This window comes from Rana temporaria, chromosome 1, assembly GCF_905171775.1.
Source record: "Rana temporaria chromosome 1, aRanTem1.1, whole genome shotgun sequence".
Taxonomy (NCBI): domain Eukaryota; kingdom Metazoa; phylum Chordata; class Amphibia; order Anura; family Ranidae; genus Rana; species Rana temporaria.
The window spans coordinates 303455086-303599264 of record NC_053489.1 but is presented as its reverse complement, the minus strand read 5'-3'; the positions used below and the strand labels follow the sequence as shown (position 1 = coordinate 303599264).

General features: G+C 43.4%; 2 protein-coding genes across 3 annotated transcripts; both read left to right on the top strand.

Moving 5' to 3' along the window:
- Window positions 1-20875: 20875 nt before the first annotated feature.
- Window positions 20876-27857, top strand: CER1 (cerberus 1, DAN family BMP antagonist). The gene is made up of 2 exons (XM_040327339.1): window positions 20876-21373; window positions 27445-27857. The coding sequence occupies exons 1-2, from the start codon at window positions 20876-20878 to the stop codon at window positions 27706-27708; spliced, it is 762 nt and encodes a 253-aa protein (XP_040183273.1). The 3' UTR covers window positions 27709-27857.
- An 11346-nt stretch (window positions 27858-39203) lies between these two features.
- On the top strand, window positions 39204-104589 carry ZDHHC21 (zinc finger DHHC-type palmitoyltransferase 21). 2 transcript variants are annotated; one of them, XM_040358505.1, is made up of 8 exons: window positions 39204-39320; window positions 53845-54047; window positions 59705-59803; window positions 63692-63803; window positions 65895-66033; window positions 85230-85346; window positions 101874-101917; window positions 104156-104589. In XM_040358505.1, exons 2-8 carry the CDS (start codon window positions 53894-53896, stop codon window positions 104286-104288), a joined length of 798 nt encoding a protein of 265 aa, XP_040214439.1. In that variant the 5' UTR covers window positions 39204-39320; window positions 53845-53893; the 3' UTR covers window positions 104289-104589. The 2 variants fall into 2 exon arrangements, with proteins under 2 accessions (XP_040214439.1, XP_040214443.1); XM_040358509.1 differs by lacking the exon at window positions 39204-39320 and adding an exon at window positions 54627-54888 and having other exon boundaries at window positions 53983-54047.
- Window positions 104590-144179: the final 39590 nt, after the last annotated feature.

The window sequence follows — 144179 nt, the reverse complement described above, 5'->3', positions numbered from 1 at the left end:
TGCCGAAGCATGGGGGCATCCTCCCGCAAAAAAAGTTATGCCGCGTACACACGGTCGGACTTTTCTATGCCGTGTACACATGGTCAGACTTTTCCACGGGAAAGCCTCCATAGGAATGTCAACCGTATGTACGCGGCATTAGGAGTAAAATCGCTCCTCCGCCCCTAATGCCCCCATGCTTCGGCATATATGCTCTTTTTTCAACTGTGGTGGTGAAATCACCTCCTACAGCGTTGGAGTCGCGGCTTTATATATCGTGGGAGCAAACACTGTTGCTGTCATGCTAAATAAATCCGCGCTGCAACTGAATGGCGTACCTGCTAAGCAAATGATGGTTAACATTAAAACAAAGTAACATTACAGTATAACAGTAAGATCATACCATACCTGCAAAGCAAATACCCCCAAAAAAACATAGTAAAAAATAAAACATTTTTTAACGCAACCTGTGCCTAAAATATATATATGCCGAAGCATGGGGGCATCCTCCCGCAAAAAAAGTTATGCCGCGTACACACGGTCTGACTTTTCTACGGGCAAGCCTCCGTAGGAATGTCGACCGTATATACGCGGCATTATGAGCAAAATCGCTCCTCCGCCCCTAATGCCCCTATGCTTCGGCATATATGCTCTTTTTTTAACTGTGGTGGTGAAATCACCTCCTACAGCACTGGAGTCACGGCTTTATATATCGTGGGAGCAAACGCTGTTGCTGTCAAGATAAATAAGTCCGTGCAACAGCTGAAGGGCGTACAGTAACGTAAATTACATACCTGAAAAGCAAGCATGAAAAAACATAACAACAATGAAACTTTGCAGAATAGAATACAGTAAAAAAGAGCAGAACAATGGAGAGAGAATAGAGAGGGAGAGAACAATAAAACAACAACTATTTTTTTTTTATATATATATATTTTTTTGTGGTTTTTTTTACTTTTTATTTTTTTTAACACTTTTTTTTGTAACTGTTCAACTTTTCGGTTCCAGGTTTGGGTCTCTCAAAATGCGATGGCATCTTGGGAGACCCTGTGTAAGTGTGCCTAGCCTGTGAAATGTTTTACCCTAATACTTCACTAGTGTGTGGTAGCGTTCAAAACATTCACCAATACAAAGACCAGGATCGGCAGGACAGCGGGGACAAAAATAACAGGTGTCACACCTACATCTGCGCTTGGTACAGACACGACATCTTCTTTGGGGGGCTCGTTGGGTAGGGGTACTTTCGAGGGCATATACGAAAAATGCCTCTCATGCAGTCGGCTTACTGCATTTGTTGGGGAATGGTGAGGTGCAGAACCGCCTGGATACAGGAGTTCTGTGATGATCTCCTCCTGGAAGTCAAGGAAGGATCCATTCCGTCCTGAAGCTTTGTATAAGACAAAAGCATTCAGTAAAGTCAATTGAAATAAATATAGAGACACTTTTTTGTACCAGCCTCTCGCCTTATGGGCAATATGATACGGCGCCATCAACTGGTAGTTAAGGTCCACCCCTTCCATATTTTTGTTATATTCGTGGACACACAGGGGTTTCTCCACAACACCAGTCGCCGTACGAATTTTTATTGTCGTGTCTGCGTGAATGGTGGTAAGAACGAACACATTCTTATTGTCCAGCCACTTCACAGCGAGCAAATTATTACACCTGCAGCAGGCTCTCGCCCCCAGCCTAAGAGGGGAATCTACAAGCCGCTGGGGAAAGCCCCGGCGATTAGGTCGCGCGGTGCCACATGCTTCAATCTGACGATCAAACAAGTGACTAAAAAGTGGCACGCTGCTGTAATAATTGTACCCCTTTCCAAATAAGGGTGACACCAAGTCACACACGATCTTGTCAGGACTCCCCATGTAATCTTGGCACCCTTCCGGCTCTACCTCACTATCTTTGCCCTCATAAACCCAAAAGCTCCATGTGTAGCCTGTTGCCCTGTCACAAAGCTTATAGAGCTTGACCCCGTATCTGGCACGCTTGCTGGGAAGGTACTGCTTGAAAGACAAGCGGCCGGAAAATGTAATCAGGGACTCATCAATGCATACAACTTGCTGGGGATTAAACAAGGCTGCATAACGTTCGTTGAAATGGTGCCGAATTTTGTAGAGCCGGTCAAATTCAGGGTCTCCACGCGGACGAAAAAGTGCATTGTCACTGAAATGCAAGAACCGCAGGAACGCCTCGTATCGATTCCTGGCCATGTGAGCAGAGAATATAGGCATATGGTGGATGTGTGGACCAATACATCCGCAACTTCGGAAATTGGTGTATGCCCATGTTGATGGTAAGGCCCAGAAAGGTCTTAAATTCGGAAACCGTAAGTGGTTTCCATTCTCTGGCAAGAAGGGACTGGGGATTAGCGGCGATGTAGGTACCAGCATATAAATTACTCCACAATAGATCTATAGAGATCTTCCGTGAAATACAGCGAATAAAAATCAAGTGACATAAAATTAGCTGTATCCACCTGAATACCGGGTTGGCCAGTGAATGGGGGAAGTACGGGTGCTGCAGAAGTGGTGGGGACCCAATCAGGATAGGCAAATTCTGCAGGAAGGGCACTATGGGCACTATGGGCACGACGGGCCTGTCTTTGTCTTCTTTTTCTTGGTTGCAGCGGGACACTACTTGTGCTTGCCACCTCGCCAGCTTAAACTGCACTTATGGGACTCACCAAGTCACCACGTGATACTGCAGTGCTGGATGAACGACCAGGGTGTACTAGGCCGCTGGTGCTTGCCAGTTCACCAGAAGGAATAGCGGCGCTAGTACTTCTCTGCTCCCTACAAGGGTCCTGCGGTTCTTGCTGCTCAACAACATCAGAACGGGGTCGGGTACGCCTGGCCTTAGCAGGGACCACAACTTCGTCATCAGAGATATCTGGCATGGAGCCGCTGTCGTAAATAGGATCGAATTCTGAGCCAGAATCTGACAGATGCGTGACCTCCTCTTCACTATCTGTCATGCTCGTAGGCCTGCTTACTAATGTACATTCGCTTCGCTTTTGGGCTCTAAATTTAGTGGTACACTAGTAAGGATTCACAGGTAAAAAAGCACCTGATCTGTCAGCAAATGAAGAAAACGCTACAAAAAAAACTGTTAGCGATCGCAGGGATCAGGCCTGTCTCTGCGAATGCTCCAGTTATGTGTGTTGTGTTTTGTAAGTGACAGTGATCGATCGATACTGCACTTGGGTGGGCTGGGGTGGGCTGGGCTGGGCGGAGGGGGAAAAAGCAGGTGCTAGCGGGTATCTGGGCTGATCCCGCTAACAATGCGTTTTTGGGAACCCTAAACTGCTGGGTACGCTAGTATAGATCTGATCAGATCAGATATTTATCTGTTCAGATACTATACCACTAAGGGGGGTGTATGCTTTGCGAGTGGGTGTAAGCGTTACTGGCACTAACCTAACGCTGCCTGGGGTGACGCAGACCCTGACTGACGCTAAAATTTAATTGATATCACCCGCCGGGCGATCAGGGGGTTAAAACTTTATTGGGTTATATACGGCGGGTGCCCTGATGCTATAAACAGCAAACTAACTAACCAGCGTCAACCATAACACTTATGCAGTGATCACTGGTGAAAGGGTTAACTAGGGGGCAATCAGGGGGTTAAAACCTTTATTAGGTAATATATGGGGGTACCTGACGCTTTCTAAAAACCTGGCACGGCCCATAATTCACTGCGGCATCACATGACCCGCATGCTTGGCCAATCACAGCTTGCAAAAAACGGAGAGCCATAATTGGCCAAAGCCAGGGTGGCTTTGGCCAATTATAGCTCATGGGGTTTAGTACACGCCCCACACTATAAAAGGCTGCCTGCAGGTCGGCCTTGTGTAGTGTGTTGCGGAGGTTAAGAGAGAGAAGACAGAGAGAGAGAGTGTCATTTTTTCTAGGTAGATAGAGCAGGCAGGCTAGTCAGTTAAAGTTACAGTGTGTAGAGGATATATAGGCATCCCAGGTGTTGTATATAAATTCATACACTGTATAGTATAGCTAGATCTGCTCTTCCTAATTTACTGGCAGGCAGGTGATTGTGCTGGCTGCAGTATTCTCACATAGTGTACAGCCTGAGTCCTCTGCAGTGTGCACCTAAAGCTACGTGGTGTGTACTGCCCATGTCCTCTGCAGTGTGCACCTAAAGCTATGTGGTGTGTACTGCCCATGTCCTCTGCAGTGTGCACCTAAAGCTACATGGTGTGTACTGCCCGTGTCCCATGCATTTTGCACCTAAAGCTACTTGGTGTGTTTACTGCCTGTGTCCTCTGCAGTGTGCACCTAAAGCTACATGGTGTGTACTGCCCGTGTCCTCTGCAGTTTGCACCTAAAGCTACGTGGTGTGTACTGCCCGTGTCCTCGGCAGTTTTCACCTAAAGCTACGTGGTGTGTACTGCCCGTGTCCTCTGCAGTGTGCACCTAAAGCTACGTGGTGTGTACTGCCTGGGCCCTCTGCAGTTTGCACCTAAAGTTACGTGGTGTGTACTGCCTGTGTCCTCTGCAGTTTGCACCTAAAGCTACGTGGTGTGTGTACTGCCTGTGTCCTCTGCAGTTTGCACCTAAAGCTACGTGGTGTGTGTACTGCCTGTGTCCTCTGCAGTTTGCACCTAAAGCTACGTGGTGTGTGTACTGCCTGTGTCCTCTGCAGTGTGCACCTAAAGCTACGTGGTGTGTACTGCCTGTGTCCTCTGCAGTTTGCACCTAAAGCTACATGGTGTGTACTGCCTGTGTCCTCTGCAGTTCGCACCTAAAGCTACATGGTGTGTACTGCCCATGTCCTCTGCAGTTTGCACCTAAAGCTACATGGTGTGTACTGCCTGTGTTCTCTGCAGTTTGCACCTAAAGCTACATGGTATGTACTGCCCGTGTCCTCTGCAGTTTGCACCTAAAGCTATGTGGTGTGTACTGCTGTGTCCTCTGCAGTTTTCACCTAAAGCTACGTGGTGTGTACTGCCTGTGTCCTCTGCAGTTTGCACCTAAAGCTACGTGGTGTGTACTGCCTGTGTCCTCTGCAGTTTGCACCTAAAGCTACGTGGTGTGTGTACTGCCTGTGTCCTCTGCAGTGTGCACCTAAAGCTACGTGGTGTGTACTGCCCGTGTCCTCTGCAGTTTGCACCTAAAGCTATGTGGTGTGTCTACTCCCTGTGTCCTCTGCAGTGTGCACCTAAAGCTACGTGGTATGTACTGCCCGTGTCCTATGCAGTTTGCACCTAAAGCTATGTGGTGTGTACTGCCTGTGTCCTCTGCAGTGTGCACCTAAAGCTACGTGGTGTGTGTACGGCCCGTTTTTCTCAATGATTTTCATCCATATTGCAGGGACCAGACATTACATTAAAGCCGCAAGCAGTTTTAAAATACTTTTTTCTTATAGTAATCTCATTTTGTGCAGGGACAGTTCTAAACACGTGCCACTTCACAGGCATACTATAGACACCCAGCAGGTACAATATTGAAAGAAATTTTCCAATTTTTTTTCACTTTAAGCATCATTAAAATCACTGCTCCAGAAAAAACGACCGTTTTTAAAACTTTTTTTCCATTGATACATGTTCCCTGGGGCAAGACCTGGGTTCTCAAAGACGTTTTACGACAATAACTTGCATATTAGGCTTTAAAATTAGCACTTTTGAAGTCGAACGTTTGAGTCCCATAGACGTCAATGGTGTTTCCAAATGTTCGCGCGAACGGTCGGTCCGTTCGAAGGTTCTGGTGCGAACCGAACAGGGGGTGTTTGGCTCATCCATATTTATCACCAATCCTTGTTTTACTAGAAAACCCAAATTTTCAAAAAAACTTTTGTCATTGGGACAGAAAGTGAATTGCAATCTTCTGAACAGATGCACACAGACAGCAAAACAAATGTTACAGGGGTGATAACCCTTCTCTATGTTTTCAGAAAAGCTTAAAAATTGATTTTATGTCTGGAGCTACACTTTAAAAAAGTACCAGTTCACAAATAAAAACAGATTCTACTTAACAACAAAACTACAGTCCCTGTCTTGTTTGCACCGCCTATATACTGCTGTTCAAAGTATATAGGGCCAAAGGGGCTTGTAATGACCTGGGGGGAGTTGGGGGAAACCCATACTATTTTTCTCAATGATTTTCATCCATATTGCAGGGACCAGACAATATATTTAAGCCGCAAGCAGTTTTTAATTACTTTTTCTTATAGTAATCTCATTTTGTGCAGGGACAGTTCTAAACCTAGTCCTTACCTTGTATTGTGAAAAACTTGAATAAAAACCATTGAAAGATAAAAGTCTAATTGGCTTTTCACTTTGCAAGGGAAGTTGTACTTTACAAGATAAGTTTTCCCAAAGCTTAATAAATGCAGTGAAAAGTTACTTTTCAGGGAATACTCAATCACATGCAAGGAAATTAAAAACAAATAGCATTTTTGCTTGGACATGATTGGATGATGGAAGTCAGTAGACCTCATGCAGTAAACTCTGGGGAAAACTCCAATGTAAAATGAATAGTCTGTATGGGCCAGATCCACATAGCGATCCACATCTACTGATACGCCAGCTTACTTTCAAATTACCCGCGTTGTATCTTTAGTTTGAATCCTCAAACCAAGATACGACGGCTTCTGGGTTCGATCCGACAGGCGTATGGCTTCGTACGCCTTCGGATCATAGGTGCAATACTTCGGCGCCCGCTGGGTGGAGTTTGCGTTGTTTTCCGCGTCGGGTATGCAAATTAGCTTTTTCCGACGATCCACGAACGTACGCGCGGCCGTCGCATTCTCTTACGTCGTCTCTAGTCGGCTTTTTCAGGCGTATAGTTAAGGCTGCTATTTTGCGGCGTATAGATAGACTTGCCATGTTAAAGTATGGCCGTCGTTCCCGCGACGAAATTTGAATTATTTTTATTTGCGTAAGTCGTCCGTGAATAGGAATGGACGTAAGTCACGTCTAAGTTAAAAAAATGACGTTGTTGCGACATAATTTCGCGCAAAGCACGGCAGGAAATTTCGAAACGGAGCATGCGCAGTTCAATCGGCGCGGGGACGCGCTTCATTTAAATGAATCACGCCCCCTACCCGCCGATTTGAATTCCGCCGCCAGAAATACACTACGCCGCCATAACTTACGGCGCAAAATCTTCCTGGATTTGACTTAAAGCCAGGTAAGATACGGCGGGGTAGCGTATCTCTGATACGCTGCGCCTATCCAATTATATGTGGATCTGGCCCTGTGCTTTTAGTAAATACACCCATTACATGGCCAGCAGTAAATTCCATTCCCAAACCATTGCAGTTACAACAGCCTAGACCAGTGATGGCGAACCTTGGCACCCCAGATGTTTTAAAACTACATTTCCCATGATGCTCATGCACTCTGAAGTGTAGGGGAGCATCATGGGAAATGTAGTTCCAAAACATCTGGGGTGCCAAGGTTCGCCATCACTGGCCTAGAATATGGCTACATGGAGTTTTTCTGTACACAAAGTGTGTTCTGAACACACCCCAGAAACATAATTTGATTGGCTCACCGATATTCCCAGAAGTCTGCACTAAGATACGAGTCAGATATCAGGCAACAAAAATGACATTTTTGATGAGATATTTCCAATAGTCTAAAGCAGGGGTCTCCAAAGATTCTAAACAAAGGGCCAATTTATTGTAGTTCAGACTCTAGGAGGGCCGGACTTTGGCTAGTGGGAGTGGAAATTTTCCTGGCATCAGAGGGAGTAAACATCTGGTATTATGGGGGGAAGAATAGTGCCCCACTGTTTGTATCATAGGGAGGAATAGTGCCCCATTAGTGATGTCAGTGGGAGAAATAGTGCCCCATTTTCAGTGTCAGATGGCAGAATATGGCCTCATATCAGTGGGAGGGATAGTGCCCCAAGGGCCGGATGAAGGCAAGCAAAGGGCCGCATCTGGCCCTTGGGCCGCAGTTTGGAGACCACTGGTCTAAAGGGATGCAGATCCAGCAGATTTCCTCATTAGTGCTCTGCAGGTTCACAGCTGATTAATAATTATAAAACCACTCCCATTAGATTCATTTTCCCACATGGGCACAGAGAAACACAGAGGGTTTTCTTCAGAATAACAAAAGTTAGGAATCTGCAACAGTTTGTTATAATCCCTGTAATGTACATAGATCACCCTGAGGGGAATGTTTTTTTCTCAAAAAAAGTGGAGTTACGCTTTAAAAAAATGTTACACTTTATTTAACTTTATTTCTCTCAAATGGGGGTGAACAAGTCGCCTTGTGATAGCTTTGTGTTGTGACAGGTACTTCCCACTGTGGGCAGCCATCCTGACCGCATATTGCAGTCCCGGGCTCCCTGGTTGAATGGGAGAGCCTGGGAACCACTGCAGATGGCGGGAGGCAGGGGAGCCTTCCAAGCAATGTAAAAGTGATCAGGCAGCTGTAAAGACACCCAGGTCACTTTACCTGACATCCGATTGCTAGTTGAAATGAACAGTACCAGGATACTGGTATAAGCACTTGCTGTCCATGACATTTATATAAATACGCTGCATGACAAGTAGTTAAAGAGGTTGTAAAGGAAAAAAATGTTTTTCATAATAAGCATCCTTTACCTGCAGACATTCCTCTTTTCACTTCCTCATTGTTCGTTTTTGCTCAGAAGTTGCTCTATTTCTTCTCTGTTCTGTTCACTTCCTGCTTGTCTGATTTTACTGACCACCGTGACGAGAGGGTTTACTGCGGTGGTCAGTAACATGCTCACCCCCTCCTGGGAACTACATCTGTGCGTCAGGACGCTCTCTACGTGTTAGAGACCTCAAGGAGGGGTAAATTACTGGGCGTGCCGCAATTCATACTGGGAAATGTAGTTCTTACATGAACAAACGATGCAAACCAGGAAGTGAATGAGAGAACAGAAACTAGAATGCCGGTGACTTGTCCTCAATGTTCCCCTAACGGGGAAGTTCCTTCAATGACTGCGCAGGCGCAAACTTCCCGATGGAAATCTCCGAACCTTGCCCGGCATCCAGGCTCATTCTTTAACATCCCCGTGGATTGGAGGATGTTAAATAAAGAGCCAGGAGGTCGAGCGAAGCGAGGACGTGAGGCCGACTGGCCACTTACCTCGAAATCCACGTCGCTGAGGTTCTGAGATTTCCGTCACCAAGTTTGCGCCTGCGCAGTCCTTGTAGGAACTTTCCCATTAGCAGTACCGGTCTCAGCACATCAGATTGCGCATGCGCTGGAACTTCCAAGATAGCTGGAACCAGCACGGCAGATCATCGGAGATGATATAGATGAAGGAATTTAACCTCCCTGGCGGTATGATTCTGTCAGAAAAAACATGCTAAAAGCGGTACCATTATTTGCAAGGAAATTTGGCGTTTTATATTGTAGGTCTGTAATTTTTAGAAATAACTCACTTAAATCTGACCAAACAAGATTCTAATAGGCATCCCAGGTATGACATTTTTTTAAAAACAAAATTATAAATTATAATATAATAAATAATTATAAATAATTATAACAAATAATAATATAATTATAATAAAAATTATTCAATAATGTAATCAAATCAAAATCACTGAAATTTGCTCAGTTGCAGAATTGTTGCAGTCATTATTTTTTTTTTTTTATGACGAATTTCCCCACAAATCGCTATCGCACAATTCTGCAAGTGATTATAATTTATTATCGCTGTTTTTTAGCTGATCTAAAACTATTTTTGACATAAAGGGACACTTTTGGTTGCTATGGACAATCTACAGTTTGCAGGCAGAAAGAAACGTTTTTATTATATAAAATGACATGCATGACACAGGACAGACCACTAGGGACAGGGGGGGTGTGTTTTTTTTACATACAGTACTGTAATCTATAAGATTACAGTATACTGTATGTAATGTGTTTGTTTACTTTTTTGAATTTGGCGCCGTTCTCCGTCCCCGTGCGTCGTAACGTCGCAGGGAACGGAGATCGGCGTCACACGGAGGCACTGTGTGAATCGAGCGAGGTCCTGCTCGCTCACACAGCGCGGTGGCATCGCTGGATCCAGGGACAAGGTAAGTAACTTGTGCCTGTGGATCTAGCGAGGCAAGCCCGAGTCTGACTCGGGGTTTCCGCTCGCAGCAGGAAAATCTAACCCCGAGTCAGACTCGGGAAGACCGCCAGGCAGGTTAATAGGTATTTACTCGTTTTTTAACAGAATCATTACACTATTCTGTCTGTCTACCTTGCAGACATTGGGGTAGATTCATGTAGCTTTTATGGCGGCGTATCTCCAGATACGCCGCCGTAATTTGAAATCCGCGCCCGCGTATCGTTACGCTGATTCTCAAAGGCAGATACGCTAAAAAAATAGGCTTCCTCCGCCGACGTAACTTGAATGCGGCGGCGTAGAATTGTGTGCAATATTACGTTGGCCACTAGGGGCGCTTCCGTTGTTTTCGGTGTAGAATATGCAAATTACCTAGATACGCCGATTCACAAACGTACGTGCGCCCGGCGGTAGTTTTTTACGTCGTTTGCGTAAAGGCTTTTTCTGCATAAGGTTGCTCCTGCTATTAGGAGGCGCAGCCAATGTTAAGTATGGACGTCGTTCCTGCTTCGAAATTTAAATTTTTTACTTCGTTTGCGTAAGTCGTTCGCGAATAGGGCTGGATGTAATTTACGGCATGTGCCGTCCGTAAAAAACGTTAATCACGTCAGGTCATCATACATTTACATAAAACACGCCACCCCCTTCCACATTTGAATTACACGTGCTTACGCCGGCCCCATTTACGATACCCTGCCGCAACTTACGGAGCAAGTGCTTTGTGAATACTGCACTTGCTCCTGTAAGTTGCGTCGGCGTAGCGTAAATACAATACGCTGCGCCGCCGTAACTATGCGCGCCCCTACCTGAATCTACCCCACTAATTTTAGGCAAAAAAATTTTTTTCCTTTACAACTCCTTTAAGGATACTGTAAATCAGGGATCCTCAAACTACGGCCCTCTACCTGTTGTAGAACTACACATCCCATGAGGCATTGTAACACACTGACATTCACAGACATGACTAGGCATGATGGGAATTGTAGCTCCTGAACAACTGGAGGGCCGTAGTTTGAAGACCCCTGCTGTAAATCGTAGGGAGCTTTTTGGGAAAAGTATGTAAAAGTGAACTAATCCTTTATTCGTTTCAGAATTTACAAAATACATGTTTGAATGTAAACTGATCTGAAATATCATTAGAGATTAAGGGACGCAAAGATTTATTTGTTTGATACTGTTTATTTGAATGTATTTTTGAACAAAGATTTCAGGTGGACGTCCCTAAAACAGAACCCTACAGATTATGCCAAAAAAAGAACACTTGAATATGTATAAGCATTTTAGAGATAGGATGATCAGTCTTATCCAGATTTGCAATAGGGGTGACCAAAACAACAAAGACCTTTTAATCACCCTTAAAGCAAATATTAACTTGCTTTGAAAGGTTAATTTGCCTTTTATTTCCAAGACAAGTTTATTCTTTTAGGTGGGAATGAAAAACGGTGACAAACCCTGTGATGGTAATTTGCAATGTAAAAGGCTCCACCAGCAAGAGGTAGGAATTGAGATTTAAATGTCTGCATGTACAATGAGAGATACACAGCCTGCAAATCTGTGTCCCGTGTCACAATAGTAAGTGGCACTTGGTTGAGGCAAATTAGCAGGTAATAAAAATGAATCCCTTTAAAGTAAGATCCAAATAATGACAAACGTATTTAGCTCAGATCAACATGACAATAATTAGCAGTAATCATCACACTGTTTTGAAGCAAATGGCTGCCAACCTAATTGTTGATTGAAATTTCCAATTGAATCAAGCGGTGTGTGGATTACAAATCCTGGCACTGAGCTAGCAATTATTGTCAAAAGGCAGCCTCAGAAATAGGTGTTTCTTTTTATCTTGCTGACAGCATTTGTGAGGCTATAGTTAAAGCTTCAAGTCTTTTCTTCACATAAACAAGATATTTAAAATGTTGTCAGCTACGATTTTCAGGATAAAAAGGTTTAGCTTGTAAAATGTTTTTTCAACTTCTCAGAGTGTTGTCTTCTATTGTTATTTCTTTTGAGAAACTTTTTTTCTTGTGGTTCCAGATAAAAATAAAAATAAATTCCTGGGCCTCATACCTGCGATTGCCTCATGTATGTCATTGCTTGGTAATGCACTAGAACAGTGCCGGCCCAAGACATTGTGCTGCCTGGTACCAAGAATGAAATGCTGCCCCCTCCCCCAAAAAAAAATTACGCCCACCAAAATGCCCCCACATCCATTATTTTATATCATGATAACTAAAGTGGACCTATCACGGCTCTATACATGTATATATGAGTATAAAAAGGACCTGTTATGGCTCTATTCATGCAATTAACCCCACAGTGGAGCGGAGAGCGGAACGGGAGGAGCGGTCGGGCGGCAATTAGCCCCACAGTGAAGTGGAGAGTGGAGCTGGCAGAATAGGATGGCGTGCAGGCAGGAAATTTGCTGCCCCCCTGAAAGTGCTGCCTGGTACAATGGTACCATCGGGTCCCATGGTAGGGCCAGCCCTGCACTAGAACAGAAAATGCTTATTAATAAAACTGCCAATAGAGTGGACATTTATTAGTGATCTAAAATCTATACAATTGCAGGAACTTGCCTGAATGGCAGTGATTAGTATTTTGAAATCCATAACTGGTGTTCAGTCATTGCTAAATTGGTGCAGGATATAACTAAGAGTGGATATACAGGGCTGTCTTAATGAGAGGGCACACCTGGGCACTGCCCAGGGGCCCGAGCTGCATGGGGGGCCCCTGCACTTTGCCCAAAGCAGCTGGTCCTTGAGCCCACGCTGCCCCGAAATTGGGGGCCCCATGATGGCACTGAGAGTGATAGATACACAGGGGATTTCAGTTTACCTGCACTGTCATCATTATAGGGGCCCCAGAGCATTACTTTGCCCAGGGGCCCAAGATGCTATTAAGACGGCCCTGTGGATATATACAGGCCTATTACTGTAATTAATGCTCCTGATTCCAAAGTCACTTGCTGACAATCTGGCTAGAAGCTGCAGCAAACTTAATTTCTTAAAAACACAGCACATTAAGCCCTGGTTCACACTGGTGAGTTTTGAAATGCGATTTGGCATGTCAAATCGCATGTCAAAACAGCGGTATTTGCCACAAATTGCCGGCAATGGCACGTCCTAATCGGTGCGACGCCACATCTGCGTCACTGCACCGATTTCAAAAAGTAGTTTCTGTACTACTTTTTGCGATTTCAGCCCGCGATTTACATCTGTCTCTATAATCGCGGCCGAAATCAGGGCTGCCAGCGCGAGTGAAATCGTGCGAGTTCAGCTGAACTCGCACGGCTTCACTCCGGCAGCCAAGTGTGAACCTGGGCTTAAAGCGGATCTCCACCCTCATTTACACTGGACATCCATATTAAAAGCGCTACAATATAAGCCAGAATCGGCTATTTACATTTTAAATGTTGAACTGGTACCTTTTATTCTAGCCGTGGTTCCGGTCTGCCCCCCCTCGGGTTTTAGACGGGTTTTTCTGAGTTTCCGGCGCCGCGCTGTGCCTGCTGGGAGCTATTCTCAGAGCTCCTAATATTCAGCTGTAATGACACATCGCGCGACTTCCCGCGTTGCGATGACAACAGGGACGCTCACGCCGACGGGCACATTCGCCAGTGCGCACGCGCGAGATCGAGCGGTGGATGCTGGGACAGCATCCACCGCAAACAGGAACTACCTCCTTCTTGGATTCGAGCGCCCAAAGCCAAGATGGCCACGGGACTTTGAGCAGAATATAAGTGTTTATTAGGGCAGAAAAAACAGCGGAGGGGCGGACGAAAACGGGACACGTAAGTTTAGCACAGCAGTGCTAATACACATTTTGATTTGACAAAAAAAAAAAAACGATTGAGCCGCGGGAGATCCGCTTTAAATGTATAAATTAAGGGCTTTTTTCTCAGAGAACAGGTGCTGGAACTCAACTATGGCCCCCCCAAAACAACCCATTTTCTCCTCCATATGCACAACTGCCAAGCGGCATCAAATAGTAGGTGTGGGCAAATTGTTTTAACAGTCGGAGGTTCTTAAAGGGGCATTAAATACCAGAAGTGCATTACATCCAGAGTGCAGCAATCAGGGGTGCATTACATACAAAGTGCAGAGTTCAGGAGTGGACTACACACAGAGTGCAGTGTTCAGGAGTGCGCTACACACAGAGTGCAAAGTTCATGGGTGTGCTACACATAGAGTACAGCATTCAGGGGTTTGCTAGGTACAGAGTGCAGAGTTTGAGATTGTATTACAGAGTGTAGAGCTTAGGGGTGCACTATGTACAGAGTGCAGAGTTCGTGGGTTTGCTACACACAGAGTCTAGAGCTCATGGGTGCTCTACATACCAAGTCTAGAGTTTAGCCCTCTTCCATAACTGATTAAATCTGCATCCACATTACCATCTCACTTTCCCTCTTCTTGAGCTCTGACCTCTGGACAACCCCCCCCCCCCCCCTCCCCTTCACTGGCCTCATCTTTTTTCTCAACTCCTTAAAAGCTCCACCATCTTTCACATATCTTATTTTTGTTGTCATATTAATCTGAAGCACCCAGTTGGCTCTAGTACCTCTCCACTTTCATTGCTGGTAGATCATCCAGTTGGGACATCAGCATCTGGGCACCAGGAAATATAAAAGAGATCACAGAGGGTGCAGCCTACCACACAATGCGTCCTGTCTATGATTGCACTGCACCCTGGGCACCTGCATCTCCCTTGTTCCTGTTCTGCACTCCGGGGGATCTTCTGAGGAGATCCAATCTGTGGGACCCGCTGGGAGACAAGCTATCACTTGTAAACACAGAAGCTGAACTTCTGTGTTTACAAGTGATAGTGGTGAGCAGAGAGCAGAGGGTCTTCACCAAGAGATGGAGGAACTAAGGGCCTGATCCACAAAAACTGTCCGTAACTTAACTTTTGCCATTTAAGTTACACCGCCGCAAAATCTCTACCTAAGTGCCTGATCCACAAAGCACTTACCTAGAAATTTTCAGCGGTGTAACTTAAATCCGTCCGGCGCAAGGCGTGCCTAATCTAATGGGGCGAGTCCCATTTAAATTAGGCGCGCTCCCGCGCTGGACGTACTGCGCATGCTCCCGACGTTATTTTCCCGACGTGCTTTGCGCGGATTTACGTTGCGCCGGGTTTTGAGAATCGCGACGGGCGTAAAAAAAAAAAAGAGTTACGGCGGGAAAAAAAAAATTTCAAAAAAAAATGACAGCGAAGCGGGAAAGAAGGGTCTACTTTTAGAAGGTGTAAACAGTTTACACTTTGTAAAAGCAGCCCTAATTTTGCGACGGCAAACTAATACTTACGGATAAAAAACGAAGCGTAAAAGCTTCGTGGATCTCCGTAAGTGCTAATTTGCATACCCGACGCTGGATTTTCGACGAGAAATGCCCCCAGCGGCGGCTGCGGTACTGCATCCTAAGATCCGACAGTGTAAGTCCCTTACACATGTCGGATCTTCTGCCTATCTATGAGAAACTGATTCTGTGGATCAGTTCCATAGATAGAAACAGGGATACGACGGCGTATCAGTAGATACGCCGGCGTATCCCTTTTGTGGATCAGGCCCTAAATTCCACCAAGCTCCAGCTGAAAAAAAGCCCTGCATAAATGTGAGCTGTAGCCAGACACTTAAGCCTGGTACACACTATTAGGTAGATTCACAAAGAGTTAGGCCGGCTTATCTACAGATAAGCCGACCTAACTCTGAATCTAAGCCGACCTATGTTTAAGTGTATTCTCTAACAGAGATACACTTAAACATATCTAAGATAGGACGGCTTGCGCCGTTCTATCTTAGATTGCAATGTTTCTTTTGGCCGCTAGATGGCGCTTCCATTGCGGCCGGCATAGATTATTTAAATGAGGGGATACGCCGATTCACGACCGAACGCAAACGTACGCCAGGCCTACACCGTCGAATTACGTAGTTTTCATAAGGGATAGGCTGCCTAAAGTTAGAGCTATGCTCTAGTGGCCTAGCCAATGTTAAGTATGGCCGCCGTTCCCGCCGCAAATTTCGAAATGTTAACGTCGTTTGCGTAAGTCGTCCGCGAATGGGGAGTTATGTCGTTTACGTCCGCGTCGAAATCAATAGGCCCGTACGGCCTACTTAGCCGCAATGCGCACTGGGAAATGTAGTCGCCCGGCGCATGCGCAGTGTAAAAAACGTAAAAAAACGTGAGGTCAAGCCTCATTTCCATACTACACGCCCCCCTCCCAGTCATTTGAATTAGGCGCGCTTACGCCCGCTTGTTTTAGGCTACGCAGCCGAAAATTTGAAGGTAAGTGGTTTGAGAATCACTAATAGCCTAAATAATTTACGGCGGTGTAGCCTAAAAAGACTAGGCTAGGCCATCCTAATTTTAGGCCTTTGTATGTGAATCTACCCATAAGAGTTTTTTTCCGTTCAACCCAGCGGATTGAACTATGGAGCCACGGTACTAATGATTCGATGTTAGTGCAGCAATCTCCTCTGCTGAGCTATTGTGTTCTGCTAACCATCAGGTGAAAAAAACAATAAATTAAAAAACATATATATAACATTTCCACAGTAGCACTCAAAACATATTTAGACTTAAATACAACAAATGTCCAAATGTATATGAATGTCTATAAATAAATGAATCAGGAAAAATGTATATAAACAACTATTCCACACATATATAGCAAGGTCTCTGGCCTTGTCCTGTCTAATGAGGACCTCTAAGGCCAAAGATAGCTGACATGCTTCAATAAGTAGTGGGTTGTAAGGCACAGTGGGTGCAAAGATGGTGAAAATTATTGGGCGCCAGACACTTCTTGGATGTAAAAGAGGTTTTATTTATTTTGACAGTCCTTTCTGTATTTTTGGGGGAAAGAGGGTTAGGGTCAGGACACCCTTAAGTAGTTATAGATTCAATTGGCAGACTCTGAGGCCCCGTACACACGACCGAACATGTCCGCTGAAACTGATCCGCGGACCAGTTTCAGCGGACATGTTCGGTCCTGTGTACAGCCGAGCGGACAGGTTTCCAGCAGACATTTGTCCAGCCGACCTGTTTCCAGCGGACCAAAATTTCTTAGCATGCTAAGAAACATGTCCGCTGGAAGCCTGTCCGTCGGACATGTTCGGTCGTCTGTACAGACTCAACGTACATGTCCGCTCGGCCGAAAGCCCTCGCATGCGTCAAAGTGATTCGACGCATGCGTGGAAGCATTGACCTTCCAGGGCCGTGCACGTCGCCGCGTCATCGTCGCGGCGACGGCGCGGCCACGTCACTGCGTATCGTGTACGCGCGGATTTCTGTCTGATGGTGTGTACAACCATCAGACAGAAATCTCCGAGCGGACATGTCCGCTGAAAACGGTCCGGCGGACCGTTTTCAGCGGACAGTCCGTCCGCGTGTACGAGGCCTGAGACTTCACTAGGAGGACAGCCGTGCAGGGAAAGGCCCCAGGTCACTTCTGCACATGCAGGAATGCTGTCTCCTATGGCAACAGTCTTGTAACAGTTCCTAACTCAGATGTAACAGTTCTTTCAGCTCCACTACAACTGACACTTGTAGTTCTTCAACACTGAGCTCCCGGTCTCTCACTAGACCCACTGATTCACTGACTCTGAATCCCTTGAGCTCCTCCAAGGTTGGCTGTGGTATCTCCCTCAAGCATCACCCACGCTTCCCTGCTGGGTCCCTAGTTTGGCACTCCAGATACTTCTAAAGCTTCACCCCTGCTAACCAGCGAGGTCACTGGTTTGACTCACAGGGCTGTCCTTCAAGCGTCTTCTCCACGGGTTGGCTCCCTGACTTGATCACCGCCTGAAGGTTTCCGATTCTCCGCAGTGCCCATTTGGGGGAGAATATGGTTCTGGTACTTTCTTCAGTTACTCACTGTGGTCCCTGGTAAAGGTGGTTGGTCCCTTTGTGGCAACAGCTTCGCTTCTACCTCCGACCACTGACAGGCTCTCCGTCCGACAGAACCGTCACTTTCGGATGGACTGCAAGCCGCAGTCCCAAACCCTGCGCTGCCCTCTTACTTCTGGATAGGTCCTCACTTATGGTTGAGACCCATTTATTTGGGTTTTAAAACATAATGGGCCGGATTCAAGAAGCAATTGCGCCTGTGTAACCATAGGTTACACAGCGCAATTGCTTACTTGCCCCGGCGTAACGAGTGCTCCTGATTCAGGAACCTCGTTACGCCGACTGCAGCCTAAGATCTGTGCGGCATAAGGCTCTTATGCCCGCATATCTTAGGCTGCATTCTTGCGGTGGTCTCTAGGTGGCGTTCACGTTGTGCTCAGTGTATAGTATGCAAATTGCATACTAACACCGATTCACAACGTTGCGCGAGCCCTGCGTATGCAATTTACGTCATTTACGTACAGCGGTTTTCGCGCAAGGCTGCCCCTGCTATTAGCAGGGGCAGCCCATGTTACGTATACCCGTCGTTCCCGCGTCGCGAAATTTGAATTTTACGTAATTTGCTTCAAAGTGAACGTGAATGGCGTCCAGCGCCATTCACGTTCACTTTGAAGCAAATGACGTCCTTGCGACGTCATTTTCCGCAATGCACGTCGGGAAAGTTTCCCGACGGAGCATGCGCTCTACGATCGGCGGGGGAATGCGCCTAATTTAAATGATTCCCGCCCCCTACGGGATCATTTAAATTGCGTTCTCTAGCGCCGGGCATTTTGCCGGCGCGCCCGCGCAATTCACGGAGCTTCTGCTCTGTGAATCAAGGGCAGCGGAGCAAATTTGCGGGGGCGCAGGGCAAAAACGTTGCCCTGCGCCTCTGTAAATAATGCGCAAATCTCTTTGAATCCGGCCCAATATGAATAACCTTGAACCTTTAATTTTACCAGACCGTGAACACTGAACACACACAGACCAATACCACAGTTAAACTTTCACCAAACCACCTGCTCAGTCTTTCAGAACTTGAAAACCCCAAATCTGTACCAACAATCAGGTACCATCATAAACACTGTCCACCCTTTTCCTGTGGGGTGACATTACCCTGCTCAGTCTTTTAGGACTCAAGCACCACATAACCACCACCATAAACTGTATCTGCCCACACCTGGCAAGTCCCACGGGGACACTTGGTTAGCCCCGTATCCCTAGCCAGAGATGTCTTACTACTGTGCTCCCTCCCTCCTCTTGGACAATCTAAAAGTGAATGCTTATCCAGTGATCTGTCAATAAAATAAAGAAATCAGCTATTTCAACCGTCCAATATTTAGAGCTAGCTTTAAAAGACAACTGAAGTTTAAAGGGGTTGAAAAGGTTCGTTTTTTATTTTCTAAATAGGTTCCTTAAAGCTAGTGCATTGTTGGTTCACTTACCTTTTCCTTCCATTTCCCTTCTAAATGTTTTTTCCTTTGTTTTCTTTGTCTGAATTTCTCACTTCCTGTTCCTCCTCAGTAAGCTGTTCTGACTGACTAAACACCGCTCGGATGATGGTGGAAAGCTTACTGAGGAGAAACAGGAAATGAGAAATTCAGACAAAGAAAAAAACATTTAGAAGGGAAATCAAAGGAAAAGGTTAGTGAACCAACAATGCACTAGCTTAAAGGAACCGATTTAGAAAATAAAAAACAAACTTTTACAAACCCTTTAAATTATTCTGCTGCAATATAGCTCAACTTTCTCATTAACAAAAATATAAAACTTAGGATGCCAGTCTCAGGGCATGTAGCACTTCCTGCCTTTTTTGTGCTTGGGACCCCTTCAAGCTGGCCCTATGCAGACTCTAGCAACTGCGACAGCCTGATTGTTGAATCTGCTACGAATTTTTACTATTTGCCCACTTGATGAGGAGGGCAATATAGATCATATAGAAGTAGCTTAATAAAAATAACTGCAATTATCCTTAACCGATTCATTGATCTAAACATTTAGACCTATAGCTAGATTCAGAAAGAGTTAGGCCGTCCTATCTTAGATTGCAATATTTTGGATGGCCGCTAGGTGGCGCTTCCATCGCGGTCGGCGTAGAATATGTAAATGAGGAGATACGCCGATTCACGAACGTACGCCCGGCCGACGCAGTACTTTTACGCCGTTTACGTAAGAGATAGGCCGCGTAAAGTTAGAGCTAGGCCCTATTGGAATAGTAATGTCAAGTATGGCCAACGTAAATCCCGATTCACGGACGACTTACGCAAACGGTGTAAGAAATTTGAATTTTTTACGCCGTTTGCGTAAGTCGTCCGTGAATCGGGATTTACGTTGTTTACATCCACGTCAAAATTAATAGGCCGGTGCGTCGTACTTAGCCGCAATGCACACTGGGAAATGTAGGCACCTGGCGCGTGCGCAGTTCGCAAAATACGTGAAAAACGTAAGGTCAAGCACAATTAGCATACAACACGCCCCCTAACACACATTTGAATTCGGCGCCCTTACGCCCGCCTGCTTTAGGCTACGCCGCCGTAACATAGCAGGCAAGTACATTGAGAATCATGTACTTGCCTAGCTAACTTACGGCGGCGTAGCCTAAACACGCTAAGCTACGCCGCCGCAAGTTTAGGCACATCTACTTGAATCTACCTACTAGCCCTAATACACATCAAGATTAACCAGACTTGTCAGTAAATAGTAAAACATTTGCCATTAAAAGGACAGGCTTCAAGACAAATATCTACTAAGATCATTTTCACACATTACCATTAACATAGGAAAGGATTGAATTAACATAAATATATCAAAGGGCCAAGATTTTAGCACTAATATCAAAGGCCCTAGATTGTAGCACTAAAATAATCAGTAGTGTGATAACTAGATCATGTGCTCTAGTTCTTTAAAACTAGACAGCCCTTCACAAATTGCTTGTGATACTTGTGGTACTTGTATTCCAACATGTGGCTCCAGATTTTCCGTCTCATCATTATATTCTACACTACAGTTAAAGCTGTAGGAAAAGAACTGAATGCCGATCGAAGAGTTGAAAATAACTCTGTCCCTACTCATCATCGCTCCACAAAAAATATAGAAGGTCGTCAGAATTTTGTAATTCATGATTTCTTTACAAATAAGGAACATGTCAATTTAGAAGCAAGAGAAAGAAATCAAGAAGAAAACAGAGTGGCTAAATTTATTATTTTACCGAGAGAAACTCAAGAAACAAAAAGCCATAGCCAAGTGGGACTTGGAAAATTCAACCTCAGAGGAAACAAAAAGACATTTATTCCTCAACGATTCAGCGGAAAAAAGGCAAACATACCCGAAGATCAGAATGCCAAAAAATTCTGGAATTACTTTGTATATAAACTTAATGCAGCCCCAGGGGATTTCCCTCATCCTGTTAAAACACAAGAAATACAGCGGGAAGTCTGCAAGACTATTCCATTTTCTCAGGTGAGTAACGGTCTACTGATCTCTTTTTTTTTTTTTTCATTTTGACTTTTAACCAAAAATATGTTATTGAATACTTGGTTTGAGAGCGTTTTGCAAGACAAGCAAAATTGTTTAATACATTTTGACTTGATATACAAGCGATGTCTTGATATACAAGTAGCGTCATGGCTCAACTGCGTATAAAAGAGAAGAGAGGAGCCTCTAAATGGTTACATTTAATGAAGGTACAACATTTAGCAACATATTGCTACACTTAGAGGTGCCTCTCGTCTCTTTTATACTCTGTAGCTCCTGCTGGATATTCCTTCTAATCCCCTTGTGGAGGCTTCCATTTGTGGCTGGACATTTTATGGTTACACAACCTATCACATTGCTATAATCTTTTTATATGGACTATAAACTGAAGGACTTATGAATTAATAGTTGTGGAACTAATCATCTGAGCTTCCATTATTTCTTATGGGGAAATTCGCTTTGATATACAAGTGCTTTGGATTACAAGCATGTTTCTGGAATTTAATTATGATCGCAATTCAAGGTTTTACTGTATCAATAAGATTCAAGTGAAAAGCATTGGGCATGATTTACTAAAACTGGAGAGTACAATATCTGGTGCGGTCTGCAAAGAAACCAGATTCAGTTATTTTTTTTCCGTCAAAGCTTATTTGAACAAGCTGAAGTTAGAAGCTGATTGGCTGCACAGCTTCCCCAGATTTTGCGCTCTCCAGTTTTAGTAAATCAAGCCCAAAGCGTGTCACTTGAATCCTAATGATATTCAATAACATATTTTAGGTTGAAGGTCAAAATAATAGAATAGGCACTAATTAGCTTGTATACTCAGGGGAAACGATGTTCAATTTTGCAATGTGCTATAAAACTTGATAAAGCTATTATAAGGGTGTAGAACACTCTATGTAAGACTGAGATTGTGCTATTCTAAACTTGGACCTCGCAGGTTCTGTTTAGGTAAGAATGTATAACTTTTGTGAAATGGAGAACAGATAGGGCTTAGTTCTATTTCAACTCTTAAACTACCAAGGGCAACAAAGAAGAAGCGAGAGGGCCACATACTACCCACATAATTCCCGTTTAACATGCCTAATTTATATTATTCAAACTTAAATATATGCTTTAGATTAAAGCGGTTCTCCACCCTAAAGTGGAATCCCGCTGATCGGAACCCTCCCCCCCTCCGGTGTCACATTTGACACCTTTCAGGGGGGAGGGGGGTGCAGATACCTGTCTAAAGACAGGTATTTGCATCCACTTCCGGCCACACGCTACGGGCAAAAGACGGGTTTTTCTGACTTCCCGTCTGTCGCCCGTTGTGTGCTGGGAACACTCGGCTCCCAGCACACAGCGTGTGAGCCAATCGGCGGGCGCAGCGCGACTCGCGCATGCGCCGTAGGGAACCGGGCAGTGAAGCCGCAGCGCTTCACTTCCTGGTTCCCTCAGCGTGGATGGCGGGGGGAGCAGCAGAGTGACGAGCGATCGCTCGTGCTCTGCTGCGATCAGCGCTGGACTCCGGGACAGGTAAGTGTCCTAATATTAAAAGTCAGCAGCTGCAGTATTTGTAGCTGCTGGCTTTTAATATTTTTTCCCCGTGGCACATCCGATTTAATGTTGTTTTTCATAGATTCATATTATATGCAGTGATATATAAGTGTTTTTTAGTTTTAAAATATAGATTTTGATACAATACATCATTTACTAAAAATCGTTTGTTTGCCAGATAATTAAGAGGATGCTGCATTTCTATATGGGGTAAAAGTTGGCATTGCTCTATAGTAATATTCAGGAGACCCCATACACTTTAGAGGGTAATCTGACATGTGGGCGCATGCCAACTGTCCAAACAGTAAACTGGTAAGCGATCCATAAAGCTATACACATAGTATTGTTAAGAGTACAGATTTATGTCAATGGAGAGAGTAAAGCCTCATACACACGATAGGTTAACCAGAGGACAACGGTCTGAAGGACCGTTTTCATCGGTAAAAAACGATCGTGTGTGGGCCCCATAGGGCGCATGCTCAGAATCAAGTCGACGCATGCTTGGAAGCATTGAACTTTGTTTTTTTCAGCACGTCGTTGTGTTTTACGTCACCGCGTTCTGACATGATCGGTTATTTTAAGGAAAAAATTCAGCGCTGGAATAATAATACAACAAACCAAAAAAATTGCAAGCCAGCACTAAAGGATCAATTCAAATAAAAAGTCCCAAAAGCATAAAGTGTAACAAGTAGTGCAGCGCAAATACATCAATAAACAATACAAATAAATATCAAAAAGAAGTCCATAAAGTGCACAAGTGAAGAAGGTCCAAAAAGTGCTCCAATATATCAAAGTGACTGAGTGCAATAAATTGAAGATCAGTGATCCATAGGTAAAGATCCTCCACCAATGTATATAGATGGCCTCTCACCTCAGCCATTCGACCATGGCTAGGTCACACAGCATGTTATACCTCCAGGGTATGAGCAAGGCATGTATGTCCCCTCTCTTGTTTACATATATCTCCTTGTGGATTCGGAAACTGGCTGAGCTGCTCTGCTGCTGCTTGCTGTGTGTCTGTTGGAATCAGGAAGTGCCTTGCTCATACCCTGGAGGTATAACATGCTGTGTGACCTAGCCATGGTCGAATGGCTGAGGTGAGAGGCCATCTATATACATTGGTGGAGGTTCTTTACCTATGGATCACTGATCTTCAATTTATTGCACTCAGTCACTTTGATATATTGGAGCACTTTTTGGACCTTCTTCACTTGTGCACTTTATGGACTTCTTTTCGATATTTATTTGTATTGTTTATTGATGTATTTGCGCTGCACTACTTGTTACACTTTATGATCGGTTATTTAACCTATGGTGTGTAGGCATGACGGACCATCAGTCAGCTTCATCGGTTAACCTAAGACAACGGTCCTTCAGACCGTTGTCCTCTGGTTAACCTATCGTGTGTACAAGGCTTAACAGTAGACTATTGAGCCATCCAAAAAGCTCTTTACCTGGCATTGCCAAGAGTACAAGTTTATGTCAATGGAGAGAGTTAGGCCTCGTACACATGACCGAACATGTCTGCTGAAACTGGTACGCGGACCAGTTTCCGCGGACATGTTCGGTCGTGTGTAGGGCCGTCGGACATGACCGATGGTCAGTACGACTCATCGCACATGTCCGCTCGGCCGAAATCCCTTGCATGCGTCGAAGTGATTCGACGCATGCGTGGAAGCATTGAACTTCCGGGGTCGCGTACGTCGCTGCGTCATCGTCGCCGCCACGTCACCGTCTCGTCACCGCGCTGTCTGTCCCCGGGGATTTTGGTTTGATGGTGTGTACAACCATCAGACCAAAATCTGCTAGCAGACATGTCCGTTGAAAACGGTCCGCGGACCGTTTTCATCGGACATGTCCGCTCGTCTGTACAAGGCCTAACAGTAAACTATTAAGAGATCCATAAAGCTGTACACCTGGCATTGCTAAGACTACACGTGTATGCCAATGGAGAGAGTATCAGTAAACGATTGAGCGATCCATAAAGCTGTACACTTGGCATTGCTAAGAGTATAGGTTTATGTCAATGGAGAGACTAAGGCCCCATACACACGATAGAATCCATCCGCTGAAAAATCCCAGCGAATGGGTTTCAGCGGATAGATCCTATGGTGTGTACACTCCAGCGGATCTGTTTCCGCGGATATATCTCCCCTGGGATGGATTCCAGCAGATCGAATATTCGCTGACATGCTAAACAAATCTATCTGCTGGAATCCATCCCAACGGATGGATCCGCTGGTCTGTATAGACTCACCGGATCCATCCGTCCGAAGGGATCCCCCGCATGCGTCGTAATGATTCGACGCATGCGTGGAATTCCTTATATGACAGCGTCGCGCACATAGTCGCGTCATAATCGCGGCGACGGCGCGACACGGCATCGCCAGAGGATTTCGGCGCGGATTTCAATGCGATGGTGAGTACACTCCATCGCAGAGAAATCCGCTGAAATCCTCGAGAGGATTTATCCGTGGAAACGATCCGCTGGACCGTATTCGCGGATAAATCCTCTGGTGTGTATGGGACCTAACAGTAAACTATTAACAGATCCATAAAGCTGTACACCTGGCATTGCTAAGAGTACATGTTTATGCCAATGGAGAGAGTTAGCTAGATTCAGAAAGAGTTAAGCCAGCGTATCAGTAGATACGCCGTCGTAACTCATAATCTAAGCCGTCGTACATTTAAGTGTATTCTCAAATTGAGATACACTTAAATGTAGCTAAGATACGACGGCGCAGGCAGTCTAGTTCCGCCGGCCGCTAGGGGTGTGAACACTGATTTATGCCTAGAATGCGTAAATCAGCGAGATACGCCTATTCACGAACGTACGATTGCCCGTCGCAGTAAAGATACGCCGTTTAAGTAAGGTGTTAGTCCAACAAAAAGCTGGCCTAGCCAATGTTAAGTATGGACGTCGTTCCCGTAAGTCGTCCGTGAATAGGGCTAGATGTAATTTACGTTCACGTTGAAACCAATAAGTCCTTGCGGCATACTTTGGAGCAATGCACACTGGGATATGTCCACGGACGGCGCATGCGCCGTTCGTTAAAAACGTCAATCACGTCGGGTCATGGTTTATTTACATAAAACACGCCCACCTCTTCATAATTTGAATTAGGCGTGCTTACGCCGGCCCATTTACGATACTTGTCTTAGGAGACAAGTGCTTTGTGAATACAGCACTTGCCTCTCTGACTTATGGTGGCGTATCGTAAATACGATACGCTACGCCGGCTGAAACATACGCCGCCCTACGTGAATCCAGCTAAGTATCAGTAAACTATTGAGAGAGCCATAAAGCTGTACACCTGGCATTGCTAAGAGTACGTGTTTATGTCAATGGAGAGAGTTAAGCCGCGTACACACGATCAGTTTTCTCGTCTGATGAGAAAACCGGCCGTGTGTAAGCTCTCCAGCAGTTTTCACGACTAGAAAATTCAGAACATGTTTTAATTTTTCTCGTTGCGAATCGCAGCGTTTTTTTCCTCTGCAGTTTTTCCATAGGGAAACACTGTGGTGGAGCCTACACACTGACGGTTTTCTCGACCAAGAGAAAACATGTCGGGAAAACCGGCCGTGTGTACATGGGGAAAAGGGACCAAGCTGGTTCTCGGTTTTCTCGTTGGGTTTCTCTGCGGTGTTTCCACCGCGAGAAACCCGATCGTGTGTACACCTATCAACACCAAGAACACAGGTTTATGCCTGTGCCTGAGTAGAGGGTAGGAGGAGAAAAGAGGAAGGAGAGGGCATGAACACTAGCCAATGCAGTGAACTCTTAACCTAGAAAGTTAGCCAGTGATATCTCCGCAGTCACTCATACACACAAGGCTATTGTCCAACCTGGCGGATAGCAGCCAGATCAGGCAACTGCCATCTCATATCTCTGGAACCCATAAGGTACCAATGTAGAGGGATTTTTGGAAGCTTATCAATGACCTTTCCATCAAACAATATTTATTTTCACCTAACATGTTCAAACACTGTAAAGCACATACAGTATACATAACTCTTCAGTGAAGCCTTTACAAAGTCGAGTAATAATGTGTAAAGTACAATAACCCATAGTACCCTTCTAATCTCAGCTGATCTGAGTACTGTAAACCTAGATATCTTTGGATACTATGGGTTATCTTTATTAACCTTTGCACTATCCTATTAAACAACAACTTGAACAAACTTGTCTTTTAAATCACATTCTTAAAACTCTCATACAGCAAGACAGGTTTTGACACTATAATTTTCTGACTCATGGCTACAAAAGGTACTGGGGAAGTAAAGCTAGAGCTTTTCAGCTGTATTGCAAGTGATAACACTGCCCCGGAAAGGTATGCAAATGGTGCAATTAGGTAATGGCAGCTTCAATCACTGGTTTCTCATACAAGTATTTTGCATTGCTATGAATTTTCTTTAAAATAAGTAAAATGCTATTGCGTAATGCTGAACATATATTGCCAATGTAAAAAACTATGGAACTTTCTGTTTGATATTTACATATATCTTTTTCTTTACAGAATATAACGCATGAGAATTGTGATGAGGTAATGATACAAAATAATCTGTGCTTTGGCAAATGCAACTCTCTACATGTACCGAACCAAAGAGAAGAACTCAACATATGTTCTCTTTGTCGACCATTTAAATTCAGGATGAACCACCTTAGGCTGAACTGCGCGGGATCCAGCAGTGTGTTAAAAGTTGTTATGATGGTTGAAGAATGCAAGTGCATGGTTTATAGACACAACAACCATGGAATGAGGAGTTCTTATGAACATTAATAAAATATAATGACAAGCTTGAAATCCTCATCTGCTAATATAACTTGGTCTAATGACCAAACCTATATACTCAAAGAGCTGATAGGCCATTTCCTTTATTACAATATGGCCCTTAGGTAATTAGAGGAGAGCAGAATGTGTCTAAAGAAAACTTGTACTGACAGAAACTTATATGCCGCGTACACACCATCACTTTATGTGATGAAAAAAAATGACGTTTTTAAAAACGTCACTTTAATTGACCGTGTGTGAGGGAAAACGTCGTTTTATGTCTTCTAAAAAACGACCAAAAAAAATTGAAGCATGCTTCAATTTTATGTGTCGTTTTTCAAAACGTCAACTTTTACTTCACAGAAATTGACCGTGTGTAGCAAAAACGTCGTTTAAAACGACGTTTTTTCACCCGCGCATGCCCAGAAGCTACTTATGAAGCGAGCTTCAATGGAAAAACGTGGTGGAACGTAACCTCGCTTTGCTAGAACATTGTGAGAAAAACGATGGTGTGTAGGCAACTTCGTCTTTGAAAATTGAAGTTTCAAAAACGTCGTTTTTTACTTCACAGAAAATTTCGTTTTTTTTCATCACATAAAGTGATGGTGTGTATGCGGCAATAGGTTTCCATTGCTGATCATAGCTAATTTTTTGTGTCTGGCTTCAATACTTTTTATGCCGCCTATACACGGTCGGACTTTTGAGTCAGTTGGAATTAGAAAAAATAGAGAACCTGCTCTCTATCTAAGTCCGTCGGAAATTCAGACGGAAAAAGTCAGATGGGGCATACACATGGTCGGAATATCTGACTTTTTCCATCGGAAATTCCGACCGTGTGTACGCGGCTTTAGTCAATGAGCCTTCACAAGCATCCAGCAATTGAAGTAACAACTTCTGATCTACATACTTCATGTGAATCAATCAACTCACATTTCAGGAAAGGGCCTTTAAATAGGCATCCATATTTGTTTCTCCTTAGGTCTATAGTTGATAGCTTTCTTTTGTTTTGTTTTGTTTTTACCTTAGTGTCAGTTTGTCAGATTATGTTAGAACCAGAAAAAAAACATTTTATTTGGTATTTCATAATTAAAGACAATCTCCAATTTTCTTACAAAAAAAAGATATAAAACATGTAATTACTGCATATGCCATTTTATTGTTTAATATTATTAAAAATTATATTTGCATTGAATTTTGTAGCCAGCCATGATTTTTTTCCCAGGAAAAGAACAAGCATTGTCGTGCTAAGCTGCCAGCTCCTGACTTGAGTTAAGACACCTCCCCCATCCTCAAATTTACAACATGGGGGGGGGGGTTTGTAGTTCATAAAGGTGAGATGGTCAGGGCTGAAACACTACGTGGGATTTCAGTACTGCTTTGCTTTACAAGCTCACAAGCTCACAACACCCTCCTGGCAGGGTCAACAGGATGTGTTTGTACTTGCAATATGTTTAAACTGTCCTTCCTTCTGTATCATTTCCTTATATAAATCAGAACTCCAGGCAAACAACTAAACACATATAAAATACATCAGGGGTCGGCCATCCATAGATCGTGGGCTACCTGAAGACCGTGGTCCTCCTCTCTCCCTCCCCTCCTGCCTCCTCCTTGTCTGTCATTAGTGAACAGTAGAGAGTGAGAGGCACCACAGCACAGGACAGAGATCAGGTGGAGGAGCTGGCCAAGTTAACTTTTCTAGTTAACCCGCAGATGATTGGTTGCTAGGTCCTAAGCAACCAATCACTAGCTTGTTAATATGAAAAGTCACTCAGCCAGCTCCTGCTCCCGCCCCATGTCCAGAACTGTGCTACAGGTAGGATGCAACTGGAACACTGTAATGGGAGGGAAGGGGGGGATGAGGACACTATTGTGTGTGTGTGTGTGGGGGGGGGTATGTCAAGGGGGCGTTGGACACTGCTATGTGAGGGTAGGGGGAGAGGATACTACTGAGTGTGTGTGTGTATGTATGTGGGAGGGGGGGTAATGTGAAGGGGGAAGTGGATACTGCTATGGGCAGGGCCACCCAAATAGCAATGTCCTCTACCGCCCTTCACATCACTCCCCCCCCCCCAATCTCTGCCTTCTGAGCATAACACACGCCTGATCCCTGCATTCTGAGAGCACGCACTCCTGATCCCTGCATTCTGAGTGCAACAAGCGCCTGATCCCTGCATTATGAGCGTAACACACTATTGAACCCTGCATTCTGAGGGTAACCCACTCCTTAACCACTTAAGCCCCGGACCTTTAGGCAGATAAATGCCCAGGCCAGGTTTTGCGATTCGGCACTGCGTCGCTTTAACAGACAATTTTGCGGTCGTGCGACGTGGCTCCCAAACAAAATTGGCGTCCTTTTTTCCCCACAAATAGAGCTTTCTTTTGATGGTTTTTGATCACCTCTGTGGTTTTTATTTTTTGCGCTATAAACAAAAATAGAGCGACAATTTTGAAAAAAAATCAATATTTTTTACTTTTTGCTATAATAAATATCCCCCAAAAACATATATAAACATTTTTTTATTCCTCAGTTTAGGCCGAAACGTATTCTTCTACCTATTTTTGGTAAAAAAAATCACAATAATCGTTTATCGATTGGTTTGCGCAAAATTTATAGCGTTTACAATATAGGGGATAGTTTTATTATTATTTTTTTTACTACTAATGGCGGCGATCAGCGATTTTTTTCGTGACTGCAACATTATGGCGGACACTTCGGACAATTTTGACACATTTTTGGGACCATTGTCATTTTCACAGCAAAAAATGCATTTAAAATGTATTGTTTATTGTGAAAATGACAGTTGCAGTTTGGGAGTTAACCACAGGGGGCGCTGTAGGAGTTAGGGTTCACCTAGTGTGTGTTTACAACTGTAGGGGGCTGTGGCTGTAGGTCTGACGTCATCGATCGAGTCTCCCTATAAAAGGGATCACTCGATCGATGCAGCCGCCACAGTGAAGCACGGGGAAGCCGTGTTTACATACGGCTCTCCCCGTTCTTCAGCTCCGGGGAGCGATCGTGAGGGGGCGGCTAGAAACGAATAGCCGTGCCCTCGTCCCTGATCGCTCCCTGTGGGTTTCCGACCGCCGCATGTATCGGGGGGGTCCCAATCGGACCCCCGACCCGCAGAAAGGCGGGGACGTACATGTACGCCCATATGCCTGTACGTGCCATTCTGTGGACGTACATATACATGCGGCATGCGTTAACCGGTTAAACCTGTATTCCGAGGGTAACGCACTCCTGAACCCTGCATTCTAAGCATTACCCACTCCTTAACCCTGCATTCTGAGGGTAATGCACTCCTGAACACTGCATTCGTAGGCCTAGTACACACGAGAGGATTTATCCCTCCGGACCGTTTCCGCGGATAAATCCTCTGGCGGATTTTGATCTCATGGTTGTACTAACCATGAGATCAAAATCCCTGCGGAATTCCGTCCGCGGTGACGCGTCGCGCCGTCGCCGCGATGATGACGCGGCGACGTACGCGATGCTGTGATATAAGGACTTCCACTTCGAATCATTACGACGCATGCGGGGGATGGATTCGGACGGATTGATCCGGTGAGTCTGTACAGACCAGCGGATCAATCCGTTGGAATGGATTCCAGCGGATAGATTTTTTAGCATGTTAAGAAATTTTGATCAGCTGGAAATCCATCCCCGGGCGAAAAAAATCCGCGGAAAAATATCCACTGGATTGTACACACCAGGGGATCTATCCGCTGAAACCGGTCCGCGGATCAATTTCAGCGGATCGATCCTCTCGTGTGTACGGGGCCTTAGAGTAACGCACTCCTGATCCCTGCATTCTGAGCGTAACACATTCCTGATCCCTGCATTATACATGCAAAACACACTCTTGATCCTTGCATTCTGAGCGTAGGTGTTGTGGTGGGAGTGTCATGGTCTTGGGCTGCATGAGTGTCTTCAGACCTAAACCCTGTGGGCATCTGTGGGGGCATCATCAAACGGAGGGTGGTGGAGAACCATGTCTAACATCCACCAGCTCTGTGATGTGAAAGAGGACTCCAGTGGCAACCTGTGAACTCCATGCCCAAGAGGGTTAAGGCAGTGCTGGAAAATAATGGTGGCCACACAAAATATTGAAATTTTGGCCCCATTTTGGACATTTTCACTTAGGGGTGTACTCAGTTTTGTTGCCAGCGGTTTAGACATTAACCACTTAAGACCCGGACCAAAATGCAGGTAAAGGACCAGGCCCCTTATTGCGATTCGGCACTGCGTTGCTTTAACTGACAATTGCGCGGTCGTGCGACGTGGCTCCCAAACAAAATTAACGTCCTTTTTTTCCCACAAATAGAGCTTTCATTTGGTGGTATTTGATCACCTCTGCGTTTTTTTTTTTTTTTTTTGCGCTATAAACAAAAATAGAGCGACAATTTGCAATATTTTTTACTTTTTGCTATAATAAATATCCCCCAAAAATATATATAAAAAAGCTTTTTTTCCTCAGTTTAGGCCGATACGTATTCTTCTACCTATTTTTGGTAAAAAAAATCGCAATAAGCGTTTATCAATTGGTTTGCGCAAAATGTGTAGCGTTTACAAAATAGGGGATAGTTTTATTGTATTTTTATACTAATGGTGACGATCAGCGATTTTTTTCGTGACTGCGACATTATGGCGGACACATCGGACAATTTTGACACATTTTTGGGACCATTGTCTTTTTCACAGCAAAAAATGCTATAAAAATGCATTGTTTACTGTGAAAATGACAATTGCAGTTTGGGAGTTAACCACTAGGGGGCGCTGAAGGGGTTAAGTGTGACCTCATATGTGTTTCTAACTGTAGGGGGGCGGGGCTGGATGTGTGACATCATTGATCACCTTTCCCTATATCAGGGAACAGACGATCAATGACAGCGTCACAGTGAAGAACGGGGAAGCTGTGTTTACACACAGCTCTCCTCGTTCTTCAGCTCCGGGGACCAATAGCGAGGCTCCAGCGGCGATCGCGTCCGCGGGTCCTGCGGCCGCAGTAACGGAGCTTCGGACCGGGTCGTATAGGTACGTGCTTGTGCCCAGCCGTGCCATTCTGCCGACGTATATGTGCAGGAGGCGCTTGTAGCATGGTGTAATTTCTCCAGTGTTGTCACATGAAAAGATATAACAAAATATTTACAAAAATGTGAGGGGTGTACTCACTTTTGTGAGATACTATATATATACATACAATATATATATATATATATATATATATATATATAGTATATATATATATATATATATATATATATATATATATATATATATATATATATATATATATATATATATATATATAATTTCTTGAGGGACAGTACAAATACCCCCAAATAACCCCTTTTCGGAAAGTAGACAGTCCAAGGTATTCAGTACCTTTTTGTATACAGGGAGATTGTAAAATCTTAGGGCCAGATTCACAAAAGAGATACGACGGCGTGGTCTAAGCAATGTTAAGTATGGCCGTCGTTCCCATGTCGAAATTTTAAATTTCACGTCGTTTGTGTAAGTCGTCCGTGAATGGCGCTGGACGCCATTTACGTTAACGTCAAACCAATGACGTCCTTGCGACGTCATTTAGCGCAATGCACGTCGGGTAATTTGACGGACTGAGCATGCGCAGTACGCTCGGCGCGGGAACGCGCCTAATTTAAATGGTGCCCGCCCCATTTGAATTAGGCGGGCTTGCGCCGAGCGGATTTACGTTACACCGTCGCAAGTTTACAGGTAAGTGCTTTGTGAATCAGGCACTTACGCTGTAAACCTGCGGTGGTGTAACGTAAATGGGATACGTTACGCCGCCGCTGTGCAACGTAATTCTTTCTGAATCTGGCCCTTACCTTCTATATCAGTCTATTGCACTTCTGTATATTTCTCTTATAAATTTAGAGACTGTAAACTTTTACCTTCTGTATCATTCTTCAGATTGTAATAGAATTTGCTCCACAAATATTTGTATATAATGTCACGTTTTGTATATATTGTGCAAACCAAAAAAACAAAACAAGTACTCAGATTACAAAAACCCCATATTCTATGGAAAATCCTCACCTATCAACACCCTCTTTAGGGCCTGTCTGTAACAGGAACTGCACTGGAACGCATTACGGCGACCGCGCGATGATGTCACCGCGCTGCGCCCTGTGCGTTCCATCGTGGAACGTGGAAGTGCGCCGCGGCAAACGGCGCTTCTTTCAAAATTCACTACAGCTGGTTACATGCCTATAAAGGCATTGACCTTACACCCAATCCCTGTTCTATTATTGTCAGCCATAGCTCGGCCACGCTACACATACCGCTGCCTTTGCTGCCTATGCTGCAACACTGCTCCAGGAAACAACTACTACTTTGGTGCTAACACACCTACTACAACAGAGCATTGCTGGGGACAACCTTGAGGCCTTTGCTAAACACCTTACACCACGGATACTCTATCTCCTGCATTGAAGTCTACAAACGGATAAGTAGCCATTGTATCACTTGTAGTCCTATAAGAAGATCTACTGCTAGTTTTCCATCTAATATATTTGTGTTACTAAAACTGCGTCCAGGCTGCCATCGCTCCCCATGCTGATACACCGCTCCATGCAACAACTACTACTTTGGTGCTGTTACATCTACTTACATAACAGAGAGCTATTGCTGGGAACATTTTTTAAGGTTCTATTATTCTGTAACAGCACTGGTGAACGGAGTGAACCACAACTGCAGTTAGCAAGGATTTCAATGCGCTTCTTTATGTGACAGTATTGGCCCCAGGCGTCACTCCTGGCAAACAGGAGTTTGGGGGATCTCTACATCATCTCTCTGTCTCCTAAAAATAACTCAACACACAGCCATTAATGTCTAAACCGCTGGCAACAAAACTAAGTACACCCCTAAGTGAAAATGTCCAAAATGCAATCCTGACGGTCCAAGGCTGAGCCTAGCTTGCTTACAATCCGGGTTGCAGTGCATTTTGCATGCACTGCTTTGACGCGACCCAGTGCAATTTCAGTGTATTTCAATAAATGGATTGTAAACACACTGCACTGTTCCTGTTTCTCAATCTGTCGAATTTGTACCACTCTGGTTCTAAGGTCAGATCAAGTGCCATATACACAAGTGTGATGGAGGGATGTAGCCTGGTACACCCATCACTACAGTTCATCACTCCTTGCGGGTTGTTCTGAGGAAGAACTGGTGGCATGTATTTAGATTTTGCACCTCAGCCCTTTTAGGGGCTCAAGCTCTCTCTAATGTAAGGTGACCAGCATTTTAAAATGAAATCCGGGGACATATTTTTTGTTTACTAGTAATGGCAACAATCAGCACTCTCTGCCCGTCGCCGCCACCTCACAGCCTCTCAAGTCTTACTCTTCGGGCCCAGGCTACTACTGGATGGGGAGCGGCGGAAAATCACTCCGCCAGGGAAGGCAAGGAGATAAGCAGGCAGGCGGCTGGCCAGGATTTGAGCCAAGGCAGAAGAACATGCGAGCGGATCTGAATGCGCATGCGCCCGAAACTGAAGAAATATTCCCTCCACTCCGACCAGCACATGATTATCAGAAAGGGGCACAGATAATGGGAAAAATACCACCCCCTCTGCTAGTAGGCACGGCGGAGCGGGGGGTGTAATTCAATTTTTTTTATTTTAATTCTGCACTGATTGTCTTTGAAATTGCCCCTGCCCCTTATTAAATCAAATCTGGGGACCAAACCAGGTTCAGACTTGGTCCGGGGACATTGTCCTCAATCAGGGGACTGTCCCCTGAAACCGGGGATGTCTGGTCACCCTACTCTAATGTGCAGATAACACAGAGGGTCAACTGTTGTTCATTATTATCCATTCCTCAATTTTTCTGTGCTCTATTTATTTGTCCCTACATGTGAAAAGCACAAACTCACTTTTAGGGCTCAATACAGATGGTAGATTAGTGCTGCCCTCCATATAAAGCCACTGGCAGATGCGTGGGCATCCACATCAGAGCTGCATGTAGACAGCCCATAGAGTAGGGTGACCAGACATCCCTGGTTTCCAGATTGAGGACACTGTCCCCAGACCAAGTCTGTCCCCAGTTTTGTCCCCAAATTGGATTTGAACAGGGGCTGGGGCAATTTCAAAGACAGTCAGTGCAGAATAGAAAAATTTTAATTCTGAATTACGCACCCCCACTCTGCCGCTCCTACTAGCTTGGGGGTATTTTTTTTCCATTATCTGTACCCCTTTCTGTTAATCATGTGCTGGTCGGAGCGGAGGGAATATTTCTTCCGTTTTGGGTGCCCATTCAGCTCCACTTGCATGTTCTTCTGCCTTGGCTCAAGTCCCGGCCAGCCGCCCGCCTGCTTATCTCCTTGCCTTCCCTGGCTGAGTGATCTTCCTCCGCTCCCCACCCAGTAGTAGCCGGGGCCCAGAGAGTAAGACTTGACAGGCTGTGAGGCGGGCGGCTGTGGCGATGGGCAGAGAGTCGCTGATTGCCGTCATTACTAGAAAAAAAAATATGTCCCCGGATTTCATTTAAAAAATCTGGTCACCTTACCATAGAGGTGCATGCACATGCAGCACCGGCACGTACACAATTGCAGATACTCTGCATTAGGATCCATGTGACCACTCCTGCCTGCATGTCAGAATCTGCTTCCTCCCCCCCTCTGGTGACACATTTGGAACCTTTCAGGGGGAGGGGATACCTATCAAAAACAGGTACAGTAAAACCTTGGTTTGCGAGCATAATTCGTTCCAGAAACATGCTTGTAATTCAAAGCACTTGTATATCAAAGCATTTTTTTTACAGGGAGGCATCTCTAAGTGTAGAAATAAGTTGCTAAATGTTGTACCTTCATTACATGTAACCATATTGCTACACTTAGAGGCTCCTCTCTTCTCTTTTATACTCAGTTGTGACATGACGCTACTCTTATATCAAGACATCACTTGTATATCAAGGCAATATTTATTAAAACAGTTTACTTGTCTTGCAAAACGCTCTCAAACCAAGTTACTCTCAAACCAAGGTTTTACTGTACTCGCTTTCACTTTAGCGTAAGGTCGCCACCACGACCTATGTCATTTACGGCCCCTCCTCCTTTCCCCCACTGCCTTCTGGGAGACACACACAAGTCCCGAAAGACAGCAGCACCATTCAGAAAGTGCAGCGCGAATTGCGCAGTAGGAAACAGGCTGTGGAGCCGCAAGGCTTCACTTCACATTTTCCCATAGGCCCTTTTACCACTTGTCCTGCGATTTGGGACTGCAAAGTTCCATGAAAAGCAAACCCCATGATTTCCAATGAGTACCATTCATATCTGCGACTTCAAGTTGCACCAACTTAAGCCTGCATTCACACCTAGGCGACAAGTAACACCGCGTACGCGGCGTATTTTGCCGCAATTTCGTTTACTTTTTTTTTTTTACAAAGAATTAAACATTGCTGTCTATGGCCGAACGCCAATGCCGCCTGAAAAAAAGGGCCCGGGACTTGTTTTCAGGCGGCAGGCGTACGTCGTTTCGGCGTGAGATGTGAACCATCTCATAGACAGCAATGGAAATTTGCCCCTCCAGCGTATCGAGCGTCGGGCGTTTTGTCGCCAAGGTGTGAATGGAGCCTAATAGTAATCCCTGTCCTACTTTGGTCTGACCTTGATGCCAGTTACACAGGCATTCCCTGAAATAGCAGCAAAATCGCACGACTTTGAAGTCGCAGTAATGTTAACCACTTAAGGACCTGCTCACAAATAAATACGTCCTGTATTTAAAGATGGATATCTCAGTAACGGCAGCAGCTGCTGCCACAACCGAGATATCCATCTTTTCCTTGAGCGGTCCTGTAAACGATAACGGTGGTCTCCGCGGTGGATTCGCTGCGAGATCACCGTTTTCGTCGGCGGGAGAGGGGCCCTCCGCGGCTCTCCTGCGCCTTCCGCCGCTTACCGGAGCCGTCGGTAGCGGCAGAGGCGATCAGGTCCTGTCCCCTGCTCGGCTGGGATACGAGTGAGGGCAAGATGGCCCCCGCCCGTCCCCATAGCAAAGTGGGGCAGAAGTGACGTCAAAATGTCACTTCCGCCCATGCTTCTTAAATCAATATTTTCTTGTTGTCATTTTTTCAAATGACAAAATGTATTTTTAGTCAGACGCTTTCCCAGACTTGTTCATTCTCCGACTTAGTTGGGGTAGGCGGTACACTTTGGTCGGGGTGGGTCAGCCATGCCCTGTGACCTTTGACCTCTGGGAACCCGCCTTCTGACCTTTGGGGGAGGTTCCTGTTCCAATTCCTGAGTCCTAGCCATATTCTTCAATGGGAAACCCTAACCCTAACCCTCACCCCAGCCCTAACTCTATATTTTGCACTTAAGTCTAAATATAAGATTTGAGGTCTTTTTGACCCCAGATCTCATATTTAAGAGGACCTGTCATGCTTTTTTCTATTACAAGGGATGTTTACATTCCTTGTAATAAGAATAAAAGTGATCAATTTTTTTGCAGTGTAAAAATTAATAAAATAAATAAAAAGAAAGTGCCCCGTCCCAACGAAGCAGAAGCGAACGCATATGTGAGTAGTGCCCGCGTATGAAAACAGTGTTCAAACCACACAAGTGAGGTATCACCGCGATCGTTAGAGCGAGAGCAATAATTCTAGCCCTTCTCTGTAGCTCAAAAGATGCAACCTCTGGATTTTTTTTAAACATCGCCTATGGAGATTTTTAAGGGTAAAAGTTTGACGCCATTCCACGAGCGGGCGCAATTTTGAAGCTGGACATGTTGGGTACCATTTTACTCGGCGTAACATTATCTTTGTGAAAAAATAAATATAGTGACTCCAAACAGCGGTTTCAGTGTCAAAAACATTAACATTATCTTTCACAATATATAAAAAAAATGGGCTAACTTTACTGTTGTCTTATTTTTTAATTCAAAAAAGTGAATTTTTTCCAAAAAAAGTGCGCTTGTAAGACCGCTGCGTAAATACGGTGTGACAAAAAGTATTGCAATGACCACCATTTTATTCTCTAGGGTGTTAGAATATATATATATATATATATATATATATATATATATATATATATATATATATATATATATATATATATATATATATATAATGTTTGGGGGCTTTAAGTAATTTTCTAGCAAAAAAAAATGTTTTAGTCTTGTAAACGCCAAATCTGAAAAACAGCCAAGGTCCTTAAGTGGTTAAAGGGGCACTAAACCAGTGTGTTCTAGCAAGGCACAGATATAAAGGGGCCCCTGCGACGTCACTTGTTGTCACTGTGAAGCCATGCTTGTATTTTAATTTGTGGAATATTGTGTGGAATAGGTGCCATAACAAGGAAGCATGGAATAATTATTGTAGTAACAACACAGCGTAACACAGCGTGTTGCTATAGTGAGCGCGACATGCTAGTGAAGGAAACGAGCTCATGACGTCGGCTGAGAGAAAGCGCTGCCATTGGTCGGGCCGGCAGGAAGAGGAAGTGTCCCTCCTGTGTGTAGTAGAGGACGCCTGGTGATGTGTGTGGTGTGGGGCGGGGCGTGTGAGGAACAGGAAGCAGTGGGTGGATGACAATGGGGAAGTGAGCCGGTGATTGAACACACTCAGACAGCACAGTGTGACCGTGGGTCGCTGTTTATACGGTGAGTTTCTGTGTAGAGCATTGTGACTAGAAGAGGCACGTGTTGTGCCTGCTGTGGGGAGAGGGGCTCTCATTACTGGCAGCATGGAAGAAGTGCTGGGCTTCCTGTAGCTCCAGGTACTGTGTAGAGCTGCTCTGTCTCTGGGTGAGGGGACACCTTTCTGCTTCCCTGTCATTTCATGCCATCGCCTAACATGGCACTCTTGTCTCTCTAGTATACAATAACACTGTTTTAAAGGCTATGTAACCCCCAATCACCAACATTTCATTGATCTCTACCCTGGTAATATAAATTGAAACAGTGTTTCCAATATGTTTATATCTGCAGCTATCATCAGAATATTATTTGATCCTGCCAGAAAGGTCTGTAGTAGGTGCCAATGCTCTGGCTCTGACTTGTCATTGTGCTCCTATGCTGTCACCCAGTTCAATGGGCTTTTGATTCAGAAATCCTGTTATGCAAATGTACTTTACAGTAACTATCAGGAAATCTATCTTGTGAAATGTCCTGCAGGCGCCACCAATGAAGTCACATAGATAGGATGTGACTGGAAAGACATTAAAAGTACTGAGATGCTACAAAAGATGAAATACAGGGGCAGGGACTTTAGTTTTTTTCTTAAATGTTCGTAAGTCGGACCCGCATGCGCAGAACGGGAGATTTTCTGATGTTTTCCGATGTTCCGTCGAATGGCCGTGCATGCGCAGAACGGGAGATACGTCGCTTTCCGATGATCCGTCGAATGTGCACGCCGCCAAAAATGGGCATGATCAGAACGGCAGATACGGTCCTGTTCGTAAGTAGGAGTTGTTAGTAAGTCGGGGACCCCTGTATAAGGAAAAACCAAGTAGTTTAGTTGGAATTGAAATGACAGCTATGTAAGATGTACAGTGTATTTGCAAACAGAATGTCGTTCAATTAACGTTTGCATAAACTTTTTTTTTTTTTAACGATCTTAAAGTGATATTAAAGTCTTGTGTGTTTTTGTTTTTTTTCAATAACAAACATGTTATACTTACCTGCTCTATGTAATAGTTTTGCACAGATCAGCCCAGATCCTCCTCTTTTGGTGTCCCATACCAGCGTTCCCAGCCCCTCCCTCCTGCCGAGTGTCCCCACAGCAAGCAGCTTGCTATGGGGCCACCTGAGCCACTGCCCTGTGTGACATGAAGGCTCGGCCCCGTCCCCTTTCTACCCTTATTTGTTCACTGACTTTGACAGCAGCGGGTGCCAATGGCGCCCACTGCTGTGTCTCGGTAATGGCAATTGAAGAGGGGGAGTCCCAGGCAGCCGAGGCTCTTGTGCAGCACCGTATGATCAAGATGGGGCTGAGGAGGGGGGGGGGGCTGCACATGAAGGCTCGCCCCCGCTCCCTCTCTATCCTCATTGGTTCACTGACTTTGACAGCAGCGGGTGTCTCGGCAAATGAGGAGGGAGAGTCCCAGACAGCTGAGGCTCTCGTGCAGCATCACTAGATAGAGATGGGACTGATAGAGGCAGCTGCACACAGTAGTTTTTTCTTATCTTAATGCATTAAGAATAATTTTAGATTAAAAAAAATAAAATAAAAAAATAACTCCTGCCTTTACAACCACTTTAGAGCTGAATTCCAGGGGTTTACCCACTTTGTAAAAAGTGAAGGCACACTATGGGCCAGATTCTCGTAGTTCTACGGCGGCGCAACGTATCCGATTTACGTTACGCCGCCGCAACTTAGACGGGCAAGTGCTGTATTCTCAAAGCACTTGCTCCGTAAGTTGCGGCGGCGTAGCGTAAATCAGCCGGCGTAAGCCCGCCTAATTCAAATTTGGATCAGGGGGGCGTGTTTTATGTAAATGTACTGTGACCCGACTAGATTGACGTTTTTCACGAACGGCGCATGTGCCGTCCGTGGAAATCTCCCAGTGTGCATTGCTCCTAATACGCCACAAGGACGTATTGGTTTTGAAGTAGACGTAAATTACGTCCAGCCCCATTCACGGACGAGTTACGCAAACGACGCAAAATTTTCAAATTTCGATGCGGGAACGACGGCCATACTTAACATTGTTACGCCGCACTTATGCCACCATATAGCAGGAGCAACTATACGCTGGGAAAAGCCTAACGTAAACGACGTAACTTTACTGCGTCGGCCGGGCGTACGTTCGGGAATTCGCGTATCTACCTAATTTGCATACTCAACGCGGAATTCGACAGAAGCGCCACCTAGCGGCCAGCGTAAAAATGCAGTTACGATCCAACGGTGTAAGAGACTTACGCCTGTCGGATCTAACAGCTATCTATGCGTAACTGATTCTAAGAATCAGGCGCATAGATACGACTGCGTATCTGGAGATACGCCGTCGTATCTCGGTTGTGAATCTGGGCCTATGAGTTAAGTCCAAGGAGCTGCATGATATCTCCTGGTCTTATCTCTATTATTTGCATTTGGAGAGACACTCTGGGAATCTGACAGGAGAGACGCACACAGAGCTGATAAGCCTATGTGATTTGTGAATTGGTTCATGTAATAAGGTTTCTGTGATTGTGCAGGAGGTAGGGAGGGGCAGGCATAGCGGCTGCAGCGACTCTCCTGTTTAAGATGCAGAGATCAGAAGGATCAGCATTGCTTTCCTGGAACTATGCTGATAACTGTCTTATGGGAATACTATAAAGCTATCAGATATAAATAATAGCGCTAAGTCCATGAGATGTCATGGACCTCACTGGACTTGACTCGTTGGGGTTCATAGTGTGCCTTTATTTTTTACAAAGGAGCTAGATTTCTTGACAGCAATAACAGTGATACAAAAAGTAAAATAACAGTGTAAAAAATTAAATTTAAAATATCGGCAACAAATATCAGCAGGGGAGGTGGCCGAAATATCGGTATCGTATCGTCGACCAAAAAAACGGTATTGGTCGATCCCTACTTTTGAGTGTGTTCCACATGCAGCAAGCCCTGGTTCACACTACGAATCGCACATAAATTGCACCACATTCCTGTGCGATGCGGTGAAATTTGAGCCCATAAATTTTGAATGGGCTCAAACTTTACTGCATTGCACCAAAGTAGTGAATGCACTATTTTTGGAAACGTACTGCAACCAGATCGCATAGTTGTTTTCTACTATGCGATTTGGTACAAGCAAATGCACTGCATTTGTGACCTGTGCTTGGGATGTCAACATTGCACTGACACTCGCTGCAGATTACAAGGCCAGTGCGATTGGAACGTGGTTTCCCCTCACAGCGTCCTACAGTGAACTGGGGCTAAAGCAGGGTAAAGTGCATAGGTCACGGGTTGAATAAAGCTGCCCAACGACGATTGCATTTTGACAGCCAGTCCCGCTGGCTGTCATTATACATGTTCAGTGACTAGACGTTTTCCAGCAGACACCTTTGACAAAAGTTGAACAAACAATCTACTTTTGTTGAATGGAGCAAGGCCACCCACTGAGCGAATTATACACACTATAATACTACTAATAAAATTCCTTCAAGCTCTGGCCCCCAATGAAGGGGAACGCTACAATTTCCCCTGTCTGTGTCTCTTGACTGGTTACTATGATTATTTGTTACATTTCTTTATAATAATGAAAATAGTTTTAATAGTTTTTTTTTAAATTTTCATTTTCATGTAACTATATTGCTATTACAGGGGGTGAACCCCCTTGTAAAAGCTTTGGGCAGTGACAGGGACCAAATAATTGACAGGCAGACCTAATTAAATGGCCCATAAGAAAGGGCCTTTAACCATTCCCTACTCTATCCAACATAGAAAAAGAAAGACTTGGCTTTAGCTATACTTTAATAGTGGCCAAAGTCTTCAGATAATGGAGGTTATCGTTTTGCATGAACACTGCTGTTTGCCCAAGTATGCATGTTAATACTTGTAGAGGTGGAAAGAATGCGCACAGACCTCCTAGCTTCATAGCTTAGCTCCTAGCTTATCTCATTTGAAATGGTTAGCAAAAGGACAAAACAAACTCGTCGCCACCCTGCTGTAATTGGTCATCCAGAGATGTCTGCTGTGCTTAAAGGCATTCAGTTGAAACCCAGGCTATCTATAAGTTGTTAGATCTAGGTAGAGCCAGGGCTTTGGAGTCGGAGGAAATTTTGGGTACCTGGAGTCGGAGTCGGGAAATAATGCACCGACTCCTACTAAATTTAGATTGTCGGAACATTTAGGAGTCAAAACATTTATCTACCGACTCCACAGCCCTGGGTAGAGCTGCACAATTCTTGCTAAAATGAGAATAGCGATTTTTTTTTTTTTTTTTTTTTTTCTGCTTAGAATAAAGATCACGATTCTTGCGGCGTAACATCATCTTTCACATTATACAAAGAAATTGGTCTAACCTTACTGTTTAGCTTTTTTTTTTTTTTTTATCAATTGAATTGTATTTTTTTCCCAAAAATTGCATTTTAATGACCGCTGCGCAAATACAGTGTGACAAAATATTGCAACAACCACCATTTTTTCCCCTAGGGTCTGCTAAAAATATATATATATAATGTTTTCCATGTAATTTTCTAGCAAAAAATACAGATTTTAACTTTGTAAGAAACAAGTGTCAGAAAGTGGTTGAACTTCCCTCATTTACAGACAGAAGTTCATTCTTTTGATCTAAGAATCAAAAGTTACAATGTTTATAGTTATATACCAGCGTGGACAATGCTGTGAAAAACTTGGCAGGCTGACAGTTTTTTTTCCTTTTGACAGCTGAGTGAGAAGAGAACTCTGTACCCTTGTTACATGAATGAATCGGGGAAATTCTGCATAGAGATCGTGAGGGGGGTTGAATCGAGATCAAGATTTTTTAACAATTAATCGTGCAGCTCTAGATCTAGGTACTGACAAATCTTTGACCAATTTGTATATCCATTGAGAAAAACGTTGTTTTAGGTATGGAAGAGCTGGAACTAAGGGTTGATCGATTATTGGAGGAGCTGATTATCGGGGGTCGATATTAACATTTTTCAAATTATCAGAAATGTACTAATATTGGTTGGATCTCGTCCCCCTGTTCCTGCGCATTGCTCACTGCAGTCTCTGCCAATCTTCTGTCAGCGGTGGGGGGCAGCAGAAAGATGAAATAATTTCTCACTGCCCGCCTCGCATCACCGCTGTTCCACCCCTACAGCAGTGCTGCAGCCGCAAGAGAGCAGAGAGATAGTAATCTCTCGCTGCCTGCTCCTATGTGGAAGTTTATTCGCTCAGACGCCGCTGCCAGACATAGTGTAAGTAATAAGAAGCTGCATATGAGTGTCAGGTGACGGTGCCAAAATGACAATGACACTCTGTATCTAGGTGGCAGGTGATGGTGGCAAGTGACATGCTGCATCTGGGTGCCAGGTGACATTGGCAATTGACATGCTGCAGCTGTGTAGCAAGTGACAGTGGCAAGTGACATGCTGCATCTGGATAGCAGGTGACGATGACAAGTAACAGGCTGCATATGGGTGGCAGGTGACGGTGACAAGCTGCATATGGGTGGCAGGTGATGGTGACCGGCTGCATAGGGGGGGGCAGATGACAGTGACAGGCTGCAGCTGGGTGGTGGCAGGTGACAAGTGACAGGCTGCAGCTGGGTGGCGGCAAGTGACAAGTGACAGGCTGCAGCTGGGTGGCGGCAGGTGACAAGTGACAGGCTGCAGCTGGGTGGCGGCAGGTGACAAGTGACAGGCTGCAGCTGGGTGGCGGCAGGTGACAAGTGACAGGCTGCAGCTGGGTGGCAGGTGACAGGCTGCAGCTGGGTGGCAGGCTGCAGCTGGGTGGCAGGCTGCAGCTGGGTGGCAGGTGACGGGCTGCAGCTGGGTGGCAGGTGACGATGACAAGTAACAGGCTGCATATGGGTGGCAGGTGACGGTGACAAGCTGCATATGGGTGGCAGGTGACAGGCTGCATAGGGGGGGGGGGGGGCAGATGACAGCGACAGGCTGCAGCTGGGTGGCAGGTGGCAAATGACAGGCTGCATCTGGGTGGCAGGTGGCAAATGACAGGCTGCAGCTGGGTGGCAGGTGACAAGTGACAGGCTGCAGCTGGGTGGCAGGTGACAAGTGACAGGCTGTAGCTGGGTGGCGGGCTGCAGCTGGGTGGCGGGCTGCAGCTGGGTGGCGGGCTGCAGCTGGGTGGCGGGCTGCAGCTGGGTGGCGGGCTGCAGCTGGGTGGCGGGCTGCAGCTGGGTGGCGGGCTGCAGCTGGGTGGCAGGTGACGGTGATGTACAGGATATCGGCACCTGATATTGGCCTGAAAGGCGGCCAAAAAATCGGTATCGGTCGACCCCGAACCCCCCCCCCCCCACTGGAACCATCTGTGCACTTTTCTTTTTTTTTTTGTCTAGGTCACCACAGGGAAAAGTCACCCTCACTAGAACGTGATGTGAAAACAAAAGTTTTAAAGCTAAACCGAAATTTTTTTTTTTTACGAGTAAATGAGTATCTACCGCAACTGTTTTTTTTTTTTTTTACCAGCAATGATACAAAGCATTGAAAAGTTATTTACAAATTAAATAAAATTATATATATAATTATTTTGATTTAGTGTTTTTTTCATGTGAAACGTGTAAGTGTATGTTAACCACTTAAGCCCCGGACCATTTGGCTGGCCAAAGGCCAGGCCACTTTTTGCACTGCGTCGCTTTAACTGACAATTGCGCGGTCGTGCGATGTGGTTCCCAAACAAAATGAAGGTCCTTTTCTTCCCACAAATAGAGCTTTCCTTTGGTGGTATTTGATCACTTTTGTGGTTTTTATTTTTTGCGCTATATATAGTGACACAGTTTTATTTAACTGTTTGCTATAATAAAATAACACCAAAAAATAAGAAAAAATGTTTTCCTCAGTTTAGGCCGATACGTATTTTTCCTAATTTTCTCTTATCACCTTCCAGGACGGCACACGAGAGATGATGGCTCCTCCCCACAGGAAACACAATCACTTAACAATTTAAAAGTCCCCACCCTTCCCCTTGATCCCCAGTATTGATTGTGTTTCTCCCGAACACATCGTCACGTTTGTTTTGTTTGAAAACCTAGAGACTGGGGAGGGTCGAAGGTACCCCTGTTGAGACAGGTCTTAGGGAGGCCGGGGAGGGCTGAACTAACCTGTAGGCCTTCGGGTCTAACTCACAGGTCGCCCCAGGCGTGCACCAGCGCTCTGAGCTGCGGGGAGGCTTGCCATCGCTAGGGTGCAGAGGAAACGCCGCCATTTGAAGAGCTCTCTCTTCCCGGGTACTGCTTCCTACTTTTGGAAACATGGCGCTCCAAGCCTCTCTGAGTGAAGGTGGGCTTTTGCCTCACAGCGCAACCCGGAAGGAACGCCTAGAGAGCAGCATGGGCGGCGGAAGGGTCGGCTTGCGGATAGCCCCTGCAAGAGGTACCGACAGCCATGGACCCAGCCAAACCTCCTCATGGAACAGGAGGACATGAAGGCATATGTGACTGCAAGCAGATCCAGGTCGGGGTGCAGTGAGTACAAATCCCCCTTGGAAAAGGAGGAGGGAAGGGAGTGAGAGCTCCTGGATTTCAGGGGTCTGGGATCCTGGAGCCAGCCAGGCAGGACTGGTTTTCTCACCTTACCCTTTCCCCTCCCCAGTACAAACCTGCAGTCCTGGGGGAGGACAAAGTAATATTATGCATATATGTATATCTCTTGTCTGGCAGAAACCCCCCAGCGGATCCCAGGAGATCCCAAATAAATGGTCTCCTGCCGCTACAAGGTATAGCTCCTCTAAAAATAAATATGTGGGTCATAAGATAAACTCCCACTCAAAATCCTTTTTTGCTAAGAATGCATGGATAACCTAGCAGAGAAAGGGACTCCTGCAATAATGGGGTATCTCTCATCTATACAGATGGAAAGACCGGCAACGGTTAAAACTTTCCGTGAAACTGCCAGGCAGTCAGTAACCTAAGGTCTGACATAAGAGGAGCTTATCCCTAGAGAAAACATATCCTCCCAGGAAGGCCTCACCTGAATAGTATCTAGTGCCCTTCCCCCGCTTCCATTCATTCCCTTTAGTCCGGGTAGAGGAAGCAAAGGACAGGGAGGATATGAAAAGCAAAGCTGAACAGGACGCCCCTTCACCCTAGAGGGTCTGGATGGACTCCTGCGGGCAATACAGGCCTCTGAGGAGATTATAGGAATCCCTGAAGGATTAGGGCCAGCTACCATGAATCTGACATATAGCTCATAATGGTGTTGTTAGATGTTTTTTTTTTTTTTTAGCCCCCAAAAAACGTACCTCCTAAACTCTTAGGATAGGCCCGACAAGGGGGGCAGCTTATATATATATATATATATATATATATATATATATATATATATATTACCCCTGTGGGGGTTGCTTATTGTCTACAACATCTTCCCAGGTTCCAACCTATCACTTTCTCCTTACAATGCTGTTATACTTATCAGTATGTAGGGGTTAATCTGAATCTCTTGTGGCTCAGGCAACACACCAGTTAAGCAGCCATACAGGTGTCTGATTGCCTCCAGCCTAAAAGTTATGGTCATCTCTTCACGAGAGACCTAATTGATTTCTGAGTCTGTGCTCGTTAAGACCGTAGAGACTAGGACTCGCTCCCACCTGTGTGTGGACCAGCTACACCTACTCAGATCTAGGCAATAGTAGGTTAGCAGCTACCACTACTGTGGTATATTTAAACACCTCAGATTTCCATTATTTGGAACTACCAGGCTCCTCCACTGGGAGGAAGGATCAGTATCTGAGATTCAGGTTATGCCTAGGATAGGTCGTTGGCTGTCCGCACATCAGAAATACACAACATGGGGAGTCTTTTATCTTGTGTCATTTTGATATACATATATATACAGTATATAGATAAATATCCTATGATTCACCAAAAATTGATTAGGTAACGGTACGCTGTTCCTAGTCAAACGCTTAACACTGAATGGTGGGTGATGCCTCTATTACATATCAGCACAGTCGGATACATGACTGTATACTATTGCTCATCAAAAAAGTATGACATTGATTTGTCGGTGACACATCTATTATATAACGGCACACTATTGTCGTTTTTGTTCAGAAACGCACCACATTGAATTACTGTGGGTGAAATTTCTGTCGGATACAGGATTGTATACTATTGCTCATCAGAAAAGTATGACATTGAATTGTCGGTGACACCTCTGTTATATTGTTATTCAGATACATACCATATTGATTTACTGTTGGTAAATATTTCTGGAGGTTACATGTCTGTACACTATTGCTTATCAGAAACGCATGACGTTGAGTTACTGATAGCGACTTTTCTGCTGATTATATGACTGTACAATTTTTGCTAAACAAAAACGCATAACATTGTATTATAACATGTATTATTGGTTATGATATCTCGGTTGATTAGAAGACCCGGCAAGGTTGCATTTAGTAACACACTGAGTTGTCGGCAACATTCTGTTGGTCATATAACTGTTCAAGTTTTTTTCTAATCAAAATCATTCACAACTTTGTATGGTGGGTTCAATGACGGTTTAACATTACTATCCAGAAACGCACAGCATTGGTTTTTTGCTAGTAGCGTTTTTTCTATCGGGTATATGACTGTGTAGTGATGGTAATCAGGAATATACAATCTTACTGTCTGTAACATTTGTTGTCCTATACCCTGTTGTTTATCTGTAATGTGTTAATACCGCTCTCTGCTAGTTATGACTGCAGGTAGTATAGCACCAGCCATACACGGTTGAGGCCGCATTTGTCCTTCTTTGTTGTCTGCATGCAGCTGCAATTCATGATCATCAGAAATATACTATAGGTGCTAGTGTTATTTTCTGTTGATTTAGAGGACCGTACTGTGGTCAGAGTCAGGAATAGACAACACTAAAGTTGTTCTTGTCATCCCGTCTGGACTCTATTACCTGGGATCGCTGCAAATAAATAAAACTCAGCAGTAGAAGGTGTCTGTGCCCTCCGCGTTTAATTACTCAGAAAAACACCATATTGGCTAGTGGCCTCTCTGTTGGATGCAGGACCTTATAACCTATTAAGCATCAGAAACTCACACTTGGAGCTTCTGTCCTTTCTCTGGGCTGAGGTTATATGGTATCTTATTGCATATTAGAATTACACAACATCCCTTGGTTGGTTTGTGTCTTCTCTATCCTACAGTTATCTGTATATCAGAAAACACAGCAGTGAAAGCTGGGGGTGTCTTCCTGCTTTGTGTTCCATGTTAAGTCTGAGCTTGCTACCCTTCGGAAATACAAGATTTATGACCTGTATTTCAGAGATGTTTTGGTCACTTTATTTCAGACCTCATTTTCCATGTACATGGAAGGAACAAGATTTCTGATTGCAGGCCTTTACTTCTAGGCATGCCAGAATTCCCTGGACCTTGGACCCAGTAGGGTTATAGGACACTGGAAGGAGGTCATAAAATCACCTATCAGGTTTTTTCTTAGTAGGAAAGGGGTAACGCTTTTAGGAGCTGTTTGCTTAAAAATTCAGCATCAGAATATTCTGACTGTTTCTCCCGATCCGATAGGTTTATGGCTCGGTATATGTTCTTCATGTCACCCCCTTGGACGAACTGGATGTGAATAACCAATATTCGTCTTTTACTCCTACTATAGCATTTGTCCCTTTATGGTAGGGATCTGTTTAACTTGACACTCCATTGGTGCTTGGAGTGAATCATGACCTCGAACACTGGATATTTACAGAATACTGTATTCTGTTGGCGTGTGGCACTCATGGGTTTACCCTGAGAATATAGGGTAAAAGGTGTCTGCGTGTTATACGCAGGGTGCGGTGAAAATTTTTTTTTTTTCTTTCCCCGACACTTTTGTTTCTTTTCTGTTATATACCAATTAATGCAGTGGTTACTCGCAATTTAGTAACAGGCTCTTTTTCTGCGCAGTTTAATATATTGACTCGCAGAGTTATAAGGAGCCTGGGGTATATAGAACAATTTCACAGCCGACATGTCAGCATTCAGATGGGAAGAAACCCAGAAGTGGGGAATGACCAGGATGAGACCTACTTGCCAAACGCCTTGCAGTGCAGCCGTTTTGACCGGTCTAGCAGTGTGCGTTGGAGACAGAATTTTGTCCACGCGTATTGGCGGGCGCATGAATGAGCCACGCCAAGGCATCCTGTGGTCCTGACACTGACCAATAAGTGTCCTCACTATGAAGTCGCATGCATTCCAATAAATGGAGGTGGACAGGTGGACTGAAGGGAGTGCAGGAGCACACCAAACGCCTTGTTTAGTCACATACCTGTCCAGCCATTTGAATCAAGGGAATAAACTTCCCTTAAACCTAGTATCCTTGTTTCACCATGACTATGGCAAACAAAAAGGGGGACCCACAAGGATTGCCCATCAGGAGACCTTTTTTTCCTTTCTAAACCATTCTCCTGAACAGACTAGTGGCTTAAAACCAGATGTTTTGTCTTGGTTGATCAAAGTAGGTCCTTGTTTCACAGAACAAATGTCTAGATGGTCCTATGCAGCAGTGGCAGACATTATCGACCACGATGTCTAGAATATTGGCACAGCCAACCTTTCTATCCTAAAAAATACTCAGGCTCTCAGAATGTTTTTTCTTTAAGAGCACGTGCCACCTAGACCTTGCATCCAAAGAGGAGACAAGGGCATAGGTGGAGCAGACCTGCAGGTCATTTACATGATCCAGCTAGGATACCTTCATCACACACTAGGGAGTGGAGGTGGTGAAATAAAATCAGATTCTGACACCTAGCAGAAGACCTTGCAGGCAAGGGTCCCACCCTAAAGTAGGCCTTTTTGGTTCCTTGATTATCCTCTCGTGTGCCGTCCTGGAAGGTGATAAGAGAAAACCTACGTTACTTACCGATAACGTTATTTCTATGAACCTTCCAGGACGGCAGGCCTACTTCCCGCCCTATGTGGAGGGAAAAGATAAGCTAAACGCTAGGTGGTAAGTACCTATACGGAACAAGGTCCCTTGTGAACCAGTTCAGGATTACTTTATTACATACTGGGGATCAAGGGGAAGGGTGGGGACTTTTAAATTGTTAAGTGATTGTGTTTCCTGTGGGGAGGAGCCATCATCTCTCGTGTGCCGTCCTGGAAGGTTCATAGAAATAACGTTATCGGTAAGTAACGTAGGTTTTTTTTGGTAAAAAAAATCGCAATAAGTGTTTATTAATTGGTTTGCGCAAAAATTATAGCGTCTACAAAATAGGGGATAGTTTTATGGCATTTCTATTAATAATTTTTTTTTTTTACTAGTAATGGTGACAATCAGCGACTTTTATTGTGACTGGGATATTATGGCGGACACTATTTGGGACCTTTGGGTCATTTTTAAAGCGATCAGTGATATAAAAATGCACTGATTACTGTAAAAATTACACTGATATTGAAGGGGTTAACCTGTAGGGGGCGCTGAAGGGGTTAAGTGTGTCCTAGGGAGTGATTCTAACTGTTAGGGGGCGTGGCTATGAGTGACATGTCACTGATTGCTGCCTAGATAATAAAATGGTGATTGTTGCAATTTTATGTCACGCGGTATTTTCACAGCAGTTTTTTTAATGTAATTTTTGGGGATTTTTTTATTCTCTCTCTCTCTCTCTCTCTCTCTCTCTCTCTCTCTCTGTCTGTCTGTCTGTCTGTCTGTCTCCCTCTCTCCGCAACTTGCGTATGCTTTCGCTTCTGTGCACAGCCACGGAGGAATAATGGCGGTTTACTTATTATTATTTTTTTATCACTTTTATTCCTATTACAAGGAATGTAAAGATCCCTTGTAATAAAAAATTAAGGGAAGACAGGACCTTTTTATAGAGAGATCTGTGGTTTATAAGACCCCCAAATCTCTCCTCTACCTTTTTTTTTTTTTTTTTTTTTTTTTTTTTTTTTTTTTTTTTTTTTTTATATATATATGTAGCGCCCCCTTGCTTTTAGCATGGGCACTACGCTAAAGTTAGTGAGAATGGGAGAGTTACTTTGCTCCCCTTCATGATTTGTCTAAATTTGGGACTTCAGTCATCCCAGAAATGTCCACTGGGTCAGTCTGTGGTCAAGGTAGTTGGCGCCAGAGGGGTTCTGGCAGAGCAAGTTTTCCCTCGCGGGGCATGCTGGGGAGGAGTATATCTGTGACAGGGGTCATGTGTTGGTAAATCTTCGCAGGGTCCCCGTTCCAGGTGCGGTATCCACCTTCAGGGTACGCGCATCCATGGACCCCGCCAGCGCGGTCCACCTGGCCAAAGCTGAAAGCTGCATCGAACCTCATCCTGAGGAGAAAAGGGACCCCAGTGTTTCACTGGCTTCCATGACCTGTTGAGCTGTCATCCGGGGGCCTATATAGGAAAAGTCAACTGGGAGGATTCGCTTTCTTTATTCACCTAATTCCTTTATTGAAATTGGCCTGTGGCAGATGCCCTAGAGCCGGGTCTGTGAGAGAGAGCTGTTCCTCCCAGCTAGTTCAGAGTGATGCTTCGGCTGCCAGGCCTATTATAGGGGTCTGTCCGGGGGCACTTCACCCACTCCAAGTAGAGTGGCAACGAGTTACAAAGTTGGCAGTGTTGACTGCTCCATTTAATATCCAGGCCTGATACCGCAATGTTCTCCTTTTTTTTTTTTTTTTTTTTTTTTTTTTTTTTTTTTTTTCCTTCATCAACCTTGACCTTCCCAATACATGTTGATGTTGGCCGTGTTTGGCCTGGACAATAAAGCAGTGAAAACCCTTTTATTGGCTGTCTGGACCTTCGCTCACTACCGCTGTTCTCACAAATACACCCCTAGACACCGCCAGGGTAACTTAGCAGGCCAATCCCAAAATCAACCAGCGGCTCCTTCGGGGGTGAGCGCTACATATAAAAGAAAAAAATTAACTAAAAACTTTGATCTAGCAGGAGACAGCAGTACAGTGATTCTTCCAGTGAAGACCTGTGCAGGAGGGTATGTTGGCACAAGTCTGACTATTGGAGGAATGTGCTCTCATGCCTAGCGTGGTCAGTTTAAAATAGAAAAGCCGTTGGACTGACAGGATCACTAGGTATTTCACACAAAGGAAGCAATAGAAAGAGAACAGGATATTTTTAACAAAAGTACATGGTAACACAGACATATATCAGGAATATGAAATGTTGGGGTACCATAAAATAGTGATGGTTTAATACTACTTAAATGCAATATTTCTGATATCCTAGGATAATATGGAAAGTTACTTCATTACCCACCTGCTTGCTGTTCCTATCATCTACCTAGAAACTCTTTGTTTATTTTCCTTAGTGTATTAACGCACTTCCATTGTCATTTGCCTGTGACTCAACATTTCTGTGTGCATTTGGAAAGCATTAGCCTATGTAATGTGATCATACGATAGACACTCCCTTATGTTATTGATTGTAATGTGATACATAAGCAGTGAAATTGACATTTTAAATGTGAATAGGTACTTCTGGCACTCCCATTATAGGCAGAAAAAAACCTTTTACATTTTTGAGAGATGAATTTTGCAGTTTGCTAAATGTTGAAAGCATTCCATTTTACTAACACATTTGTGATCATTTCTGCAGATTTGTGCCAAGACAGTTTCTTCTCTTAGACGTGTTGAGACTATGAAGAATGGGGCTGCCTATACACTTTGTTACTGACCCACAGGGATGGTGCTGTGTTGGGGTTATTTTCTTCATCTGGCTGTACAACACACTGTTTATTCCACAGCTCATCCTCTTCCCCCGCTTTGAAGACGGACACATCCCAGCTGCTGCCATATGGGGTATGTAACGTGCATCCTCATCATATTTACACATTCTGTCTGTGTATCGAAGACAGAAAACAAAATGAAACCCATTGCGGTTACAGAGAGAAGAATCCTAGTAATCTACATCTATAGACCTTTAGTACGCTATATAGTCATTTTGGGTGGAAAGGATTTATTTATTTCTGTAAGATCTAAATGGAAAAGGCTGTAGGTTTCTTCCTGCCATGCAGTAAAACAAATGGGGGAGCTTAAGATCTCACACTCTCACGACGTTCCTTTGTAACCAAAATCAGCCTATGATCTTCCCCAATATCGCACAGTTGTGGCACTGTGTATGGTCAGTCACAGCAATATGTGTTTTTTTTTTCTTCTTCTTCTTTTTTTTTTCTTCTTCTTCTTTTTTTTTTTTAATAACAAATGCTTAAGACTCTAATGGGTGCAGTTTTCAGCAACGGACTGCTTTTACAAGCATTCTTTGTTCACACACCTGGCATTATTAAAATATAATTTCACTTTTATTTATCTGTACTCCCCCCCCACCCACCCCACTTGCTTCAATTCTCAACAATTCCATTCCCTTTTCTTTTCTTGCAGGGTGCAGCCTGCACTTCCACATTTCTCACCTAGACGAGAGCGACTCCCCCACCCCTTCTGGCCTGAAGCCTGCTTGAATCTGAGGAGGCTTTGCAGCTATGCATGTTCAGCGAGTGTCATCAGGAGGCCGGCAGCTAGGACCTGGAAGAGACTGCTGGCTTCCTGATGATGTTGTGCAGGACCCCAAAGTGCAGCAGCTTTCGGTGGGTCACAGCGAGACTGCACTGGTGTGTGAATATGCTAGCTCAATCCACCATACCAGGTAGCAAGGAGTTAATATTAAAATTAAACCTGGGGAGTGAATTTCCTTTTTTAGAATTTCAAGGGGAGTTTTTGATAAGTGGGCACATAGAGCATATATATATATATATATATATATACTGAATGCTACCGAGCATGAAGTTGAATGCTACCGAGCATGCGTCGACTTGATTCATGTGTGTTTTTTTTTTTTTTTTTTTTTCTCCGTTGGAGTTCCACACAGGCAATCGGAATTTCCGGTAGGATTTTTTTCCATCGAAAAAAGTAAAACGTATTTCTAAACTCAGACGGAAAAAAATCCAATAGGGCACACACGCGGTTGAAATATCTGATGAAAAAATTCCGTCTGACTTTTTTCATCTGAAATTCCGATCGTGTGTGTACAAGGCATTAGGAAATCTTCTCAAGCTCAGTCGGGTTGGATGGGGACCGGCGGTAGCCATTTTCAGATCTCTCTACAGATGTTCTGTAGGATTCAAATCGGGGCTCTGGCTGGGCCACTCTGGGACATTCACAGAGTTGTTCCTAAGCCTCTCTAGCTGGTTGATCAAAAAACAAAAAGACCCATCTATGGCCAGCCTGAGAGGGTTTTGCTGAGGCCCAACAAAAATGTATATGCCTCCCAAGAGGTTTGCACAGCTATACCAAGTGGAGGAGGCCTAACACAAAGAGTGGAACGTGCCTGTGGTGAATCTGACCTCAACAAATCTCTTCTTGTTTGGCCTGTCAGAGAATTCAAAGACCCATCAGACAAGAAATTGGAGGTCCTCTCTAAATCCTCTTCTTTTCTATCGAACTTGGCCATGCTAAGAATATTGATGTTTATGGACTTTTGTCAAACTCTGGCAGTCTGGACCAAGCGAATGGCGCACAACCCCAGATTAATCCTTATGGATCCCTAAGTACTTCATTAATTTAAGTTCCTCTCAGTGGCTTTGTGCTACTGTGTAGACGGTTTGATGGATTCCCTGCACCAAAATTCTCTCCTGGCTCCCATGTCTGTACAAATGCACAGGATCCTCCTGTCTGCAGAGTTGATCCAGTTTGTAAGAGACGCTTGGAACGGGTTTTGTTTGATGGAGAATAACTGAGCAATTAGAAGTTCTAACAAAGAACTCTTGCCAAATAGAAAGCTAAGGTGCCTTTGGAAAAGTCTGTCGCTCCTGTGTTCCGGAAGACTTCCTTTCATTCCCCCCCAGGCTTCCGCTAAAAAAGACAATTCACTACTGTTATATTGGCGTATAACACTCACTTTTTTACCCTGAAAACAGAGGGTAAACTGTGCCTGCGTGTTATACGCAGGGGGCTATGGAATTTATTTTTCCTGAAAATTCCCTCTTAGTTAGGGTGCGTGTTATACGCCTGTGCGTGTTATACGCCGATAAATACGGTAATTTGCATTGTAAGTCCTTGAAGCCCAAGTCATTACCTACAATGAAGAGGCATCCCCATTGTTAAGAGGAAATATATTTTGGCTTTCGGCTACCTGAACTCGGGGCATTTCAGATCTATGGATCCTGGATGTAGTGTCCCAGGGGTGCAGGCTGGAATTTCACTGCTGCCGCTCCGCTTTATGCCCTCCAACCTTCCCACCCTATTGATGAGATTTCAAGCCTTCCAAACTGTCTTGCAGCAACTTCACTCTTCTGGAATGATTGTGCCACTTCCCTCTGAGGAATGGTTTCAGGGCATTAAAAAAAAAACAACAAAAAAACTGTTTATGGATTCCGAAGCCCAATGATGGCATTTGCCCCTTCCTAGACTTGAAGGTACTCAACACCACCTTGTGGGTCTAAACGTTCCGGGTGGATTTAGCTTGGTCGGTGATTGCATTGCTAAAACAAGAGGAATTCTTGGCATCAATGAACATCAAGGATGCATATTTACATATCGATGATTTTCCACATCGGTGGTTTCTCTAATTTGTGGCAAGTGAGCTGCACTTCTAGGTTTGTGGCGCTTTCCTGTGGCCTGTCCACAGCCCCTCTGATAATCACAATGGTGCTTGCCCCTATCCTGATGCTGCTGTGCTGTCAGGAAATCCACACAGAATCTGATATCTAGACAACCTTCTCCTAAAGGATCACTTGCCCTGGCCTTGGCAAACACTTTTTAGAGTTTTGGGTGGATTTTTAATCTACATAAGACTGTGTTAGATTCAACCCACTGCTTGGATTACCTAGGGCTAGTCTTGGACACTGCCCAAGTCTGGCTGTTTCTGCCCCAGGAAGGAGTGTTGACCCTCTAAGCTCATGTCTGAATCCTGCAATCCAAAAAGCATCCTGTGGTCTGATGGGGTACTGGGTCTCATGTGGCCTTATTCCAGGCAGTGATGTTGGCCCCGTTTAACTCCAAGTCTCTGCAGCTCAATGAATGAACTGTGTGGTATGAACTCCTTCAATCTCTGGGAAGGTCCATTCTCTTACATCTTAAAGGGATTGTAAGGTTTCGTATTTTTTTTTTTTAAATAACAAACATGTTATACTTACCTCCACTGTGCATTTCGTTTTGCACAGAGTAGCCCCGATCCTCGTCTTCTGGGGTCCCTCGCCGTCTGTCTCGGCTCCTCCTTGCTAGAGCTAACCCCCTTCATGGGAAGCGCTCTCCCAAGGGGGTTAGCTTGCGGACGTGCTCCTGTGATACAGCCGGCGGCTATAGCCGCCGACTGTATCACTCGGCCCCGCGCGCGCCACGTCATTGGATGTGATTGACATCAATACATCCAATCTAGCCAATCAACGGCCAGACTCCATGAAGAAGAGGATGCCGGACACGTGCACAGCAGGTGAATGGGCTCAGGTAAGTAAAACGGGGGGCCCATCATTGCCAGGTGTTTTTTCACCTTAATGCATAGGATTAAGTGTAAGTGTAATGGTCGCTGCTTAGGGCATAGCGTGTGTTTCACTCTTTGGTGACGTATGGGAGATTCAGCTTAACGCGTTTCATCATCTATGTGTGACGTTATGAAATGCTTCACAAGGACAGTAGACTACTCCCACACATGTAGGGTTGTTTTTCTGTCTTGGTGACATTCAGTATGGTCATTTTCGATAGTTTTAGCCATACCATTAATGGATTTTATTATGTATGATCCGGTTTTTCAATATAACCGCCTGAGGATTTTACACTATGAGGAGTTTTTCTTTCTATACACCTGCACATTTTCAGCCTGGAGTCACCATTGGAGTTAAACCATTACAGCAGGAGCAACCAGAGGATATCATAGTGGGATTGGTCCCCATTAAATGACCTACAAGCACAGTAGACTCCTCTTGCTATAAGGTAAGGGAGTCGAACACACCTGGTGAGTGCGAAGTATTAGCAGCCCCCCCCACAAAGTGTATGGATTGACACCAAGGGAACAAAGAGCACAACAGCACTTCTTCACAAGGAAAATACTTTGTTTTGCACAGCCAACACTATATGCACTTTGTCACTGTAAAGTTTTCCAAAAATTTCCATTGATTTTATTTGATGAATTTACCAGTATTGGACTTTGGTCTACACAGATATTAATCTATGCACTTTATACAGTAAAACCTTGGATTGCGAGTATAATTTGTTCCAGAAACATGCTTGTAATCCAAAGCACTTGTATATCAAAGTTTTTTTTTACAGGGTATAAAAGAGAAGAGAGGCATCTCTAAGTGTAGCAATAAGTTGCTAAATGTTGTACCTTCATTAAATGTAACCATATTGCTACACTTAGAGGCTCCTCTTTTCTTTTTTTATACTCAGTTGTGACATGACGCTACTCTTATATCAAGACATCACTTGTATATCAAGGCAACATGTATTTAAAACATTTTGCTTGTCTTGCAAAACGCTCTCAAACCAAGTTGCTCTCAAACCAAGGTTTTACTGTTTGTTTATTTTATTTGTAATAGATTAATTCGCTATAAGTTGATATATGACACTGATAATTATTTCACATGTATTTAGTATAATCAATAGGTGGAGCAGGCGCAGTCTATTCATTCCTTTTTGGCCCACTAGTGGGGACAGTATTGACGGCAGCAGCCCTAAATATTTTGCCATCTATTACCAAGGCGCTCGTGCTTTTTAATACATCATTATTAACTGTGTTTTGACTGTTGCACTGATTAATGCTGTATATCTATTTCCTAAACTATGACAATGTAACCTGTACCCTTTCACGTTCATTATATTCATTTTTCCTATTGGATCCAACAGTGAATTTTAAATAAATATGCATTTGCTTGTTTTATTTCCAGCTTTCTTCAATGTGTTTCAGACATACATATTTTCTAGATTTCTTTGGAATATGGCACAAAGCCGTTCTCTTGGATAGAAATTTCCCATTCAGAATACAGAGCTGATTTACACCACTGCACAATTAGGCCACTGCCATGTCACTTTTCAGTTTCTTTAGATTGTTTTGCTTGATGACTGATTTCCAGAAATACTTGAAATGAGACTGTTTTAATCGTGCAATGTCTGTTTGTTTTAAAGCAGAATTGACCAGTCTATTTATCTTCCTAGTTTTTTCTTTGGAGCAGGATTATCCACAGAACGAAAACCATTGTGATATTAATCAAGCCATGTATAAATAAAACAATCTATTGCTATCTATATCCATTCATGCAAAAAAAGAAACTTCTACAATGGGGGGGGGTTGCTGTTTTAGTAGCATGTTACACCCATATTCAGAGTGTAACATGTTACTAATGGTTAACTTATCCTTTTAACAGACCTCTTCATTCACCTAGTAGGATAGTATAGGAAAACGGTGAATACTCTGGTATTTTATGTTTTAATAATGAATGATGCAACAAATTTTATACTTTGTTTTTCAGCTTACTACGGTGCCTCCTTATTTTGCGTGGTCTCACTTTTAAGAGCATCCATTGCAGACCCTGGGAAATTGCAAGATAGTCCAAAAATCCCCTTAACAGGTAAGAAGTATGAGCTGCATTCTTGCTGTGAGCTGGGAAAATAGCCTGCATATGGTACATGACAGCACCAGGCAAAATTAACACTTTTTTTTTTTTTTTTTAAACACATACTCTGCATTCAATGTCTTTTTTTTAAAAAAAGGGGTATTTCTTTATTTTTTTTTAAATGTCGGGCGGTAAAGGGTGTGGAACTCACTTCCACAATCGGTGGTGTCAGCGGAAAGTATTGATGTTTTCAAAAAACTCCTAGCGAGCACATTATACAGGGATATGAGATATGATTTTTGACATGAACACACACACACACATTGAACTGGATGGGACTATCTATTCAACCTTGCCAACTATATACCTATGTCAGGGGTGCCCAACCAGTGACCCGCGGAACCCTCAGACGTGGCCCGTGACCTCCTGCTCTGGGGTGGCTGGTTGGTAAGCCCAGATCTCGGGTTTGCAACCCTGTATTCCAGAGCATCAGTCTTGTGAATGAAGCGGGTGATAGAGGAAGCAATCGGCTGCAGAGCCGCATAAGCCAATGCTTCCAGTATAGTGTCGGCTCCTGTCACAGGTGGAGTCATTCCAGATGCACTCTGCCTGGGACAGCAACAGCCAGCAATACCTGAATGGAAGACTGTTTGTTATTAAAGGTAACTTTATTACTAAAATCACAGTGTCTATATTGGCATATCTGCTCTGCAGTGGTTACTGGACTGATTTCAAACTGATCCGCAGTTTGCAGATGCGGGTTACTTGCACTGAGTCATAGACTTCTGTAATTAATTACCTGTGGGTTTGGTTGATTTCTGAAAGTGTACCACACTGCAAGATATAATAGAAGTTTAAGGCAAAGTGCAGCAAACCCGCAGGAAAGCTGCAGGTGCACCTGCGGTGTGGGTAAACTGCATCACATCGGTGTGAAAACAGCCTCAGGCCCCCTTTCACACGATTAGTCCGACCCTATCGGACCCTCCATTCACCTCTATGGAGGAGCAGAAGTAAACGGACCTGTGTCCATTTACACCTGCCTACCTCCAATTCGATCCGCTAAAAAAAAACAGAATAAATCCCCTTCCATCTGGGCGGATCGGATTGAAAGGCCCATAGAGTAAAGTGGGCTGCGTCCGTGTCCGCTCTGCAGTATGCACGGTAGACACGGACCTATCATCCGCCCGCTCTGCTCATTGTGGCCCGCGACCGGTTACCAAGTTGCTTAAATGGCTCTCACTCTTCAAAAGGTTGGGCACCCCTGACCTATTTATTTACAGGTGCCCCCTGTAGCAAGTACCCTTATCTTTTATATACCCCTTTTATTGAGCCATTTTTCTTACCAGCACTCCCTAATGATGTATACTGTACATTTTTTTTTTTTTTTTTTTTTTTTTTTTTTAGAACTGAAAATTCTTGCAGACATTTATTTCACATATTGTATATCAATTGCTAAAACATAAAAAACTGTTTTGTTTGAATTTATGTAGCCTAAAGAAATTTGTAAATTCAGTACAACCACGGTACATTTCAATGTAGGAAATTATATGTGTAAACCATAATCAAATGTAGCTGTATGAAAGATTAAATGTTTTTTGTACATTTTTATTTTTTTATTTTTTTTAATGAGGTTTTATCCTGTGATCACGTGAGTGCACAGTCCTCCTTCAGTTCTCTCTCTTTAGAGGGGGCGTGTCCCACTAGTAAGTGGGCAGGCAGCATCTGATGTCACACATAGCAGGGACGTACATTCCCTGTCTGCCTGCATGCATAGCAGTCTTGTATATGTATTTCACACAGCCTACACTCTCTTCCACCTCTGTAATCACTTGCTGACCAGCTCCCCTCTCCTGTCCTGCAGCCAATCTCTACCTCACACGGTGCCCTTGCATATACTGCATTCTGATAATAGTCAGAATCCAGTATATTCCATTCATCTGTTTTTGGCCCCTGCTCCCTGTAATATCACCCCCAAGCATGTAAGGGTAATTAATGTAAGGTAGATGCTAGAAGCTCTGCAAAGGTTCTCTTCCCCAGAACTACATCTCCCAATGTGCAGGTAGGCCTTTGGGAGTTGAGACAGCAACATTGTTTTCCTAGTAATAAAAACAAAAAAGGTATCTATGCAGAGATGTACTTCATATTTATATTTATTTTGGCCTGATATACACTTAAATTGGCATGTTTGATTTAGGTTGTCTAGCACAGGGTTTCTCAACTCCAGTCCTCGAGGCACCCCAACAGGTCATGTTTTCAGGATTTCCCTCAGATGAAACGGCTGTGGTAATTACTAAGGCAGTGAAACTGATCAAATCGCCTGTGTAAAATAATGTAAAGCCTGAAAACATGACCTGCTGGGGCGCCTTGAGTTGAGAAACACTGGTCTAGCATGTGTGTGTGTGTATATATATATATATATATGTGTGTGTGTGTGTGTGTGTGTGTGTGTGTGTGTGTGTGTGTGTGTGTTTAATATTTTTTATAATTTTTTGTTGTGAGATGTTAAATGAAGCATTACCTGGGAATATGAGTATAAAAATTGTGCCTTTAGTATAGCACAGATGCAGTTCTGCCAGCCTTCATTTCCTCTCCCTTGCTACATTACCTGAATAGTGAGCCATCCTTTGTTGCTTGAGCAATAATTCAATATGCTATGAACATGTTCACATTCCTAGGAACTACAATACAAGCAAGCAGATCGGATAGAAGTGGGTGTTCTGCTGTGTTTGATCAATTTTATCACCATAGCAACTGTTAGGTTTGTCTCTGTTATTATGCTCAATACAACTGTATAATTATGAAAATAATGTTCGACAATAGATTTAAAACCTTCCATATAACAAGGAAATGCTTTACGTTCTATTTGTCGTTTATTATGCAAGTGAGGTTTTCATTCTACTGCCAAGTTGTGGAAAAATGTGTTTTAACCAATCCGCTTGTTAAATCAAGTTTCCTATTTCTCTGCTTTTTATAAAAGACGTTGACAGCCAGCCACACCTGTTTAAAGGGGTTGTAAAGGTTCGTCTTTTATTTTCTAAATGGGTTCCTTTAAGCTAGTGCATTGTTGGTTCACTTACCTTTTTCCTTTTGATTTCCCTTCTAAATGTTTGTTTTCTTTGTTTGAATTTCTCATTTCCTGTTTCTCCTCAGTAAGCTTTCCACCATCATCCGAGCGGTGGAAAGTCATTTAGAACAGCTTACTGAGGAGAAACAGGAAGTGAGAAATTCAGACAAAGAAAACAAAGAAAAACAACATTTAGAAGGGAAATGGAAGGAAAAGGTAAGTGAACCAACAATGCACTAGCTCAAAGGAAGCAATTTAGAAAATAAAAAACAAACCTTTACATTCCCTTTTAACTTTTTTTCATAGGAATCACATAACGATTAAGCCGCTTGAGTTTTTTTTTTTTTTGTATGCTCTTTTTAATCTTCTGCTACTGAACAATTTAAACACTCGTTAGAAGCCCCCTCCCTAGCAGCAACCGTATTTTCAGCATACTGCAGATTAGGTGACTTGACAACCAGTGGTTACATTGCTAAGTAGCATGTAAATTGTAATATAACAGTTTGTTTTTTCATATCCATGTTCATTAAACCAAAAAACTCAATACAGTTTACTATATTCTTACAATACAGAGTACCAAAAGAGCACTGAAGGGGGAGCCAGACACCTTTTTTCTGGTACTTATAGCTGCATACTGACATTGGATGGCAGCTTGTCATGCATGCAAGAATGACCTGACCACTGAACTGTCTAAGGAAATGCCTTTCTAAAAACCACTCTGTAGCCTTGGGACTATGGGGCATAAATTCCTGTTTGCATTTCATGAAATTGTATTTTAGACTTTGACTTTTTTTTTTAAACATCTTTTTAGAATTGTAACTTTTAATTTTGTTTTCTAGAAAAAGAATTCTGGGAATTATGCAACAAATGCAACATGATGAGACCAAAACGGTCTCACCACTGCAGTCGATGTGGGCACTGTGTCAGAAAGATGGATCACCACTGTCCTTGGTAATGGCTTCACTTTATTCTAAGATTAACTTCTGTGTAATCAAAAGTCACCTATTCTTGATTACAGATTTTAAAAGTTATGCGGTAAAACACAGCTACAATGCTATTTTAAATGTGTACTAGTTATGAATCATAGTAGCTTAATCAGTAGCCAGACCTGTAAAATAATCTCATCTAGTTAGAGGATAAATGAATAATAAGCAGCATGACAGTGGAACCCACCCAATAACAGGGGTCTGCAAATGCTACCAACTATGAGTAGACCTTTACAGACAACCTCTGTGCGAATTAGAGACTGCTGTCTACTTGTTGACCCATTAGCCATTATCAAGCTTATAGGTTAAAAGTCCTGACCTTAAAAGAGAAGTATGGGATTTTGTTTTTCCCAGTCATACTTGCCTAGTTGTCCCCTGCCGTCTCTAACACTGAAAACCAGGAAGTCTGACGTCACTGATGACTCAGTTCTCGCAGTTCCCTAAACAGAGGGGTGGTGACTGTCAGTCACCAGCTCTCTACTCTGGGAGCTATGGGAACCAAGTATGCTGTCTGCTGAAAAGGGGTCATAGGAGTTCAGAACGAACTGCACTCCTGTGATCCATAGGCGAAGTACAACAAAACAAACTTTGGCTGTACTTCTCCTTTAAGCTGCCTTCACTAGTTGCAAATCTGTTCATTCCTCTGTTATTTGCATGAGTCACTTCTGACAAGTTTTCCTGACGCCAAGCGAAAAATGGTGACGGGGGGAGGAGCTCCAGCTAATTGACAGCCTCAGATCTGTTCCTGGGTGCTGTGTGTCCCTTCTTTCCAATCAGCTCTCAGAGCTCTCCTCACTGAGCCCTGCAGAGTGTAACTTCAGCTCCCTGCCCTCCCTTTTTTTTTCTCTGAAAGACGAGCTTAATACTGTATATTCTGCAATTTGGACATGAGTAGAGCAGATAAACAGGTACAACTTGTGTAGGAGGATATGTTTCATCTGTGTATCACCTGATGCTAAGCACTTCACAGGGTAAATGTAAGGGTTTACAACCACTTTAATTTAGAAAGTCATTTGCAGGCAGCAATGGTAACTGCATTTCTTTGAGCATTGCAATAAATGTTTAGGCTCTGCTTCTGCTGGGAGCCTGAGACCAAAAAAAGACAAATGCCCGTTCCTCCATCTCTCCTGTACAGTATTCAAATTGAACATGTTCAGTTCTAAGCACATCTGGGCTTAGAGTCATCAGTTGCTGGCTTGGAGAGTCATATTAAGCTACTGATTGAGGATGCAGTGCCCGTGATACTTGCCTGAGTGCAGGGGCAGGCATCAGGGGTCTAGAATATCCCTGATTTCTACATGAGGAGTACCTGTTATTCAAAAGTGCTATCACGCAGTGGGCTTATAAGACCGCTTGTGATAGCAATAAAGCTAAGTGATTAAAATAAATTTAAATATTTCGTACCCTTGCTCACACACTCACACCTGTGTATATGTGTACTTAAACACCGACATATGCTTAGGAATAATTCTATGGCCTTCGTTTCAATAGTTGATGACTTATGTTGGACAATTTTGCATACTATAGATTGTTGCCATGTCCCGGGTCCAGTTTTTAGTCTTGCCCGATTTGGTGTCTTAATTTTTTTTTTTTTTTTCTTTTGAAATAAAAAAATGATGTTAATATCATGCAAGATAAAAACCTCCAGTGAAGGGCTGTTTTTTCCCGCATGGGATGCACAGATGTTCTTTTCATTCATATGCATGCAGTTCCATTCATGTTTGTTGGGATGCAGCAGCTGCACAGACACAGCAGCTGGTCATAATTTGACAGCCGTTCAGATGCGAGTGCATGTCCCCGAACACACACAGTCTGCATTCGGGGACATGCACCTGTTTGGCTGTCAGATTGGGACCAGCGGTTGTGTTAATGCAGTCGCTGCATCCCTATACACTTATATCGTCTGTGTGAAGCAGGCCTAAGTGACATCATCTTTTACTTTATGTAATGTTTTCCTGTTTTCCCTTCATCATTTTTCTTATGAGAATTAAAATGGATGGTTTCACAAGCAAATTTTTTATGAGACTGTGTGTGATAATTTATGTGTTTTCCACAGGATAAACAACTGTGTTGGAGAAGACAATCACTGGCTGTTCCTCCAGCTCTGCTTTTACACTCAGCTCCTTAGTGGTTACACTCTAATTTTGGATTTCTGCCACTACTACTATTTCATCCCTTTGAAAACCATCAACTGGGTAGGAAACCTTTTCATATCGTACTACTTATAAATATAGAATGCCATTCTTTCTAGCACTTAAGTCAAATGATTACACTGCTTTGATCCTCTGACAAGCACATCACTCCACTAGTCATGCTTATCTGCCTATTCGTGCATTACCATACACATGCATCCACACTCCTCCCACCGGAAATCTCTGTTGCATGTTTTTGAAAACATCTGAAGCAACACTTAAAGGAGTTCTCCAAGCTAAAACTTTTAACCCCCGCTGTGCCCGGGCTGTAAAACTATACAAAATAAACTTTCACTTACCTGCCTACGATCCCCCGTTGTTCCGATATCGCCGTCCCGGTCTGTTCCACTTCCTGCGGGTCTGTGACTCACAGTGCGCTCAGCCTATCAGCGGCCGCAGCAATGTCCCGTCGCGGCCGCTGATAGGCTGTGCGCACTGTGAGCCACCGACCCGCAGGAAGTGGAAGAGACCGGGACCGGAGAACGGGATGGCGATATCGGAACAACGGGGGATCGTAGGCAGGTAAGTGAAAGTTTATTTTGTATAGTTTTACAGCCCGGGCACAGCGGGGGTTAAAAGTTTTAGCTTGGAGAACTCCTTTAAAGGAGTTGTAAAGGAAAAACTTTTGCTTTTTTTTTATCCTGGGAACTACCCTTTTATTTGCTGACTATTCACTGGATTGATGTAAGTGTTTAGTAACCTTTTTTAAAAAAAATAAAGTGTTTTACACTATGTGGACCCCCTTTTTTCCTTCCTACTGGTCACATCTGAGGAACACCAGGGGTTTGTTTGCCAAGCCATGTTACCTTCCTTTCCTGTCTAACCACTGAGGGATTCGCTTTGAGTGCTAGACCGTGATTAAAAAGCTGGTCTAGACTCCTAAGACGTGGAGTCTAGAGATCTGGTAAGCTCACCTCCTGTTTGTTATCACGGTGGAGGTGCACCAGGTGGATTTTCTTCCAAAGAATCGCATTTCTTTGGATAATACTTCAATGAACTCTTTTCCCATCCAAAATCTCCATTCGGCAGCCAAAAAAACAACAAAAAAAAAAACAGGTATTCAGAAGGTGTAAGGCTCCGTACTCACGACCAAACATGTCTGCTGAAACTGGTCCGCGGACCAGTTTCAGCAGACATGTTTGGCCGTGTGTTGGCACGAGTGGACCATTTTCGGGCGGATCGGACAGGTTTCCAGCAGACAACTGTTTCCCGGACTTGCTTTAAAACAGTCCGCTGGAAACCTGTCCGCCCGGACATGTACGGTCGTCTGTACAGACCTACTGTACATGTCCTGCCGCCCGCCATCCCTCGCATGCGTCAAATGACTTTGACGCATGCGTGGAAGCATTTTAAAGGCAGGCCGCCCACGTCGCCGCGTCATTGTTGCGGCGACACCGCGTCATCGACGCGGTGACACCGCGGACACTCCCCACGTATTGTTTACGCGCGGACCTCTGTTCGATGGTGTGTACAGCCATCGAACAGAAGTCCCCGGGCAGACATGTCCGATGAAAACGGTCCGCGGACCGGATTCATCGGACATGTCTGCTCGTGAGTACTCGGCCTAAGTGTTTCCCCCTGATTGCCTGGCAACTGCTCCTGTACCGCTGTCTGAAGAGCAATCCACTGGGGAGGCGATAAGGGCTGCTACAAATTTCGAACAACCCCAAAGAGATGCAAAGGTAACATTGTTTTTTGTATTCACTCTGCTTCATCTGCAGATCAAAGGGATGAGCTTTGATCTGCATATGTCACTTACATTAAAGTGACAAAAATAAAAGTAAAAAAATGTGTACCTTATTCCTCCCTCCCAGAGACTTCCTGCGACCAATCTTCCAATGCTCATTTTCTTTGCTGCCTGACTGGTTGCAGTTTTCTGACCTCATCCCTCGCTATGTGGGACCATCTGCTCTTCATAATACATGAGATCACCCAGGGCCCACCCTGAACACAGGAGCTTCAAACTGCATAGGATGGTGCTGTCTGGAGGGACAAATAGAGCAAGTATATCACCTTATTTAAATACAGTGGTAGACAATGTGCTAGTAGGTGTAATAAGAAGATGGCTGCTGGCAAAAAATAGTTAGATAAACTATATAACAAAATGGAGTGTGTGTATGTGTATATATAATATAATTTTAATGCAGTGCTAAAAAAGTGCGCACATGCGGGGGGTAAGCGATTTTTCGCGGGCAATTTATCGGGGCAATAGCTGGTGTTCTGCTGTTGGCGCTTCAATCATCACAGCACCATGGTTGGTATGGTGTCAGAATGATTGAAGCGCATTATTTCTTATAGTACATTGTAATATAAATGAAATAGTTCAACTCACCATAATGCAGAATCGGTGGGAGCCATGAGCGTGTCACTTGCCATGTTGCCTGCCACCAAATGCAGCTTGTCACTTTACACGTCGCCTGCCACCAGATGAGAAATGTCACTTGCCACGTCACCTGCCAGTGCCACCAGATGAGGAATGCCACTTGCCACGTCACCTGCCAGTGCCACCAGATGAGGAATGCCACGTCCACTGCCTGCCACCAGATGAGGAGTGCCACTTGCCACGTCACCTGCCTGTGCCACCAGATGAGGAATGCCACGTCACCTGCCTGTGCCACCAGATGAGGAATGCCACTTCACCTGCCTGTGCCACCAGATGAATGCCACGTCACCTGCCTGTGCCACCAGATGAGGAATGCCACGTCACCTGCCTGTGCCACCAGATGAGGAATGCCACGTCACCTGCCTGTGCCACCAGATGAGGAATGCCACGTCACCTGCCTGTGCCACCAGATGAGGAATGCCACGTCACCTGCCTGTGCCACCAGATGAGGAATGCCACGTCACCTGCCTGTGCCACCAGATGAGGAATGCCACGTCACCTGCCTGTGCCACCAGATGAGGAATGCCACGTCACCTGCCTGTGCCACCAGATGAGGAATGCCACATTACCTTTCAAGGCCACCAGATGAGAAATGCCACTTGCCACATTGCCTTTCAAGGCCACCAGATGAGAAATGCCACTTGCCACATTACTTTTCAAGGCCACCAGATGAGAAATGCCACTTGCCACATTACTTTTCAAGGCCACCAGATGAGAAATGCCACTTGCCACATTACTTTTCAAGGCCACCAGATGAGAAATGCCACTTGCCACATCACCTGCCAGTGCCACCAGATAAGGAATGCCACTTCACCTGCCAGTGCCACCAGATAAGGAATGCCACTTGCCACATCACCTGCCAGTGCCACCAGGTGTGGATTGTCACTGCATTTATGGCACTGGTTCAGTGGTCTTTGAGTGAAGGCGGGAGAGCGGAGATGCAGGGTGGGCGGTGAGAGATGTAACCTCTCTGCTCCTCACCGCACCTCCGACATTTAACATGCTGTGAGTGAGGGCGGAAGAGCGCTGATGCTAGGCGCGCGGAGAGAGATGATGTCATCTCTCTGCTCCCCGCCGCACCTACGGCATTCCGCACGCTACAGAGGAAGAGCAGTGACGTTAGGTGGGGTTGGAGAGAGATGTCATGTCTGCTCGCAGCCCGCCTGTCAGAGCCACACCTGCCGCCTTAAAATGTCATGCTGCCCGCTGCGGCCCGGCTGTAGAGGCGCCGCGGCCCTGTAGTGGGCCACGGCCCGGGGGTTGACAACCCATGCCTTAAGGAATGGCCCAGCTCACAGTGCTTGGCTCAAGTACCACAGTGTAGCTCACTCTCCAGAGTATGGTAAGATCAGTAATGACCATCTGGTTTGAGTATCCACATAAAATCAAAATGGAGGAATTCACATAGTATAAATCTGGCTAAAACTTTTAATTAGACTGCATAGTACAAAATGTACTTGCATAGTAAAAACGGGTGCTTTAGGAATATACAATCTAGGGCTGCATAGCAGACTTTAGATAACACTTCTTCAAAGTTTCATCTCCATGTCCAAAGAGGCGTGGCAACATTGCGTGCATTAGCTCCACCCCACACGGTTTGTCAAATGTGACAACGTCGGTGCCCTGATGACTTCATGTGATGAAACGCATTAGGCCGAGCTAACGCCACACCTCTTTGGACCTGAATTTTGATGTCGTGTTATCTAAAGTTTTTGCTTTGCACCACGGGATTGTATTTTCTTAAAGTGCCTACCTGTTTTTAACCAGTGAGTAGATTTTGCACTATGTATGGTTAAAATTCAAGTTTTAGCCAGATTTACACTATGTACAGCAGTGTTCTTTGGAGATTTATTTTAGACTGTTACTACATATTTTTTCATTTTTTTACATTATTAATGTGGACTATCAATTCAGATTTTACATTATTATATTTAAATTTAGCACATTATTGATCGCTTTTTAGCATGGCAATATATATATGATACCATATCTTAATTAGCACCCCCTTTTCCTAGTTAACCCTTGTAATGAGGAGGTGGATCCACTGCTAGGTTAAATGGTGTGTGTGTGTGTGTGTGTGTGTGTGTGTGTGTGTGTGTGTGTGTGTGTGTGTGTGTGTTTTTTTAAGTTTAGCTTTTAACGGTGCAGGTTCTTGGGACACGTATTTTTGCTTCAAGACGCTCTTCCACAAAGTGTAAAAAACAGGATGAAAGCCCAGGTGCTTTCAGCAACGAGTAGCCAGTGGTAGCTACTGTGTTTCTACCCCAGGTTCTTTTTGATCTTTACACATTCTCCACATGCTTATATGTAAGCTCTGGTTTAGTGTCCCTTTTTATATGGTTATTCATCTAGTTTCCGGAGTGAAAGTGAACAGCAGAGGGCGATATTGTATTAACTGTCCCAGTAATTTACCTATGGTGATTTCTCCAATGTAAAACAATGTAGAATTTGAGGGTTCATATTCTATGCTGTAGATTTAATTAAAAAAAATGGGCTTCAAGGAATATCATACGTTTATTTGCCTCTTTTTAAGCGCTGACAGATCATTTTGACTTGAGACTGCATTTTTCAAGAGGGCTTGTGTGAATTATTGTTTCCTGTTGTATATTTAAAGCCAAAACTTTTTTTTTTTTGCTCTCTGTGGTTCACCGGGGAGATTTTCATCATTTTACTTTTTTTGTCAGGAAGTGAGAGTAGATCTTTGCAAAGTGAGGCAAACATTTTAACTCGTCTCCCCCCCCTTTATAAAATATTTGTATTTTTTTTATCCAGTTACAGCTCAATTTTTCAGATTTCACCTGATATTCTGTCCCATCAAATATAGAGGATAAATGTCCGTAGTAGCAGCAAAAAGAAAACAGCCAGAGTTTCTGAACCCTCTCCTACTGTATCAAAATGAAAACAAAATATTTGGTGTAGGGAAAATGCTTAAAGCTACCTGTATACGTTGGACGCGTGTCCAATTTATGTAAATAATAATCTCAAGGATGATATTTACCTAATTGTGCATCATACCACTGCATGAGAGTGCAGAAATACCCTTGGTGCTACCTATCTTGGTGAAGCAACGTCAAATGGTTGGGATTGTCCTACCTAGACTGTCATTGCTTCCTTATTCCATAATTGATCAGCATGGAGCCCCACTTCATGACTGAAGGTTTCTTTCCTGTAAAAACTGCAGTTACTGCAGAATCCTGACATTATTCTTCAAATGGTTATGGGTACCCTTACCAGCTCTGATATTGATCACCAATAAATTATAAATTAGTCTGTTGCAAAGGATTTGGAAATTCTATATTTGCTTAATTGTTTGAACTTGGAGATTATTGTAGTGTTCTTTAGTAACATAATAATGGTCACAGTCTGACAGCAATGCTGCTAGTTGTGAGGCTGTAGCTTAGTGTTGTCACAGCAGTAACAGCATTGTCACCTGCGGCAGGAAGTGCTGTTATTGACAGGAAACTTTGGCCACAAAAAATATTTGCTCTAAAGCAGGGGTGTCAAACTCCATTTCATTGTGGGCCACATCAGCATTATTATTGACCTCAAAAGGGCCGGATGTATCTGTAAGATTATATGTCCAGCACATCCCCTCCCCATATATTAGATGTCAAGAGCCACCCCACCATCAGAAGTTGAGTCCCCCACTCTCCCTTGCATCACGGTGCACCCCCTTACCTTATGTTGTTGCTGGGAAGAAGATGGATGAGGGCCGGATTCTGCCCACGGGCAGTGTGTTTGACACCTGTGCTCTAAAGCCTGGTACACACTTTGTTTTTGTTTTTTTAAACCCAGCAGGTTGAAAAAAAAAAAACGAAGGACCTAGGGAGGAGATCTCTATACCAATTATGCGATGTTAGTACAGCTGCTCCCTGTCAGAACACACTTGTCAGTGCTCGCAACCATTGGCTGTCAGCGCTATTTGGATGCCTATCGGATGCTGGTTTTCCAGCATGCCCATTCGACAGAAGCTGTTTTTTCGGCTGGCTGATGTACAAACGGGCTGATACCGGACAATATTTGGCCTGTGTGTACCAGGAATTAGAAAGCGATATAGAGTGGGATATGATGCCAAATATACTAAAAAAGATTAGGGCTACATTCACACAGCTGCACAGTGGTGGCCAGGGGTAGCCACCTGTCGATCACTAAACTTTCTGGCGGTTCTAAATGCTGCCTGCCAACACTGTGCGAACAGCGGCATCTGTCAGCAGCATCTGTCGGATCCGTACACTGTACAAGTCAAAGGCCATTACTGTTCACATATAACCACTCATCCAAATTAAGTCTCCGCTCAACCCTGGACACAACCAGTGTGTAGATAGGGTTCGCATTTCTGTGCAGTTCTGGCCACAGATAATCAATTAGTTTGTATGCTGCCATAGCATAGAGTGTTGCTCCATTAAGAGGCAGTGTTTAGCCACCTCTGAAGGCAGTAAATGATGCACCCCTGCCAGCATGAGCTGCCAAGGAGTTTAAATGCACACAGTGTATAGTTTTGTATGCTTCTAAGCACAGAGCTTTAAGAATCAATATGACCATACACACAGCTGCATCTACAGATGAAAGTATGCACCGTTTTTAGCAGCGTACAATAAAAGTGGAACACAGCTGCGTTTGGCACCGTATATATTTGCTGCTAATTATGCTTGTACATTTGTAAATACGGATATGAATACATGTGTAAAGTCTGTACGCAATTAAACACATCCAAACGCTAAATCTTTAGGGTGAATATTTTAGACAGGATCCTCTGCTAGCTCTGCCAGCAAGAACATGTTCTGTGCAGAAAATATGCATACGCCTTTTTATATTGATTGTGATCTTACTGACTTTTATGGCAAACCTTGAGGCTCCTATTAGAACATTAGGACCTATCTCCTTGAAATTATTGTACAAAAATTGTATATTCTAACCACCAAAGACGATGGGAGTGACAAAATCTCCCTGTGTATTTGGATGTCCTAAGACAGACTGCTCAACACAGGGAATTGGTTACTTACCCATGCATGCCTGGCTCCTACCATCTGGGAGAATTTGTCCTGCCTTGTCCAAGTGTTGTGAAGATTGTTATATATGAGTGCTTTATCATACATTTTGCTGCAGCTTCCAGCAAAGGCAAAAAGATGGCATACAACTACATATAGCATTTTTATTCAAAGATGCTTTTGCGCTAGCGAGCCCTGAAGCTTGGTTAGTATTAAGATGATATTCATTTGTTAATGACAAATGACTCTTATATATTTGCTGTGTGCTTCTGCATCTGGCATATTATCATTTAACATACAAGGAGCAAAAGAACGCAATGTAATCGGCTTACAAAGATAGCAAGCCAGCACTGGAGCTGTCCACACGTGCCATCAAAGCTTCATTTCACACATTTACCTGAAACGCAGACATCTTCGTCACATAGTTGGCAAGTGTGTTGACTCCTTTCTGGCAAAGTAAATTGGGTAGAGATCAACTGTACAGTGTGCTTATATAAGCGTTACCGATGATTACACACCATTTTGCTTTAACGATTAGTTTTATTAGGGCAGAACTTGGACCAAAGTTGGTTCACATCCACGTTTTCAGGTTTGTGTGATTTCCCAAAAGCTGCCATATTTCTATGATGTAGAGGCAGACACGGCTTTCATTTCTAGGATTTATTCCCTTTGCCTCTACAGCACTGCACATGTGTAAATTGTTTTGATTTATTGATGCGAAAACAGATGTTTAGGGCTGACCATGCATGATGCATGTTTCTTCTATAGTTTTCCTTTTAGATTTACTAAAACCATATAATATGAAGTCAAATCGATATACTTTCAATTGGTATGCAGTTAGGCAGGCCCTTGTACTACATAGTTGAAGGTAAATCTAAAGGAAACTGAATTGGAAAGTTGTACAATGTATGGCCAGCTTAAGGATTCCCAATTGGGCAGTTAGACCCACCCTGCTTTTTCTTGGATGGCATAATCCCCTAACTGTTTTTTTACTCCTCCATATTGTGTCACACTTCTCCATCTGCTCTGAGGCCTTCCTCCTTCCTAATTAGGTTTGCCACCTCATCCCTTTAAAACCGAACACATATTAATTACACAGGTTCTGTGGCTGATTAAGGAGGTAATTAAACTCACTTGGTGCCTTCTCTGCATTAAATTAGCCTCGGAACCTGTGTAATTCATATGTGTTTGGGTTTAAGGCTGGGTTCACACTATACTACACGACTTTCATCCTACTTTGCTCTGCTACATTGGTCCTACACTGATCCTACATTGGTCCTACACTGATCCTACATTGGTCCTACATTTATCCTACATTGGTCCTACATCCATCCTACTTTAATGAACAGGATACTACTTTGATCCGACTTCGCCCTGGACTTGAAGTCCGACATTCAATGAGTGGGTATCTGACTTGGATCCCTGCCAATATCAGGCACTGTTTGATATGAATCTTGAGGGGGAACTCAACGCCAAATTTTAAGCAAAAAAACGGCATGGGTTCCCCTCCAAGAGCATACCAGGCCCATGGGTCTGGTGCGGATTTAAAGGGGAACCCCCTACGCTGAAAAAGCGGCGTGGGGTCCCCCCCCCAAAATCCATACCAGACCCATATCCGAGCAGCAGCACGGCCGGTCAGGAAAGGGGGTGGGGACGCGCGAGCGATCCCTCCTTAACCCACGCCGTTTTTTCGGTGTAGGGGGTTCCCCTTTAAATCCGCACCAGACCCATGGGCCTGGTATGCTCTTGGAGGGGAACCCATGCCGGTTTTTTGCTTAAAATTTTGTCTGGAGTTCCCCCTCAAGATCAGTAGAATACAAGACGCATGCCAAAGTCGGAGCGTGCAAGACTGCGTTCCGACTTTGATCCTACTTCAATGATGTTCAATGGAGTGAAGCAGGATCAAAGTCGGACCAAAGTAGTACAGGGAGCGTTTGCAAAGTCGGACCGACATGTGTCGGACCAGTTAAGACGGCTTCCATAGGGAAACATTGCTTTTCACACGTCATGCGACATGAGCTCCCAATGTCGGAGCGTATGTCGGACTAGTGTGAACCCAGCCTAAAGGGATGAGGTGGCAACTTTATTCCTAATCTTGGCCACAGGCCTGTTGCCCAAGATAAATGAATGCCTGGTCCAGTTGCATTTCAAAGCTGACTTCCATGTTTCATGTCACTTTAGTTCATTTGGACCAAATGAGCTATTTCCTTTGCTAACTGTTGCTGTAGCTCTTGGCGCTGTATGTACTGTATGTAGATTCAGCTACATACAGTACACGGAGCTGGATCCTGGCTGTTTTCATCTTACACCCAGAACAACATAGTCCGGCTGAGCAACGCTTGGGTCAGGGGCACAGCACTACATCCTCTAGATCAGAGGTACTACCTTACCCCTACTCCCCTGGGCCCAACCCATAGCAGGCATATAACTCCACTCCCTACACCACTTCAGCCTCATGCATATTGGGCATACAAAATGCTACTTATACAGGCTTATTTTTGTATTATTATTCAACCTGTATAAGCAACTTTTATGTTCACTTATTTGACCCTGCACATTTAGGCAAATGTGGAGCGCTTTCAGGCTGAAAAAATAAAAACCCCCATCACAAGCGCATCTTTTCAGGGGAGCTTTTCAGAAAACGATTGACACACATAAATGCTGTGCTTAGGCGCATTCAACGTTTTTCAAATGTATATCAATTAAAGTAAAAAATTAGCAGAGCCAATTGACCTCCAAACATGGTGTGTATTATGACATCCAGTTACATTTTGGTCTCTTCTGACCAGACTATATTCTCCCAGTATTTCTTTATCGTACATCACGGGACACAGAGCGGCATATTCATTACTATATGGGTTATATGGAGTACCTTCAGGTGTTGACACTGGCAATCTCAAACAGGAAATGCCCCTCCCTATATAACCCCCTCCCATAGGAGGAGTACCTCAGTTTTTACGCCAGTGTCTTAGGTGTTAGTCATGGTTTAGCTTGCCTCCGCATCCTTGGGATTAGGTGAGCTACCGGTTCTGTCCAAAAAAGCCTCAGCGCTAAAGTGGTCAGTAACCGGACCCCAAACCCTTGGGGTATAGCCCATAATGCTTTTCTTTTTAGAGAGCTGGACCCTGGGCCCAGAACTTAGAAACCTTTGGGTGCCTAATGTTTTCTGTTGCCAGGGTGCTATATGGGCCCAGGACAGTGGATCCTTCATAGGAACCCAGGGCCTGAAGGTCTAGACATCCCCACGGAGATGGGGGAAGATTGGGCCTCTTGCTTGGCAAAGTCCTGCGGCATGGAGCAGGTAAGTGAGGGGAAAACTTGCGGAACTTGGTTCTTAGCAGGTTTTTTTCTGGGGGGTCACAGGGGACATGCCTAAAGTTATGCACTGCATCTGGCAAACTAGTCACATATCATAAAGATAGGATGGCTCTATATGTATTATTCCCCATAAGATGTGACCTCCCTTGTAGTGTTGGAAAAGCATTGAGTGGGGCCTGTGTGATATAAAAATATATGTGTGTGTCAGAGAGCTGTGCTTACCTGCAAGCCTCCAGGCGATGCTCCATTCAGTCTTCCTCCTCAGAGCCTGCAAAGCAGGCAAAACGCTGACCTCCTCATGGTTCCAGGCTGCAGGCTGCAGTTTGCTGGAACAGAGAGGTCCCTTCCTCCCAAACCCCCCCCCCCCCTGTCGGGAGGGGCATTTCCTGTTTGAGATTGCTGGGGGGGGAAGGGCGGGTCAGTGGCTTAAGGAAGGGGCGGCCCTTCCTTGTTTGTTCCATTCAATACTTTGGAACGGGGGAGGAAAGACCAGAGCGGCAGCACGGGGCGCCGAGGACACAGTGGCCAGAAAGGATATTGCAGTCTTCAGAAGACTGTTTTTCAAGCCTAGAAATAGGCTGTTTTCTTTTCCATCTCATAGTTTTTCTTTGCAATACTACTCAGGGGGACAGAATGTTTTTTCTTTCCTGGATTTGAAACAAAAACGAAAAAAAAAAAAAAAAAAAAGTCATCTAGGGGAGAGGAAGCATTTTTTATCCCCCAAACAGGTGTTTGGGCAATTAACTTTTATAGTTCCAAATACCAATAGGTAGCAGGTGTACCTTGGTATTGTACCATGGCATCCGGAGAGTCTAAGGTCTCGGACAAAGTTATGCCGCTGCTTTCCCCACAGGGAGCCTTGGGGCCATCGGGATCTGGGGCTGGAGCTGGCGCGGGTCAGTCCAACCCTAAGATGGTCACGGACGAGGTATTACTCACCTCTTTAAGAGAGATGGAGAAAAGAATGGGAAAAATGATAGCCACAGCTATGCGGGGCAGTAAACGGATTAGATCTCCGTCGCCCGAGCGCAGACCCTCAGAAGAGGAGGTCCTTTCCTCAGGGGAATTGGACGACCTCTTGGACAAGGACCAAGTAGGTTCAGGGATCGAAGATCCGGATACAGAGGAGTCTGGAGCAGTCTCCCAAGGGGAGAGCTGGTGGACTCAAGCCTTAACGGACTTGGTCCATAAATGCATTCAACTTGCCAGTACCAGATCTCCAGGTATCTACGGTTTCAGCTTTGGGCTCACTGAGGGCGCCTCAAAGCAATGCAGTATTTCCGATCCACCCTCTACTAGAGGGAGTTTTGTTCCAAGATTGGAACAAGCCAGAAAAATCTTCTTACCACCTAAAAGATTCTCTGCCCTATATCCTATGGAAGATAAATTTTCCAAGAAATGGGCTACTCCTGCAGTGGACGCAGCCATCTCATGTATTGACAAATCATTAACATGCCCTGTAGAAAACATACAGGTATTCAAGGATCCAGTTGATAAACGCTTGGAAGCACTACTTAAGAACTCCTTCACTACTGCAGGGGCAGTAGTACAGCCAGCTGTGGCTGCGATTGGGGTTGCTCAAGCATTATCGGATCAGGTTAAGCAGATGCTTAAACTTATTCCTGCCCAGCAGGCAGAAGAATTTTCGGATGTCCCTAAGGCCATATGTTTTACAGTAGACGCAATTAAGGATTCTTTCCAGCAAGCGTCACGTTTATCGTTATCCCTTATCCATATGAGAAGACTCTTATGGTTAAAAAGCTGGGAGGCCGAGCCCCCATGCAAGAAGCTCCTGGTAGGGTTCCCCTTCCATGGAGGACGACTCTTCGGAGAAGACCTAGATAAATACATTCAAACCATTTCAAATGGCAAAAGTACTCTCTTGCCAACTAAGAGGAAGTTTCAGGGGCCTGCGTTTAAACGACAGTACTCCCCTGGGCAGGGGCCCTCTAATGCCAAACAGTATCGACGGCCTCCTGCGAAAGCAAACTTCGGCTTCAACAGCAAATCACAAGGACAGGCTGCTAAAGGCAGAAAGCAGTGGGTTCGCAAACCCAGCCCCCAAGCCGACCTTATGAAGGGGCGCCCCCACCCACGAAGGTGGGGGGAAGGCTGCGACTCTTTTCAGAGGTTTGGGAAGCCAGCATTCCCGACGAGTGGGTACGGTCTTCCGTGGCCACGGGCTACAAATTAGATTTCCTAAGGTTTCCTCCTCTTCATTTCCAGGAGTCGAGGATTCCAAACGATCCGGAGAAAGGAGCCGCATTAATGTCGGCATTAAATCATCTACTTTCCCAGGAAGTAATAGTAGAGGTACCAGTCCTGGAACAGGGGCTAGGTTTCTACTCCAACCTATTCATCATCCCGAAGTCCAATGGAGATGTCAGGCCAATTTTGGACCTAAAGATGGTAAATACATACCTAAAGATCCGCTCATTTCGGATGGAAACCGTGCGGTCAGCAGCTACCACACTCCAAAAGGACGACTTCATGGCGTCCATAGACATAAAGGATGCCTACCTTCATCTTCCAATTTATCAGCCACATCAAAGATATCTACGCTTCATGGTGGCTTCGCGTCACTTCCAATTCGTGGCGCTTCCCTTCGGGTTGGCTACGGCCCCCCGGGTGTTCACGAAGGTCCTAGCTCCAATCCTAGCCAAACTAAGGATCCAAGGGGTCACGATCCTAGCATACCTGGACGACCTCCTAGTCATAGATCACTCGTCTCCCGGCTTGGAGCGAGCAGTGGCCCTCACGGTCCAATACCTCGAGAAGTTCGGCTGGGTCCTAAATCGAGAAAAGTCAGCTTTCCTGCCCACAAGGCAGTTGGAATATCTCGGCATGAGATTAGACACAGAACAACAAAGAGTGTTTCTACCTCTGAGGAAGGTCAAAGCCATCAAGGAATTCTACTGGTTCTAAGCAAGAAGGAACCGACTATTCGCCTATGTATGAGATTACTAGGCAAGATGGTGGCCACATTCGAGGCGGTACCATACGCCCAGAGCCACACTCGCATCCTGCAGGCAGCCATCCTGTCAGCATGGAGCAGAAGGCCGCAGGCCTTGGATATCCCGTTGCCGCTCTCATCAAGAGTCCGACAAAGTCTGTGCTGGTGGTTAGACCCTCAGAATCTACTGAAGGGGAAGTCTTTCAGCCCAGTGGCTTGGAAGATAGTGACCACAGACGCCAGCCTGACGGGCTGGGGAGCAATTTTGGATGGTTGCACTCGCCAAGGTACTTGGGCAACGCCAGAGAAGCAGTTGCCCATCAACATCTTGGAGCTCAGAGCTGCTCGACTAGCCCTCAGGGCTTGGACGTCAAAATTGCAGGGGTTCCCGGTGAGAATTCAATCAGACAATGCCACGGCCGTGGCATACATAAATCACCAAGGGGGAACCAGGAGTCAAGCCGCTCAGAGAGAGGTGAGCTTGATTCTCCTATGGGCAGAGGCTCATGTGCCCTGCATATCGGCAATATTCATTCCAGGAGTGGACAACTTTCAGGCGGACTTCTTAAGCCGCCAGACTCTTTTGCCGGGGGAATGGTCTCTGCATCCACAAATCTTTCAAGCACTCTGCCAAAGATGGGGAGTGCCGGACGTGGATATCATGGCATCGAGACTCAACAAGAAGCTAGACAGGTTCATGTCCCGCTCAAGGGATCCGATGGCCTGCGGAACCGATGCGTTGGTTTGCCCTTGGCATCAGTTCAAACTTCTTTATGCGTTTCCCCCGCTCCAGTTACTACCCCGCCTGCGGCGCAGGATCCGGGTGGAGCACATACCAGTCATCCTGGTAGCTCCAGCATGGCCCAGAAGGGCATGGTACTCACTAATCTTAAAGATGGTAGTGGGAGACCCTTGGACTCTTCCTCTACGGCCAGACCTGCTATCGCAAGGTCCGATCCTCCACCCTGCCTTACGGCATCTAAATTTGACGGCCTGGAAACTGAATCCCTGATTCTCAGGGGTAGAGGTCTGTCTCGGAAAGTAATCTCTACCCTAATCAGAGCCAGGAAACCGGTCTCTAGGGTGATTTATTACAGGGTCTGGAAGGCCTATGTAGGCTGGTGTGAGTCCAAGCGATGGCTTTCTCGCAAATTTACCATCGATAGAGTATTAAGTTTTCTCCAGCTAGGAGTGGATAAAGGATTGGCATTAAGCATAATCAAAGGACAGATTTCTGCTCTGTCAGTGTGGTTTCAGCGGCCGCTGGCCACCCACTCGCTGGTTAAGACCTTCCTTCAAGGGGTCTTACGTATTAAACCTCCAGTTGGCTGAAATTCCTTTGGTTTTACTGACAAGAAAGTTAGTATTTTTGGTCGCCATAGTTTCCGCAAGAAGAGTATCGGAACTGGCGGCCTTATCCTGTAAGGAACCATATCTTATTTTTCATAAGGACAGGGTCGTTCTCCGCCCTCATCCTTCCTTCCTACCGAAGGTTGTATCCAGTTTTCATTTGAACCAGGATTTGGTATTACCATCCTTCTTCCCTAAACCTACTTCCAGAAAGGAAGGGTTGCTGCATACCTTGGATATCATCAGGGCCATGAAGGCCTATCTTAAAGCTACAAAGAAGATCCGGAAAACAGATGTGCTGTTCGTATTACCGGATGGGCCCAAGAAGGGGCAGGCAGCTGCAAAGTCCACCATTTCTAGGTGGATTAAGCAATTAATCACTCAGGCCTACGGCTTGAAAGGGTTGCCTCCTCCAGTATCATTAAAGGCTCATTCTACTAGGGCCATGGGCGCCTCCTGGGCAGCACACCACCAGATCTCTATGGCTCAAGTTTGCAAGGCGGCAACCTGGTCTTCTGTCCACACGTTTACAAAGTTCTACCAGTTGGACGTAAGAAGGAATTCTGATACAGCCTTTGGGCAGGCAGTGCTGCAGGCTGCAGTTTGAGACCCTCGGAATCCGGGGGCTCCTCTTTTTTGAGTTAAATTTAAAATTTAAGATTATTTTTCTCAACTAAGTTGGATTTATTATGATTTGAGTATTCTCTAAATTAAATCCTTTTGTCTTGGAGATGTTCTCCCTCCCCTCATTGTGAGCATTGCTTTGGGACATCCCATATAGTAATGAATATGCCGCTCTGTGTCCCGTGATGTACGATAAAGAAAAAGGGATTTTTAATACAGCTTACCTGTAAAATCCTTTTCTTGGAGTACATCACGGGACACAGAGCTCCCACCCCTCTTTTTGGGGACCATTTTGGGAGGCATACTGCTTGCTACAAAACTGAGGTACTCCTCCTATGGGAGGGGGTTATATAGGGAGGGGCATTTCCTGTTTGAGATTGCCAGTGTCAACACCTGAAGGTACTCCATATAACCCATATAGTAATGAATATGCCGCTCTGTGTCCCGTGATGTACTCCAAGAAAAGGATTTTACAGGTAAGCTGTATTAAAAATCCCTTTTTCACAGGCATGTCTAAATGTCGTGCAGCAAATGAAAGTGCAGATGTCATCCACCTATGACAACTTTTAACCCAATGCTACTGGGTTCACATACAGTAGGTGTTTGTGATATTGTGCTTTTAGCACGACAGCGTCGCGCTGATACTCGGCGACAGGGTGCCGAGATCGCGCCGACATCTCACACTCACTGGAATAGTGACAGCACATCCCAGCAAGCGCGTCATAGAAGCGACGGGAGATCCGACTTGGATTCCCGCCAATTCTACACGTGTGCGGCGTTTGTTATGAATCCTGAGGGGGAAGTCCCCGCCGGATTTTAAATAAAAATCCGGCATGGGTCCCCCCTCAGGAGCATACCGGGCCCTTAGGTCTGTTATGGGTTGTAAGGAGAGCCCCCCTACGCCGAAAAAAACGGCGTAGGGGGTCCCCCTACAATCCATACCAGACCCGTATCCAAAGCACGCTACCCGGCCAGCCAGGAAGGGAGTGGGGACGAGCGAGCGCCCCCCCCCTCCTGAGCCGTACCAGGCTGCATGCCCTCAACATGGGGGGGTTGGGTGCTCTGGGGCAGGGGGGCGCACTGCGGCCCCCCCCACCTCAGAGCACCCTGTCCCCATGTTGATGAGGACAGGGCCCCTTCCCGACAACCCTGGCCGTTGGTTGTCGGGGTATGCGGGCGGGAGGCTTATCGGAATCTGGGAGCCCCCTTTAATAAGGGGGCCCCCAGATACCGGCCCCCCACCCTAAGTGAATGAGTATGGGGTACATCGTACCCCTACCCATTCACCTGCAAGAAAAGTGGTAAAAACACAAATAAACCACACAGTGTATTAAAATATTTTATTTTTCTGCTCCGGAGGCCGCCCCCTGTCTTCTTTATTAGCTCTTTTACCAGGGGGGGCTTCTTCTTTGACGTCTTCGGGTGGGTGGGGGCCGCCGTCTGGTTCTCTTCCACCGCCGGGGGGGGGGGGGCTTTTAAAAAAGCCCCCACCCCCCCGGCGGGTTTCCTCCGGCGTCTTCGGCGGGGCTCTTCTTCTTCCGCTATCCCGACGGGTCTTCTCAACTCTCCGGGGTTCTCCTTCTGTCTTCGCCGCTCTCCGTTGTTGACTCGGCGCACCCCGGTTCTTCGTCTCGCTGTCCGGTGTCTTCTTCCGTGATGTACGTCTTCTCCTTCCGTGCTGTGACGAGTTCTTCTTCCGTGCTGTGACGTCATGTTCTTCACTTCTCTCCTTCTCCCGATGTTGCCACGCCGGTCCTCCTCGCTGAAATGACGGATGCGCGCCTTGCATCGGACCTATATAGGCCTCACAGTCCCATCATGCTCTGTACCTACCCATGTGATACCTACCACGTGGGTAGGTATCACATGGGTAGGTACAGAGCATGATGGGACTGTGAGGCCTATATAGGTCCGATGCAAGGCGCGCATTCGTCATTTCAGCGAGGAGGACCGGCGTGGCAACATCGGGAGAAGGAGAGAAGTGAAGAACATGACGTCACAGCACGGAAGAAGAACTCGTCACAGCACGGAAGGAGAAGACGTACATCACGGAAGAAGAACCGGGGTGCGCCGAGTCAACAACGGAGAGCGGCGAAGACAGAAGGAGAACCCCGGAGAGTTGAGAAGACCCGTCGGGATAGCGGAAGAAGAAGAGCCCCGCCGAAGACGCCGGAGGAAACCCGCCGGGGGGGTGGGGGCTTTTTTAAAAGCCACCCCCCCCCGGCGGTGGAAGAGAACCAGACGGCGGCCCCCACCCACCCGAAGACGTCAAAGAAGAAGCCCCCCCTGGTAAAAGAGCTAATAAAGAAGACAGGGGGCGGCCTCCGGAGCAGAAAAATAAAATATTTTAATACACTGTGTGGTTTATTTGTGTTTTTACCACTTTTCTTGCAGGTGAATGGGTAGGGGTACGATGTACCCCATACTCATTCACTTAGGGTGGGGGGCCGGTATCTGGGGGCCCCCTTATTAAAGGGGGCTCCCAGATTCCGATAAGCCTCCCGCCCGCATACCCCGACAACCAACGGCCAGGGTTGTCGGGAAGGGGCCCTGTCCTCATCAACATGGGGACAGGGTGCTCTGAGGTGGGGGGGGCCGCAGTGCGCCCCCCTGCCCCAGAGCACCCAACCCCCCCATGTTGAGGGCATGCAGCCTGGTACGGCTCAGGAGGGGGGGGGGGGGCGCTCGCTCGTCCCCACTCCCTTCCTGGCTGGCCGGGTAGCGTGCTTTGGATACGGGTCTGGTATGGATTGTAGGGGGACCCCCTACGCCGTTTTTTTCGGCGTAGGGGGGCTCTCCTTACAACCCATAACAGACCTAAGGGCCCGGTATGCTCCTGAGGGGGGACCCATGCCGGATTTTTATTTAAAATCCGGCGGGGACTTCCCCTTCAGGATTCATAACAAACGCCGCACACGTGTAGAATTGGCGGGAATCCAAGTCGGATCTCCCGTCGCTTCTATGACGGCTCTGTATCCATCGCGGCAAGCCAGCTCGGCGCTGGCTCCCGCGATGGGGCTCGTAGGTGCTCAATCTCGCTGAGAAAGAGAGCGAGATTGACACAAAATCGGGTTCACCTACTGTATATGCGACTTGGATGCGGTTTTTAAGCCGCATCGAATTTGCATGACATTTGAATGTGACTGGCTCTCAATGGAGCCGGTTCACACATGTCCGGGTGGCTGCGGTGTAGTTTCAAAAAGGGTCCTGTGCGTTTTTGGGTCCAGTTCAAGTGTGAATTCGGGCAAAAATGAGCTGCACCTGAATTGGTATACAGAAACGCACCAACCCTGGATTGCAAACTACAGACACGCATATATGAACTCTGCCTTACTCTCCATGCAAGAGTGTGAAGGAGTATTGGTAGGTGTGAGGAATAAAAACAATGAGGCAAGTAATATATTTTGAATCCTAATTTTGTGAACGTGGATGCTGTTATTTGGGGGGGGAGGGCATGGTCCACTTGAACACAAGAAGGGGATGCAACATTCTGGTAAATGGTCATATGTATGTTTTTAAAAGTAAAAGAAATTCTATACAGCTGTGTATTGTGTTTTTGTAATGAGTTGTTCTGTATTTACAGGATGTGTTTGTGTTTAGACATGAGCTAGCAATGCTCAGAATATCAACGTTTATGGGTATTGTCATGTTTGGAGGCATGTGCAGCCTTTTCTACACACAGATTGTTGGTATACTAACCGTAAGTAATTGTCTGTATTCATATTCTATTTACTGATGCCACTTTAGACTTTTGAATTGTACATTGCGGTGTTCCTCCATTTGCACCAGCAAATGTCTAAATAATGCTTAAAAATAATGATTAAAAAGCAAAACATTTATGACCTATTAACAACACCTTACAAGGCAGCAATAAAATGAGTCTCAAAAATGTTCTTATTCAGCAACACTGTATTTCTGCACAGCTGCATGTTATTAATTTTATATGTGTTTATTTGTATCATGTAACAGTATTAGATTAGGTAACAAATAAAATCATGACATATTTCACCAACCAGCAGTGTATTATATCCCACTGGAGCATTGTGGAATACACCCATGTTATGTTATGTGAGGCAACATCAGTTTGTCATACCATGTGACAGTAAAGTATATTTTTCAGCTGTGTATTTATATTAGACAGCAGCAGCAGCAACTGATCTCATTAGGCAATCATGTTATAATTACCCAGGATATAATATTATATGACTTGGCAACTAATGCATTATACCTATCAAAGGCACAATGCAACAGTATAATTATATTAGTGATTAACATGTTATTGTTATGCTGGTCAATTGCATTTCAGCCCTCTCCCCTTCTAAAAGCAGTTAAAAGAGAAGTTGGGCTTTTTTTTTTTTTTTTTTAAATCATGCTAACCTATGCAGCATCAGTCCCCCGCCGGTTCTGGGACTGAGAATTGAGCGATCACTGACTGCTGATCGCTTGGTTCTCAGAGCTTCATGAGCAGGCTGACTGTCCGTCACCCGTCTCTGCTCTTCCCCCCCCCCCCCGGGCTCGCTGGAGTGCTAGGCTGTGAAGGGGATAGGAGTGGCTGGCTCAGACTCAGTGGCTCGCTGGCATGTGGGTGGATCCTGACTTTATTGCTGCTGGAGCATGCTGTCTGCTGAAAATGGGTTCATATGAGTGCAGATCGAAATGCACTCCTGTGATCCACAGGAGAAGTACGGCCAAACAAGCTTTGACTGCACTTCTCCTTTTAACCACTTCCGGACCAGCTTACACTGATATGCAGTGACATTTTGAAGAGGGATATCTTTGTTATGGCAGCAGCTAGCTGCAATAACCCCGGTATCCTCTTCTTCAGTGAGTAGTCCGGTTTCCGGTAATAGTGGTCTCTGCGGCAGATTCGCAGCAGGATCACTTTTATCGGCGGCGGGAGAAGGCCCTCCCACCATGCTCCGGTGCCCTCTGCCGCTTACCGGAGCCGTTGGTAATGTCGGTGGCGATCAGATCCTCCTTCCTGCTTGGTATGGGGAAGATGGTCCCCACCCGCCTCCATATCATTGCAGGGCAGAAGCGACATCAAAACGTCCCTTCCGCCCATAGCTCTTAAAGGCCTATTTTTTCTTTTTTTACATTTCAGTGTAAATATAAGATCTGAGGTCTTTTTGACCCCAGATCTCATATTTAAGAGGTCCTATCATGCTTTTTTTCTATTGCAAGGGATGTAATAGGAATAAAAGTGACACAATTATTTTGTTTTGTAAAATAAAAATAAGAAATAAAAGGTAAAATAAATGTAAACGCGATGGCGTCCACGAGCAGGCACAATTTTGAAGTGTGACGTGTTGGGTATCCATTTACTCTGCATAACATTATCTTTCACAATATAAACATTTTTTTTACTAACTTTACTGTTTTATTTTTTAATTAGAATTTTTTCCAAAAGTGCGCTTGTAAGACTGCTGCGCAAATACGGTGTGACAAAGTATTGCTACAACTGCCATTTTATTCTCTAGAGTGTTAGACTTTTTTTTTAACATGTTTTTTTTGGGGGGGGGGGGGGGGGTTCTAAGTGATTTTCTAGCAAACAACAAATCTCAGAAAGAGGCTTGATCCTTAGGTGGTTAAACCCCCCCTGCTCTCAGTCAGAGCTTTAGCTGCTTTCCTTCCAGTAACTGACCTCTGACAGTCTCTTGTCTCCTTTACCTCTTTTTAAAGACAAGTACATATCCCAATAGTGCTGAGTAATCTGTTGTGTAAAGCCTTTCTCAGCCAGAGAATGGAGCCATGTACTGTTTTTGCTCAGGAGCAGAGGTAATAGACTTGTGGCTGCAGCTACAGGTTTGCCTGCTTCATTCAGGGATCAAACCATCTCACTGGTTGGTGATCAAGGAACAAGACCTTTTGAAGAACTACAGTTGCCAAACCGATCTATGCTCCCCCCCCCCCCCCCCCCAAATCATAGATTGGTGCGCTGTAAATTTATTTTTTGCGCTAGATTAACTTTTTCATCGAAACCTTCTGTCATGTGACCACTCCATTCACATCACTGTTGGCAGGGAGCTATAATGTGCACTGAGTTGCACATGCGCTCAGGGACTACATTTCTCATTAGATTTTTCAATTCAAACCTGCTGGAAGCGTAAGGTGGTGTAGTATTTGAGACACAGGAAAGAGAAGATTTATTTTGAGTCATTTCCTGGCTACAGCCAAATACAACACAACATGGAGTGAGGGTGGATGTTACTGGGTAGTAGCAAAGAACATCATTCTACTGGTAATGTCCACTTATTGTGACCGTGGCAACATTTAATCACCCCTATAGTTCTGGGATCTGCATGGGGATGTGCTGATGACCGCCATATAGGACATGAGGATGCTGTGTAATTAATGCAGCCTGAAATGAGGAATTGGGTTTTCTAAGATTCGCTGCTTCGAGTGGATAGATGTCTTCAGTGCTGGAGATTCAGGGCTGTTGATTAGATGAAAAAATGAAAATGGATTTTGCATCAAACTAACTTTCAAACGGGCCTTTCTTCTTGATAAGTCTTTTAAATAGCCAGTAAGGGGCATTGTAATGCAAAACTCTTTCTGTGGGTGTATATGTGTGTGTGTAATAAATAAATAAATAAATAAAAATATATATATATATATATATATATATATATATATATATATATATATATATATATATATATATATATATATATATATATATATATATATATATATATATATATATATATATATATATATATATTTTTTTTTTTTTTTTTTATTTTTTTATATATATATATTTTATTTTTTTTTTTTTTTGCAGACTTTTTCTTATAGCTGCACTGGGAGAACAATTTTTTGGTTGACATTTATTTCTGTTTTACTACTTGTGCTTGTGCCAGACGTGTGCACAGTGCTTGCGAACAAGCAGTCATTTGACAGCTCAGATCTCAGGAATAATGGAGTGTTATTATGAGTAATTGTCAGTCAAAGTATCGCAACACTAACTAATAAATGGACTGATAATGAGGGGGTTATCGGCTGGTATTCAAGTGATTAAGCATTGTTTACAGAAGATAATGGAGCAAACTTGCTGATGCATAAAAGCTAATCCATATTTGCTATGTGGTGGACTCTAGAGGACTTTTACATGCATGCATGCATACATACATACATACATATATTCTTATATATATAATGGTGTGTGTGTATGTGTGTGTGTGTGTATATACATATATACACATTATGATCATATGTAATTATTATTATTTCTGGATAACCCAAACAGTGCTGACAGTCTCATGTAATGCATGTACCAAGGTTTTCACATATATTTTATATGCTCTTCTTTAGCGGCTGTAACCATCTGTTGCCTGCATTGTAGAGTGGTGTCAATATAGTATGGGTATTAATACAGTAGATATACACTGTTTCAGCTATCTTTGTTTAGTTTTTAGTTTTTTATTAACCACTTACCCCCCGGACCATATTGCTGCCCAAAGACCAGAGTACTTTTTGCGATTCGGGACTGCGTCGCTTTAACAGACAATTGCGCGGTCGTGCGACGTGGCTCCCAAACAAAATTGGCGTCCTTTTTTTCCCACAAATAGAGCTTTCTTTTGGTGGTATTTGATCACCTCTGCGGTTTTTATTTTTTGCGCTATAAACAAAAATAGAACGACAATTTTGAAAAAAATGAATATTTTTTACTTTTTGCTGTAATAAATATCCCCCAAAAATATATAAAAAAAACATTTTTTTTCCTCAGTTTAGGCCGATACGTATTCTTCTACATATTTTTCGTAAAAAAAAATCGCAATAAGCGTTTATTGATTGGTTTGCGCAAAAGTTATAGCGTTTACAAAATAGGGGGTATTTTTATGGCATTTTTATTAATATTTTTTTTACTAGTAATGGCGGCGATCAGCGATTTTTTTTTTTTGGTATTGCGACATTATGGCGGACACTTCGGACATTTTTGACACATTTTTGGGACCATTGGCATTTTTATAGCGATCAGTGCTATAAAAATGCATTAGATTACTATAAAAATGCCACTGGCAGTGAAGGGGTTAACACTAGGGGGCGGGGAAGGGGTTAAGTATGCCTGGGTGTGTTCTTACTGTGGGGGGTGGGGGTGGCCTCACTAGGGGAAACACTGATCCTCGGTTCATACAGTGTATGAACCGAAGAAAAGCATTTCCCCTGCTGACAGGAACGAGAGCTGTGTGTTTACACACACAGCTCCCGTTCCCCGCTCTGTACCGAGCGATCGCGTGTGCCCGGCGGCGATCGCGCCCGCCGGGCACACGCACGGGAGTCGGGGGCGAGCGGGGGGCGCGTGCGCGCGCCTCCGGCGGCGCGCGTGCGCCCCTAGTGGCGGCTAAAAGGTAGGACGTCATAATACGTGATCTCGCCTAGGAGAGCCACCTTGTGGACGTATTATGACGGTGCGGCGACGGCAAGTGGTTAAACCTGGGCTGCTAAAATCACTAAGATCATCAAATCATTGAAATCCAGACATTTTTTTTAATTAAAAACATTTTTTTTTTCGTGTTCCAAAGTTGTGAACTGAAGCAATACGCTTTAACACATGCTTATATTTGCAGTTGGCTTTATATGCAGTCCGGTGATTTATAGATCCCTCCAGGTAGGCCTTGATTAATTAATGGGCCATAAGTCTAGTCCTAGTCTCATTTATATTAATCATGTTGATAAATGAAATCTGTGGCAGGTTTGGACATTCTGCCTCAAATGTTAAGTGAGTGAATATGAAAAATGTGACACTGCTGTTCCATGTTTTATAGGAAAGTACAATGTTTGTAATATAATCTGTATCTCAGAATTGCAGAAACAACTTACTAATTTTGTTCTCTGCATGTTTTTCATGTCTTCTTCTGATCATTTTGTTTATTATAAGGAGTTATTTAAAGGTCCCTATGATACCTACAAATATTAGAGTAGGGTGGCTCCACCAACATTTCAGATGTCATCACAGACGTGTAAGACAGTATCCACTTTCCTTTTTCAAATATTTTATTGAATTTTATAATGGTCAACAAAATTCCATTGACAGAGCATGTACAATAATATAATAGGAATATACATTCCATTGACAGAGCATGTTCAATAATATAATAGGAATATAGATTACATTGATAGAGCATGTACAATAATTTAATGGGAATATACATTCCATTGACAGAGCATGTACAACAATATAATAGGAATGTACATTCCATTGATAGAGCATGTACACCAATATAATGGGAACATACATTCCATTGACAGAGCATGTACAATAGTATAATAGAAAAAGGCCTAAACATTCAGGAAAGCATCTCTTATAAATATAAATGAAAATAGAGAACACATTGGGTTGTAGGATAAGATTATGTAATATGAAGTATCATAATCATAGCTTCATGACCGCTATTTTGACAACAATTAATATTGAGAAATGAAGTTGATTGAAATAATATAATCATGTAATCTTTGAAGAGAATAGACGTGAGTGAGCCTATAAAGAAATATGAAGTTAATGTGTTGTAGAATAGCTGGGGGGAATAAATTGGGCTAAACCAGGGCCAGGTTCCTTCTTTTGGCTTGGCTTTATCTGGTGTGAATGTCAAAAATCCCAACCATTCAAAACATCTTCTATCACAGTTGGTATGACAGTATCCACTTTCATATATGTGTTCAGATTGTTTTTTGCCAACAAGATGAAAAGAAACTAAAAGGCAACTCCTCCCAAGATCCTAATCCCATGCAGAACGTTTTTTGGTTGGACTACTAGGTCATGTGTAGTCTTATCTTAATGCTGCAATTTTTTCTCCTACTATAAGCATCAAGTAATCCATCTCTAAATGTGCTATTGTGCAGAAACTTCATATGCCAATGGTCGGTCATATTGCATGCGTGTCCTCTGCAGGGTGACTGGTCCAATATCCACCACCTTTTAGTTTTAAGACGTAGCACCACCTGCAGTAAGAAGATCTGAAGTTTTCAACCTCCCTGGTCTTTGCACACGTATCTATGCCTTTATAACTTGACTGACTGCATATTTATTAGGAAGCTAACTACCACTGCACCTCTCAGACAGTTCTAGTCTGCAAGGTGCAGGCAGGCATGGGGAAGAAGGAATGCAAGCAACATGGCACATTTATCCCTGACCAAAAATTGCCCATATATCTTCTTAGATAATGAATGGATGGGAATCATCATGTGATGCCAGGTATTCAGAAATGGGAAGAAGATCTGGGGAGAATATTCACCCCAAGTCAACGTAAACAAATAATATACCTGACATTCAACTCATCAGTATGCTCAAAAATGCAAGAAGCTAATTACAAGCTCCTTATACAATGGTACTACACTCCAGAAAGATTATATCAATTTGATAAAGAGGTAGATAAAAGGTGTTGGAGATGTGGTAGAGAACAAGGAACTCTGTTCCATATTTTTTGGTCTTGCCAAAAAATGCGACACTATTGGGAGGAAGTAAGAAGAATCTCTCAAAAATTTTCGGAAGAATGGATTGCGGACGATCCTGCTCTCTTCCTGTTACATAGCTCACAGATACCTGTGCAGAAATATAAGAAGTCGGTGGTGTGTCACATGATAAACGCGGCAAAAGTAGGAATCACGTTGAGGTGGAGGGATGTGCGCCCGCCATCTATTGCAGGGTGGCTGAAAAGGATTGATGAAGTAGGAGCAATGGAAGATTTGGTATATACAGCACAGAATAAGAAAACACAGTATGAAGAAACATGGTCGGGGTGGAAGGTATTCATTAGATCAGAAGAAGGAAGGAGGTTGTTAGAGGGAAATTAGAATCGTAGTGAGAAGGAAGTAGGCCAGAGGCAGATGAGAAAGTTCTGAGAGGTTCAAGTCCTAGTTACCGAGAGAGGAGAGAGGGAAGGAAGGGGAGGGGAGGGTGGACGGGGGGGGTTGGGGTTTTTTTTTTTTTTTTTTTTTGGGTTTGGGAAGGGAGGGAGGTTAAGAAGGGATATAAACGAAGAAGGGTTAGGAGGCAGGAACTGTTAAATGATAATGTGTAGAAGATGTATTTACAGTTGTAACATTTTGTGTTGTTTATTGGAGAAAAACAAAATAAAAGATATGTAAAGGGAATCATTGAAGATGTAGTTTCCTAGCAGGCACATGTCAATATAAAGTGGCAGTTGGAATATAGGACCTTCTCTCTATTTACATGTTATCCTCAAGGTGATGGCTCTCTTTACACAAACAGTAGAGGTAAAGAAACAGTGGTGGATCAACGTGAGCAGGCATCACTTGTGATAGCTAAACTTTGTATAGGCAACACATTAGGAATATGGAAAAAAGAAACGTTGCGCTATTAATATAAATTAAACTAAACAATCAGTTGATAATGGAAAAAATATGATGAAATTAAAATTGGAAAGACCCCAAAATTAAAAGGAAATAGAACACATGATTGAAAGTGTAGTCTTTGTATCAATGGAAATGGTTAGGAATAAGTTCATCAATATTGAATAAAAGTTCATAAGTTGAAATCATGTGTGGTGGCCGACACCACTAAATAAAAAAGGATGGAGGCTTACCGGATGGCAAGCAATAAAAGACTTGCGGCTGCAAACCCCAGCCAGGGCCTTTTGATGATCCTCGCAGGGGGATGAGAAGGGATGGATGCTGAGACTTCCCAAACACGGATCCACAAGATTGCAGCGTGTCACAAAAAAAACTTAATAGTGAAGTACAACAGGACCAGCACATATAGGATATTTGTGACTCAAGGGACCACCACCACCAAAACACCCCTTTTGGGAAGGTAGCGTGCTGACGCAAGACGTTTCTTCGTTCCGTGTGGACGGGCGTTTGATTGAGCCGGCCGGCTTCTATCCATTTCTGTTTTTATCTTCGTCCTGTAAGTGTTAAACTTTTTTTATTAAAACAACTTAGTCAACATACTTCACCATGTGGGCAATATCATTCTTTCTATGTATCTACTGACCACATTACACCGGAGGACTCCAGGATATATCGCCACCGCTCAGGATCTCAAAGGCCCTGGCTAGGGGTTTAGCCGCATGCTCGTATTGCTTTATGCTCTGGTAAGCCTCCCATCCATAGGGTGTTTTGGTGGTGGTGGTCCCTTGAGTCACAAATATCCTATATGTGCTGGTCCTGTTGTACTTCACTATTAAGTTTTTTTTGTGACACGCTGCAATCTTGTGGATCCGTGTTTGGGAAGTCTCAGCATCCATCCCTTCTCATCCCCCTGCGAGGATCATCAAAAGGCCCTGGCTGGGGTTTGCAGCCGCAAGTCTTTTATTGCTTGCCATCCGGTAAGCCTCCATCCTTTTTTATTTAGTGGTGTCGGCCACCACACATGATTTCAACTTATGAACTTTTATTCAATATTGATGAACTTATTCCTAACCATTTCCATTGATACAAAGACTATACTTTCAATCATGTGTTCTATCTCCTTTTAATTTTGGGGTCTTTTTAATTTTAATTTCATCATATTTTTTCCATTATCAACTGATTGTTTAGTTTAATTTATATTAATAGCGCAATGTTTCTTTTTTCCTTACTTGTATTGTGTTTGTATGACACTGTTGTGTTGCAGCTTAGTTAGGTATTTTTCTAGTGCCTTAGCGCGGTATTTCTTCTCTACATTAGGAATATGGTGTTGGCTGAAAACTGGAGAAGGGTGCCCAGTCTCGTATGTTCTTTCTGGATGATGCAGTCTGCGTTATTGTGGTGTAATTTGGTGTTGTACAGTGTGGAATGTTAAGGTGGCATTACATATTGGCTTCAATTTACCAACGTACTGTAGATTTTTTTATTTTTTAAGTATTTTTAGCTAGTCAAATACAAACAATATAGATTTTTAAGCAAAAATTTGGACTTGACATAGTAAACGGGGACGCACCAGTCCCCTGCTGTGAGATGCTCCATGCTGCAGTGTGAACCCAGCCTTAGGCTGCATTCACACCTGAGCGTTTTGTAGCCTGAAGCTATCAAACGCTAGAGGGGGAAAAAAATCCATTATTCTCAAATGGAGATGGTTCACATCTCCACTCCAAAACGCCTGAAGCTCAAACAAGTTCTGGACCCTTTCTTGTTGCGAGAATCGGCGGATTTGGGCATTTTTGAACGTTTGTATTCCCATAGAAACTAATGGAAACGCCCGATTCAAGCATCTAGCGTGACAACGAGCGTTTCTACGTTTTTGTCGCTTTAATCTGTTCTGTGAAATAGAACATTCACCCAGGTAGAAGATAAAAAAAAATCTACAAACATAGCAACAAGTGATGAAAGAGATGATCATTTTTCTTATTGGCTAAAATAAAAAACGACGAAGTTCAAAAACGTCAGACAACGCTGTATTCAAACGCGTGAATACGCGCGACAAAACGCTACGCTCAGGTGTGACTGCGGCCGTATGGTCTGAATTACTGACCTGCGACAACTACACAGACCAGGACATGTAAAGTCAGAAGACCTAACAAATCCTACTTCTGGGTGAGTGACTCGATTGTGGAAGCCAAAGGATAGGCATAGCGGCTACACAACTTGCATCTCCCTCACCCAGGATATAAAGAACAAAGGGTTATTGCTCTTTAAACTGCAGTCTTAAAGCAGAACTATGTTTTATTTATTTGAGCTCCAGAAGATTCCCCCCCCTTCATGACCAGGCCATCTTTTGCGATACGGTACTGCGTTACTTTAACAATTGTGTGGTCATGCAACATTGTACCCAAATCCAATTATGTAACCCCCCCCCCCCCCCCCTACAAATGCGTTTTTTTTTAAACTATGAACAAGACTGACAATTTTGTACTTTCCGCTATAAAACATATCCAATAAAAATGTAAAAATTGAATTTCTTTATATATTTCGGCCAATATGTATTCTAGTACGTACTCTCAAAAGGGTAATATTGATTTTTGCAAAAGTGTGGGATATACACTGGAGTTTTTTTTTTTTTTTTTGTGACTTATGGACTTTGCTATTGTGACGGACAGTCAAACACTTTTGACACTAATACAGTGATCAGTGCTAAAAATATGCACTGTCACTGTGCTAATGACACTGGCTGGGAAGGGGTTAAGCATCTAGAGCGATCAAAGGTTTAACTGTGTGATTAACCAGTGTTTTTGTGTCATCGTCGTCTGTGTGCTGTGATGGATTTTATTCCCTGCTCTGCACGATGATCGGTGCCTGTCCCCTGTAGGCAGAAGTGAAGAATCGTGTGTGTATATATATATATGTTATTCTGCACAGTAGCATTAAATCTGCTATAGGGCGGTCAGTAAGAGGCTAATACAAGCTCTCCTAAAATTGCCATTTCAAAACATTACATGTGTGCACACTTGTAAAATAGTCCCAGCTGGGGTTCTCTATGACCTCATTGTTGAACTTTGCAAATTTCACAGCCCAGAGGCTTTCCACATCTTTCTCTTCTTATGTCATTATTACATTTATATATCGGGCAGAAACCATCAGTGCACTAAAAGTGTTCTCTCGGTACTGTTCTTTGTTCTCGCTTCTTTTTTGTTTTTTTTTAAAATGAGTAACTGAAAAAAAAGAGCAGGAGAGATGGAGTATTGGGTAATATTGGGATTGGATAACTGCCATAATATGTCTTATTCAAAGAAACAAAGAATAACTTGCTTCCTGTGAGTGAGTGATGAATTCACTTCCTCAAATAGTAGCACTGCCCTCATCTACCTCTAATGCTGATAAGCATACAAGGCACGATGACAAATAATCAAGCTGGATAATGCAGAAGCTACCACAGATTTGCAAGCATGCATGCATAATTTCTAACGTGCAATTTCAAAGTGTTTTATGAAAAATAAGACACTTTAATTCTGCTTTAGCATACTCGTGCATCAAATGTCCAAGCCCTACCCTTCTATTTTACCTGTGACTCTTCTTAGTGGGTGATTTTATGACTCTATGAAAGATCCCTTCCCCTCCAATGCTGCTGTGTACAGCATGCACAGGCAGATTATATGTGACCCAGATAAAATAATTAGACTTTACCCAGACACTTGTATGGAATGAATAGATCTGGTAATCTTATTTTGTAAAAGTTAAAAATGTCGTCCGTCTCTCTTAACATGACCAGATGTTTTCAGTTTGACTACATCCTTCAAACAGACTAATCTGTAGCCTAATTTTAAAGGATTATCATGATTTGTTTCTGTTATGTAAATTGCATCATTGCATTAGTTGGTTTGTCTGGGAAATATATGTGCGAGATGTGGCCTTCTTTTGATGCTAGCTATTTAATTTAAATATTTCTTTCTAGTTTTATCCAATTTAGCTTGCCAGAGCTCATGTATTCTTAAAAAGTATTCTGTAAGTAATAAAATAAACAAAACCTAGAAAACGGATCCCTAGCATGGCTGGATCTAGGGGGGGGGGGGGTGCTGGGGTGGGCTGCGTACCCCCAGATTTCAGTTTTGCCCCACCCCAAAGCCAAGGAATAGCCTGTGTTCCACCCACCGCCGCTGTCAGCGCTATGGCACTAGCTACATCCATATGTAAATTCAAGTATAACTAATGCTGGGCGGTTCTAGCGACCAACCCACGTAATTGCTCCGCCCCCCCCCCCCCCCCCAGCATTCAGTGGAGGACAGAACTCAGTTGGACCTGCTGCCAGTATCCCGCCTCCCTGCTTTCCCATAGCTGCATCGAATGGAGTGCACTGGAATGATGCAATGAGAGTAATGAAACTTTTGAGACACTGATCCAATATTAGGGATGAGGGAGAAGCTCTTGGGACCTTAATTTTAAGTATGGAGATTCTGGGGACTCTGATGTAAGGAAGGTGGGCTCTGGGGACCCTGATGTAAGGTGGGGATCCCTGATGTAAAATGGGGGGTGGGGCTCTGAGGGCCCTGATGTAAAGAATGACTCTGGGGACTGTGGTATAAGGAGAGGGAACCCTAAATTGGAGGGGGAGCTCTGGGGACCCTGAAGCAAGGAGGAAGAATTCTGGGGACCCTGGTGTTGAGGGGCTTTGGGGTCTCTGATGAGATGGTGGAAGCGGGGAACATGGGAACCCTGATGTAAGTTGGGATTTTAGGAATCTAGAAGTAAGTGGAGAACTCCAGGGATCCTGATATAAAAGGGGGGATTTTGGGAACCTGATGTGACTAGGGGAAATGTGGGACCCACCTTTTGAGAGACTCTAAGTAGGGACCCTGATGTAAGAGAGGGTGACTCTGGAGAGCCTGACAAAAGTGGGAAAACTTTAGGGACTCGCATGTTAGGGGGGGGGACTATGGGGACCCTGATGAAAGAGTGGGTGGCTCTGGGGACCCTGATATAATGTTGATGGCTCTGGGGACTTTGAATTAAAAAGGGGGGCTTTGGGGACCCTGATATTGCAGATTACTCTGGGGACACCAACATAATAGGGGGTGACTCTGGGGACCCTGATGTAAGGACTCTGAGGGGGAATTTTTATGGGGATTCTTGCTGTAGGGGGGAATCTGATGTAAACAGGTGGGCTCATCCTGACTGCTCAACTCTATATATGTTGTTTTGTACATTACCTACTCCTGACCTACACTTTATACAATATGTTGTATATTACATTGTCCTGACCAAAGTGTTCATTGCTCCAACAGTTGCTGTTTTTTTTTAAGTAGTACTTTTAAGGTAGGCTCAAACAGACCAAGTGATCACTTTGTTTGGGGGAAAAAAGCATATGTGATGGAAACATTTTACATTTTTAAAAAGGATCCTTCACTCTGGGTTTTATGTGTATCTGTGAGACTGTCACTTATGACACAGTAAGTAGGAGTATTTTGTGGGTACTGTGGTGTATAGTATGTGTGCAGTGTACACAGCAGCTAGGCACATATTCTATTTAATTATTCCCCTTATAAGTCCCTCACACTGTTAGGCAAAATCTAATCTGTCACCTACTACTGGCCTCTGAACCCTGCCTCCCTTACTACTGTACCCTGCCCTGCTGACCTTCCATCCTCTGCCTCGCTGACTGCACCCCCACGTCAGACAGGCTAGATTCAGCCCTGATCCCTAGCCAGTGTTGCAAGAAAACCTTCAGCACTTCTAATAGCATTCAAGTATTTCCACCCCTTTTTACCTCCTGCACATTTCTATTGGACAATGAAGCATCCCATAGGCCAGTAGGAGTGCAAGGGGAGGGTAACTGCTTAACACATAAGGTTTTTTCTTAATGCATAGAATGCATTAAGATAAAAAAAAAAAACTTCTGCCTTTACAGCCACTTTAACTAACTGTAGAAGATTTGTATTTTTTTTACTTTTGCATTAATTTTTACTTTAAATAGTTGCAATATACTAAGCTGTAACAATTTTTATTATTTAACAGTTTTGTGACTGTTAATTTCTGTTCTGTTTCTATTCTGCTAAAAACAAAAATGACAGTTATGACAAATTAATGATGGTTATAGCTTCCATAAATGCACCTTTTGTCTGGCCACCTGAAGTCTGACACTTGCTGCTATGTCACCTACCTGACATCACATACTGCACACCAAGAGACATCGGTTCATTGTGAGGTTAGTTGACATGGCAGCAACTGTGTTGATATAGCTAGACTAGTGATTAAATCCCTCTAAACAATTTAACTTATTTTTGCTGTCACCTCAATTGCAGCTCACTGCAATCATTGTGTCAGGCATTCTGTCCAATTGAGGGGGGAAAGCATAAATCCATCATAACATAGCCTGAGCTTTTAGAAATGTTGAAAGACATATGACCAAGTATAGTAATAACCTACATTGTACTGTTCTGTAACACTGCATACAGGTTTAAAGGGTTAAGTATAGGTTAAAATTGAGGACTAGGTTGGGAACCACAATCTTTCCTTTGATATATGTTGCTTTTATTTGGTGTGATACATGCATTGTTAAAATTGATGCCAAATATTTGTGGGTGACATTTTTTTTTTCTTTTACATATATTGAAATGCATAGTACCAATACTGCCAAAGCAACCATATCTATATGTAAAAGCTCAAAATCAATGTAGGTGCACATGTCATGAATGCAACCTTAGATCTGATTATTTACTATGAAAAACATAATCTTAAATGTATTAAATTCACGTAAATGTATGGGGGAAAAAACACATTCTTCCGCATACTGAGGAAAACCACTCTTGTGTGAATAAGCTCTTGATAGTTCGACTCTTGTCTGATTAATTGGGTCTTTATTGACTAAGTAAATGTAATGTGCCATTAATGTGATTAGCAGAAATCACAGGTAGAATGAGTTATCTTGTTAGAAGTGGATGAGAGTTAAATAGGCTTTCTACATTACTTCTAATTTGCTCTAAGCAGCCTTGTGTGTTAAACTTCAAGCATTGCTTGACCTCCTGCAGTGCATGACTGGCTGTGTTCCATTTTATCTGTAGCCACATGTTGGGGTGCTGTTGGGCAGATCTTGCATGTTGCTGAGCTTGTGCTAATCCTGATGTAATGAGCAACAGCCTTTTGGTCTTCTGAACATTGTTTTTTTTGGTCTTGAGCATCTATGAATTTAAATTCTACCTAGCAATAATATTTTTTATCAAGGGATTTTGTAATTGTTGGCATTGCTGTATGATGACCTTAAGTTGATTTAATATTTTCTTAAAACACAGGAATACAGTGTGCAAAGTTCACAGATCTTTCTTTAAGATGGACCTTAACCTTTTTCACCAAAATTCACATCAGCGTGCAGCTCTGTGTACACTTATGTAAAATCACCTAACATACATTTTTTTTTTTTTTTTTGCTTTGGTGTTTCCACATCTCGGTTTCCCTGAGGTGCTGGTGACATAGCTAGGGCCTTGTGGATGCCCCCTGGGTAGGCATTGCCACCAGAGGGACTTCAGGGAAATCTGGTTCCTAAACTGCAAAGTCTTGCAGTATTGCCTCACAGCGCTTGTTCAGGATAAAGCGCATGAGCTTGGGCACCTCATCTAGTGCAGATGCCATACAACATTACACTCATCTGGTTGGAAAAAATCCTCCTATGATCTTGCAATGTCTCTGGGAAGACTTTTTTTTATCCATGATGAATGCATGCTTCATTTGGTACATATGCAGTATGACCTTACAGCAAGCTGAGGTGCATACTCCATCAGTGGGCTGGCACAGAAAGCGGTCTGCCAACTACCTTAATTTTAAAAATGGTGCAAGAAAGCCACAGGCAGCATGAAGAAAAGGCTAGCCATTAAAAAAAGGGGATTTGGACTTGCAGTGTCTAAGCTATTTTGTTTAGCTACACTTGTGTAGTGTTGGTATTTTTTTAAAGAGGTGTAGGGAAGGTGGTCTATAAGTCTTTGCCACTGTATACATATTTCTGTGACTGAACAATTATTTGGATATAAAAAAATAATAATTATACCAGAACTTCATTTAGATTGGCCTATGGGGTTCCAGACAGAAGGAAACTATGGCATGTTAACCACAGCTGTAGGAGCTTGAGTAGATGGGCACTTTTTGCATTTAAACACTTTATTGCTCAGATACATGCTTTCAAACACAAAATGCTTACAAAGGCATTTTATCCTACACTGCCTGGAATCGAAACGTATGTCATTAGGACTTGTTGCTTCTAAATAAATACACAGCAGCCTCAGAACTGTCACTGATGTATAGGGAGTTTGCTGACCCACATTTTGAAATCTGTGCCCATCTACACAAGCATCAAAGTTTTCCTGTGTAGCTGATTCACCAATACATTTCTAACATCTCTTAATTGACGGGGCAAATTAAAAGTAAGTCAGTGGCTATTGCCTATGAAACCTCCAGATTTTTTTTAGCACCTGATCAACACCGTGTGGTTGTTTTACTAAAGACAACTAGACTGTTCACTTTGCAAGTGAAGTGAAGCTCTGGGGAAAATGAGGGTCACAATGCTGACTTCCATCATCCAATCATGTGCAAGCAAATTGCATATTTTTTTCTTTCTTTTCTGGGCATGCGATTTGGCTATTCCTTACAAAGTGAAGTTTCACCACATTCAATAAACTCTGGAAAATTCCATTGCAAAGTGAAATTTCACTTGCAAATTGATCAGTGTACAGTATTTGTAAATCAACCCCCTTGTGTGTGACTATATTATTTCTAAGTATTTTAGTATTGTCCAGTTATCAATAATATTATATTGTACAATCCAAAATATGTTTTCTATGGAAAGAATACTAAAATCTTTCGGTTGTGTTTATTTCTGAATGCAGTCTCACAAATGTTGATGATGTTTGTTCTTGTTTTTATTTAGGATATGACCACTATAGAAAAAATGTCCAACTGCTGTGATGAAATGTAAGTAATAGAATGTTTTCAGTATATGTTATCCCTATGTGTTGAACAGGTTATTTTACCTGACAAATGACAGGTGAATTTTTTTTATTATTTTTTGCCCATGCATTGCAAAGCTGCAGGTTCACTTAAATTCGTTTTTCCTAGCAGCACATGACAAAATAAATATCTGGTACTTCCAGGGGCGGACTGACAACACTCAGGGCCCTCAGACCAAATAAAGCAAGGGCCCCCTGTCGGGGTCCCACCCATGACCCTGCCCATGGCCCGCCCCTCACCTCGCTGCTACATTTTACACAAAGTACAACTTCTGTTTTTTTTTTTTCTTTTTTTTAATGGGACCTGGAGGCGGGTCTCTCTCTAAAAGTGTCCATCAGAGAGTCTCTGTTAAAGAGAGACCCCCCCCCCCTCCAGGACCCATTCGAGACTACAAAGGAGTATAATGGGACCTGAAGGGGAGGCTCTTTCTGACAGTGTACAGTGAACACCTTCATTCACTCTGGTCCTCACAGGACCCCCTCCTTGTGCCATGACTCTCACCCCTGCCCCAACCTCTCACAAAGTAGAAATAAAATTGGCACTGTAGAGCTCCCCTTACCTTAACTATGGGTACTGTAGCTGTGGCTGGGTGGCTCCCGCGTCCCCTGTGGCTGGGTGGCTCCCGCGTCCCCTGTGGCTGGGTGGCTCCCGCGTCCCCTGTGGCTGGCTTGCTCCCCTTGGGTGGCTGGCATCCTGGCCCTGCTGTGGGTGGGTCACCGTGGGTGGTTGGCTGGCACCCTGGCCCTGCTGTGGGTGGGTCACCCTGGGTGGTTGGCTGGCACCCTGGCCCTGCTGTGGGTGGCTGGCTGGTGTCCTCCTTTTTTCTGCAGTTTTGGACACTGTTTGCCAAGGTGAGGGAGGGATTTTAAGGGAAGTGGTGGCCTTTGCCCTATCCAGGACGGTAGAACCTAGAAGGTTTTTAGCAGACCCTGTGCGCAGCGCAGCACATAATGACCTTGCGTGCGGATCCTCTGTGTCCATTTGAGAGTCTATGTTAGAAAAAGCCCTCATCCGGTGTCCATCTCAATGCAGCCCCACCGGTGTGCCCCTCAATGCAGCCTCACCAGTGTGCCCCTCAATGTAGCCTTACCAGTGCATAGGGGTTAGAGAGGAGAGCCACCAGATCAAATGGAGCAGGTATCTCCCGCTGTGATACCTGGCAACCGCTGTCATCGGATGTCCCGCCTCCTTTTTTTTAGACATCACACGTTCTGGCATTGAGCTGTGCAGGAGGCAGGACATCGGATGACAGTCGTAAAACGGGAGATCCCCGCTCTGTGATTTGGCGGTGCCCGCCCTCCTCCCTTGCCCTCTGTGGCAGCACTGTGGCCCGTGCGGGCCCAAAAAGATGATCACTGGGGGCCTGCGGCAGCAGAGTTTTTGTCCCCAGACCGGCCCTGAAGATCCCAGCAGGTTGGGGGTGCATTAATGGCCATGGCAAAATACATTTTTATTACTTATGTGTTGATGGTTTGTGAATGGAACACTAAAAATATTGAAGCCTTTGCATTTTTACCCCATAAAGATATGACCAAGTGTGTGAACAGCCATGTGGCGTTTCTGCAAAGTCCATTAAGATATTCCAGGCAGGTGTCATTTAGACCACAGCTGATAAAATGGCTGATGATAGAATAGATAGCATTTCCAAAGCCTATGAAAACCATATTGCAGGGAAATGGCTGCTGGCTATACAGCTTGATGTATGTTTACTTAAATTTTCCATTATTCTGAGTTTTATTGTCAGCAAAATTGCATAGGTTTTCAAAGTGCTGGCAGCCCTGTCTCTACTAATTTCCTGCGGGGAGCTCTTCTGATAGGAACTGGAAACAGCGTTTTCATCTTTTAGGTTTTTGCTTTTGTCTTTATGAGGGGAGTTTTCGATAAGACAAAATGGTATTTCCAGGGTTCAAAGAAGAATGAAAGGACTTGCCACTGTTTAGCTGACATGAATTCTTGTCATCCCTGGATTGTCTACAACTTCAGAAGTTGCCCTCTGTTGATTGACAATAAAGTTTCAGCCCCTGCTAGGTGGTGTTAAATCGCAGCTGCATGTCACAATGAAAGCAAAGCTGCATTTGTGATGCTAGGGAACACAATTCATTTAAGCCTTCTAATAGATCCCCAGCCAACCCTGTATTGTCTACACTGACTGAAATGCACCATGGGAATGCTGTCTTTCACTAATAATGCTGTCTTCTGTAGATCGAGAGCTCGAAAACCATGGCAGCAGACCTTCTCAGAAGTTTTTGGCACTCGCTGGAAGATCCTGTGGTTTATTCCTTTCAGGCGGAGACGACCACTGGGAGTCTCCTACTACTTTGCCAATCATGTCTAAACAGATGGATGGTGGGCACAGATGGATCTGCCACGCTGGAAGCAAGTTACAGGTTTTATCTTAACAGTGCTATGACAGTCTTCAAGTCAATTATAATCCACCCACCAATCTTAGACATCACAAAGTGCCCCAGGCTTTGTTTTAATAGTGATCTCAATGCAGTTGTGGGAACAGTACAAGATATGTATTTATTTGCTGAACATTGTCTCCTTTCAAGATGTCCTATTTCCCCTCAGGACATATTGAACTCCCTCAGGCTACAAACTAAAACCATGAATTAAGATTTTTTTTGTTGAAGTTGTGTTTTATTTTTTTACTTTTTATTTCTTCCTTTTTTTTATAATTGCACTGACAATACCTGATACATGGATTCCGTTTTTTGAATGATTTTATTTTTTGTTTTAAGCTTCCTAACCAAATAGTAATTATTTTTGTATAATGTATAAAAAAAACCTGTTGTATTTTACAAACCATTTGTTTTTAACTTGCTCCATTTTTTTCTGGACTACTGCTGCATACAGTGCATCACAAACTAATATACTGGAAATTTTAACTTGAATGACCAGATTTTATAACCACTGTACAAACTTTTATTTATACTGTATAATTTTTATCAAATTTTTATTTGTTGTTCAACTTATCTTTAATATCATGTGGCTGGCTGTTAAAATGAACAATTATACCTGTCATGCAGTGTAGTAATATCATATATTTGTAGATTTGTGCTATACCTACAATAAGTGAAAATGTCGGCTGCTTTTATTTTTTCGTGTGGTGTACAGTTGCTGTATGCTGAATCTCTAAAATATCCCACTGTTCATATGGTGTGTTTGCATATATAAATTTTAAGTAGAACTGGTTTAGAGCTATAGATATATGATTATTTTATATTGCGCCAATATATGCTGTATTACACAACACTATACAGGGTGTATATATATTTTCTTAAGGATTCAGTTTGGGCATTCAGCTGGTTTGTACAATCACTTATGAATATATTGGGAGTTATTTACGAAAGGCAAATCCACTTTGCACTACAAGTGCACTTGAAATTGCACTGAAAGTGCACTTGGAAGTGCAGTCGCGGTAGATCCGAGGGGGACATGCAAAAAAAAAAAAAAAAACAGCATTTTAGCTTGCACATGATTGGATGATGAAATCAGCAGAGCTTCCCCTCATTTCAGATCTACCCCTCAGATTTACAGCGACTGCACTTCCAAGTGCAATTTCAAGTGCAGTTTGCACTTGTAGTTTACACTTGTAGTGCAAAGTGGATTTGTCTTTAGTAAATAACCCCCATTGTATCCTGGCAAATGGGTGTAATACATATGTTGGATACAATACTTAAGGTGCATTCAAAGCTTTATTTGTTTTAAAGGTGTGTTGGGTATAATAAACTGTGTATATCCAATACTAAGAAGTTATATTTACATGTTCCTATTAAATGTGCTACAAATATACCTTTTTCCTTAAAATGTCTCATAGTATTTGCCATTATTTATGTATCTATGTTGCCACAGCCTCCTGTCCCATTATACCTGGGGAATATTATTTAATATATTACTCAGTAAAGCTATGTAGGATTGTGTGACCTGAAATAAACGTTGGATCTTATGCTGTCATGGGTGAACAAGGCACTTGGGAGGTAAGATTTTTTTTTTCCTAAAAACAAGTTGTGGATACTCTAAAGACCATTTGAAGTCTCACAACTGTCATATCTCTTTATGGCCCTGTACCTCACAGGTTATGATTTTGGGAGTGATTTTTTGGCGGGGGAAGTCTCCCCACTGTCACAACACAATAGCTCATCTGATCTTTTTTTTTTTTTTCGTTCAACCTACTGGGTAAATGTAAAAAAATTGACCCATCTATGGCCAGCATGAGACTGACAACTGAGGTTGTTGTTGCAATGTATGTCAAAACGCATAGCTATTTGCGTGACTTTAATTGGGTTTTGAGGGCATCCCAACGCATCTTCCCCAATGCACCTGTACTGTAGCACCGTGCAACGCAGAGAATTACGTAACCAAAGATGAGCCCTATATGATTTTGGGCATGTCGGGTATGTTGGTAGCCCATTCAAAATATATGGGGCTGCCTTAACACAACAAATGTACATTGTAAATGGGCCCTCAATTTCTCCCTTTTACTGAAAATGTGTCTGATTACCAAATGGTAAAGAGATTTTAGCTTGGTAACATTAATTAATATTACAACTTAAAGCGGTTGTATACCCTGTACATTTTTTGTTTTGTTTTGTTTACACCTGTAAAGGAAAAGCCATAATGAGCTAGTATGCACCGCATACTAGCTCATTATTAAATATTTACCTTAAAACGAGGTGAAGAGAACTTACCTGGTCCACGCCGAGCGAGATGTCGTCTTACTCCGGCGTGTCTTTCGGGTATCGCCGATCCATCGCTGTGATTGGCTGGAGCGGCGATGACGTCACTCTCGCGCAAGGTCTGGCGGCTGCCGGTCCTTTAGCCGAGGATCCCCGCTGCGCCGCTGCAATCAGTGGCGCATTGCGGGGGGAATATCTCCTAAACCGTACAGGTTTAAGAGAGATTCTTTATACCTACAGGTAAGCCTTATTATAGGCTTACCTGTAGGTAAAAGTCAAAAAGTGGGGTTTACAACCACTTTAATGAAGGATTATTTACTGCTTCTGTTCTGTAGATATTGACTTGGGTCATGTGAGTGCCTGTTGTAATCACATGATCAGTTCTAGTGTTTTGAGAAACATTCAACATCTCTCTAGGCGTGCAACATCCTTGGCAATCCTCAAAGACAAGTAATTTGTTGCATTGATGTTCAGGACATTGTGGGTAAGGTATTCAGTATGACCATAAGCTCTGTGCAGAACTCTGGGGAAATTAATGAACCCGTCACAAGAAAACTGTGCCTGATAATTCTGGAAAGACCCACCCATATGGCTGGCCAATCTTTATACAATTTTCCTTTTAGATTTACCAAAACCATATAATATAAGGTCAAACCTAAACACTTTCAATTTGTATCTAATAAGGCAGGCCCTTACATAGTTGATGGTAAATCTAAAGATAATTGAATAAAGAAAATTTGTATAATGCATGGCCAGCTTTAAGCTCCTGGTGCCAACTTTTTTTTTTTTTTTGCTTTAGAACAGGTATATGCAATTAGCGGACGTCTAGCTGAAGTCCCATCATGCCTCTGGGTGTCATGCTTGTGGCTGTCAGTCTTGCTATGCCTCACGGGACTTGAAGTTCTGCAACAGCTGGAGGTCCGCTAATTGCATATCCCTGCTCTAGAATGTCGTAGTCAACTGAACCTAAGTGGAAAGTAATTTTGATGGCATTGAAGAATCCTTCCCCAAGTTTTGGTAGATGTTACAATCCACTTAGCAGTTTGTTATATCTGTCAGGATTGGTGTGATCTATCTGACCTGAGCATTATTAAGTGGCCATGAATTCTTCATAATTTTTTCGGGTATGAAGAGTTCTTCAAGAGGTGTGAATCACCCCAAAACTCCAAGGTGAGCAGAAACTGAACCAGGAGTTCTAGGAAGAGGTAGCATGTAGTGCCCAAGAAATACACCATGACGTAACTCAGCCTACTAAACCCAACTATGTTCTGGCTGAATTATGCTTTTTCAAATTGGTGTGAAGCATTTATTTATTTTGTTAGTTGCCAATGATTGTTAGCAGCACTTCCGCAGGTGGTGAAGAAAATCATTGCTGAAAAAATATGTAGGCTTCCTACTTGGTTGGATGAATGCCCAGTAGATTAAGCCTGACAACCAGGAAATTAAAATAAAAGGATGTTTCTGGACAGCCGCACTCCAAAAAATATTGCCTTTTAAATGGTAAAAAAGGATCAAGAACTACAAGCCACCGCAAAAATTGAACACACAGCTGTGGCTTGTAGTTTTTGATCCTTTAAAGGCAATATTTTTTGGAGTGTGGCTGTCCAGAAACATCCTTTTATTTTCTATACGCATTGCCAGCACCTGTGGCTTCTGGGAAGAGGGTAATTGCAAACTAGACCTACCTGGAACGGTAACTCCCTTTCCCTACCTGACAACCAGGACTTAATATTTTAAAATGTTTACTTTTGGAGCATTGATGTAATTGGTCATCTTTGGTACAAGCACTGTGCCATCAGACATTCCTTTCTAGGCCCCAGTTCTATAGAAAATGTGTTGGTGATATCTGGTAAGACTGGTGCAAAAGAACACATTTTATATGATAAGGGTTTCGTTCAAGTTGCTTCCTCAACAGAAGCAAAGTCAATAGGTTATTGTTGATATGGTAACATTTAAATCCTTGTTCAAATCTATTACATGGCAATCGTGTGTGTATGTATGTATGTATGTATGTATGTGTGTGTGTGTGTGTGTGTGTGTGTGTGTGTGTGTATATATATATATATATATGTGTGTGTGTGTGTGTGTGTGTGTATATATATATATATATATATATATATATATATATATATATATAATGTGTGTGTGTGTGTGTGTGTGTGTATATATGTGTGTGTGTGTGTGTGTGTGTGTATATATGTGTGTGTGTGTGTGTGTGTGTGTATATGTGTGTATAAATAATATATGTGTGTGTGTGTGTGATAATACTGCTGTTACTTATGGGGGGGGAAATGCTAAGTGGGATGTCCTCTGTTGCTTTAGAAAAGAGACGACCAATAATTTTCCTATGCATAGTGGTAACTCACTATGTGGCTGATTTTAGTGGAAGTGACATTCCTTACAATGAGGGTACATTGGCTGAAACATTTGTTAGACCATTTATTTTGGCTCAATTTAATAATGCTTTTTATTAAACTCCCCTGCTAGGCAGAGGGATATTCAGAGAGCCAGTCACTAGTTATTAACTCTCTTGTTTTGCCCATGCAAAGCAGAAAATATTCCCTTAAATCAGGGGTCTCCAGACTTTATAAACAAAGGGCCAGTTTACTGTCTCAGACTTTTTTTTTTGGGGGGGGGGGGGTGTCAGACTTTGGTAATTGTGAGTAGAAACTGTTCAGCAATCAATAGGAGTAAACAATGCAAACCATTCCTCCCCTAGTACAGTCAACATTTACTAGGGGGAGGAATCGTGCCCCATAGTTGGTGTCAGTGGGAGAAGTAGTACCCTATTGTAAGTAGCAGGAATTGTTGGTGTTCGTGGTAAGACTAGTGTCCCAAGGGCCGGATAAAAGAAAACAAAGTCCACATTTGGCCCCTAGGCTACAGTTTAGAGACCACTTCCTTAAATAATCAGCTTCCACCACTTGTACACCATTAAATCTAACAGTACTGGGATCATATTACTACTTCCCATATGATAGCCCTGGTGACTGGAAAAGCACTGTCACATAGGGATGAGAAGACGGTCCTCAACCATTTATAAGCTCTGACTAGGATCCAGCTGTAACTTCTGGCAACCGAGCAGCAGGGAAGTGGGTGTAAGGGTAAACAGTAGCTGCTGCAGGGACCAGCTTTACAGTGAACCTTTTGCTTTGCCCTGCATGTTCAGAAACAGGTTAATGTTAAAGTAGCAAACTTGTGCATAGGGCCTGCATATGCTGTTTATTGCCTTATTATCCCTGTAGCAACTTTCCAGAATGTATAAAATCGCGTGACAAGTGAAATATCATTATTTTATATGAAAGTCTTTTACATATATGCAGTGCGAATCCAAAGCGTCCTTAAAAGGGGTCATGTGCGAATTTAGTGCCGTGTGGTGCAATTTTTAGCTCTATACACTTGAATAAAAACTGCATGCACTTAGCTGGTCTAAAGTAACAAAATTCCAGTACATTTTCTACAAGGCTTTTGCTTTGTTCTCCAGCTGCAATCCCTGAACTATGTGCTATGGAGAGAGAGATCAAAGCTGTATACAAATCTCATGAAAACACATCAGAATCTCATCTGAACCGAATTAACCTGCACTGCAGTTGTTCCTTCAAATTGCACTGCAAAACGGATTCGATACGCACTGCATAAGTGTGAACCTAGGCTAACTAGCAGCAGTGAACTCTGTGTAAAAATCCACTTTACCTTCAGACATCCAATATGTATAGCTGGAAAATGAAGTCTGCCTGGATCTGACATCATCCCTCCTATCTAAATACATTTTATATTTCCTATTGGCTGACGGCACTATCTGAAGATGGCAAAAGAGCCGTGACATAGGAGGTACAATAAAGAGCTTGCAACAGTATAAATGCACAGGTGCTGTTGAGATAAAGCATGTTTTGTGCACATAGGCAAAATAAAATACATTTGATTGGGAAGGTAATTGCTGCTGGATGCTTTTGCTCTCCCTGAATTTGGGAGATAAAAACGCTTTTATATCTTGAGAAATCGGTATAAAATAAATGTAGTATGGTACCGTAATATGCCAGTGCATCAGAATGGCCTTCTAGAGACCTTGTGTACAATTTAAATGAATGTAAATGCTTCTTTAGACAGACCTCCGTATAGGGCTGATTGTATATTACATTATTTTAAGCACCATATTGTTTCATTAAATGAGCGGATTAAGTCGTTTTAACATCCTTGATCCACTCATTCTACATTGTACAGCTTGTACTGTTTCATCGGGGGATTTATAATATCCCTGTTGCATCTTATCTCTGATGTTGGTGGTCATTCTTGATGAGCTGGTTGCCATCCTGTGCATTTTGTACCACATTTCCTGTAGGGAGAGAAGCAAATTATGTAATAACTAGGAAGTCCAAATCAGATTTGATGTTGGTCTAAAACTGGCCATACACAAGACTTGCCAAATTCCTGGTTCTGAGCAATCAGGCCTTTAAACCGTTTCTATTAGTTTCCTCTTATTGAGCATGCCAACTAAAATCCTTCTAAGTGCCTATGTTGCAAGTTCCCAAAATGTCATTCACAGAGCTTTGGCTAAAATCTTTTAAAACAACATATTCTTTATGGTTGTTCTGTGTATGACTGGCTTTTTATTTGACTAAAAGAACAGATCAGTAATAAGCTCATACTGATCATTTTTGCATGTTTGATATCACTACTCTAAAGCCTCGTACACACGATCAGCCTTCTATCTGACTTTTCTGTGGATTTTGGTCCGAAGGGTGTTGGCCGTGTACTTGTTCTGCATGCACACGGCCCAACATTTTCAGCCAACATTCACCAAATCATGTGGTTTTTCAGCTCTTTACCGCCATTCTTAGGGCAACTTCTGCTATTGTCTGATGTTTAGCATTGGTTTCGAGCATGCGTGTTTGTACTTTGGATTTTAGTTGGACAGACTTGTGTGCACACGATCGGATAAACCAACGTAACCGATTTATTGTCAGCCAACATTTGTTGTCGTTAATTCAGCCAAAAATGATGGAGCATACACACGGTCGGATTATCCGACACAATGCGTCCATCAGACAATTATGGCCATAAAATTGGATCGCGTGTACGGACCTTTAGACCCCTTTCACACTGGGTGTTTTCAGGTGCATTTAGGCTAAAAATAGCACCTGTAAAGTGCCTGAAAAACGGCTCCCCTGCAGTGTTGGTGTAAAAGCCAGAGTGCTTTCACACTGACACTACAGGGGAGCTATTTTTCAGGGTGGTTTTAACCCCTTTTGACCGCTAGTGGGGGTTAAAAGTGCCCCGCTAGCGGCCGAATACCTCCGCAAAAATGACGTTAAAGCACCGCCCGCGCTCCAGTGTGAAAGCAGCCTAAATGTATGTAACTGACAAATGTAGCACAGATTCTAGGAGGACAGTTTAAAAAAAAAAAAGACTTATGAATAACTGAACTAATTGGATTGTGTAGTTTTCAAGAGCACTGGTTACATTTAATGTTGGTCAACAAAAGTTACCACCTTTTTTATTAAAAATGTTCTTCTATCTATGGATTAACATGGTACAGTACCTTACCGCTAGCAATTGAATGATTGCTCAGAGTATCAAAAACAAATAAAAAAGATCCTTCCATAAGCATACACAATCATGTTTGTACACTGAACAGACACATGTTTCTGACCATATATCGGTCATTGATACAATAGAGTCCAGTAAATGTATTTGAATTCCTCTTGCCCTGGTGAAGCAGAAGCTGCTACACCAGCGCTACAGCAGTTTCACAGATTTGTAGATTATCATTATCAGATGATCATCTCATATCTCATTGACAATTGATATCACTTGCATGTATTCTACAAGCTATCACTTTCTAACAAGACAGACATTGATGATCTTTTAATATTAAAGGGGATCTCCCACGGCAAATCTTCTTCTTCCTTTTTTTTTTTTTTGGCATTAAATTATATATGGTGTATCAAAAGATTACTCACTATTCTGGTGTTTTAATTAATCCGCTTTCCGATTTAGTCTGGAATGATCAGTTTGATTTTCATAGTAGCGCCGTTTCCATTTTGCTTGTGGGCATGAGAATCCCACAAGCACTTACTTCCTAGTTGCGGGGAATGCTGAAGCGCTTGTTACATCGAGCACTGACGTCAACTACTGGGTTGACAACGGGCGGCGTCGCTGAAAGTTACCTCCCTGTTGTGATGGCAAAAAAAAAAAAAAAACATTTTAAATATTACATAGCAAAGCATTGCTCTGTACGGGACAGACCTCCAGCATTAAAGGTAGCGACAAAAATGCTGTTTTTTGTAGCTGTTCCACATTCGGAATCTCGCACCAAGGCTCTGCAATGACTACTGGGAGCAATGACAAAAGCTCCCAGGATACATTGCGCCTGAAGGATATGACGCAATACCCGCAGAATACCCGCAGCAGAGGGAGACAGGAAGCAGAGTGACAGATGCTGTAAACAAAGGTACTGTCACAAAAAATATAAAAATACTGTCCGTTTTTTAATGCATTCGGGTATTCTATTTTATTAAGATGATGTTTAAAAATAGGCTAGAGCTCCGCTTTAATCATTCGGCATACAAATTTACTTATTGATAATGTTTTGATGCATAAATTAAATGTTTTCTAATATGCCATGAAGTATTACATTACTTATATCTATTAAAGTGAGAGATTGGCTGTAATCTTCGTTCAACCCAGCAGGACTGAATGAAAAAAAAAGACCGCTCAGGAGGAGCAGCTGTACTAATGATCGGACATTAGTACAGTGATCTCCCCTGCTGTTCTTTTGTGTTCTGACAGGGGGGTGGGGATGGGCCATAGGCTGAGAGCGTTGATCGGGAGTCGTTTAGACCTTTTGGCGGGCTTCTGTCTGACCGACTCCAGTACACACGGGCCTAATGTCAGACAGTTTTTATTGAACTGGCCTATGCCACCTGACATTCGTCCAGTGTGGACCAGGGTTGCCAACTTTCAGTAAATTTACGAATGGTTTGTAAAATCTGTACTTTTTGCAACTGTCCTTGAATGTCCATTACGAACTTGTAGGCTGCATGTCCTTAACGGACATTCATGCACAGATGCAACAATTATGGATTTTACAAACTGTTTATACATTTCTGAAAGTTGGCAACTCTGGTGTGGACAAAGGTTAAGGTTTTGAATTTAGCTACATTTTCCAAAATGTCCTGCATGCTGTAATATTTTTTTCATTCAAGAAAATAGAATGGAATACAAAAAAAAACACAACATGTAATGCCTGCTTTATCAAGTGCTGCTGTTTTTGTACATCATAAAGCATGAACTAACCATGATATGCTGTCATGTCAGTACAAGTAAATATGTGGTAAAATCCTAATACATGTACTTTTTTTTGTAAATAGTCCTAATGTGTTTTGGCGGTACGGGCAGACAACTATCCTGAGTGTGCAGGAGCCTGATTTTTTATTTTTTTTACCTATTTTATTTTTGTTTTCTTAAGGTCAACTTATCCTTATCCTTTTTTAAAGTAATTTTTTTTAAATCTTTTTAGTCTATCTTCCTTTTTTGAGAGACTTACCATCACCTCCTGTTTCTACGACTCCCGTTCAAGGGGAAATCTCGCTGATATTTTTACCGCCGATACTATGGGGTGATTTGTGGCATATTTTGGCGCTTTTAACCCCGCTAGCGGCAAGGAAAGGGTTAAAACCCTGAAGCAGCGCATTGCGGGTGGTATAGCTGCACTGTCCCATTGATTTCAATGGGCAGGAGCGGTAAACACACTGCTCCTTCACTGCTCCAAAGATGCGGCTAGTAGGACTTTTTTTACCGTCCTGCTAGTGCAACGCTCCAATGTGAAAGCCCTTGGGCTGTCACACTGGAGACAATGGAGCAGCTGTTTGAGGGTGGATTGCAGGCGCTATTTTTAACGCTATAGCACCTACAATACGCCCTCAGTGTAAAAGGGTTCTTAGTCTTGTGCTAACGCGATGCGGTACTGGATGTTATAACAGCCCAATTATTTTGGATGGGCAGACTGTACAACATACATGGTTCACACAAAAAAAATGGATGTGACCACTTTTTTTATTTGTTATTGCAGAACACTGCGACACGGGGCATATGCAGTACCAAGTATGTTGCTTGCAACTGTAAAAATGATCAGTACCATAATGCATCACATTTACTACACAATACTAAAAAACATAGATGAAATTAAACCTAAGGGGACAGAGAAATAAAAACATTTCCCACTTGATCCAAAACTGAGAACGTTTTGTCTGGAGTTGGGCTATAATAGAATGAAATGCTCACTGGAATATTATGTTGGCACAAACGCCTTACCTTCCTTTCCCCCCTTCTGTCATAAATGTTGTACTTTGTGGTGTACTTTTGTTAGAGGGGGGGGGGGGGGGGTTAATGACACCAATTTAACACAACAATTTGAGCTCCAATTTTGTTACATTCAGAGGATATTTGTAAAATACCTTTAACAAAGGTTCACCTTTCTCCTTCTATACTCTTTGTGCTTGTCTGCAAAAGTTGTGCCTTTTTGTAGAATTTTTTGCTAATTTTTATTTTTATATGGATACATTTATTGTGAATGAATAGTGTGTGTGCTCAGCTATTACCCAGTTTATGCTAGTGTTCATAATCGACTGCTTTGACGGGGAAAAGTCACATAAACATATTTAGAATATCTGCAATTAATACAGGACAAACAAACTATATTCTCTTTTAATAACTCTTGAAAATGTAGGAGCTTATTTAAAAAATTGGCAGTATGGAAGAAAAAATATTCTGCACATTTCTAAAGCCCAGTAAAGTATTCCACTTGTTTCAGCCCTGTCAGCAGGGCTATGGAAGGAGGACATGACATTTTGCGGCTTATGTTTCCTTTACATGGATACACTGATGCTTGGTAGCAAACGTCACTGACGTAAATGACATCAGTGCCCCTAAGCTGGTCACACCCATCTGCAGGTCCGTGATACGCGGAAGGAGGAAAAGCGATCACAAGACCTGCACCAGAAAGAATTAAGAAAGGTATTTAAGTGCCGTCTTTTTAACCTGACTTTACAACTACTTTAATATCAACTGAGAGTTTTGAAAAGTGGAAACAATAAAGTATGGAGGAGAGCCCAATCATGTGCCTTTGACTGGTCAAAGTCCCTGGCCCCCCTCCAATCAAAAAGCTCTCTGTTCCATTGGGTTTGCTGACTACACACAGTTTTGTGTGTGTCCAGAAATGCAGTATAACGTGAAGTAGATGGTAGTACCCCAAGGTCTGTTATAAATAAGCCCTTTCGTCTTTATGTGAGGAGTTTTTACGTACTAAATATGTGAAGAGGGTTTCAAAGCAAAGAAAAATTGTGATGTTGGCCATAGACGTCAGCTGGAAAATACCATTGTATGTCATATATGAATTTTTTATTTTAATATATTCTGTTTGGTAAAAATCAGAGGTGAAGAAATAATTGTTTATATCTCACAACAATTGCTAATAACTAAAGTTGACGTTATGTATGGCTAACAAATAAAAGGAATAGTGCTACTTTTCTCCTGACTGGTGGTGATGTTTGTGCTTTTAATATATACCGGTACTTTTCTTGGGAGGGATTTTCTCAAGCGTGCTTGCAAACCATCTGTTCACTCTTAAGGTCTAAACGACACCGGCGATTTTCCATTGTGCCTCTGTGATTGAAAGTCAATGCTACTGTCTGATCACTGGCCGTGCAATAAATTCAAGCAGGTGTGACTAGCAAAGCAGGTCATGAGGACTGGTGATCAGTCCTAAACACAATGCTGCTGATATTTGCAATTGAAAGTTGCCAGTGTGTTTTTATGCCTTATACAGCAATAATTTATTCTCGGTGAAGTCTCCAAGGGATTTCTTTAATAAAATGTATTATATTTTATTATATTCATTGTTATGTCATTTTTGTTTCACGTTCTTTCTTTTTTGGCGGTTACAGCCGTTTACAGGGATTTCATTTTTTAATTATGATTTGATTTACTGTGAGCACTACATGATTTTAATATTCTACATTATGCTATTCCATTTACCTTCTTAGAATACATTAGATTTTACCCTGTTTTGTCTATTGCTGTTTTTTCACTGTTTGCCATACTACTTTAAAATGTATGTGTTCAAATAATAAAATTGATTTAAAAGGGTGTTTGCTTTCATGAAATGTGTTTACTATTGCCCTCCTATTCCTTCCAGACTCCAGGGGGGGTCATGTGAATGCTAAAAACACAAACCACTGCACTTTAGTGCTGTTTTATAATAAATAAGTCAGTTGCAACTTTGCAATTATTTTCAACGTCAGCAGCGGAAGCATTAGTATATTTCCTGATAAAGGATTGCTTTAAAACTTATTTCCACTTTGAAGATATATTTGGGAAACCTCACCATATGTTTGTTTTCCCATTCACATAGCATGCCATTGAACAATGTTAGAGTGAGCTTGTCCCAAGTCTGTTCTTTTTAACACACAATGCAAGAAGCCCAGCCTCTACACCAAGGGTCTTCAAACTATGGCCCTTCAGTGGTTCAGGGACTTCCATTCCCATCATGCCTAGTCATGTCTTGTGAATGTCAGAGTTTTACAATGCCTCATGGGATGTGTAGGTCCGCAACAGCTGGAGGGCCGTAGTTTCAGTATCCCTGCTCTACACCTTTAACCCTTTGTTAGGACAGACAGTGTTCAAATCTTGTGTGATCATTTTTTTTTTTTTATGATTTCAATTGATAATGAAGATCTGCCTGCACAGTAGAGACATGGCAAATTATGGCTTACACTATAGCTGTCCACACCCTTCATAAAAAAATAACGACCTAGGATTTTTTTACTTGCTGGAGGGTACAGAATAGAACTAAAAGAGTAAGCTACATTTTTTGAATTTTAATGCTATGTGATTGGGGGGGGGGGGGGGGGGGGAGGGGGACAAAATCGAAAGTTGGTGTTATCCCAATTTGGCTTCAAAATTGGAAATACACTTCAAAGCACGTTTCACTCGTTTTTAAGTTTTATTAAAAGTCAGCAGCTACAAACAGATTGCGGCTTTACTGCTGGGGGAGCATGTGCCTTCTCTGTGGCCAGGCAATCTTCTGGCACCTGTGACGTGTCCCAGGAGATTGGAGGGAGAGAGGAAGTGTTGCCTAGGCGGCTTGCGGAAGTGGGAGCTGGGTACCTGTCAAACACAACCATAAACAAGCAGCTGTTCATGAATGGGGAAACCCATTCATGCCAGATAAAACTATTGCTTATAAAGTGGTCATTACTGTATAAGCAATATTGGTGTAAAAAAAAAGACAATCCCTGATCACCCCCCTCCCCCCGAGGACCAGTACAATATCACTATGGTGACACTGAGCTACTCTGGATGTAAAAAATAAATGAGAAAAAAAAATGAATTAAGGATATTGAATTTTCTGCATACTATCAGTATCCTTGATGTGTGTAAACAAAATTGTGAAAAAAAAAATACATTACTTAGGACTGTTTACGTTCCAAAAAAGGGTCATTTGGGGGGTATTTGTACTATCCTGACAGGGCCTCAAGAAATGATAGGCTGTCAGTACATCAGGATTGATACATTTTCAAATATTAAAAACAAATGGCCACTGCCTACCCCTATAACTGCCCTTTGCAGCAAGGAGCACATGCAAAGGTGACGCATGTAAAACAAAACAAAATAAAATTACCAGCTGTACTTCCCAACCAGTCTGCAACCAACCAAATTAACCTGTCTAACAATATGCGTTATTAGTGTGCACAAATTTGCAAATACACTGATCAAAAAAGGAACACTTTTTTTAATCGGAGTATAGCATTAAAGAGGAGTTCCACCCAAATTTGGAACTTCCTCTTATCCCACTCCTCTCCCCCTTACATGCCACATTTGGCATGTAATTTTTGGGGGGGGGGGGGAGTGGGGGCTTCAGCACGAGTGGGACTTCCTGTCCCACTTCCTCCTTCCTGTAGGCGACTAAGCTGAATCGCCTTCAGGAAGTGGCTGCTGTAGGCGATCGCCTAGGACACGTCACAGGTCCTAGGCGATCTCCTGGCCAATTACGCGGCGCTCGCGCATGCGCAGTGGGTGCCCTGCCGTGAAGCCGAAAGCTGTCACGGCCGGGTGCCCACACTGAAAATGAAGACGCCGGGGAGGGGGGGAGAGGAGCGGAGCCCCGGCCGGCGCGTTGCTGGAGCAGGTAAGTGCCTGTTTATTAAAAGCCAGCAGCTACACTTTTTGTTGCTGCTGACTTTTAATAAACATACAAATGGCTGGAACTCCCCTTTAAAAAAAATGTAACTCCTGGGATATTGATCTGGTCAGTTAAGTAGCAGAGGGGGAGGAGTGTATACAGAGGGGGTTGTTAATCAGTTTCAGATGCTTTGGTGTTAATGCAATTAACAACCGGTGCACTAGATGGGCAACAATGAGACCACCTCCAAAACAGGAATGGTTTTACAGGTGGAGGCTACTGACATTTTTTTCCCCTACTCTGCAATTCTGATTATTTTTCACTAGTTTTGCATTTGGCTAGGGTCAGTGTCACTACTGGTAGCATGAGGTGATACCTGCACCCTATACCCTGCACAGGTAGTCCAACTCCTCCAGAATGGCACATGGATATGTGCCATTGCCAGGTGGTTTGCGGTGTCTCCCAGCCCAGTCTCAAGAGCATTGAGGAGATTCTAGGAGATAGGCGGTTACTCTAGGAAAGCTGGACAGGGCCGTAGATGGTCCTTAAACCATCAGAAGGACTGGTACCTGCTCCTTTGTGCATGGAGGAATAGGATGAGCATTGCCAGAGCCCTACAAAATGACCTCCAGCAGGCCACTGGTGTGAATGTCTCTGACCAAACCATCAGAAACAGATTTCATGAAGGTGGCCTGAGGGCCCAACGTCCTCTAGTGGCCCTGTGCTCTTGCACCGTGGCGCTTGATTGTCATTTGCCATTGAACACCAGGATTGGCAGGTCCGCCAATGGCACCCTGTGCTGGTTCACCCTAAGCATGTGACAGACATGAAAGGGTCTGGAGAAGCTGTGGAGAATGTTATGCTGCCTGTAACATTGTTCAGCATGACTGGTTTGGTGGTGGGTCAGTGATGGTCTGGGGATTCATATCCATGGAGGGACGCACAGACCTCTACAGGCTAGACAATGGCACCCTAACTGCTGTTAGCTATCAGGATGAAATCCTTGGACCCATTGTCAGACCCTACTCTGGTGCAATGGCCCCCACACTTGCCTGACCTAAATAGAACACCTCTGGGACATTGTTTCGGTCCATCTGATGCCACCAGGTTGCACCTCAGTCTGTTCAGGAGTTCAGTGATGCCCTGGTCCAGATCTGGTAGGAAATATCCCAGGACACCATCCGTCGTCTCATTATAAGCATGCCAGACATTGTCAGGCATGCATACAAGCATGTGGTGGCCATACAAACTACTGAGTACCATTTTGAATTGCTGCAATGAAATTTCAGCTAAATGGATTTGCCTGATGCATGATTTTTTCACTTCGATTTGTGGGGTGTCTTTGAATTCAGTAGGTTTGAAAGTTTTAATTTCCATCAAACAATGTGGCATCCTTTCATTCCTAACACATTACCCAGTCCACATCAGTATAGATATCAAGCATGATGTTTTTTTCCCTCATTGAGATCTGATGTGTTTTCAAAGTGTTACTTTCATTGTTTTTTTGAGCAGTGTACATGCGTAAACTGCAGATCCTCTTCATGGCACCCCAATATTATCTGCAGTCCTAACTCAAATTTTTGAGTGCCTCCATAGTAGAAGCACATGCATTATGATGGATAGGCAGAGGGCAGGTGAGCCTGGAGGGAGCCCACCCCTCCTTAAAGACACAGGGGCACACTGGACACCCAGCACAAACCAATTAATATACACTTATTGGGATATTTTTTTTAGAAGAAATTTGATTTTATTGTATATGTTTTAAAACAAAAAGTAGAAATATTAAAATTAAGTGCCTATACTGTTTAAAATTTTGTAATACACTGTCTCACCCTACTATGCACATGCTTAGCTGCTCTCCCGTTTTTAGGCACTACGGATATTGTAGAGGCCGACCTGCTGACAGCCTTATCTTGATTCACACCTATGCAGGTTGCAGTTTGCAGGCGCATTTTGCATTTTTCAATACACATTTTTGATCATTTGAAGTCTATGGAACCAAAAACCAGAAAAAAGTCCTTGGCGCTTTACATAAAATGCACAGATGTGAACTACATCCATAGGAAACTATGATAAATGGACTGTAGTGTGTTTCTGCAAAACTGAAAATGCACAGAAAAATGCATAAGTGTGAACCAGGCATTAAAGTGGAATTAAACCCTCCAATCGTTTACAGCCAAGGAAGCTGCTTCTGAACTGCAACTGCCATGGTGCTGCACATGTGATCAGGTATGACACCAGCCATTTGATGGTTTCACAGTTTGGTTGAGGGCACAATCAAATCAAAACTGTTTCTGAAAACGGTAAATCGATGGGTTTAGTTCAGCTTTGAGTCACTTCTGGGGCTTGGGGCTTCAGCAAAATAGCCTCCAACAAGAAGAAACCGGAACCCTGCTGGAGCCAGTTTACAGCACACATTATTTTGTGGAATGTTTGTTCCTTGCTAAAGAACATTATTTTTTTTTTATCAAATTGTTGTAGGTAAAGTTCTGCTTTAAAATAATCAAAGAACACACAGTACATTTGTACTATTCTTGATGTTATCTTCTACTATTGCACTTGTAAGTTTACGGCTGCAAAATCCCCGAAAATTGCTGCTTTCAAAATTCTTCAAAAAATTGCATCACAAACAAATGGCAGAAACAAAACACAAATGCAGTGTACATTGACAAATGTGATAGTGGATATTCCGGCACTACCTAGAGAATTGCAAATGAAAATATTGGGTGAAGCAGTCTGGATCAAACGCTACCCAAAAAAACAATAAGTGGTAATCATTACAAAATTTAATATAAATATGGTGGAATAAATAAATAGTCATACATTCCTCAACAAGCTAAAATACATGATGTTCAGTAATAAATGTAGGAATAACTATAAATAAAAAGTTAATGCAGTATATTCCATTATGAGCCCATATATAATAACCACTTGCCGACCTCCTCATGTACATATACGTCAGCAGAATGGCACGGACAGGCACATGTACGTCCTCTGCTTGACGTGGGTCGGGGGTCCGATCGGGACCCCCCCCCCCCCCCCGGTACATGTGGCGGTCGGTAAGCCTCGGGGAGCGATCCGGGATGACGGCGCGGCTATTCGTTTATAGCCGCGCCGTCGCGATCGCTCCCCGGAGCTGAAGAACGGGGAGACACAAACACACACAAAGTGAACCCTAAATGTTACAGCGCCCCCTGTGTTTAACTCCCAAACTGCAACTGTCATTTTCACAATAAAGAATGCAATTTAAATGCATTTTTTGCTGTGAAAATGACAATGGTCCCAAAAATGTGTCAAAATTGTCCGAAGTGTCCGCCATAATGTCGCAGTCACGAAAAAAATCACTGATCGCCGCCATTAGTAGTAAAAATAAATGAATAAATAAAAATGCAATAAAACTATCCCCTATTTTGTAAACGCTATAAATTTTGCGCAAACCAACCGATAAACGATTATTGCGATTTTTTTTTTACCAAAAATAGGTAGAAGAATACGTATCGGCCTAAACTGAGGAAAAAAACATTTTTATATATGTTTTTGGAGGATATTTATTATAGCAAAAAGTAAAAAATATTGCATTTTTTTCAAAATTGTCGCTCTATTTTTGTTTATAGCGCAAAAAATAAAAACCGCAGGGTTGATCAAATACCACCAAAAGAAAGCTCTATTTGTGGGGAAAAAAGGACGCCAATTTTGTTTGGGAGCCACGTCGCACGACCGCGCAATTGTCTGTTAAAGCGACGCAGTCCCGAACTGTAAAAACCCCTTGGGTCTTTAGGCAGCATATTGGTCCGGTCCTTAAGTGGATAAAATGCAAGTGTTGAAGTTTCTCAAAATTGATGATTACTGTATGTGACTTCAGAGAAAGCGCTGGAGTGCAGTTAACCTCTTCACTCCCTGTCACAGTGTCAATCAGAACAGTGTATAGATATTTTATTTATTTAGAATACTTGTATAACGCCGTCAATTTACGCATCGCTTTACATATATTGTACATTCACATCAGTCCATGCCCTCAAGGAGATTGTAAAATCTAAGGGCCAGATTCACAGAAGAAATACGCCGGAGTATCTACTGATACTCCGGCGTATTTTCAAATTTGCCGCGTCGTATCTTAATTTGTGATTCACAAACAAGATATGACGGCATTTGGCTAAGATCCGACAGGCTTACGGCTTTGTACGCCTTTGGATCTTAGGCTGCAATACTTTGGCCGCCGCTGGGTAGAGTTTGCGTCATTTTCCAGCGTCGGGTATGCAAATTAGTAGACATGTGCACAGAAAAAAAAATCGTTTTTTTTTGTTCTGTTTTGTATCGTTCCGTAGGTCCGTTTCCGTTCGTTTTTCTTAAGACGCCCGTTTTCCTGTTCGTTCCCGTTTGTTTTTCGTACGACGAGATTTTTTCGTATTCCGTTCGTTTCGTATTTTCGTACATGCGGGATGGTTCGTTATTCTGTTTAATTCATGTTCGTTACTTGTTAGACAATAATTTTCGTGAATTTTCGTCAATGATTTGCATTCTGTGTTTTGAATTCCTTTTTCTGTTCGTGTTTTCGGTCGTTTGTTCGTGTGACATCTATGACAATTTGTTGTGGATGTCATGTGGGCATGCGACTGAAGATACGAACAGAAAAAGGATTTTCGTCATTTTGTAATTTCGTAAATATATCGCAGGATTCGCGGCACTTTCAACACGCGGCTCATCCATATTAACGATTGTTAAGCCCCATACACTTGGTCAGACTTTTTTAACAACAAACATAAAAACTATCGTTTTCCGTTCGTTCTCAGAAAATTTGTTTGTTTTTAAACTCCATCAGAAAACCATTTTTGGGTTCAAAAGTCTGGCCAACTGATCTCCCTTCAGATGAAAATCCACAGAAAAGTTTATTTGGCTTTACTGTACTACTCAGCACAAAAGAGAAGCTGCTTCACTAACTACACTCACTTCCCATTAAAAAAAAACGAAAATGACATCTGTGGCAAGGGATTTGCATTCTGCGTTTTGGGTCCTTTTTCTTTTGGTGTTTTCAGTCGTGTGTTCGTGTGACATCTGTGGCAAAAGATTTTCATTCTGTTGAATCCAAAATACGAACAGAAAAAAGGAATTCAAAATACAGGGTGCAGGTCTTTTGTTGTGGATGTCGTGTGAGCATACGACTGAGGATACGAACAGAGAAGGGATTCAAACAAGATACAGAGTGCAAATGTGGATGTCGTGTGAACATACGGCTGAGGATACGAGCAGAGAGGGGATGCAAACAGGATACAGAATGCAAATCTATTGTTCTGGATGTCGTGTGAACATACGGCTGAGGATACGAACAGAGAGGGGATTCAAACAAATTACAGAATGCAAATCTTTTGTTGTAGGTGTCATGTGGACATGCGGCCGAGGATACGAGCAGAGAGGGGATTCAAACAGGATACAGAATGCAAATCTTTTGTTATAGATGTAATTTTCGTTCTTTTGCCGTTTCCGTTTTGTCGTATTTTCGTCAGATCGTTCGTTCGTATTTGCGGTTGTTCGTTATGCGGCTCATTCGTAATCCGTCATTTTCGTATTTCGGTGCTTTAATTTTTTCGTATGTACACATTATTCTGCGGGTACGAAAATGAACATTTTCGTACGAAAATAACATTCGTACGAACAGGAATGCACATATCTACAAATTAGCTTTTACGGCGATCCACGAAGGTACTCGCGTGCGTTACGTCGTTTTTTCCCGTCGCAAAGTTAAGCCAGCTTTTTCCTGGCTTAACTTTACACCAGCCATGTTAAAGTATGGCCGTCGTTCCCGCGTCTAATTTAAATTTTTTTTTTGGCGTAAGTACGTTACGCACGTCGCCATTCACAAACACGTTGGGGCGCCGTAATTTCAGGCAAAGCTTGTCGGGAAATTTCCTAACGGATCATGCGCAGAACGTTCGGCGCGGGAGCGCACCTAATTTAAATGGTACACGCCCCATTTGAATTAGGCGGGCTTGCGCCGGACATCTTTACGTTACTCCGCCGCAAGTTTATACTCAAGTGCTTTGTGAATCAAGCACTTACGAGGAAAACTTGCGGGGGTGTAACATAAAGACGATACGTTACGCCTCCGCAGTTCTCTATGAATCTGGCCCTAAGTTCCCTAGCTCACATTCATACATAGACATATTAGGGCCAATTTAGATAGGAACCAATAACCTACCAGTAAGTCTTTGGAGTGTGGGAGGAAACTGGAGTACCCGGAGGAAACCCATGCAAGCACAGGGAGAAAATGCGAACTTCAGACAGGTAGTGTCGTAATTGGGATTTGAACCAGCGACCCTTTTGCTACTAGGCAAAAGTGCTAACTACTACACCCCCATGCCGCCAATATTTTACTCATCACTGTATTAGTGTCACTGGTGACACTAGATAGCTTCTCAGCAAATAGCTTGGGGTGTCTACTTTCCAAAAAAGGGTCATTTGGGGGGGGGGGGGGGTTGTGTTATCTTGGCATTTCAGGGCCTCCGAAAATGTGATAGGTAGTGAGGAAGTGAAAAGAGCAATTTAACCCCTTAGAAAGATTGAAGACGGTGATTGGTTTTCGGGGTCCTGTAAGCTGGGTAGGCTCCCAAAAAGTCTCACACCTGGTATCCCCGTACTCAGGAGAAGAAGCAAAATGTATTTTTGGCGTGTAATTCCACATATACCCATGGCATGTGTGAGCAATATATAATTTCAGTAACAACTTGTGTAAAAAAAAAAAAAAATGTATTCTGTCATTTTTCAAACACTCAAAAAAATATTCAATGGGCTCAACAAATTTCAGCAAATTTCATGGGGTGTCTACTTTCCAAAAAGGGGTCATTTGGGGGGGGGGGGGATTTTGTACTTCCCTGCCATTTCAGCATTTCAAGAAATGAGATAGGCAGTCATAAACTAAAAGCTGGAAAAATTCCAGAAATGTTGCCATAGTTTGTAGACTAATAACTAATAACTTTTGCGCAAACCAATAAATATGCGCTTATTGGGATTTTTTTTACCAAAGACATGTAGCTGAATAAATTTTGGCCTAATTGTATGACAAAAATTTTGTTTATTGCATATTTTTTTTTTTCAAACTTTTCGGTCTTGTTTTTTTTATATCGCGAAAAATAAAAGTCCTAGTAGTGATCAAATACCACCAAGAGAAAGCTCTATTTGTGGGAAAAAAAGCACATACATTTTGGTAGGGTTGTCCCGATACCACTTTTTTAGGACTGAGTACAAGTACCGATCCTTTTTTTTATGTACTCGCCGATACCGAATACCGATACTTTTTTTTAAATGTGTCCCCAAATGCAGCCATTTCCCCCCACAAATGCAGCCATGTCCCCAAACATATTGCAGCCATGTCCCCCCCATATGCAGCCATGTCCCCCACATATGCAGCCATGTCCCCAACATATGCAGCCATGTCCCCCACATATCCAGCCATGTCCCCAACATATGCAGCCATGTCCCCCACATATCCAGCCATGTCCCCAACATATGCAGCCATGTCCCCCACATATGCAGCCATGTCCCCAACATATGCAGCCATGTCCCCCACATATCCAGCCATGTCCCCCCACATGCAGCCATGTCCCCCCCCATATCCAGCCATGTCCCCCCACACAGTGGGGGTGCGGGGGGTGCAGGCCGCACCGGGTGACACCATCCCGATTAAAAAAAAAAATTTTTTTTTTTTTTTTAGCTGACATGACCAGAGGTGCAGGTGGCTGTGTAATGTAAAAGGGGTGCAGTGATGCAGGGTGTTGTGTAACGTAAAAGGGTCCAGAGGTGCAGGGGGCTATGAGATGTAAAGGGGGCCAGTGATGCAGGGTGCTGTGTAATGTAAAGGGGTCCAGAGGTGCAGGGTGCTGTGTAATGTAAAGGGGTGCAGAGGGCTGTGTAGTGTAAAAGGGTCCAGAGGTGCAGGGGGCTATGTGATGTAAAGGGGTGCAGGCGGCTGTGTAATGTAAAAGGGGTGCAGTGATGCAGGGTGCTGTGTAATGTAAAGGGGTCCAGTGATGCAGGGTGCTGTGTAATGTAAAAGGGGTCCAGTGATGCAGGGTGCTGTGTAATGTAAAAGGGGTGCAGTGATGCAGGGTGCTGTGTAATGTAAAGGGGTCCAGAGGTGCAGGTGGCTGTGTAATGTAAAAGGGTCCAGAGGTGCAGGGTGCTGTGTAATGTAAAGGGGTGCAGAGGGCTGTGTAGTGTAAAAGGGTCCAGAGGTGCAGGCGGCTGTGTAATGTAAAGGGGTCCAGTGGTGCAGGGGGCTGTGTAATGTAAAAGGGTCCAGAGGTGAAGGGGGCTGTGAGATGTAAAGGGGTCCAGTGATACTGGGTGCTGTGTAATTTTAAAGGGGTCCAGTGATGCAGGGTACTGTGTAATTTTAAAGGGATCCAGTGATGCAGGGGGCTGTGTAATGTAAAGGGGTCCAGTGATGCAGGGGGCTGTGTAATGTAAAGGGGTCCAGTGATGCAGGGGGCTGTGTAATGTAAAGGGGTCCAGTGATGCAGGGGGCTGTGTAATGTAAAGGGGTGCAGGGTACTGTGCAATGTAAAGTGGTCCAGAGGTGCAGTTGTGGAGAGGGGTACACAGTAGTAACAAAAAGATATTGAAGGATGCAGAGGTATGCAGGGGGCACAGTGGGGTGTTTTTACATTTTAACGTGTGGGGGGGGTGCCAGATATTGGATCCGCCCCGGGTGCCAAATGCTCTAGGTACGCCCCTGTCCCCACATGCAGCCATGTCCCCCCCATATCCAGCCATGTCCCCCGTATATCCAGCCATGTCCCCCGTATATCCAGCAATGTCCCCCGTATATCCAACAATGTCCCCCGTATATCCAACAATGTCCCCCGTATATCCAGCCATGTCCCCCGTATATCCAGCAATGTCCCCCGTATATCCAGCAATGTCCCCCGTATATCCAGCAATGTCCCCCGTATATCCAGCAATGTCCCCCGTACCTACTGTTATGATGCCGCTGCCACGTTAATCACCGCGCGGGGAACATTTCAGTCAGCTTTCGTTTGAATAGCTGTTTTCCCCGCCGCGCTGTGTATAGAGAGTAGAGACACTCCCCCTTGCTCGCGATTGGACAGTACCGTCCAAGGGGGAAACAGCTATTCAAACGAAAGCTGACTGAAATGTTCCCCGCGCCGCGGTGATTAACATGGGGGGGGGGGGGAGTATTCTATTTTAGCATCGGCGGTATTAGCGGGAGTATGAGTACTCCCGCTAATACTCGGTATCAGTCCCGATACCGATACTGGTATCGGTATCAGGACAACCCTACATTTTGGTTGCAGCGTTGCACAGCTGCACAATTACCAGTTAAAGTAGCGCAGTGCCTAATTGCAAAAAATGCTTTGGTCAGGAAGGAGGTGAAACCTTTCCAAAGTCAAGTGGTTAATCCACTGCTTGAAAAAGCATCCCAGTAGGCGTCTACTTCCAGGTTTCGAAAATAATTTCAGTTGCCCATAGCAACCAAGTGGGTTTCACTTTTGTGAACTTGAGGGAAATTAAACGATTCTAGCCATGTACTGTAGGCAAGAAAATCGCCTTTTTTTAAATATGATAAATAAAATATACCTGTTTTTATTTGGGGCATGAACAAAACAGGCAAAAGTATAATTTATGAATATAAGGGTTATTTCATTCATGTTCAAACTGATTTTTGTCAGTGAACTTGTTATTGTAACATAACTTGGCATAGCTTTGACATCTGGGTAGGCTATAACCCTCATTGAGAAAACACTGTTTTCAAGCTGGGCGGAAGGTCACAGATAAAAGTTCATGTTCATTTGCTCATGATAATCTAGCACAGAGAAAATGGAACTGAACATCTGGACACTTGGACTGTCACATTGAACTGTAAATAATTTATGGACTGGTTTATTTTGTATTCTCTGTTTGTACTCACTCTGTAAAATTGGATTTCATGGGAGTCAGATCAATTTCTATGAAGACATCTACTCTTACACCCGATGGGTTTGGTTGGCAAATGTGACTGCAATGAGCTTTGTTGATTACTACACATTTAAAGTGCAGTGGGAGGCACATTTGCTCAGAAAACATCCTGTTAGAGAAGATAAAGAGTCTTCACAGGCTTGAGGAGAATGACAGGCATACTTTTCCATCCCATGTACAGTGTATTATCTATAAAACATTCACACTTTGCCCTCTAATGCATTTTGTATACTTCCAATTTCTACTGACATATTTATAAGAAGCACTTGGCTGAATTACATAAAGAATATTTAGGTTGTTTTTGTTTTTTGTGTGTGTGTATGTACAGTAGTACCGTATATATATATTTTTGTGAAGGTGAATTTACCCTTAGTCTTAAAGAAATATATATATATTTTCTCTACAGCTTTAGTTACACTACTTACCTGTAATAAATATGATCTGTTGGGGACATACACTGAGAAAAGTTATTTTGAAAAGTTCTTAGATTATACTAACCCTAACATTATCTGTGAATGGGGAAGAGAATAATTATCTGACTGATCCGTGTCCCCATCAGATGTTCTGTAGCACAGACCCTAAAACCACCAGAAGTTCAGCAGCATGAAAAGGACAGGACAGCCCTGCAGTGAAGGTTTCTACAGAATCCAGCAGCCTGCACATCATGTGACATGCAGTCATGTAATGTAACTAAAGCTGTAGAGAAAAAAAACTTTTTTTAAACTAAATTTCAGCTTTAAAGTGTATGAAAACCTCAGTGTTTGCCATCATACCTCGCTGTATGCAGTTTTCGCAACCAAAATGATTTTTGTAAACCTGTTACTGAGCTTAGTACCTGGAAAACTGGCAGCAACAGCACTCCTATGGCCACTGCCTTGCAATTGTTAGTGTTGTCATCCTGCCTGTTCACTACTTTAATTGGTCGTTGGACTGTTGGTCTGATAAACTGGAAAACCACAGACCGCAGTAAAAAAAAACACAACAGTTGAGAGTTGTTAAAAGACTCACTATAGGCACACTTTTATTAAAATTATTAATTTTGACCAAACTGGCACAACCCTTTTTCTTTACTAACTGTTGCTCCACCAGCCAGTTCCCAGTGTGGGGGTCATCTTCATTGATTCACAGACAGATGGACATCATTGCTCTTCGAACAAATGGGTCCACAAACTGATTGTGTCTGGCTACAAGATAGAAATTCACTCCTGTTCACCAGAGAAATTATTTTCTTCCAGTCTTCATTTCTCCATGTCCCACCTTCAGGCTCTTTACGGGGTGGTGCAATATCTGCTAATCCAGGGTGCGATTACTCTGGTTCTGAGCCTGGAGAGTATTCAAGAGCTTTACTCCAACTTGTTTACGGTTCTGAAGAAGGAAGGAGTTAATTTGATCCTGGACCTCATGACCCTGAATTGCTTTGTGGGGGTGCAATATTCAAGATGGAATCCATCTGTTTGGTGGTGGCCTCCCTTCATCAGGGGGACGTGTAGCTATCTGTGCTGGATACCAACTCGTTTTACACTTTTCGGTGCTTCCTTTTGGCCTGGCCTCTGCTCCTTGGGTTTTTACTGAGCTTGGCTATCTGGACGACATTCTCCTGCGAGCAGAGACTCTGTGCTGATGAACAATGTAATGATCATGATGCTCACTGTAGGAATTTGTATGCGCAGTTCCACATGTGGGATATTCAAAAGGAAATCTTGTCCACGTGGGACAGGTTTCCTGCAACCCTGGACTGACAGATTCGCCTGAATTTGTTGGCCTGGGTCTTTATTCTCTGGTGGCTCCAATCTCCTTCTTTTCAGGCTGGGAAGCCTTTTCTCCCTCTCCCTTTGACAGTGGTCATGATGAACACCAGCTTGTCTGTCTTGGGGAAGTCCTGGTGGTCCTGCCTAAGGCCACTGGATTCAGGAGGGGGCTCAACTGCCGGTTAGTGTCCTAGAGTTTTTGGGTATCAGGTTACGTCTTGAGTAGTGGATGGCGCTTCTTCGTGGGCGTCCAGTCAGGTTCCAGTCAGACAACTCCAGGGTGGTGGTCTATGTGAACCACCAAAGGGGTACAAGGAATGTGGCGATGGTGCTGAAGGCCTCATGCATTCTTTTATGGGCGGAGCTTCACATTCTGTGATTCCGGACGTGAATCACATGCACCATGTGCATTCCAGACGTGAAAAAAATGTCAGGCGAATGCTGGACCAGGGGGAGTGGTCCCTGTACCTGGACGTGTTTCCTCAGATCTGTCTGAGGTGGTGCATTCCAGACGTGCATCTTCAGGTATCCCTTCTCAACAGGAAGGATTTGAGGTTTGTGACGAGAGCGAGGGATTCCCTGGAAGATATAACTGACTTTCTGATGCGGTCGTAGGGCCATTATCGTCTTTCTTATGCATTTCCTTCTCAGGCTTTGTCCTGATCTACTGCACAGGATAGAGGTCAAAGGGATTATGGTCATTCTAGTGGCTCTGGACTGGTTTTGTCTACCCTGGTACGCCAGTGATGTGCGGCTGGTCACAGATATTCCATGGCAGCTGTCCCTTCCGGAAGATCTCTCTTAAGATCTGATCTTCCACCCTGCTTTACCCTCTTTGGCTCAATGGCTCGGATTTTGGCCTTTCTCCAACAGGGTATTAAGCAAAAGCTTGCCTTGAGTACCATTAGGGGTCAGGTCTCAGCTCTCATGCCACGTACACACCATCACTTTATGTGATGGACAAAAACGAAATTTTCGTTTTTTCACAATGCTCTAGCAAAGCGAGGTTACGTTCACCACTTTTTTTCCATTGAAGCTCGCTTCATAACTAGCTTCTGGGCATGGGCGGGTTTAAAAACGTTGTTTTAAACGTCGTTTTTTGCTACACACGGTCAAAAAAACGACGTTTTGAAAAACGACACAAAAAATTGAAGCATGCTTCAATTATTTTTTTGTCGTTTTTCACAAGACATAAAATGACGTTTTCCCCCACACACAGTCATTTAAATTGACGTTTTTAAAAACGTTGTTTTTTTTCATTACATAAAGTGATGGTGTGTACGCGGCATTACAGTTTCCTTTCAACATCTTGTGGTTACGCATTCCATGTTTTGGTACCTTTTATCAAAGTGTTCAACATGTGGTGCTCCCTGTGCTTTCTCTGTTGCCTCTGTGGGACCTGAACTTGGTTCTCTCTGTTCTCCAGAGGCCTCTCTTTGAGACTATAAAGGAGATTCAATTATTTGCCCTCCCTCAGAAGGTTACCTTTTTGTTCATTCTTACGTTCGCACGCTGCTGGTCAGAGCTGGAGGCCTTGTCCTGTAATACTCCTCTTTTTGGTCTTGCACAAGGACAACATGATTTTCCATCCCTCCCTTCTTCTAAAGGTGGTGTCTGCCTTTCACCTGAATGAGGACATTTTACCTTCACTGTGTCCATACCCTTCACACTTTAAGGCAGTTGCGCTGCACTCTTTGAATGTGGTTCGGGCGGTTTGTGTATACCTATGGCTTCCTTCAGATGCTTGGATTCTCTTTCTCAATGGCTCAGGCAGATGGTAATTCAGGCTTATGTCATTAAGGGTTGGTCTCCGCCCTTCCCTTTTATGGCATTCTCTACCAGGGTGATTATTGCCTTACATTCTACCCCTCCGGCACATGCTCTTTCAGAACACAAAATAGTTTGTTGTTTGTAATAATTGTTTATTGTTTGTAATCATGTCTTGTATATAAGTCATACCCAGAGATTGCCACTTAGTAAGGGAGATATTGGGTATCAGAAAGTGAAAAAAGTCCAATGGAATCGGTACCGCTTTTTGGGGGGGGGGGTTGGATGTAAAACCGAGTAAAAGCATAAGCTGATGGTGGGATGGGTAATTGTTTTCCTGAGTTTAAGAACTGCTTGGGCTATAAGGAATGAGTTTAGTTGACCTTTGGGCATAACATTTTGTTCTATAACCCTCCATTGTTTGTCTGGAGAGAGGGTAAACCAATATTTAAGTTGGTCCAGCAATACTGCTACATAATAATCATGTAAACCTGGGAGCCCCATTCCTCCGACTGACTTGTGTTTGGTGAGTGTGGTATAGGGACATCTTGTTTTTTTCCCCTGCCAAAGGAAATTGTTTAGAATCCACTTTATTTCAGCAAAGAATGAGGGTGGGATTGGGATAGGTAGTGCTCTGTATATATACAAAATGTTGGCAAGTATCAGCATTTTAAATGCTGGCAACCTTTCAGACCATGTTAAGTAGAATTTTCTAAGTTTATCTAATTCGGTTTTGCAGAATCAGAGTAGGGCATGTAATTTGCGTGAAAAGGGATGGTGGAGGGAGATGTTAAGGATATCCCTAAATAGGGCATAGAAGATTCCGTCCATTGGAAGGGGAAAATAGCTTCTAATTGGGATTTATCATCCCTATCAATGTTTACACTGAGAACGTTGCGTTGATTTTATAGTAGGAAATAGTAGGAAATGTAATTTAAAGTCCTTCAATATATTATACACGTAAGGCAGGGAAGAATCTGGGTCCATCAGTGTAAGAATAATGTCATTGGCAAAGAGCGTAATTTTGTGTTCTTTGCCTTCTTTGCCTTCTATAGATAAACCTGAGATAGAAGTGTGTTTTCTTATTTTGTGAGCCAAGGGCTCCATCAGGAGGGTGAAGATTATGGAAGATAGTGGGCAACCCTGACGTATGCCGTTTGTAACACTAACCTTTTGAGATAAGAATCCATTTGAAAGAGCATGTCCCGGTGGGGTAGAATATAGGCTGCAAGGATATTACCGCAAAAAAATAATTTTGATAGGGATATGGCATAGATAATCCCAATGAATCATATTGAAAACTTTTTCAGCGTCAAGGGCTAAGAAAATGATCTGTAATAAAGCTGACCTGATCAGCATCAGTCAATTGTGGTAAGAGGGGCACCAACCTTCTGGGGATTCATTTGGCATAAATGTCCGTGTTGAGGAGAGATATGGGTCAAACGTTTTGGTGGGATACCGGCTCCTTCCCTGGCTTTGGCAGAGTGACAATTGTTGCATTAAGCATTTCAGATTTTGATTGCAGGTGAGATACTAGAGACTTAGAAATTTTTTTAAAGCACTCGGCTGGGAACGCCTAGGCCAGGTGCTTTGTTGTTGGGAAGCAAGGTAATTGCTTCCTCAATTTCTATAGAGGAGAAGGGTGCATTAAGGTCATGCAAATGTGCTTCTGATAATGTTGGAAGATTCAAAGAATCAAGAAACTTAAATATTATTTAATCATAGGGTTATATTATACGCTGCATAGATTGCAGTTGATGGCGATGCAGAATGAAGATACGTGCACTAGATGTAAGCGTGACTATGGGGATCTTATCCACCTCCTGTGGAGATGCCCCAAACTGCATAAATACTGGGCCGAGGTGGTGAGTACTGTCAACTTGGTATTTGGGGTATCTATACCTGTGGACCCCAGGGTATGTCTATTGGGTGCATTGGATGAGTATGTGATCGAGGTGTACATAAGGGAAGCTGTTCATAGAGTGCTATTCCAGGCTAGGAAGTTGATTATGTTTTACTGGAAATCGGAGAGCCCTCCGACCTCGAGGGAATGGATTGTTAAGATAGGGGATATGCTACGTATGGAGAAACGTATCTACCACAGGGGGAGTACACGGAAATTTGAGAATCTTTGGGCTCCGTGGCTAGATACGCAGGGGCTTTCCCCGGTGGACCTGGTCATGGACAGGTTGTTGGGACTGAATGTGGGATGAGTAACACAGTATGGAAATTTGAGGGTAGTAGAAGTGGTGACATTGTAGTAATAATAACACTGCTGTATTTTGTTTTTGATGGCTGTCGGTATGGTCATGTTGTTCAATGTATCGTTGTAAAACGCTGTATACCACCTTTTCATCAATAAAAATCTTTTTGTTGGATAAAAAAAAATTAATTATAGGGTTGTGATGTGTGGGGATGGTCTCCTAAATTGTATAAGGTGCTATAGAATTCACTAAAGGCATTGGCAATGTCTTGTGGGTTATACAGTTTGCCCTCCTTAGTGGGGTGTATAATGTGTGGGATTTTTTGTTTTGCCACTCTTTGTTTTACTTGAGCAGCCAGTAATTTGCCAGCCTTATTGCCATAATCTAAGATGAATCTAAGATCATTCCTGGTTTGAGACAACTTGTTACTAGTAACAATGTTGGGATTATTTTTGTTTTCGTCTTCCAATCGGGAAATAGAGGCCAGTAGGGTATTTAACTGCTGTGGTCTCTGGCGTTTGGCTTTGGCACTCATCTTTAGTAACAATCATCTAATGTACAGTATGTTTTATGCGCAGCCCAAGTTGTAGTAGGATCAACCACGGAAGGTGTGTTCATTTAAAAAAATTCTTAAAGCGGAGGTTCACCCTAAAATAATTATATACCATCCCGTCCAGCATACTAGCGTCAGCTACAGTATGTCTTTTTTTTTTTTCGCTGTATTTACCGTTTAATCCTTCAGTTTCTTTTCAGACTCCCGCGAGGAGTAGGCGTTCCTATGAAGAGGGGAACATGATTGACGTCCGGCTATGGCGCGTCACGCATTCCGAAAATAGCCGAAATAGGACTCGGCTGTATACGGCGCCTGTGCAGTCAGCTCCTAGTCCGTGTATAGCGCCGTGAAGAGCCGAGACCTAGTCCGGCTATTTTCGGAATGCGTGACGCGCCATAGCTGAATGTCAATCATGTTCCCCTCTTCATAGGAACGCCTACTGAAAAGAAACTGAAGGATTAAACGGCAAAAAAAAAAGGCATCCTGTAGCTGACGCTAGTATGCTGGATGGGATGGTACATAGATGTTTTTTAGGGTGAACCTCCGCTTTAAATATGGCGCGTGATTTTTTTTCTGGTTAGTGGGATTAGACATTACCGTCGGATCATTGCGCCAGACTGACATAAGCCTTCCGTTGTTGTGACCCCCCACACACATGGAAATGGGAGCATGATCTGATCAGGCTATTGTATGGATGGTAGATGATGTGATATCTTGAAGAAGAATAGCCTCAGAAGAATGAATGAATGAATGAATGAAAAACTTATAAAGCGCGGCGCATGCGAACTGAATCGCTTCTGGGCGCTAGTTGTTCGTGTCTCATGACATCAAAAGAGCAGCGTTTTGATCTGTCTTCTGAAAGTCAGGTGGTTTTCCTCCAACCGAATGCTGGTTGGTAAAGCGTTCCATAGTCTAGGACCCTGAAAAGCAAACCTTCTTTCTCCTTTGGACTTGTATTTGGTTTTTGGTACCCTGACCAGATTTTGGTCGGTGGATCGCAGAACGCGATTCGAATTGTGAGGTTCTATCTTGTCGCAAAGATATTGCGGAGCCTTCCCATGGATGCACTTATGTGTCAGGCAGAGTGCTTTAAATGCAATTCTGTCTTTTACTGGCAGCCAGTGAAGGGTTCTCAACGAAGGTGAGATTGATTCCCATTTTTTTTTCCCAGTCACCAGTCTGGCGGCCGTATTCTGAACGACTTGCAGACGGGAGATTTGGTACTTTGGGAGTGCGAGGTACAGGGCGTTAGCATAGTCCAGTCTGGAATTCACGATTGTTCCCACCACGACTGCTACGTCTTCTTTGGGGATAAATGGAATAAGTCTGCGTAGTAGGCGCAACAGATGGTGCGCTCCGCTGACTACTGACCCTATTTGTGCGTCCATTGTCATGAAGGTGTCGAAGATGACCCCGAGACTTTTGACTTTGGAGCTAGGGGTGATGATTTGGCCCAGAATGGGCGGGGGTGTCCAGGTTGTTGCCAGTTGACTCTTTCGGCTGGCGTGAAACATAAGGAGTTCTGTTTTTGAACTGTTGAGTTTAAGATAACTCTTTGTCATCCAGTTTTCTATCAAAGAGAGACATTTCTCTAAACTGGGATGATGATCCTTTTTGTTGCAGATGCGAAAATACAGTTGCGTATCGTCTGCATAAGAGTGATAGAGTAGTTCTTGGCTACTGATAGAAGCACTAAGACCTCTAAAAGGTCCAATTAAAGGTGAATTTGTGTCACAAATACTATAAATCATAAACCACAAAAGCAACCAATGTCAGGGTATAAATATCCATACACAAAAATTATAGAAAATATATACAGAAAAATATAAGAAGCGCACACACACATGTATAGTGAATGTATATACTGTTGAAAGTGAATAAACAGATGAATGGGTCAAAGTCTTGAAGCGGTGATCCCAAAGCCAAGTGTTGAAAGATGCAGAAACTTCAAAATGCAACACACACCTCTTGTGGCTCTTAGCAGCTCACCTCACAGCTGTACCTCTGATAACCTAATAATCGACACTTGTGTCAGATGGCATGATCTATCTGGGAGTTCATCAAAATGAAAAAATGATGGACTTATCTCCACGAGCGCCGAGCTCTCAATAGTCCTGCTTGTCTTCTCTCCTAGTCTCCTGTGTTCACACTCAGAGAGTGGCAATGGAAATGGAGAAGAGAGACACATCGCATAATCCCATAGGAACAAATTTATTGGTAAAAACAGTGTACAAAAAACTCACATTTGGCAGCTTCGGGCTCGTCTGCCGATCGTCAGAAAGTGCAATGTCCAGTGCTCCAATCCGGACGCGTGTCGTCACGTCACGTGACTTCATCAGGGGATCTCATCATGCTCTAAGCTGTTAACTGTTGCTTAGTGAGCGAGCTGCGTGGTGTTGGACAGGTGGGTCAAGGAGGTCTTGAATTTTAAGCATGTGAGTCTGTAGTGGTAATAGTTATAGATATGCTTGTGTTGTATGCGAACTAGATTTAAAGCTCAAAACAAAAATCTAAAAGGCGTAAAAATTGCAAAAAACGGTTGCATGAAAACTTTAAAAATAACAGTGTGCGGCAGAGCCGCGACTAATATCTTGAGGGAGATCAGCAAAAGGCCCATTCTCATAGGGATACTACTAGGGCTAACGTAGATAATGTGGACCAGTTGGGAAAAATTAGGTGATCATGCATTCCAGTCGAGGTCAGCGTGTTTGTGGCCGGAGGTTGAAATATCAGGAGAAGCCTGAGTCTCCAGGATATTTCAGTGATACAGTAAAGCGAGCCCTTCTTTAAGGTAACGGAAGGTTTGTTCTCTTCCATCCTTGGTGATCACCAATTTCACTGGGTGTCCCCATTTGTACAGTATGTTGTGGTTACGCAGGGACTTTGTGATGGTGGCTAAATTTTTTCTTTTGAAGCAGTATTCCTAGTGGCCCATAGTGGGCGTTCTTTAATGTGATAAAAGTGAATGCGGACAATGGTGTTACTTGTAAATTTGTCGTCTGGTAGCTGCAGCCTTTGTATGCGATCAACGGTCAATTCAGTTGATGGAGCTTCAGGCAAAATATCTGACAAAGGTTTAACAAAGTAGTCCTTTAAAGCTATTGGCTTGATGGTTTTGGGGATACCTCAAATTTTTTAATTGTTCTATCTGGAACAGTCTTCTAAATCAGCTAACTTGGCCTTAATCCACTCCACATCTCCTTTGTGTTCACTATGCGCATCCACTAATTCATTAAAGTGGGAGGCAAATTCACCCATCTTGTTTTCGACATAGGAGATGCTGTCATCCAGGAGCTCAGCGAAGCTGGCCCCCCTACAATCAGCACAAATAAAAACTCAAGTGTGTTTCTTTAGTGCTACGTTTGTGCTGTTTTGTGCCGCAAAAATTTACGTTTGTGCTGCTTTTATTTTGAAGATATTAGCAATTGTTTTTTCCAGACTATGACATCACACAGCCCCCCTACAACCCCAAATGACACAAAACTGTGAGCTTAGTGCTACGTTTGTGCTGTTTTGTGCTGCTAATATTTCCGTTCTATCTTTTATCGTTTTTGCGTTATTAATGATTTATTAAAGGTCACCAAAGGTCACACAGCCCCCCTACAATCCCAAAATGACACAAAACTGGTCTCGTTGGTTAGTGCTACGTTTGTGCTGTTTTGTGCTGCAATTTTTTTTATTTGTGCTGTTATGGTTTTAAAGTTATAACAGTTTATTTATTTTTTTCAAACCCCACTCACTTTGCCCACCTTACAATCAGCACAAATAAAAACTCAAGTGTGTTTCTTTAGTGCTATGTTTGTGCTGTTTTGTGCTGTTTAAAGTTCCTTTCTATCTTTTATCGTTTTTGCGTTATTAATGACTTATTAAAGGTCACCAAAGGTCACACAGTCCCCCTACAACGCCCAAATGACACGAAACTGGTCTCGTTGGTTAGTGCTACGTTTGTGCTGTTTTGTGCTGCTATTATTTCCGTTCTATCTTTTATCTTTTTTGCGTTATTAATGATTTATTAAAGGTCACCAAAGGTCACACAGCCCCCCTACAACCCCAAATGACACAAAACTGGTCTCGTTGGTTAGTGCTACGTTTGTGCTGTTTTGTGCTGCTATTATTTCCGTTCTATCTTTTATCTTTTTTGCGTTATTAATGATTTATTAAAGGTCACCAAAGGTCACACAGCCCCCCTACAACGCCCAAATGACACAAAACTGGTCTCGTTGGTTAGTGCTACGTTTGTGCTGTTTTGTGCTGCTATTATTTCCGTTCTATCTTTTATCGTTTTTGCGTTATTAATGATTTATTAAAGGTCACCAAAGGTCACACAGCCCCCCTACAACCCCAAAATGACACAAAACTGGTCTCGTTGGTTAGTGCTACGTTTGTGCTGTTTTGTGCTGCAATTTTTTTTATTTGTGCTGTTATGGTTTTAAAGTTATAACAGTTTATTTATTTTTTCAAACCCCACTCACTTTGCCCACCTTACAATCAGCACAAATAAAAACTCAAGTGTGTTTCTTTAGTGCTATGTTTGTGCTGTTTTGTGCTGTTTAAATTTCCTTTCTATCTTTTATCGTTTTTGCGTTATTAATAATTTATTAAAGGTCACCAAAGGTCAAACAGCCCCCCTACAATGCCAAAATGACACAAAACTGGTCTCGTTGGTTAGTGCTACATTTGTGCTGTTTTGTGCTGCTAATATTCATGTTCTATCTTTTATCGTTTTGTGTTATTAATGATTTATTAAAGGTCACCAAAGGTCACACAGCCCCCCTACAACGCCCAAATGACGCAAAACTGGTCTTGTTGGTTAGTGCTACATTTGTGCTGGTTTGTGCTGCTAACAATTTTATTTGTGCTGTTATGGTTTTTAAGTTATAACAGTTTATTTGTTTTTTCAAACCCCACTCACTTTGTTCACCCGTACAATCAGCACAAATAACAACTCAAGTGTGTTTCTTTAGTGCTGCGTTTGTGCTGTTTAAATTTTCTTTCTATCTTTTATCGTTAAGGTCACCAAAGGTCACTCAACCACCCACAACACCCAAATGACACAAAACTGGTCTCGTTGGTTAGTGCTACGTTTGTGCTGTTTTGTGCTGCTAAAATTTATGTTCTATCTTTTATTGTTTTTGTGTTATTAATGATTTATTAAAGGTCACCAAAGGTCACTCAGCCCCCCTACCACCCCGAAAGGACACAAAACTGGTCTCGTTGGTTAGTGCTACGTTTGTGCTGGTCTGTGCTGCTAAAATTTTTAGTTGTGCTGTTATGGTTTTTAAGTTATAACAGTTTTTTTGTTCTTTTCAAACCCCACTCACTTTGCCCCCCCCCCCCTGTACAATCTGCACAAATAAAAACTCAAATGTTTTAGTGCTATGTTTGTGCTGCTAATATTTTTATTTGTGCTGTTATGGTTTTTAAAATATGCCAGCTTGTTTTTATTTGATAACAACCCATTCACTTTGCATCCCATGTTATTAAATCTTAAAAACAAACAAACAAACAAAATGGAGTTTGACTGCTACCTGCCCTGACCATGGCTTGTTTCTGGATTCTGCCTTCTGTTCTTGCCTGATCTAACTCCCGTTGCTGATTTGGCTTGTGACCTGACTATCCTGTTGTCTGCCGTCTATGCCTGATCTGTCCGACCATTATGGACCATTATGCATCCTGCTCATCAAGCCTGCTACAGCTCTTCAGTCCAGCAAGGTCTCACCTGTCTCCTGCTTCCAGCTGCTTACCCACAGCATGCTGCCAGCCAAGCTCAGTGCCAGCTTATATGCCACCAGCCGGTTCTGCTGCCACCACGCAGTCTACTGGACTTATCACAGGCACCCATACCTCGCTGTGCTCCAATTGCTGCTGTCTAACCAGGAGATCACTAACCAGGTATGGGACAGGAGGGCAGGGTGGTGTCATTGTCTGGGAAAAAACAAATTGCTTATATCTTAAAAATAAAAGCAGCACAAATTTGTATTTTTATGGCACAAAAAAGCACAAACGTAGCACTAACAAATAGTATGTTTGTTTTTAAGATTTAATAACATGGGGTGCAAAGTGAGTGGGTTGTTATGAAATAAAAACAAGCTGTTATATCTTAAAAACCATAGCAGCACAAATAAAAATATTAGCAGCACAAACATAGCACTAAAACATTTGAGTTTTTATTTGTGCAGATTGTACGGGGGGGGGGGGCAAAGTGAGTGGGGTTTGAAAAGAACCAAAAAACTGTTATAACTTAAAAACCATAACAGCACAAATACATTTTTTAGCAGCACAAACCAGCACAAGTGTAGCACTAACCAACAAGACCAGTTTTGCGTCATTTGGGCGTTGTAGGGGGGCTGTGTGACCTTTGGTGACCTTTAATAAATCATTAATAACGCAAAACGATAAAAGATAGAAAGGAAATTTAAACAGCACAAAACAGCACAAACATAGCACTAAAGAAACACACTTGAGTTTTTATTTGTGCTGATTGTAAGGTGGGCAAAGTGAGTGGGGTTTGAAAAAAATACATAAACTGTTATAACCTTAAAACCATAACAGCACAAATAAAAAAAATTGCAGCACAAAACAGCAAAAACGTAGCACTAACCAACGAGACCAGTTTCGTGTCATTTGGGCGTTGTAGGGGGGCTGTGTGACCTTTGGTGACCTTTAATAAATCATTAATAACGCAAAAACGATAAAAGATAGAACGGAAATAATAGCAGCACAAAACAGCACAAACGTAGCACTAACCAACGAGACCAGTTTTGTGTCATTTGGGGTTGTAGGGGGGCTGTGTGACCTTTGATGACCTTTAATAAATCATTAATAACGCAAAAAAGATAGAACGGAAATAATAGCAGCACAAAACAGCACAAACGTAGCACTAACCAACGAGACCAGTTTCGTGTCATTTGGGCGTTGTAGGGGGGCTGTGTGACCTTTGGTGACCTTTAATAAGTCATTAATAACGCAAAAACGATAAAAGATAGGAAGGAACTTTAAACAGCACAAAACAGCGCAAACATAGCACTAAAGAAACACACTTGAGTTTTTATTTGTGCTGATTGTAAGGTGGGCAAAGTGAGTGGGGTTTGAAAAAAATAAATAAACTGTTATAACTTTAAAACCATAACAGCACAAATAATTTTTTTTGCAGCACAAAACAGCACAAACGTAGCACTAACCAACGAGACCAGTTTCGTGTCATTTTGGGGTTGTAGGGGGGCTGTGTGACCTTTGGTGACCTTTAATAAATCATTAATAACGCAAAAACGATAAAAGATAGAACAGAAATAATAGCAGCACAAAACAGCACAAACGTAGCACTAACCAACGAGACCAGTTTTGTGTCATTTTGAGGTTGTAGGGGGGCTGTGTGACCTTTGGTGACCTTTAATAAATCATTAATAACGCAAAAACGATAAAAGATAGAACGGAAATAATAGCAGCACAAAACAGCACAAACGTAGCACTAACCAACGAGACCAGTTTCGTGTCATTTGGGCGTTGTAGGGGGGCTGTGTGACCTTTGGTGACCTTTAATAAGTCATTAATAACGCAAAAACGATAAAAGATAGAACGGAAATATTAGCAGCACAAAACAGCACAAACGTAGCACTAACCAACGAGACCAGTTTTGTGTCATTTGGCATTGTAGGGGGGCTGTGTGATGTCATAGTCTGGAAAAAACAATTGCTAATATCTTCAAAATAAAAGCAGCACAAACGTAAATTTTTGCGGCACAAAACAGCACAAACGTAGCACTAAAGAAACACACTTGAGTTTTTATTTGTGCTGATTGTAGGGGGGCCAGCTTCGCTGAGCTTCATCCAGGTCATGTATTTCAGCTTTAAAATGGCAGACCATAGTAATGATATCTGTGTGAATTGAACCTTGCAGAGACTGCATCATCTCTTTTAGAGTGGTGCCTAATACTGCCTGGCCAGTAGTGGGGTATGCAGCAATGGAGATCTGATTATTTGTGTCCCCTGAGTCAGGTGTCAGTGAAAAGTTCTCTTCTCTCTGAAGATCCTTATTGGAGCAAGCCTGAGTCTAGATTTGGCCAGGCTACTAGATGCAGAGGATGCTTGTGAGTGTGGTCTTTCACTTACTGTGACCTTGCATCTCTCTGTTGTGGAGCAGGCGCTGTCTCCTTCCTCCTCAGCCCTGTCATAGCTGTAAGGCTTTCCCCTGCCGGCACCATCTTGGATTGCTGAGTGGGTCGGCGGAGGGAACAAGTGCGAGATTTAGCTGCATCAGTGTGCGGACATCATTCATGGAGTCCGGCCACGCCCCCTGAAGTTAACTTTTTTCCCATTAACAGCCTGGTGATTGGTTGCTAGGATCGGCTAGCAACCAATCGCCTGCTGTTTAATGTAAAAGGTTAACTCATGCGGCTCCCACCTCCATCCAGCCCTGTGATACCGGCCGCTCGCTGCTTTTCAAAGAAAAGGACAACAGCGAAAATGTCCCTCCTAAAATGATTACTAAACCTAAAGGGCCTGGTATAAAATTGTATAAAATGATATAAAATGGTATAAAATAGGGGCCATTTACCATGTACCATTTTGTTTGTGCGGAGTACCCAATTAACATCTATATCAGACCCTTATCTAGGATAAGAGTTTGGTATAGAATAGATACATATAATCCCTGGCTGCTTTGTTTACAAACAGAATGAAGCTCCTGGGAGCTGTCATTTTGATGGCACTTTTTTCATTGTACATGTCAGCGTTGCTGTACATGGCAAAAATGAGGCACTTCCCAGGCAGGGTAGGGGCATCCCCCAGGCATGTTATTTAATGGACTTTTCATTTTTAATATTTCACTGTACACATAAAATCTCTGCTTCTCACAAAAAATAATAAAACATTTTTTTTTGCTTTAGTACAGGGCAGTGCCCAGCTCCCCATGCCATTTGTTTGATGAGCCCTTGCCCATTAGCTCAGATAATAGACAGAATTATTATTTATTTTTTTAACGTTCAGCTCCCATTGACTTCAATAGGGCTCTGATTCGTAACCTGAACTTTAGTAATGTTTGCCGACCCCTGATCAAAATGAACCCAGGTATATTTGGCTCATCGCTAATGACCACCTGCACTAGTAGAAATGACTGGACTCACCAGT

Coding starts and splice junctions, on each gene's coding strand:
- CER1 (XM_040327339.1), top strand. CDS start 20,876: ATGTGGCTCCAGATTTTCCGTCTCATCATTATATTCTACACTACAGTT. Junction 21,374..27,444: donor AGACTATTCCATTTTCTCAG/GTGAGTAACGGT, acceptor TTTTCTTTACAG/AATATAACGCATGAGAATTG.
- ZDHHC21 (XM_040358505.1), top strand. CDS start 53,894: ATGGGGCTGCCTATACACTTTGTTACTGACCCACAGGGATGGTGCTGT. Junction 63,804..65,894: donor ATGGATCACCACTGTCCTTG/GTAATGGCTTCA, acceptor TGTTTTCCACAG/GATAAACAACTGTGTTGGAG. Junction 85,347..101,873: donor AGATTGTTGGTATACTAACC/GTAAGTAATTGT, acceptor GTTTTTATTTAG/GATATGACCACTATAGAAAA.